This window comes from Coregonus clupeaformis, unplaced genomic scaffold (assembly GCF_020615455.1).
Source record: "Coregonus clupeaformis isolate EN_2021a unplaced genomic scaffold, ASM2061545v1 scaf1287, whole genome shotgun sequence".
In the NCBI taxonomy this organism is placed as follows: Eukaryota; Metazoa; Chordata; class Actinopteri; order Salmoniformes; family Salmonidae; genus Coregonus; species Coregonus clupeaformis.
The window spans coordinates 39,152-158,754 of record NW_025534741.1 but is presented as its reverse complement, the minus strand read 5'-3'; the positions used below and the strand labels follow the sequence as shown (position 1 = coordinate 158,754).

At 46.3% G+C, this 119,603-nt stretch overlaps 2 protein-coding genes across 2 annotated transcripts; both read left to right on the top strand.

Annotated features, from left to right (window-relative positions):
• Window positions 1-5,883: 5,883 nt before the first annotated feature.
• Window positions 5,884-28,509, top strand: LOC123486590 (ovochymase-2-like; the record flags this gene model as incomplete). Its single annotated transcript, XM_045217952.1, has 13 exons — window positions 5,884-6,161; window positions 14,276-14,439; window positions 14,667-14,850; window positions 15,261-15,479; window positions 16,362-16,496; window positions 17,277-17,498; window positions 17,715-17,897; window positions 18,599-18,711; window positions 18,851-18,945; window positions 19,131-19,224; window positions 19,433-19,628; window positions 21,189-21,349; window positions 27,624-28,509. Coding segments are annotated over 13 exons (2,236 nt in total), but the record flags the coding sequence as incomplete, so codon positions are not given.
• A 303-nt stretch (window positions 28,510-28,812) lies between these two features.
• Window positions 28,813-118,285, top strand: LOC123486591 (protein FAM13A-like). The gene is given in 26 exon segments (XM_045217954.1): window positions 28,813-29,115; window positions 46,917-47,051; window positions 47,053-47,125; window positions 51,418-51,627; window positions 54,840-55,017; window positions 58,380-58,629; window positions 60,563-60,691; window positions 63,254-63,340; window positions 68,880-69,094; window positions 83,004-83,048; window positions 93,024-93,065; window positions 93,286-93,483; window positions 94,096-94,318; window positions 96,477-96,544; window positions 97,183-97,231; window positions 104,152-104,314; window positions 110,738-110,954; window positions 111,234-111,378; window positions 111,749-112,010; window positions 112,013-112,035; window positions 112,144-112,227; window positions 113,339-113,434; window positions 114,627-114,710; window positions 115,415-115,623; window positions 115,991-116,092; window positions 116,279-118,285. Coding segments are annotated over 26 exon segments (3,429 nt in total). The 5' UTR covers window positions 28,813-29,088; the 3' UTR covers window positions 116,394-118,285.
• The last annotated feature ends 1,318 nt before the right edge of the window (window positions 118,286-119,603 follow it).

Genomic DNA, 119,603 nt, shown 5'->3' with positions numbered 1-119,603 from the left:
TGTCAGAGTGTTGCGTGTGGATGTAGTGAAGGGAATCAAGCGCAGGGACAAGGATGTTCTTCAACAGACTTTAGTACTTTCCAAAACAGGAATGAGTCGCCAACCCAACCGGGCGGCACGAACAATTACGCACAACACACAGTGCGGAAAACAAGAAAAAGCGCACGCAGTGCGAACTCGAAATAACAACAAACGAGAGAAAAACTCCTCGGAGGCAAGCTGACAATAACAATCACACATAACACCTGACCGAATAAACGAAACTAAATAGGGAACACAATCCAACACAAACAAGGGACAGGTGTTACAAACAGACAAAACCAAACGAACATGAAACATAGAACGGTGGCAGCTAGTACTCCGGAGACGACGACCGCCGAAGCCTGCCCGAACAAGGAGGAGGAGCAGCCTCGGCCGAAACCGTGACAGTACCCCCCCCTTGACGCGCGGCTCCAGCCGTGCGCCAACCCGGGGCTCGGGGACGACGCGGACGACGCGGAGCAGGGCGCGCAGGATGACCCCGATGGAACTCGGTCAGCAGGGACTGGTCCAATATGTCCCTCCTTGGCACCCAGCACCGCTCCTCCGGGCCGTACCCCTCCCACTCCACGAGATATTGAAGACCCCCCATCCGGCGTCTCGAATCAAGGATGGACCTCACAGTGTACGCCGGAGCCCCCTCGATGTCCAACGGGGGCGGAGGAGTCTCCTCTATCTCATACTCCTGGAGTGGACCAGCTACCACCGGCCTGAGGAGAGACACACATGGAACGCAGGGGTTAATATTCCTATAGTCAATAGGCAGTTCTAACCTGTAACACACCTCGTTCAACCTCCTCAGGACTTTGAATGGCCCCACAAACCGCCGACCCAGCTTCCGGCAGGGCAGGCGGAGGGGCAGGTTTCTGGTCGAGAGCCAGACTCGATCTCCAGGTGCGTACACAGGCCCTCACTGCGGTGGAGATCGGCGCTCGTTTTCTGCCGACGGATGGCCCGCTGCAGATGTACGTGGGCAGCGTTCCATGTCTCCTCCGAGCGCCGTACCCATTCATCCACCGCAGGGCCCTCGATCTGGCTCTCGTGCCAAGGTGCCAGAACCGGCTGGTACCCTAACACACACTGGAAAGGGGTTAGTTGGGTGGAGGAGTGGCGGAGAGAGTTCTGTGCCATTTCGGCCCACGGAACGTATCTCGCCCACTCCTCCGGCCGGCCCTGGCAATAAGACCTCAGAAACCTACCCACCTCCTGGTTAACACGTTCAACCTGCCCATTACTCTCGGGGTGGTAACCCGAGGTAAGGCTTACCGAAACCCCCAACCGTTCCATAAACGCTCTCCACACTCTGGAGGTGAACTGGGGGCCTCGGTCAGACACTATATCCTCGGGTACCCGTAATGCCGGAAGACATGGGTAAACAGAGCCTCAGCGGTCTGTAGGGCAGTGGGTAGACCCGGCATGGGAAGGAGACGACAGGCCTTCGAGAACCGATCCACAACGACCAGGATGGTAGTATTCCCCTGTGAGGGGGGAAGGTCGATAACAAAATCCACCGAGAGGTGGGACCAGGGTCGTTGTGGAATAGGCAGGGGTTGTAGCTTACCCCTGGGCAAATGTCTGGGCGCCTTACACTGGGCACACACCGAACAGGAGGAGACATAAATCCTCACATCCCTAGCTAACGTTGGCCACCAGTACTTGGCTAAGGCAGTGCACTGTCCGGCCGATACCCGGATGGCCAGAGGAGGGGGACGATGAGCCCAACAAATGAGGCGATTGCGCACTCGAGCGGAACGTACGTCCGACCCACTGGACACTGTGGAGGACTTGGGTCGGTGCGTAACGCCCGCTCGATCTCGGCATCAACTTCCCACACCACCGGTGCAACCAGACAAGACTCTGGTAGTATGGGCGTGGGCTCAACGGACCTCTCCTCCGCGTCATACCGCCGAGACAGAGCATCTGCCTTCCCGTTCTGGGACCCAGGGATGTAAGTGATTTTAAACACAAACCGGGCTAGAAACATAGTCCAGCGGGCCTGGCGAGGATTCAGTCTCCTAGCTGCCCGGATGTATTCCAGGTTACGATGGTCAGTTAGAATGAGGAAAGGGTGTTGAGCCCCCTCGAGCCAATGCCGCCACACCTTTAGGGCTTGTACCACGGCTAACAGCTCCCTGTCTCCTACGTCATAATTCCGCTCCGCCGGACTGAGCTTTTAGAATAAACGCACAGGGACGGAGTTTAGGTGGTGTGCCAGAACGTTGGGAAAGAACGGCCCCTATACCGGCCTCTGACGCGTCCACCTCTACCTGGAAAGGTAAAGAGGGATCCGGATGCGCCAACACCGGCGCCGAGGTAAACAGGTCCTTCAGTTTCCCAAAAGCCCTGTCCGCCTCAGCTGACCACCGCAAGCGCACCGGACCCCCTTCAACAGAGACGTTATGGGAGCTGCCACCTGTCCAAAACCCCGGATAAACCTCCGGTAATAATTTGCAAAAACCCAAGAACTGTTGCACCTCCTTCACAGTGGTTGGGGTCTGCCAATTACGCACAGCTGACACCCGGTCTACCTCCATCTTCACCCCTGACGCAGACAACTGATAACCCAGAAAGGAGACCGACTTCTGAAAAAACAGACATTTCTCTGCCTTGACATATAGGTCATGCTCCAACAGCCTCCTCAATACTCGGCGCACCAGGGCTACATGCTCTGCTCGGGTAGGACTGTACACCAGAATATCGTCGATGTACACGACTACTCCCTGTCCCTGCATGTCCCGGAAAATCTCATCGACGAAGGATTGGAAGACTGAGGGAGCATTCATTAACCCATATGGCATGACTAGATACTCGTAGTGTCCGGAAGTCGTGCTAAACGCTGTCTTCCATTCATCGCCCTCTCTAATGCGCACCAAGTTATATGCGCTCCTGAGATCCAATTTTGTAAAGAACTGCGCACTGCAATGACTCCGTCATAGTCGCAATCAGAGGAAGTGGATAGCTGTACTTCACCGTAATCTGATTGAGACCGCGTAATCAATACACGGGCGCAGACCTCCATCCTTTTTCTTCACAAAAAGAAACTCGAGGAAGCGGGTGAAGTGGAGGCCCGTATGTAGCCCTGTCTCAGAGACTCAGCGATGTACGTCTCCATTGCCTTCCTCTCCTCTTGAGACAAGGGATACACATGGCTCCGCGGGAGAGCTGCTCCTGACTGGAGATCTATCGCACAATCCCCCCGTCTATGAGGCGGCAGCTGCGCCGCCCTAGTTTTACTAAACACCAGTTTCAAATCCTCATACTCGGGGGGAATATGCAGTGCTGGCATTAGATTCGGACTTTCCCACCGAGGTCGCCCCTATGGAAACACCCAGACACCGCCCCTCACACTGGGCAGACCACCCTTTAAGAGCTTTCTCTCGCCACATAATAGTAGGGTCATGGGTCATCAACCAGGGAAGGCCCAGCACTACCGGATACGCAGGAGAGTCAATCAGATAGAGCTGAATCGTCTCCTCATGACCCTCCTGCGCCCTCATTTTAAGGGGTGCTGTGACCTCCCTAATCAACCCAGACCCTAACGGACGGCTATCTAGGGCATGAACAGGGAAAGGCTTATCAACTGGAAGGAGGGGAATCCCTAACTCTATACAAAACTGGCGATCTACAAAATTCCCAGCTGCGCCTGAATCTACCAGCGCCTTATGCTGGGAACGAGGTGCAACCTGTGGAAAACAAACAGGCAAGGTTAGGTGAACGACAGAAAGCTCTGGGTAAGTAGGGCGCCTACTCACCTGGGGGGACCCCCAATGCCTGACCTGCCTTCTCCTCCACCGGGGACCCTCCCCAACACCTAGCCGCGGTGTGCCTCCACGGCCACAGTTAGTGCAGGGAACGGCCCCCTCGGGTTCCTACTCCTCCGTTCTCTAGCGCCCAGCACCCCCGAGCTCCATAGGGCCCAGCTCGGAGGTGCTGGAGAGTGGAATGGGCGAACCCCACCCGGACGTCCACGGGTGGCGAGCAGGGTATCCAGCCGAATGGCCATGTCGACAAGTTGGTCAAACGTCAACGAGGTGTCCCTGCACGCCAACTCTCGCTGGACGTCCTCCCGGAGGCTGCAACGGAAGTGGTCTATAAGGGCCCGCTCATTCCACCCTGCATCGGCCGCTAGAGTCCGGAATTCCAAGGCAAAGTCCTGGGCGCTCCTCATCCCCTGTCGGAGGTAGAACAGACGCTCCCCCGCCCGCCTTCCCTTCCGGTGGATGGTCAAACACAGCACGGAAGTGGCGGGAGAACTCCGCATAGGTAGTGGTAGCGGCGTCCATTCTCCTCCATTCGGCGTTGGCCCACTCCAACGCCTTGCCGGTGAGACAGGAGATGAGGGCTGAGACGCTCTCGTGTCCCGAGGGCGCCGGGTGTACGGTGGCGAGGTAGAGCTCCACTTGCAGCAGGAACCCTTGACACCCGGCAGCGGAGCCGTCGTACGCCCTCGGGAGCGAGAGCCGAATCCCACTGGGTTCGGAGATGGGACAGGAAGACTGACCGATGGGGATGGTTCGGCAGGTGGGGTCGTGGGTACCCCGCTGGTTTCCCATCGGTGGAGAGTGTTCATCACCTCCAGGGCATGACAGACCTGGTGAATCCGGTCCTCCTGTCCACGGAGACGTTCCTCCAGGCTTGCTGTTGGCGCGGTCGCTCCTGCTGATTCCATGGATGATGTGTGATTCTGTCAGAGTGTTGCGTGTGGATGTAGTGAAGGGAATCAAGCGCAGGGACAAGGATGTTCTTCAACAGACTTTAGTACTTTCCAAAACAGGAATGAGTCGCCAACCCAACCGGGCGGCACGAACAATTACGCACAACACACAGTGCGGAAAACAAGAAAAAGCGCACGCAGTGCGAACTCTCGAAATAACAACAAACGAGAGAGAAAACTCCTCGGAGGCAAGCTGACAATAACAATCACACATAACACCTGACCCGAATAAACGAAACTAAATAGGGAACACAATCCAACACAAACAAGGGACAGGTGTTACAAACAGACAAAACCAAACGAACATGAAACATAGAACGGTGGCAGCTAGTACTCCGGAGACGACGACCGCCGAAGCCTGCCCGAACAAGGAGGAGGAGCAGCCTCGGCCGAAACCGTGACAGGTATAGATGGTTGTGTTTAGGGGGATGTCTGCATCAGTGTGTGTTTATAAAGTGAGTGTACAAAACATTAGGAACACCTTGCTAATATTGAGTTGCACCCCCTTTCGCCCTCAGAACAGCCTCAATTCGTTGGGGCATGGACTCCACAAGGTGTCGAAGCGTTCCACAGGGATGCTGGCCCATGTTGACTCCAATGCTTCCCACAGTTGTGTCAAGTTGGCTGGATGTCCTTTGGGTGGTGTACCATTCTTGATACACACAGGAAAATGTTGAGAGTGAAAAACCCAGCAGCATTGCCATTCTTGACACAAACCGGTGCCCTGGCACCTACTACAATACCCCGTTCAAATGCACTAAAATCTTTTGTCTTGTCCATTCACCCTCTGAATGGCACACATACACAATCCATGTCTCAACTGTCTTAAGGCTTAGAAATCCTTCTTTAACCTGTCTCTTCCCCTTCATCTACACTGATTGAAAAGGATTTAACAAGTGACATCAATAAGGGATCATAGCTTTCACCTGGTCAGTCAATGTCATGGAAAGAGCATGGAATGTCATGGAATGTTTTATACACTATGTGAGTGTGTGTATCTGATATTTTGTGTGGGTCTCAGGCGCACTATAGGGTTACTATATGAAAACAAACCACACATTGCACTAATCTAACACACTATATATTCACGTGTTGATATATATGATATGTGACCCTCTCTCTCTCTCCAGGTACGCTGACGAGCTCCAGCGCTGGAAAATGTGCCTGGGCAAACACAACCTGACATTCACTGAAGACACGGAGCGCTGCTTCGGCGTGACGGGCATCTACCGCCACGAGGGCTTCAAGTACCCTACGGTGCCCACGGTGGAGTTCGACATCGCCCTCGTCAGGCTGGCTGGGGTGGTGACCCCCAGCGATCAGATCTCCTACTCCTGCCTGCCCTCCCTGGAGGAGGTGCTGGAGGGGGGAAAGAAGTGTTACGCCACCGGCTGGGGAGATGAGACTGGTGAGGGGTTGTGGGGCTTTGGGACGTCCACGATTTTTTATGACCTTTGTCTTTTGTCTCACATGAGGAAATTGGATGCGTCTCAAATTCCACCCTATTCCCTACATATTGGCCCTGGTCAAACGTAGCACACTGCATAGAGAATAGGGTGCCATTTAGGGAATAGGGTACCATTTGGGACGCAGCCATTGTGTAGTGCCGATACAATCAATGTTATGCCACCGGCTGTGGAGGTGAAGACTGGTGAGGTGTTGAGATGTTTTGTGATGTCTGCCATTTATTATGACTCCTACTGGAAGACACCATGATATTGTAGCCAACTGGAGGGGAAGCCCGGACCAGCGACTATCAAATCAAATCAAATTTTATTTGTCACATACACGTGTTTAACAGATGTTATTGCGGGTGTAGTGAAACGCTTGTGCTAGCTCCGACAGTGCAGTAATATCTAACAACTTCACAACATATACCCAATACATACAAATCTAAGTAAGGAATGGAATTTAAGAATATATACATACAGCTCTGGAAAAAATTTAAGAGACCACTTCAAATTATTCTTAAATCAGCATCTCTACATGTATGACAGCTATTCCATTCCAGTGTCTGTTGAATTCCAACACAGGAGGAGGAGCAGCCTCGGCAGATTCCGTGACAGTACCCCCCCCCTTGACGCGCGGCTCCAGCCGTGCGCCGACCCCGGCCTCGGGGACGGCCAGGAGGACGCGGACCCGGGCGCGTGGGATGACCACGGTGGAACTCAGTCAGGAGGGATGGATCTAGGATGTCCTTCCTAGGCACCCAGCACCATTCCTCCGGGCCGTACCCCTCCCACTCCACGAGATACTGGAGACCTCTCATCCGGTGTCTCGAGTCCAAGATGGTCCGGACCCTGTACGCCGGAGCCCCCTCGATTTCCAATGGGGGCAGAGGGGTCTCTCGTATCTCATCTTCTTGGAGTGGACCAGCTACCACCGGCCTGAGAAGAGACACATGGAACGAGGGGTTAATATTCTTATAATCAATAGGCAGTTGTAACCTGTAACACACCTCGTTCAATCTTCTCAGGACTTTAAAAGGCCCCACAAACCGCCGACCCAGCTTCCGGCAGGGCAGGCGGAGGGGCAGGTTTCGAGTCGAGAGCCAGACTCGATCTCCCGGTGCGTATACCGGTCCCTCACTGCGGTGGCGATCGGCGCTCGCCTTCTTCGACAGATGGCCCGCTGCAAATGGACATGTGCAGCGTCCCACGTCTCCTCCGAGCGCCGAATCCACTCATCCACCGCAGGAGCCTCGATCTGGCTCTCGTGCCATGGTGCCAGAACCGGCTGATACCCTAAAACACACTGGAAAGGTGTTAGATTGGTGGAGGAGTGGCGGAGAGAGTTCTGTGCCATCTCTGCCCAGGGGATATACCTTGACCACTCCTCCGGCCGGCCCTGGCAATAGGACCTCAGAAACCTACCCACATCCTGGTTGACTCGTTCTACCTGCCCATTGCTCTCTGGGTGGTAACCCGAGGTAAGGCTCACCGAGACCCCCAAGCGTTCCATGAAAGCCCCCCAGACTCTGGAGGTGAACTGGGGACCTCGGTCAGACACTATATCCTCGGGAACCCCATAGTGCCGGAAAACGTGGGTAAATAGGGCCTCAGCGGTCTGTAGGGCAGTAGGGAGACCCGGCATTGGGAGGAGACGACAGGCCTTGGAAAACCAACCACAACGACCAAAATGGTGGTATTCCCCTGGGAGGGGGGAAGGTCGGTCACAAAATCCACCGAGAGGTGGGACCATGGTCGTTGTGGAACGGGCAGGGGATGTAACTTTCCCCTGGGCAGGTGTCTAGGCGCCTTACACTGGGCGCACACCGAGCAGGAAGAGACATAAACTCTCACATCCCTAGCTAACGTTGGCCACAAGTATTTCACGCTAAGGCAGTGCACTGTCCGGCCAAAACCTGGCTGTCCAGAGGAGGGTGATGTATGAGCCCAATAAATAAGTCGGTCACGAACCTCGAGCGGAACGTACGTCCGCCCCACAGGACACTCGGGGGGAGTAGGGTCGGCACGTAACGCCCTCTCGATCTCCGTATCGACCTCCCACACTACCGGAGCCACCAGACAAGACTCCGGCAGTATGGGAGTAGGCTCAATGGACCTCTCCTCTGTGTCATACCGCGGACAGGGCGTCTGCCTTACCGTTCTGGGACCCTGGGATGTACGTGATCTTAAAAACAAACCGGGTTAGGAACATGTTCCACCTAGCCTGACGAGGGTTTAGTCTCCTAGCTGCCCGGATGTACTCCAGGTTACGGTGGTCAGTCAGAATGAGGAAAGGGTGTTGAGCCCCCTCAAGCCAATGCCTCCACACCTTTAGGGCCTGAACCACGGCTAACAATTCCCTGTCCCCTACGTCATAATTACGCTCCGCCGGGCTGAGCTTCTTGGAATAGAACGCACAGGGGCGGAGTTTAGGTGGCGTGCCGGACCGTTGCGACAGAACCGCCCCAATACCGGCTTCTGACGCGTCCACCTCCACTTGGAATGGTAAAGCGGGATCCGGATGCGCCAGCACCGGAGCCGAAGTGAACAGGTCCTTCAGTTTAACAAATGCCCTGTCCGCTTCAGCTGACCACTGCAAACGCACCGACCCCCTTTAGCAGGGACGTAATGGGAGCTGCCACCTGTCCAAAACCCCCGGATAAATCTCCGGTAGTAATTAGCAAAACCCAAAAACTGCTGCACCTCTTTTACAGTGGTTGGAGTTTGCCAATTACGCACGGCCGACACACGGTCAACCTCTATCTTCACACCAGACGCGGACAATCGATAACCCAAGAAGGAGATGGACTCCTGGAAAAACAAGCATTTCTCTGCCTTGACATACAAGTCATGCTCCAACAGCCTCTTCAACACTCTGCGTACCAGGGCTACATGCTCGGCTCGTGTAGAAGAGTACACTAGGATGTCGGTCGATGTACACTACCACACCCTGCCCATGCATGTCCCTGAAAATCTCGGGCCCACAAAGGATTGAAAGACTGAAGGAGCATTCATTAACCCGTATGGCATGACGAGATATTCGTAATGACCCGAGGTGGTGCTGAATGCTGTTTTCCATTCATCTCCCTCCCTAATGCGCACCAGATTGTACGCGCTCCTGAGATCCAACTTTGTGAAGAACCGCACTCCGCGTAATGATTCTGTCATAGTCGCAATCAGAGGAAGAGGATAACTGTACTTAACCGTGATCTGATTGATACTACGATAATCAATACACGGGCGCAAACCCCCGTCCTTCTTCTTCACAAAGAAGAAACTCGAGGAAACCGGGGAAGTGGAGGACCGTATGTATCCCTGTTCCAAGGACTCGGCTATGTAAGTCTCCATAGCCGCGGTCTCCTCTTGAGACAGGGGATACACACGGCTCCGCGGAAGTGCCGCTCCTGTTTGGAGATCTATCGCACAATCCCCCTGTCTATGAGGTGGCAACCGTGTTGCCCTAGTTTTGCTGAAAACCAGTGCTAAATCCTCATATTCAGGGGGGAATGTGCATTGCGGACACTTGGTTCGGACTCTCCACCGATGTTGCCCCTATGGAAACACCTAGACATCTCCCTACACACTGGGCAGACCACTCCATAAGAGCCCTCTGTTGCCACGCAATGGTAGGATCATGGGTGCTTAACCAGGGAAGCCCCAGCACCACGGGATATGCAGGAGAGTCGATCAGATAAAACGGAATGATCTCCTCATGACCCCCCTGCGTAATCATCTTCAGTGGTGCTGTGACTTCTCTAATCAACCCCGACCCCAGCGGCCGGCTGTCTAGAGCATGAACTGGGAAAGGGGGTTCCACCGGCCGAAGGGGAATTCCTACCCTAGAACAAAATACACGATCAATAAAATTCCCAGCTGCGCCTGAATCTACTAGCGCCTTATACTGGGAATGAGGTGCCACCTGTGGAAATCTCACAGGTATACACAGGTGTCCAACAGAGAGCTCTGGGTAAGTGGGGCATCTACTCACCTGAAATGACTCCCCAGTGCGTGACCTGTTGTCCCCTCTCCCAGGAGACCCTCCCCAACACCTAGCCGCAGTGTGCCCTCCACGGCCACTAGTTGGTGCAGGGGACGGCCCCCCTCGGGTTCTCTCTCCTCCTCTCCCTAGTGCCTGCACCCCCGAGCTCCATGGGAATCGGCTCGGCGGTGCTGGAGGATGGAATGGACGACCCCCATTCGGGACGTCCGCGGGTAGCCAGCCGGGTGTCGAGACGGATGGACATGTCCACCAACTGGTCGAAGGTGAGGTTGGTGTCCCTGCAGGCCAGCTCACGACGAACGTCCTCTCGTAGGCTGCATCGATAATGGTCGATGAGGGCCCTCTCATTCCATCCCGCATCTGCCGCTAGCGTCCGGAACTCCAGGGCGAACTCCTGGGCACTCCTCTTCCCCTGTCGGGAGGTGGAACAGACGCTCCCCGCCGCCTTCCCCTCAGGTGGATGATCGAACACTGCCCTGAAGCGGCGGGAGAACTCCGCGTAGGTGATGGTAGCGGCGTCTATTCCCCCTCCATTCGGGCGTTAGCCCACTCCAACGCCTTGCCGGAGAGACAGGAGATGAGGGCGGAGACGCTCGTATCCCGAGGGCGCCGGGTGTATGGTGGCCAGGTAGAGTTCCACCTGCAGGAGGAATCCCTGACACCCGGCTGCGGTACCATCATATGCCCTCGGGAGCGAGAGCCGAATGCCGCTGGGTTCCGGTACTGGGAGAGGAGGACTGGCCGATGGTGATGGTAAGGTGTGCGAAGATGTGGGCACCTCTCCAGTAACCAAACGGCGCAGCATGTTGGACAAATCGTTCATGGCGGCCCCAAGTTGCTGGATCATGGTGTCTTGATTGCTGATCCGTTCCTCGAGGGACTTGGGTGCCGCCGCTGCTCCTGCTGACTCCATGAAGGTGTGTTATTCTGTCACTGTTGATGTGGGTGCGTTGAGAGGAGTCAGACGCAGGACGCATAAGCTAAGTCAAACAAGACTTTACTAAATGTACAACCAGTACAAAATAAAGTACCTCTAACGAGGAGGCAAAACGACAACGCAACACAGTGCGTTACAATAACAATTCCAGAGTACTGCACAGGATACCACCAACAGACAGGAAATAAAATAACACACAACTAACGAAAACAACCACAGGAAACTTATAAGGCACATAATCAAGACCAAACGGACACAGGTGTAACAGACAGACCAAACCAAACGAACATCGAAACATTCAACGGTGGCAGCTAGTACTCCGGGGACGACGAACGCTGAAGCCTGCCCGAACAAGGAGGAGGAGCAGCCTCGGCAGATTCCGTGACACTTACAGTTAGTGAGTGCATACATATTTATTTTTTATTTTTATTATTATTATTTTTATTTATTTTTCATACTGGCCCCCCATGGGAATCGAACCCACAACCCTGGCATGGCAAACGCCATGCTCTACCAACTGAGCTACATACCTATAAATAGTAAAACCAGAGAAACTTATATTTTTGCAGTGGTCTCTTAATTTTTTCCAGAGCTGTATATGGACAAGCAATGACAGAGCGGCATGGACTAAGATAAGATACAGTAGAATATTATAGAATATAGTATATAGATATGAGATGAGTAGTGCAAGATATGTAAACATTATTAAAGTGACTAGTGTTCCATTTTTTAGTTGCTAGATATTTCAATGGGCAGCAGCAGCCTCTAATGTGCTAGTGATGGCTATTTAACAGTCTGATGGCCTTGAGATAGAAGCTGTTTTTCATTATCTCTGTCCCATCTTTGATGCACCTGTACTGACCTCGCCTTCTGGATGATAGCGGGGTGAACAGGCAGTGGCTCGGGTAGTTGATGTCCTTGATTATCTTTTTGGCCTTCCTGTGACATCGGGTGATGTAGGTGTCTTGGAGGGCGGGAGACCGCACCACCCTCTGGAGAGCCCTGTGGTTGCGGGCGGTGCAGTTGCCGTACCAGGCGGTGATACAGCCCGACAGGATGCTCTCAATTGTGCATCTGTAAAAGTTTGAGGGTTTTAGGTGCCAAGTCAAATTTCTTCAGCCTCCTGAGGTTGAAGAGGTTCGTTGCGCCTTCTTCACCACACTGTCTGCGTGGGTGGACCATTTCAGTTTGTCAGTGATGTGTACGCCAAGGAACTTGAAGCTTTCCACCTTCTCCACTGCGGTCCCGTCGATGTGGATAGGGGGGTGCACCCTCTGCTGTTTCCTGAAGTCCACGATCATCTCCTTTGTTTTGTTGACGTTGAGTGAGAGGTTATTTTCCTGGCACCACACTCCCAGAGCCCTCACCTCCTCCCTGTAGGCTGTTTCGTCATTGTTGGTAATCAAGCCTACTACTGCTGTGTCGTCTGCAAACTTGATGATTGAGTTGGAGGCGTGCTTGGCCACACAGTCATGGGTGAACAGGGAGTACAGGAGGGGGCTGAGCACGCACCCTTGTGGGGCCCCAGTGTTGAGGATCAGCAAAGTGGAGATGTTGTTTCCTACCTTCACCACCTGGGGGCGGCCCATCAGGAAGTCCAGGACCCAGTTGCACAGGGCGGGGTTCAGACCCAGGGCCTCGAGCTTAATGATGAACTTGGAGGGTACTATGGTGTTGAATGCTGAGCTATAGTCAATGAACAGCATTCTTACATAGGTATTCCTCTTGTCCAGATGGGATAGGGCAGTGTGCAGTGTGATGGCGATTGCATCGTCTGTGGATCTATTGGGGCGGTAAGCAAATTGAAGTTGGTCTAGGGTGACAGGTAAGGTAGAGGTGATATGATCCTTGACTAGTCTCTCAAAGCACTTCATGATGACAGAGGTGAGTGCTATGGGGCGATATTCATTTAGTTCAGTTACCTTTGCTTTCTTGGGTACAGGAACAATGGTGGCCATCTTGAAACATGTGGGGACAGCAGACTGGGATAGGGAGAGATTTACGGCTAGGGATGCCGTCTGGGCCGGCAGCCTTGCAGGGGTTAACATGCTTAAATGTCTTACTCACGTCGGCCACCGAGAAGGAGAGTCCACAGTCCTTGATAGTGGGCCACGTCGTTATCCTCAAAGCGGGTGAAGAAGGTGTTTAGCTTGTCTGGAAGTGAGACGTCGGTGTCGGCGACGTGGCTGGTTTTCCTTTTGTAGTCCGTGATTTTCTGTAGACCCTGCCACATACGTCTTGTGTCTGAGCCGTTGAATTGCGACTCCACTTTGTCTCGATACTGATGTTTTGCCAGTTTAATTGCCTTGCCGAGAGAGTAGCTACACTGTTTGTATTCTGCCATATTCCCAGTCACCTTGCCATGGTTAAATGCGGTGGTTCGCGCTTTCTGTTTTGCGCGAATGCTGCCATCTATCCACGGTTTCTGGTTAGGGTAGGTTTTAATAACACCTTATGCCAAGAGATCCAAATCTCTTGACGAGGTCGCTAGGGGTTGGGTTACGGTTGCTACAATATGCATTGTGCAGATAAGTGGGATTCAGTCAGAGCATGATGTTAGGATTGTGACCTCATTCTCCCATCAGAAATAACCGTAGGACTCCTTTCCACAAATATATACAAGCACGTACAAGCTACAACAAAATGCAACAATCCATCCAACCACGATAATACATTTCTTGACCTGTTTCCCATTTCCATACTGCCAAACTTGGTTCCAGTTTTTCCGGTGCTTTCACCCCATCTGTTGGTTAACAATTGAAAATACATCCACTGAATTTCAATGTTGATCTCTCTGCACACTACTTTAGCTGCGTTTACACAGGCACTAATTGGTCTTTTGACCATTCACATCAGATCTTTTCACATCAGATCTTTTTACATCAGATTTTTTCAGAGCTGATCTGATACCAAGTAGTGAAAAAAGATCAGAATTGGCCTGCCTGTGTAAACACAGCCTTTGTTTTCTATGAAAAAGCTTCTAAAAAGGATTAGGCAAAAACAAATGTCAAGCACTATCAGTTGATAACAATAAATTAACTGGAGCAACCAATTTATTTTTAATCAGGCGATTTCATGAATACCAAAGTAGCTGAGGACCAGACAACAAATGAACTGGTCCTATCTTTTTTAATCAGGCGATTCCATGAATGCCAAAGTGGCTGAGGCCCTGAACCAGGTGGCCCTGCCGGTGGTGCCATTCAACACCTGTAAGAGGATGGACTACTGGTGGTTCCAGGTCAAGACCTCCATGATCTGCATGGGCTACACCTTGCCTGACGAGCTCAAGTCTGTCTGTCAGGTACTCTGTGGGATATATACCCGCATACTATAGAAAGCGCTTTGAGACCAAGTGGAAAAGTCTATTATACTGTATAATGCAAAAATAAATCCATTGACTTTTGCAGTGATTACATGATTTAAACAAAGAAAGACTATTTGATTAATTTCACCATGTCAATGATATATGAATGATGTCATGGTTGTGTTGATGTCATCAATATGAAGTGCTGTTGTCATGTGACACAGGGGGATTCGGGCGGTCCCCTGGTGTGCCAGGACTCTCCCAATGCTCCCTGGGAGGTGCATGGCATCACCAGCTTTGGCCCCAACGGCTGCATCATGGACAAGAAGCCCTCTGTGTTCACCCGCGCCTCGGCCTACATCCCCTGGATGGAGAATGTCATCCGCAGGGACATGTACAACCAGCACAGTAGGTTCTGACTCTCAACTGGTCCAAACCGGTTTTAATCTCAAGCTTTTTGGTTGATTTGGAGTGGCGTGACATCTGTTTTTCTGCTCCTCTCTCTCTCTCTCTCTCTCTTTCTCTCTCTAACTCTCTCCTGCCCATCCCCTCTTTCTTTCTCTCTCCTCCATGTATCTCTCAAATGTCTCCCTCTCCTCTCCCTTCTCCCTATAACCCACCCATCCTCCACCTCTTGTCTCACTCATTCACTCACTCACTCACTCTCTCTCTCTCTCTCTCTCTCTCTCGCTCTCTCTCTCTCTCTCTCTCTCTCTCTCCCTCTTTCCGACCCCCCTCTTTCTCTCTCTGTCCCTTCCTGTCCTCCCCCCTCATTTCTCCTTCTCTGTCCTCCCTTTCCCTCCTCTCTCTCTCCGTAGCATCTGGCTGCGGTGGGCCGAAGGATATGACTGGCGAGAGCGGCGTGCTGTCTAGCATGGGGCACCCGGGCAGCTACAGTAACGGTGCCCGCTGCCAGTGGCACATCAAGGTGCCCGACGGTAAACTGGTCCACCTGCGCTTCCACAACTTCTCCCTGGAGGACACCCAGCTGTGTCTCAACGACAAGGTCACCATAAACGACAGCTTAGCCAGCCTAGGTAGGACAGCCAGTATGTAAGGGCCTTTGGTGTGTGTTTGGGGGTGGGGGGGGTATGTCTGTGTGTGTTTCCAATTTGTAAGTCGCTCTGGATAAGAGCATCTGCTAAATGACTTAAATGTAAATGTAAATGTGTGGCTTGCGTGTGCGCACACAAACACACCCTGCCTGACGATTCATTTGCGGGGGTCACTTGTGTCTGATAAATGAGATTACTCTGTGCTTTATTGTGTCTCCCCTCACCCACTTCAATGTAATTACTTTCCAACATGATTAAGAGTAAATGACATTTCAGAGTCAAGTTGTTTGCTTTGGCAGCCGTACAAACTGACTGGAAGGCAAGATGAAACACTGTGACAAGATAAAGCTGTAACACAGAGAAAGCTCTTGTCTCTTCAACAACTGATATGCTTTGTCACCCAGGACACATATTGATGGACTTGAAAATAGGGCAGTTGAATATAATTAATTACAGTAGACAGATTACTGTCGTTATTGTAATGACAGTTGTAGATTAAGGCCTAGGAGACTATGTTTGCACAAAAAGATTCCGCCAACAATAGTTGATTAGCCTTTGAAACCCTTGATTTGTCTCATAATAAGAAGAAAGAAAGATCTTGCTTTTCTCCATCTATCCTGTATTTTCAAATCTCCTCCCTATAACCCACCCATCCTCCTCCTCCTGTCAGTGCATATGAAGTCAGTGCATATGAAGGAATTCAATATTGCTTCTCTCTATCTATCCTGTATTTTCAAGTCAGTGCATATGAAGCAGAGGAGAGTGATGCACCCTAATGACCCCTTAATGTATCTTTATAACCTTACCATTTCACCTTATAACCTCCTTATGTCACCCTATAACCTCCTTATCTCTCCTTTATAGGTACCTACTGCAGTCACATGCCCCCTCAGGACCTAGTGAGTATCGGTGACAGACTGAGCCTCTATTTCACCTCCAACAACAAGGTGGTGGACACCGGCTTCAGGGCCTCCTGGAAGGCTGTGGATCCCAGTGAGGGTGAGTGGAGCTGGGCTTCAGGGCCTCCTGGAAGGCTGTGGATCCCAGTGAGGGTGAGTGGAGCTGGGCTTCAGGGCCTCCTTGAAGGCTGTGGACCCCAGTGAGGGTGAGGGGAGCTGGGCTTCAGGGCCTCCTGGAAGGCTGTGGATCCCAGTGTGGGTGAGTGGAGCTGGGCTTCAGGGCTTTCTTGAAGGCTGTGGACCCCAGTGAGGGTGAGGGGAGCTGGGCTTCAGGGCCTCCTGGAAGGCTGTGGATCCCAGTGAGGGTGAGTGGAGCTGGGCTTCAGGGCCTCCTTGAAGGCTGTGGACCCCAGTGAGGGTGAGAGGAGCTGGGCTTCAGGGCCTCCTGGAAGGCTGTGGACCCCAGTGAGGGTGAGTGGAGCTGGGCTTCAGGGCCTCCTTGAAGGCTGTGGACCCCAGTGAGGGTGAGGAGCTGGGCTTCAGGGCCTCCTGGAAGGCTGTGGACCCCAGTGAGGGTGAGTGGGGATAGACGTTCCTACTGGAAGAAGCTTCTAAGCACAGTTCTAGGATCAGCACCTTTAGTAACCCTCCTAATGGGAACATTCACCATATGGGCCATGGCGGAATACATAGCTGACTTCAGATCAGTGCTTAGGTGCAACTTCAGTCTTCACCACTAAGCCTAACATTCCTATGGGTTTACACAAATACTTTTAGAATAGCACTCTAAACTGAGGTCCTGACTCTCTCTCTCCCTCTACCTCTCCCTCCTCCCATCTCCCCGTCTCCCCACCCTTCTCTCTCCCCCTTCCCACTACAGTTCCATGTGGAGGTGTCTTCAGCAGTGATCAGGGAGAACTCACCTCTCCTAACTGGCCTAATGACTACCTAGACCAGGCTGTGTGTACCTGGCATATCTCCATCCCCGCAGCTAAGAACATCCATATTGTCTTCACCCATTTTGAGGTGCAGGCCGTGAACCAGCTGGGACAGTGTGTGGACTACGTGGAGATCTACGGTGGAGCAGGGCTGACCTCACAAGGTTGGTACCATAGAGATAAAACAATAGAGATGCCATTGAAATAGAATTCATAGAGAGGATAATTTGTTTAATTTCTGCAAACTGCTGTTGATTCAAGTTTCATATTGTCCTTTTTTCAGTTGTACATTACCTTGATCAATGTAACTAAGTACATGTGATAAATCTACATTACTTCAATAACATACATTTCTTATTTATGATTGGTTACCTGTGCAGGTCGCTTCTGTGGCTTTGCCCCGCCCCCTGATGTTACTGTCCTCGGCAACACGGCTGTGGTCCGTTTCCTCAGCAACAAAGCCAATGTGGAGAAGGGTTTCCGTGGTTACTGGACCATTGATCCCAATGTGTTCCCCACTCTGCCTCCCCCTCCCGCTAACCCTTGGGACAACATCACTATCAGTAAGTATCTAGGATCAGATTACCCTGACACAAATCCTAACATGAACCATTAGGGAGAATAAAAATATCTGACCTTAGATCTGTTGCAAATGCAGATTGAGGACCTTTTTACTGAAGAATGTGTTTGTTTTCTATGATTGTGTTTTGCTTTTTGTGTATTGATGTGTATATTGATGTGAATATTGATATGTATAATGTACATTGATGTCTATAGTGTATATTGATGTGTATAGTGTATATTGATATGTATATTGATGTGTATAGTGTATATTGATGTGTATACTGATATGGATAGTGTATATTGATATGTAAAGTGTATATTGATGTGTATAGTGTATATTGATGTGTATTGATGTGTATACAGGGCTCATCTGTAAAAGAGGCCTTGATCTCAGCATGACTCCATGTCAAAATAAAGGTTAAATGAAATAAAAATGGCCAACTTCTACCTTCTCCTCATGGGAAGTTCATCTGGACAACTGCAATGTTTACTACAGAGGCATTATCTCTAGGTACATCAATTTCCAATGTTGCACTGGCTTGAAGCTTGAAGCTTTGCCAGCTCAACCAGACTTCAGTTATAAGTGGCTATCCCTTTCCAACGGCAAGGTGACATTTCCCACTGACTGACACTTTGAAAATACATTCATTAGTGCCTTTCATTACCTGTATATTGACCTGTCTCTCTCTTCTTCCTATAGGCTGGCCTGAGACATGTGGCAGCCCTGCTGTGCCCCCCAGTAATGCTACCTTGAGAGTGGTCAACGGGGTGGAGGCTGTGCCCCACTCCTGGCCCTGGCAAGTCTCCATGCAGGTGAGGCCTGGGTTAGTGTGTGTGTGTGTGTGTGTGCGTGTGTGTGTGGTATGTGCAGGACTTACGTGCAACTCGTGCCAACATGCATGTGTGTTGTGAGTGTAATCATGTATGTTGATGAATCGCTCTCTCTCTCCAGGCCAGCCCGTTCAATCCCATCCCCTACATGCATGGCTGTGGAGGCTCCCTGATCCACGAGGAATGGATCCTGACGGCCGCTCACTGCTTCATGGCGTAAGCACGCACACACACACACACACACACACACACACACACACACACACACGCGCACACGCACACAAACCTCATGTTGACACATTATTCTATCCAATCCCAAAATTTGAGTAACAAGTAATAATAGCAACTCCCTTTAACTTCTAACCTAAACCAATAATCCCTTCTCCCTCCACCCCATCTAGTCCTCTGGGTAACCCCGCCTATTGGCGCATGTGTCTGGGTAAACACCACATGAACTCGTCCCGGGACCTCCCTTCCCATGAGGCCTGCTACAAGGTGAACAGCATTTTTTTTTTTTATTGAAATATAAAAGCATGTATTATCTAAGTATAAATTGTAATATGATATCTCTCTTTCTGTATTGTCATTGATTGTTTTTAATCTCCTTCAATTTTATTGTTTTACTGTAAAGTGGGTTGCGATTTTAAATGCACTTAACATTTTTTAAATAAAGTTGAATTTGATTGGATTTCTTTGACTCCAGGTGGACGGCATCATCAGGCACAAGGGCTTCGTGTACGAGCAGGACAAGACGGACATCACTAACGACATCGCCCTGGTGCACCTGAGCGCTGCGGTCAACATGACCAGGGAGATTAGTCCCGTGTGTTTGCCGGTGCCTGGCGCCCTGATGCCTGCTGGGAAACCCTGCTACGTAACGGGTTGGGGAGACGAGAAAGGTATGATGGGAAACAAAACATTGTTAGTGTTTTTTAGGAATAGTAGTTTATCAATAGGCACATTCGCAGGTGCACATACACAGACACACCCTTGCAATTCAGATACATGACACACACAGCCTTCAAATACACATTTCAAAATACACCATTTAAATACACCCTTTAAAAACACAGCACATATTGCATAGCAACACCTACCTCTGCTGAGACTAAATGTTTCACTCTTTTATGATGCTATAACAACATCAGCCCTAAAGAACCTCTCATCAAACTGACAGTGATAGCTCCACCCATCTCACCCAGCTCCCATTCTACTTGACACTTGACTGCCATTAACAGGGCTTTCCTCTCCTAGGACTAGGAGGGGTTATAAACAGGCTACAATATTAACACAAAACATGGTGTTGGCTGGCTGGTTGTGTTATGTTCTTTTCAGGGCTGATGATAACGTTTTCATGAGGCCAGGTGACACTCCACCGCACTGACACCACATATAGAGTCTGAATCAACTCATCACGGTATTGACACCACGTATAGAGTCTGAATCAACTTAGCACAGTATTGACACAACGTATAGAGTCTGAATCAACTCAGCACAGTACTGACACCACATATAGAGTCTGAATCAACTCAGCACAGTATTGACCCCATGTATAGAGTCTAAATCAACTCAGCACAGTATTGACACCACATATAGAGTCTGAATCAACTCATCACGGTACTGACACCATGTATAGAGTCTGAATCAATTTAGCACAGACTTAACACCACGTATAGAGTCTGAATCAACTTAGCAAAGTATTGACACCATGTATAGAGTCTGAATCAACTTAACACAGTATTGACACTACGTATAGAGTCTGAATCAACTCAGCACAGTATTGACACCACGTATAGAGTCTGAATCAACTCAGCAAAGTATTGACACCACGTATAGAGTCTGAATCAACTTAGCACAGTATTGACACCACGTATAGAGTCTGAATCAACTCAGCAAAGTATTGACACCACGTATATAGTCTGAATCAACTCAGCACAGTATTGACACCATGTATAGAGTCTGAATCAATTCAGCACAATACTGCAGCAGATGACCCCAGAGAGAGAGACAGAGGAAGCACTCAACCTCTCACACAGTGACAAGGTAGCGACACAAACACACACACACACACACACACACACACACACTATATCTGACTCTAACATATTCTGTTCTGTTGTATCTATCTGAGCTCCCATTGACTCTCAGTGATTACTCTAGTCTAGGACTATAACATAGTTAGTAGACCTACTGGATATCCATTATTGATCAGTCATGTATAGAGGTACAAGGAGACGTGATATGTTAAGGCTATTCACCAACGGGGGTTCAATGAGGATAGCGAGGCTTGCAAGCTAAGAAGCTAGCTAGCATGGCGACCATGTGATCATGTCCATGTTGAATTAGACAGCAGTTGTAATGGTCATTATAGACATTTGCAATGGAACATTACATGGGCATGCCTGTCTACCCACTCCCCTAACACGCCGCCCCTTCCTCCCATCTCTCTCTCTCTCCAGGTAGCCTCTTCCCTGTTGTATCTGAGAAGTTGAACCAGGCAGCTCTGCCCCTCGTCCCCTTCGCCACCTGCAGTAAACCAGCCTACTGGTGGGACACCCTGAGACCCTCCATGATCTGCGCTGGATACGAGTCTCCAGACGAGCTCAAGTCAGCCTGCCAGGTAGACTACGGACCCCTACCCAGCCACAGTGTCTCGTTTTGGGCAAGGGGAGGAAGGGAGAGTGGGTGGGAAGGAGAGAGTCTGGTGGTACAAACTATTACCCAGAGAGTGGCTAGTTTTGCGCTAGGAGAGGTTGGGAGAAATCCTGGTTGTTCAACCCAACTAACCAGCTTTAGTGCTTTGTTTTGGGGTAGGTAAGGGTAGGTTACGGGGGTAGGCTGGTTGTATCACCTTGGCTTCTACCCAGACCAAGTGGCTTGTTATTATGTTACTGTGATGTCACGAGAGGCTGTGTCCTGGAGGGACGTTACATCCCCCTGAGGTGGCTGCAAACCCAGACAGCTATGGCTCCATCTGCTGGTATGGTCGGGAACTCCAACCCTCTGTGGCCAATCTTCCCACGCAGCTGAAACCAATCAGGGGCTGATGGGCTGGAGTTGTTTGGAAGGGAAGAGACACGGTCTGGAGGGTGGGCTCGGGGAAGAAGAGAATTGTGTTATAATTTCGTTAGTTGCCGAAGACCTTGAATAAAATCCTTGTTTTGGTTGAACCTGGACTCCTTGCACTACTTGGGCAACCCCGCTGGAAGCGGTAGCCTCTCGTGGCATCACAGATGGTGGAGAATACAGGCACGCTCAAGCGTTAATAGTGCATGTCAGAGGAGGATACCGAAGGTTTGATCACCCAGTTTTCCAAGTTGGCCGTAGGCTCCCCGCCGACTGAAATGGAGGACATATTGAAAGCCCTTGTTGCTGGCCAGCAAGCCCAGATGCAAGCAAACGTGGCTCTCTTGGAGGAGCAAAAGAAAGCCAACCTTCTGAAGGCAGAGGAATTGCAGTTGCAGAGACAGAGGGTGGTCCAAAATACCCGTCCAATAAAGGCAAGTGACTTTATATCTAAGATGGGAGCTACCGATGACATTGAGGCATACCTGCATGCATTTGAGGCCACGGCCACTAGGGAAGCCTGGCCCAAGCAACAGTGGGTTGGTCTGTTAGCCCCCTTTCTAACCGGGGAAGCGCTGAATGCTGTCCGGGACCTGGGCCCTGACCAGGTTACTGACTATGATGCCCTGAAGTCTGAGATCCTCAGCAGATATGGACTCACAAAATTTGGTATGGCCCAGCGCTTTCACAGTTGGACCTTCCAACCAGACCAACCTCCTCGGGCGCAGATGCATGAACTTGTCCGAATCGCAAGGAAATGGCTGGATCCGCAGAGGAATACAGCAGCGGCGGTGGTGGAGGCCGTTGTGGTGGATCGTTACTCACGCGCCCTGCCTTATGAGGCAAAAACGGTTCATCAGTCAACAGGCCTTGACCACGGCTGATCTGACCGTGGAAGCTGTGGAAAAGTACCAGGCCACAGCGGAGATGCTGAATGCTTCCCGAAAAGACCCCAGGAGTGCGGCCCCACCACAAATGGGAAGGACCCGTCCAAAGGACCCCAAGGTCTCGAACCCAGCCACGTCAGGACTTATCCCGGCTCCAGGGGGAGCCAGAAACCAGGCGGGTCCAAGAAGAGTACACCAGGAGGGGGAAACTCGACAGTGTTACCGGTGTGGGGAGATGGGACATATCTCCTGGCAGTGTGGGAAACCAGCCGATGAACCTATGCCCACTGCGGAGTCCTCCAGCTCAGCACCCACACACCGTGTTGCCTCGCTCTTGGGAGTCGTAGATGGCGGCCCAGATCGACCCCCCCACCTGCCCGGTAACTGTGAATCACCATGATGTGGAGGCCTTACTGGATTCTGGTAGCCGGGCCACCCTGGTGCGTAAGGATTTGGTGGGCCCAACGTGTCTGACCCCGGGGAAAGTCCTCCCAGTTTCCTGTGTCCATGGGGACACCAGAGAATACCCCATTACTGAACTTACAATGACCAGCACACGGGGAACCATACACACGACGGCGGGGGTGGTTGATTCCCTCCCCGTCCCTGTCCTAATTGGACGAGACTGCCCAGCCTTTTACCCACTCTGGAGAGAGTCTCAGGAGAGGATAACCCGAGTACCTCGGAAACGGAGAGGCAAGACTCATCCTGGGAAGGCTCCGGTGCAATCCTCCGAGTTACTCACTCCCGCCCGGGCTCTGATAGGGATGGCAGGTGCCCAGACCGACACCGAGACTGGTCCGGATACGGAGAAGAGAACGCAGCCCAGGAAAGTGCTCCGTTCTCCAGTGAAGAAGACGTCCCAGGCACCCAAGAGCTTCCCCTCTCACAGGCCAGTATGGTACGGCTCAATTACAAGATCCTACTCTTGCAAATGCCTTAAGAAATGTGCAGGTATTAGAAGGTGTAGTGTTAGGTGATAAGACAACCCCTACTTACCCCCATTTCGCAGTAAACCGGGGGTTAGTATATCAGATAGTCAAGAAAAATGAGGAAGTGCATGAACAGCTCCTCGTGCCACAGCCCTATCGGGCCACAGTACTCAACCTAGCCCACACACACCCGCTAGGGGCCCACTTGGGGGTAGAGAAGACTAAGGAAAGAATCATGCAACGTTTCTTTTGGCCAGGAGTACACAAAGAGATAGAGAACTACTGCCGTAGTTGCCCTGAGTGTCAGCAGGTTGCGCCAAAGCCCACATATAGAAACCCGCTCATTCCCTTGCCCATTATCGAAACTCCTTTTGAGAGGATTGGATTAGACATAGTCGGGCCCTTACCGAAAAGTGCCAGGGGACATCAATACATTCTGGTCATTCTGGACTATGCGTCCCGGTACCCGGAGGCCATTCCGCTGAGGAAGGCTACATCCAGACAAATCGCCAAGGAGCTGTTCCGTCTCTCAACTAGTCTGGGAATCCCAAAAGAGATATTGACGGACCAAGGGACTCCATTCATGTCCAGGGTGATGAAAGAACTCTGTGCTTTACTGAAAATCAAACAGCTGAGAACCTCGGTCTACCACCCCCAGACAGATGGCCTAGTCGAACGTTTTAACAAAACACTAAAATCCATGCTGCGGAAAGCGGTAGGGGAAGATGGGCGCAACTGGGATCAGCTGTTACCATACATATTATTTGCGGTGAGAGAGGTACCTCAGTCTTCTACTGGTTTTTCACCCTTTGAGCTCTTGCTTTCCTACAGACCCAGAGGACTGCTCGACATCGCCAAGGAGGCCTGGGAGGAGCAGCCATGCCAACAGCGGACACTGATCGACCATGTAGGGGCTATGAGGGAGAGAATGAAGGCCATCTATCCCATGATGCGGGAACACATGGAGGCCAGTCAGCGGCAACAGCAAGCCTCCTACAACAGATCTGCTCAGCCCAGGGAGTTTAAGCCGGGGGACAGAGTGCTGGTCCTGGTGCCAACCGTGGAGTGCAAATTCCTGGCAACCTGGCAAGGACCATATGAGGTCATTGAACGCATGGGAGAAGTAAACTACAAGGTGAGGCAACCAGATAAGAGGAAAACTGAGCAGATTTATCATGTTAACCTTTTAAAGAAGTGGCACGCCAGAGAGGCGCTGTTTAGCTCTCTACCCCCCACAGAGACCCAGGAACCGGCGCGAGAAGAGGTTCAGCTGGGTCCAAATCTGTCCCCACATCAACGACAGATGGCCCTGGAACTCGTGGAGCAGAACCAGGATGTCTTCTCCTCCCTTCCCGGTCACACAGAGGTGGTCCAACATGAGATCCGCACCATGCCTGGCCGAACGGTAAACCAGCGCCCGTACCGCGTGCCAGAGGCTCGTAAAGTGGTTATACAGAAGGAGGTAAGGAAGATGCGGGAGTTGGGAGTAATCGAAGAGTCCCACAGTGCCTGGGCAAGTCCCATAGTACTAGTTCCCAAGCCAGACGGTTCAGTACGATTTTGTAATGACTATCGAAAGTTGAATGAAGTGTCTGAATTTGATGCATACCCAATGCCTCGTGTCGATGATTTAATAGACTCCTTGGGGCATGCTCGTTTCATAACCACTCTTGATCTCACAAAAGGCTACTGGCAGGTGCCCTTGACCCCGGCGTCTAAGGAGAAGACAGCCTTTGCCACCCCGGGAGGGGCTCTACCAGTATACCCGACTTCCGTTTGGTCTCCACGGGGCACCTGCCACGTTCCAACGCCTGATGGATCGAGTCCTTGCGCCCCACAAGAGGCACGCAGCGGCTTATTTGGATGATGTGGTTATACAAAGTCAGGATTGGGCCAGCCACCTACCCCGGGTACAAGCGGTGCTGGATTCGCTCAGGGAAGCAGGGCTCACGGCAAACCCGAAGAAGTGCAAGGTGGCCTTCAGTGAGACAAACTACCTGGGGTACACCATTGGGCGGGGGTTGGTCAAACCACAGGAAGCCAAACTGCGGGCCATACAGGACTGGCCGCAGCCCATCAACAAGAAGCAAGTAAGGTCATTTTTGGGCCTCGCTGGCTACTATAGACGCTTTATTGCAGATTTTGCTACCATAGCGGCACCATTGACGGAGCTGACGACCAAACGCCACTCACGAATGGTGAAGTGGAACCCTGCGGCGGAGGCGGCTTTCCGCAACCTGAAGCGAGCACTCTGCTCCAGTCCGATCCTGGTGGCACCAGACTTCAAGAAGGAATTCATGGTCCAAGCGGATGCTTCGGAGGTGGGTCTGGGTGCTGTCCTCACCCAGGCACATGACGGGGAAGAACATCCCATTCTCTACCTAAGCAGGAAGTTACTTCCAAGAGAGAAGAACTATTCAACGGTGGAGAAGGAATGTCTGGCTGTAGTCTGGGCCCTGGAGTCCCTTCGGTTCTATCTCCTGGGCCGACGTTTCATGGTGGTATCTGATCACGCCCCTCTGCAGTGGATGGCCAAGAACAAGGAATCAAACAGTAGAGTAACCAGATGGTTTTTGAGCTTGCAACCGTTTAACTTTTCGGTTGTCCACAGGGCTGGCAAGCACCACGGAAATGCGGACGCCCTCTCCCGGCGTGATGCCTTCTTCACTGCCTTTACCCCGACGAGGACGTCGGTCCCGAGGAGGGGGATGTGTGATGTCACGAGAGGCTGTGTCCTGGAGGGACGTTACATCCCCCTGAGGTGGCTGCAAACCCAGACAGCTATGGCTCCATCTGCTGGTATGGTCGGGAACTCCAACCCTCTGTGGCCAATCTTCCCACGCAGCTGAAACCAATCAGGGGCTGATGGGCTGGAGTTGTTTGGAAGGGAAGAGACACGGTCTGGAGGGTGGGCTCGGGGAAGAAGAGAATTGTGTTATAATTTCGTTAGTTGCCGAAGACCTTGAATAAAATCCTTGTTTTGGTTGAACCTGGACTCCTTGCACTACTTGGGCAACCCCGCTGGAAGCGGTAGCCTCTCGTGGCATCACATTACGCAATGAAAATACAGTCCAGTGGCTTCTCCTGATTGGAATGCATTATGTAATACAGCAGATAGCGTTTGTTTGTGATCAGTCAGCCTTGATAATGGTTTCATTTGTTTGTTGTTGTGGTGGGACAGAGGACAGAGAGCGTGGGAACTACACAGTTTTGTCTGTCATTAAGGGAAAGGGAAAGGTGGATACCTAGTCAGTTGTACAACTGAATGCATTCAACTGAAATGTGTCTTCCGCATTTAACCCAACCCCTCTCAATCAGAGAGGTGTGGAGGGCTGCCTTAATCAACATCCACGTTATCGGCGCCTGGGGAACAGTGGGTTAACTGCCTTTTTCAGGGGCAGAACGACAGATTTTTACCTTGTCAGCTCGGGGATTTGATGAGGTCTGTATGAATGACTGTAGTGTGTGAGAGTCTTGGACCGTCACGTGCTGTTATGTATTTTACCCAGCTGCTCTCTGTTGTTCTTTTCCTCTGTAGAGTGTGTTGTTACCCTATAGCCTCAGCCTTAGTAGCCTGAGTACGTTGAGTACATTGAGTACGTTGAGTACATGTGCTTCCTATCCTATGATGTGAATTAATGTCTGAAAATAATTCACTAGCGATTATGTTCTTTGCAAGACTGATATATCGGTAAAAGTAATGAACTATTTTGGGACAGTTGCTGGTTCCATCCCTTTAATATTTTAGTTGTCATCCTATAATTACATTGAAATTGTCACCCTCCTTCCTCCTCACCTCCACTCTCGTGTCCTGCCTCTCTCCTTTTCTCCCCTCTCCTCATCCCTCTCTCCTCATCCTCCTCTCCTCTCCTCCACTCTCGTGTCCTGCCTCTCTCCTTTTCTCCCCTCTCCTCATCCCTCTCTCCTCTCCTCCTCTCCTCCACTCTCGTGTCCTGCCTCTCTCCTTTTCTCCCCTCTCCTCATCCCTCTCTCCTCTCCTCCTCTGCAGGGTGACTCAGGTGGACCCTTCGCCTGCCAACCCTCGGCCTCCGACCCTTGGGAGGTCCATGGCATCGTCAGCTTCGGCGCCTTTGGCTGTATCAAGGACAAGAAACCCTCTGTGTTCACCAGAGTGTCCTCCTTCAACGACTGGATCGACGACAACATGAAGAGGTTCATCTATGAGAAGTCGCTAAATTAAGGCGAAATCACTGATCTCAGAACTCTTTGGTTATGTTGATTTAGATGGTATGGGTAGGAGTTGCTACCTAACCACAGATCTAGGATCAGATTATAATGACTCATCTCAGAACTGTTATGTCAGGTTGGATAGTGTGGGATGGAGTTGGAACCTTACCACAGATCTAGGATCAGATTAGTTTAACACTATCTATTAGGTAGGTGGGAAATGATCTGATCCTGTTAGGGCAGCTTCTACTTCCACCTTCTATACTCATTAAGGTTTAACACAACAGTATTTATACACTGCAGGCCCCAAGAGGTTTCATAATACATTTAACATTTTAGTCATTTAGCAGAGGCTCTTATCCAGAGCGACTTAAAGGAGCAATAAGTGCCTTGCTCAAGGGGCACATCGACTGATACAGTATTTCACCTATTCGGCTCAGGGTTTCGAACCTGGCCCAACGCTCTTAGCCGCTAGGCTACCTGCCGCCCCAGTAGGTAGGTATAATACACTCCAGCACCACAGTACCTTATGGACATTAGGATTATACTGTGTATACCTGTACAGATGATTGTGGGAATACTTTCTGAATAATGTCTGTATATCAAACTTATATTCTCACCATGTAGAAATATTTTAAGTAATGTGATCATGTTTCATGTTGCAATTGCTTACATTCTGGATCTTCGAATAAAATCCTTATTTTGCATATTTTTCCACTTCTATAACACTAATGTGATCCTACATATTACCTTACAAGGCTTATAAAATCATCTTTGTGTGGTTGTAGGATGTTAAACTTCAAACGCAGCTTACATCCAAATCCCCCTTTCCTCCCAAACTTAGTATACTGTCATCCATTCTCCCTTCTGACTCAGCCAAATCCTACAGGCAGACTCTTCAAAGTTCTATTCCTTTAGTCACATGACCCATCCGCTCAGCCAATGAGAGCGCGGGGCTCAGATTTCAGCCCAGGAGGAGACAGCCAGCCACTAATCTGTGTTTCAGAACAGGGGGTTGTAAAGCAGGGAATCTCCTGTGTGGACTAGTCTTTACCCATTGTTCCTCACTCTACCTTGGATTATCTTCGTTGTTGACTGGGGACTTTTGGATGGCACTAGTCTGGGTGAAAGGGTTTGCCAGCTTTGGGCAAGGATTAGGCGGTGTGTGTCCGGGACAAGAGTGAAGAGAGGGAGAAGAAGGGAGGAGGAGGAGGAGGAGAACGAGGGGGGATAGCAGTTTTTCTTCATCCTTCTTTTCTGCAGACTGAAGGCATTTCCCTGAGAGAATGGGGGCAGGAGCGCTCACCATCTGTGTAAGTAGCTACAAAGCATTTTTCCTCAGCCGACCCGGCCGGCAGGCACAGGGGCTTCTATCTCAGTGGGAAGGGGCTTTACGGATGTATAACGGACACTCTTACAGTTCATTCAGCCATAGGCTACACACTCTTTTGTGATTGTTTGTGTGTGTGTGTGTGTGTGTGTGTGTGTGTGTGTGTGTGTGTGTGTGTGTGTGTGTGTGTGTGTGTGTGTGTGTGTGTGTGTGACAGCGAGAGTTGCCTTTTACATCAGTCTGGACACAGAGAGAGTCTTTTTAAAATGTCTTCTAGCTGTCACAGTCCTGCAGTCTGTTTCTTCCTGGCACTGAAACACTTTCCTCTCTCTCTACATCTCCCTCCACATTCAAAATAACTTTATTTAGGCTACTGAACACAAACACCCCTCAGAGTAACAGGGACAACGTGTTTACTGAAGGTGAAGTACGTTCTCCAGCACTATGTGTTCAGTAGGCAGACCAAGCTTTTCTCTCCCTGGTAACTCTTACTTGACATCACGTAATTCTGAGTCAGACTTCCCTAATAGGCTACAACACATTAACCCAGTAGGGATGGCATCATGGCAGCATGACTAGAACAGTGCTACCTTTATGCCAACTCACTCTACCTGGGTCTATGTTCCTAAGCAATGATCCAGTGACTCAGTTTTTAAATGTGAGTCTGTAATGAAAGTCGTTATGACAAACTCCTAAAATAAAATCCATCTCGCTCTAGGAACATTTGAGGAATGTTATGAGTAAACCCGAGTCCATTCCCTCAATAGTCTCAGGATTACATGCCTTATAAGGACAACAACTACCCATAGTATGAAGTCTGTGATACTAGCTAGTCACTACTAGCGATTTCTAGTTGGGCAGCAGTTGATACTTCTAGGACTGTTCTTCCTGTGGTGCCTCCACACCAGTTGCTCCTACGGCCACCCACATTGGGGGAGAGGGGGAGAGATAGAGGGAAAGAGAGGGTGAGGGAAGAAAAGGGAGCATGCTAGGGCATGCTATCCCCCTATGTGAGTCAGTTAAGGAGGTAGCTAAACTTCCGTGTGGTCTGAACGCTCTTTGTGCAAAATCACCACAATTTCTTTATCTGCTAAGAGCTATGTGAATGAGAATAGGCTCTTGCATCCCATTTAGACACTTAGGAGTAATGGTGGACTTTAAAAGAAGCATGCGTGTTCACAAGTAGTTGAGGAGTGTATGGACTACTCTCTTCAACGCACAACAGTTGCTACAGATGTAGGATCTTAATTTGAGCCAGTTTGCTACAGCAGGAAAATAATCCTGCAGCAACAGGAAAGGTGAATTATTATGTGGATCATTTTTTGTAAGGGAATGTCAAGTCTGAAAGTGGAAATTACAAACGTCAGTTTTAAATGTCCTGCATTGCAGGAAAGTTATCCTGCAACAGGGTAATCAAATTAACATCATTCATCTGTACTATCACGGCCCTCCAGTTGTTTATAGGAAGCCATTCTTTCACAGTGTCAAGAGAAGTTGTAGCAGCAGTGAGATAATGTCCCTCTGGTCCGGTGGGGGGAGGGGAGGAGAGGAGAGGGGGATGATGTTGAAAGAGGGGGGAGGGGATAAGGGGTTAATAGGGCTAATCACAATAGACTGGTCTAGTCAACAATAGAGTAGCAGGCTAGAGGCCATTAAGTATTTGCATGCATTTCCTCTCATGTGTATGTACTATGTAGTTGACAGATTCTAGTAGTGGATAATAATCATTAAAATCATTACACTGATAATTAATTAAAGGTGGTGTGTGTGAGAGAGAGATAGAGAGAGGGGGGGGGAGAGAGAGAGAGAGAGAGGCCGCCGTAGGCAGACCTGGCTCTCAAGAGAAGACAGGCTATGTGCACACTGCCCACAAAATGAGGTGGAAACTGAGCTGCACTTCCTAACCTCCTGCCAAATGTATGACCATATTAGAGACACATATTTCCCTCAGATTACAGCGATCCACAAAGAATTCGAAAACAAACCCAATTTTGATAAACTCCCTTATCTACTGGGTGAAAAACCACAGTGTGCCATCACATCTGCAAGATTTGTGACCTGTTGCCACAAGAAAAGGGCAACCAGTGAAGAACAAACACCATTGTAAATACAACCCATATTTATGTTTATTTATTTTCCCATTTGTACTTTAACTATTTGCACATTGTTACAACACTGTATATATACATAATATGACATTTGAAATGTCTCTATTCTTTTGAAACTTCTGAGTGTAATGTTTACTGTTAATATTTATTGTTTATTTCACTTTTGTTTACTATCTACTTCACTTGCTTTGGCAATGTTAACACACGTTTCCCATGCCAATAAAGCCCTTAAATTGAAATTGAAATTTAATTGAGAGAGAGAGAGAGGGACAGAGAGAGGGGGAGAGGGAGGGACAGAGAGAGGGGGAGAGGGAGGGACAGAGAGAGGGGGAGAGGGAGGGACAGAGAGAGAGAAGCTGAGCTGCACTTCCTAACCTCCTGCCAAATGTATGACCATATTAGAGACACATATTTCCCTCAGATTACACAGACCCACAAAGAATTCGAAAACAAATCCAATTTTGATGAACTCCCATATCTATTGGGTGAAATACCACAGTGTGCCATCACAGCAGCAAGATTTGTGACCTGTTGCCACAAGAAAAGGGCAACCAGTGAAGAACAAACACCATTGTAAATACAACCCATATTTATATTTATTTTCCCTTTTGTACTTTAACTATTTGCACATCATTACAACACTGTATATACATTTACATTTTAGTCATTTAGCAGACGCTCTTATCCAGAGCGACTATAGACATAATATTACATTTGAAATGTCTTTATTATTTTGGAACTTATGTGAGTGTAATATTTACTGTTAATTTTTTTATTGTTTATTTCACTTTTGTTTATTATCTATTTCCCTTGCTTTGGCAATGTAAACATATGTTTCCCATGACAATAAAGCCCCTTAAATTGAAATTGAAATCGAGAGAGAGATGAGGGTGGAAGAGAGGGAGGAAGAGAGAGAGAGGGAGAGAGGGACAGAGAGAGGTAAATGAGTTGCATTTGATTGTGCCACTTTGTAAGCTGAGTGAGTAGTACACGTATCCCTTACTCCAGGTCACTGTCTCAGTGAGTCACCAGTGTGTGTGTATGTGTGTGCACGTGTGTGTGCGTGCGTCTGTGTGTGCAGATTGAGGGGACATCTGCTTGCAACGGCTTGTGTCACTGACAGGCAGAGTAGCTCAGACAGGCTTAGCTCTTAAACACCTGCACAGGAGCACTACTGAAATACTACTACAACTGTAGTACTGAGCCAACTTATAGAGATATACTGGAGATATACTGGAGATATACTGGAGACATACTGGAGATATACTGGAGATATACTGGAGATATACTGGAGATATACTGGAGATATACTGAGATATACTGAGACATACTGGAGATATACTGGAGATATACTGGAGACATACTGAAGATATACTGGAGGGCAAACTACCAGCCCTCCAGGACACCTACAGCACCCGATGCCACAGGAAGGCCAAAAAGATAATCAAGGACAACAACCACCCGAGCCCCTGCCTGTTCACCCCGCTATCATCCAGAAGGCGAGGTCAGTACAGGTGCATCAAAGCTGGGACCGAGAGACTGAAAAACAGCTTCTATCTCAAAGCCATCAGACTGTTAAATAGCCTTCACTAGCACATTAGAGGCTGCTGCTGCCTATTGAAATCACTGGCCACTTTAAGAAATGAAACACTAGTCACTTTAATAATGTTTACATATCTTGCACTACTCATCTCATATGTATATACTGCATTCTATTCTATACTATTCTACTGTATCTTAGTTTATGCCGCTCTGACATTGCTCGTCCATATATTTATTTATATATTCTTAATTCCATTGCTTTACTTACATTTGTGTGTATTGGGTATATGTTGTGAAATTGTTAGATATTACTTGTTAGATATTACAGCACTGTCGGGGTAGAAACACAAGCATTTCACTACACCCGCAATAACATCTGCTAAACACGTGTATGTGACCAATACATTTGATTGGATTTAATTTGATATACTGGAGATATATTGGAGATATACTGAAGATATACTGAAGATACACTGGAAATATACTGAAGATATACTGGAGATATACTGGAGATATACTGGAGATACAGTGCGGAAAAAAAGTATTTAGTCAGCCACCAATTGTGCAAGTTCTCCCACTTAAAAAGATGAGAGAGGCCTGTAATTTTCATCATAGGTACACGTCAACTATGACAGATAAAATTAGATTTTTTTTCTCCAGAAAATCACATTGTAGGATTTTTTATGAATTTATTTGCAAATTATGGTGGAAAATAAGTATTTGGTCAATAACAAAAGTTTCTCAATACTTTGTTATATACCCTTTGTTGGCAATGACACAGGTCAAATGTTTTCTGTAAGTCTTCACAAGGTTTCACACACTGTTGCTGGCATTTTGGCCCATTCCTCCATGCAGATCTCCTCTAGAGCAGTGATGTTTTGGGGCTGTCGCTGGGCAACACGGACTTTCAACTCCCTCCAAAGATTTTCTATGGGGTTGAGATCTGGAGACTGGCTAGGCCACTCCAGGACCTTGAAATGCTTCTTACGAAGCCACTCCTTCGTTGCCGGGGCGGTGTGTTTGGGATCATTGTCATGCTGAAAGACCCAGCCACGTTTCATCTTCAATGCCCTTGCTGATGGAAGGAGGTTTTCATTCAAAATCTCACGATACATGGCCCCATTCATTCTTTCCTTTACACGGATCAGTCGTCCTGGTCCCTTTGCAGAAAAACAGCCCCAAAGCATGATGTTTCCACCCCCATGCTTCACAGTAGGTATGGTGTTCTTTGGATGCAACTCAGCATTCTTTGTCCTCCAAACACGATGAGTTGAGTTTTTACCAAAAAGTTCTATTTTGGTTTCATCTGTCCATATGACATTCTCCCAATCCTCTTCTGGATCATCCAAATGCACTCTAGCAAACTTCAGACGGGCCTGGACATGTACTGGCTTAAGCAGGGGGACACGTCTGGCACTGCAGGATTTGAGTCCCTGGCGGCGTAGTGTGTTACTGATGGTAGGCTTTGTTACTTTGGTCCCAGCTCTCTGCAGGTCATTCACTAGGTCCCCCCGTGTGGTTCTGGGATTTTTGCTCACCGTTCTTGTGATCATTTTGACCCCACGGGGTGAGATCTTGCGTGGAGACCCAGATCGAGGGAGATTATCAGTGGTCTTGTATGTCTTCCATTTCCTAATAATTGCTCCCACAGTTGATATCTTCAAACCAAGCTGCTTACCTATTGCAGATTCAGTCTTCCCAGCCTGGTGCAGGTCTACAATTTTGTTTCTGGTGTCCTTTGACAGCTCTTTGGTCTTGGCCATAGTGGAGTTAGGAGTGTGACTGTTTGAGGTTGTGGACAGGTGTCTTTTATACTGATAACAAGTTCAAACAGGTGCCATTAATACAGGTAACGAGTGGAGGACAGAGGAGCCTCTTAAAGAAGAAGTTACAGGTCTGTAAGAGCCTGAAATCTTGCTTGTTTGTAGGTGACCAAATATTTATTTTCCACCATAATTTGCAAATAAATTCTTAAAAAATCCTACAATGTGATTTTCTGGATTTCTTTTTCTCAATTTGTCTGTCATAGTTGACGTGTACCTATGATGAAAATTACAGGCCTCTCTCATCTTTTTAAGTGGGAGAACTTGCACAATTGGTGGCTGACTAAATACTTTTTTCCCCCACTGTATATTGAAGATATAATGAAGATATACTGGAGATATACTGGAGATATATTGAAGATATAATGGAGATATACTGGAGATATACTGGAGATATACTGGAGATATACTGAAGATATTCCATACCAGGGGTTCCAAACTTTTTCACTCAGGCCCCGCTTCCAGCATTGGGAATCATCCCGCGCCCACCCACGTCTATTTCTATGGGCACAAGCACTGTTCATGACACAAACTGTTCACACTCCTCTTGTTGGTGGAGAGAATTTTGCAGGTTTAAATCTTATTTCCTGCAATTCTACAATTTTTTCATGGGGTGCAAATAAAAAACAAGTTTTAAAGCAAATTTTCTTGCAATTCTATAGATTTTGCCATGTCTAATGTGTATTCATGTGATATTTGAGTGACAAACAAATTACAACAATATCTATAGGCTAAACAACCTAAATGAAAAAACGTTGGCTGACATGGGCTAGTTAATCTGGACATTTCTGACAAGTTATAAATAGCTCTCTAAGGTCTGCAAAGACTAACATGACAAGAGGAACTGATGATGCACTACCCAATTTCGAAATTGCACCCCCCCGACCCCTTGCCACATAGTTTGGGAACCACTGCTCTATAGAAGAAATCTTAGCTTTGCTAATGTTTCCCTGTAAACATTGATGAAATTGGCAATGAATATTGCATTACTATTAAATTATTCTCTTTATAAAACAGCTCATATAAAATCTCTGCATTCATTTCAAATAAATTAAATTCATTCCCAAAAACCTCCCTTGTAAGTGAAAAGAACGTCAGAATATGTAACCAATTATAGAATAATCCTGTAATGCATCACTAACACCTCGACAGCCATCACTAGGTGAGGTGTAATCACACTGTCAAGATGAAAGTGTAACTTCAGTATTAAAATGTCAAACTGTGAGAGATTATTATACAGTACTCCTACCTGCTAGCGCCTTGCTCTAATGAACCTGTGAACCCCTAAAGCTGTGCGTGTGCGTGTGTGTGTGTGTGTGTGTGTGTGTGAGCCATCTCCGGACCCCAAAGGGATCCCAAAGGTTTGTGTGTGCGCGTGTTTGTGTGTGTACATGGGGTCCTAATGCTATGGCATCTACCTGTCACGATTCAGACAGACGACCAGAGGACCACAATTGCGTCACACCAGAAAGTTTATTAAACTTAAGGGAAAAGGGAAGTAGGGAGTGAATGAAGGCTCCAGGGGTAACAGGGATCCCGTCCAATGCGCTGGGTCTGTGCCCCCCCAGTGGCAGCGATGCGTCCCTATGAAGCCGGTGGTGGGTGGTCCAGAAGTCCTGGGGGGAGACACAGACACAACAGGGCGGAATGAAACCAGGCAGCAGTACAGTTCAAGGGAAATCCAAAATACGTAGTAGCAAGGCAGAAGGCTGGTCAGAGTTACCGGGATTGAAGAGTAGTCAGGAGTCGTAATGGCAGAAGCAGGTCTGGATCTCCTGAGGCAGAAGAGTATCCAAAAAACAGGCAGGTCCGGGGGTCACAAAACCAGGGTGAGCCAGAAGCGCGAGCAAACAGGTTCCGGTGTGAGCTTTGCAGACGATCTGACACCGGAGAGCTGAAAGACAGGGCCTTAAATACTGGGAGAGGTTAGTGGGTAATGCAGCGCAGCTGGCAGAGTAATTAGAGCCGAGCAGAGCAGGGACAGGTGGAGCTAGTTAGGCTGAGTAGAGAGAGGGAGGTGAGCAGAGTGGAAGATAGTGGAAACAAATTAAGGTGGTAACCCGGTGGAGTGAGAGGGCTCATGACAGAACCCCCCCAAGGGACGGCCCCAGAAGTCCCAAGAGCAACACCACGCCGGGCGGGAGGAGGGGAGCCGGAGGAGGGCTAGAACTCCTCCGAACGGTCCGAGTGAACGTCCTCATCCTCGGAGGAAGCCGGAGGGCCGTGGTCGGGAGATGGGACAGGTCCCGAGACAGGATCAGGCACAGGACAGGAAGCCGAGCGGGCCGGACGGTTAGGGACCCCCTCTGGGGCGGCCCCTACGGATTGCAGGTTGATCAGGATGCCGTTGGTGGAAAGCGGTGATGAGAGTCCTATCCACAATCCGACTAGCTGGCACCCAGGTCCTTTCCTCAGGTCCATAGCCCTCCCAGTCAATGAGGTACTGGAGACCCCTACCCTCCGTCTGGACCGAAGCAGGCGGCGGACGGTGTAAACCAGACCACCATCGACGAGCCGTGGAGGAGGAGGACCAGGCGCAGCAGGGACCAGCGGACTCTCGTGGATGGGCTTAATCTTAGACACATGGAAAGTGGGGTGCACCTCAGGGAATTAGGCAGTTGGAGCCGGACAGCAGTTGGGCTAATCACTCTTATGATAGGGAATGGGCCAATGAACCGAGGTGCCAGCTTCTGCGACTCCACCCTGAGTGGCAGGTTCTTCGATGACAACCACACCCCTTTGACCAACATGGTAGGTGGGAGCAGGAATTCTCCGACGGTTGGCCCCGGTAGTGTAGCTGGCAACGGACCTGAGGAGTGTGGCTCGGGCTTGTGACCAGGTGCGGCGACATCGACGGGCAAAAGCAAGTGCAGATGGGCAAGTAACCTCCTCCTCTGGCTGGCAAATAGAGGAGGCTGGTATCCATAAACACATTGGAAAGGGGACATACCGATGGCAGAGCAGGTCAGAGAATTGTGTGCGTACTCCACCCATGTCAATTGCTGCGACCAGGAGTGGGGGTTGGTGAAGTCATGCATCGCAGTGCCTTCTCGAGCTCCTGATTAGCCCGCTCTGACTGCCCATTGGATTGGGGATGGAATCCGGAAGTCAGACTGACTGTGGCTCCCAGCAGGTGACAGAACTCCATCCAAAAAGCGGAGGAGAATTGTGGACCACGGTCAGAAACAACATCCCTTGGCAGTCCGTGGATCCGGAAGACGTGTTCCAGGACCACCTGGGCGGTCTCCTTGGCGGTTGGGAGCTTGGGGAGGGGAATGAAGTGTGCCATCTTGCTGAAACGGTCAACGATGGTGAGAATGACGGTCATGCCACTTGAAGGGGGGCAGCCCCGTGACAAAGTCAAGGGCGATGTGAGACCAGGGACGTCTGGGCACAGGCAGGGGCTGCAGCAATCCGGCTGGGGGCTGGCAGGACGACTTGTGTTGGTTGCAGATGGGGCAGGCTTGGACGAATTCCCGTACATCCTTCCTCAGAGAGGGCCACCAGAACCTCTGGGCGAGCAGGTTGTAAGTGCGGGTGGAGCCAGGGGTGACAAGCTAGGCGGGAGTCATGTCCCCACTGAATGACCTGGGACCTCAGGTCTTCGGGGACAAAAAGGCGGTCAGCTGGGCAAGTGCTGGGACCTGGCTGGTTACGGAGAGCCTCCAGCACCTGTTCCTCAACAGCCCAGGTCAGAGCTGCAACGATGCAGGGACTTGGCAGAATCGACACAGGGTCCTTGGAGGGGGTGTCATCCTTCTGGAATTGACGGGAGAGGGCGTCTGGCTTGGTGTTGCGTGATCCAGGCCGGTATGACAGAGTGAAATTAAACCTGGTGAAGAACAGGGCCCAGCGGGACTGCCTGGAGTTCAACCGTTTGGCCGTGCGGATGTACTCCAAGTTCTTATGATCGGTCCAAACGAGAAATGGAATGGTGGACCCCCCCTCCAGCCAGTGACGCCACTCCTCCAAGGCAAGCTTCACAGCCAGCAGCTCACGGTTCCCTATGTCGTAATTGCACTCAGAGGGGGACAACCGACGTGAGAAAAAGGCACAGGGATGGAGCTTCCTATCCTCCGCAGCCCACTGAGAAATCACAGCACCAACTCCCACATCCGAGGCGTCCACCTCCACAATGAATTGCCGGTCCACATCAGGCATCTGGAGGATGGGAGCGGAGGTGAACCTCACCTTGAGGGTACTGAAGGCTTTGTCGGCTGCTGGGGTCCAGGTGAAGGGTTGCTTGGTGCTGGTTAGAGCAGTGAGAGGGGCAGCAACGGTACTGTAGTTCCGGATAAACTTCCTATAGAAGTTAGCAAACCCCAGAAACTGTTGCAGCTTCTTTCTGTTCTCCGGAACTGGCCATGAAGTGACTGCTGATACTTTGGCAGGATCCATTTGGATACTTCCTTCTGCCACTATGTACCCCAGGAAGGCCACTGTCTTGACGTGAAACTCACATTTCTCTGCCTTGGCGTAGAGGGAATTCTCCAGAAGACGATGAAGGACTTGCTGGACATGGCGGGTGTGTTCAGACAGGTTTCTGGAGTAAATTAAGATGTCATCCAGGTAAACGAAGACAAACTTGTTTAACATGTCCCGCAGTACATCATTCACTAGAGCCTGGAACACAGCAGGAGCATTGGTGAGGCCAAAAGGCATAACCAGATACTCGTAGTGGCCTGTTGGTGTATTGAATGCGGTTTTCCATTCATCTCCTCCCGGATCCGCACTAGGTGGTAAGCGTTTCTGAGATCCAACTTGGTAAAAACAGTGGCTCCCTGGAGCAACTCAAAAGCAGAGGTGAGCAGAGGCAGAGGGTAACGGTTTTTCACTGTGATGTCGTTGAGTCCCCTGTAGTCGATGCAGGGCGAAGAGATCCGTCCTTCTTCCCCACAAAGAAGAAGCCAGCACCAGCAGGAGATGAAGATGAACGGATTAATCCTGCGGACAGAGAGCCATTGATGTAGTCCTCCATGGACTTTCTTTCAGGAGCAGACAACGAATAAAGACGACCCCTTGGAGGAGCTGTTCCAGGGAGGAGGTCGATGGCACAGTCGTACGGTCGGTGAGGGGGCAGAGATGTGGCTCTTGCTTTGTTAAACACCTCTCTGAGACCATGGTAGCATTCTGGGACATTGGAGAGGTCAGGAGCGGAGTTAGTAGGTACTGGCCGAGGGTAGTGCGGCAGCAAGCAGGCAGGTTCGGTGGCAGTCCTCTCCCCACTCCTGATCACCCCGGTCACCCAGTCGAGCTGAGGGGTTGTGCCGGCGGAGCCATGGGTAACCCAGGATGAGGGGGTTGGCCTGGAGAGGGGAGCAGGTGAAACTGGATAGTTTCTTGATGGTTTCCGGACAGACCCATCGAGACCGGGGCCGTGACATGAGTGACCGATCCGAGTAAGTGTCCGCCAGTGCCCGGGCAGGAATAGGAGGTGTCAAACGGAGGTTCTCCAGTCCCAGTTGGCGTGCCAGCTTGATGTCCATTATGTTGGCTTCGGGCGCCAGAATCCACCAGAGCAGCCAGGGTGTGAGTTGAGTCAGAGAGGCGGAGGTGAACTTGCAGCAGGGGTTTGCGGTCGGAGGACTGGATGGTCATTGAACTCAACCGGACTCCCCTACGCCCGGTGAGCTTCGGCCCTTTAAAGGGCAGGTTACCACACGATGTCCATCACCTCCACAATAGAGGCAGAGGTTTGAGGTGAAGCGGCGCTGGCGCTCTGCAGGAGTGAGGGAGGCTCGCCCAATCTCCATAGGCTCAGACTGATCAAGCTGACCTGGGTGAGTGGCAGTAGATGACAGGAGCCCAGTCGGATCTCTCCGAATGCCGGTAGTAGGTGGACCTTGGCGCCCCCTCTCACGACGACGGGTCTGTATCCTTCTGTCGATCCTGACAGTCAGTGCGATGGCTTCATCAAGAGTGGAAGGCAGTTCATGGGAGACCAACTCGTCCTTGATATAGTCAGCCAAACTATGGAAGAACGCGTCCACCAACGATGGTGTGTTCCAAGAACTTCGTCTAGCCAGGGTTCGGAAGTCGATGGAATGGTCTGCGACTGTACGTCTGCCTTGTCGAATACTGAACAGTTCACGAGACGCCTGCGGTGGGTGAATCCAGGTCAAACACCTTCAGCATCTCCTCAGCAAACAGGTCGAAGGTTGCACATGCGGGGGTTTGACGTTCGAACTCTGCTGTTCCCCAGAGTCGAGCTCGGCCCGTCAGGTGAGTGATGGCATACCCAACTTTAGCCCCCTCCGTGGCGTAAGGTCCTTGGCTGCAAGGAGAACTGAAGTCGGCAGCTACTCAGGAATGGCCGGACCTGGGTTGAATCGCCGTTGAACCGCTCGGGGTTTCCAATCTTGGGTTCCGGGAGCAGCGGCTGCAATGACCGGGCAGGTAACTCGGGGGCTGGGCTGGTGGGCAGACTGGCTGGGGTAAGGTTGGTGAGGAGTTGAATGATCATGGCGAAGTTGTTGTTGCTGCTGCTGGAACTGCTGCTCATGCTCATCGGTTTCCATGTCGGGGAAAGTGTGCGCTGAGTCCATAATGGTCAGATCGCACTGTCACGATTCAGACAGACGACCAGAGGACCACAATTGCGTCACACCAGAAAGTTTATTAAACTTAAGGGAAAAGGGAAGTAGGGAGTGAATGAAGGCTCCAGGGGTAACAGGGATCCCGTCCAATGCGCTGGGTCTGTGCCCCCCAGTGGCAGTGATGCGTCCTATGAAGCCGGTGGTGGGTGGTCCAGAAGTCCTGGGGGGAGACACAGACACAACAGGGCGGAATGAAACCAGGCAGCAGTACAGTTCAAGGGAAATCCAAAATACGTAGTAGCAAGGCAGAAGGCTGGTCAGAGTTACCGGGATTGAAGAGTAGTCAGGAGTCGTAATGGCAGAAGCAGGTCTGGATCTCCTGAGGCAGAAGAGTATCCAAAAACAGGCAGGTCCGGGGGTCACAAAACCAGGGTGAGCCAGAAGCGCGAAGCAAACAGGTTCCGGGTGTGAGCTTTGCAGACGATCTGACACCGGAGAGCTGAAAGACAGGGCCTTAAATACTGGGAGAGGTTAGTGGGTAATGCAGCGCAGCTGGCAGAGTAATTAGAGCCGAGCAGAGCAGGGACAGGTGGAGCTAGTTAGGCTGAGTAGAGAGAGGGAGGTGAGCAGAGTGGAAGATAGTGGAAACAAATTAAGGTGGTAACCCGGTGGAGTGAGAGGGCTCATGACACTACCATGGTACAGCTCCCCTCTCCTTAACCCTCTAAGCACCATCTGGGAGATGGGTGTCAAATAGCCAGGCTAAGATCATAGATGTATGTTTGAGTCAGTGGAAGACAAATGGTTAAGTGACATCAGGCCTTAGAGTGGGATGGATGTGTTGAATTAGCCTGGTCCCAGATCTGATGTGGGTGACATTGACCATAGGAGTTGGCAAGATAGCACAAACAGATCTGGGACCAGGCTAGTGTAGAATGGCTTGGGGATATGCTGAGATCATTGCAATAGCAAGAGAGCACAAACAGATCTGGGACCAGGCTAGTGTTGAATGGCTTGGGGATATGCAGAGATCCAATAGCAAGAGAGCACAAACAGATCTGGGACCAGGCTAGTGTTCAATGGCTTGGGGATATGCATAGATCATTGCAATAGCAAGAGAGCACAAACAGATCTGGGACCAGGCTAGTGTTGAATGGCTTGGGGATATGCAGAGATCAGTGTAATAGCTAAATGCTTCCCTTTTCTTTATGACAGAGTAGTGATGGCTTTTGCCTGGAGGGTGTGGTAGTATTGTCATTATGTTCAGCGGTGCTTGCTGCTGTGTTGTGTGCCCGCATAGACTCATATTTAATCACATTAAGTAGAAATGAGAAGTGTCCAGATAGAACGGGTAATAATTGTTCTTTTTTACCTAGATTAACAGGTTCATGAAGAATGTTTTTAAGGACCTATACTTCTTATGAAGCCACTTGAATACTAGTTAATAACTACATAATACAATGATTGAGAGCTTCAAGTTCCTTGGTGTCCACATCACCAACAAAATAACATGGTCCAAGCACACCAAGACAGTCGTGAAGACAAAACCTATTCCCCCTAAGGAGACTGAAAAGATTTGGCATAGGTCCTCAGATCCTCAAAAGGTTCTACAGCTGCACCATCGAGAGCATCCTGACTGGTTGCATCACCGCTTGGTATGGCAACTGCTCGGCCTCAGACCACAAGGCACTACAGAGGGTAGTGCGTACGGCCCAGTACATCACTGGGGCCAAGCTTCCTGCCATCCAGGACAGATGAAAATGGGGGCGTGCTCAGTCCTCCTTTTCCTGTAGTCCACAATAATCTCCTTTGTCTTGACCACGTTGAGGGAGAGGTTGTTATCCTGGCACCTTTGGCCAGGTCTCTGACCTCCTCCCTATAGGCTGTCTCATCGTTGTCGGTGATCAGGCCGACCACTGTTGTGTCGTCAGCAAACTTAATGATGGTGATGGAGTCTTGCTTGGCCACGCAGTCGTGGGTGAACAGGGAGTACAGGAGGGGACTAAGCACGCACCCCTGAGGGGCCTCCATGTTGAGGAGCAGCGTGGCAGATGTGTTGTTGCCTACCCTTACCACCTGGGGGCAGCCCGTCAGGAATTCCAGGATCCAGTTGCAGAGGGAGGTGTTTAGTCCCAGGGTCCTTTGCTTAGTGATGAGCTTTGAGGGCACTATGGTGTTGAACGCTGAACTGTAGTCAAAGAATAGCATTCTCACGTAGGTGTTCCTTTTGTCCAGGTGGGAAAGGACAGTGTGGAGTGCAATAGAGATTGTATCATCTGTGGATCTGTTCGGGCGGTATGCAAATTGGAGTGGGTCTAGGGTTTCTGGGATAATGGTGTTGATGTGAGCCATGACCAGCCTTTCAAAGCATTTCATGGCTACAGACGTGAGTGGTACGGGTCAGTAGTCATTTAGGCAGGTTACCTTAGTGTTCTTGGGCACAGGGACTATGGTGGTCTGCTTGAAACATATTGGTATTACAGTGAGGTTGAAAATGTCAGTGAAGACAATTGCCAGTTGGTCAGCGCATGCTCGGAGTACACGTCCTGGTAATCCATCTGGCCCTGCGGCCTTGTGAATATTAACCTGTTTAAAGGTCTTACTCACATCGGCTATGGAGAGCGTGATCACATACAGTGGGGAGAACAAGTATTTGATACACTGTCGATTTTGTCTGTAATTTTTATCATCGCATCACTTCAATGTGAGAGACGGAATCTAAAACAAAAATCCAGAAAATCACATTGTATGATTTTAAAGTAATTAATTTGCATTTTATTGCATGGATTTTTGTTTTAGATTCCGTCTCTCACAGTTGAAGTGTGCCTATGATAAAAATTACAGACCTCTACATGCTTTGTAAGTAGGAAAACCTGCAAAATCGGCAGTGTATCAAATACTTGTTCTCCCCACTGTAGTCGTCCGGAACAGCTGATGCTCTCATGCATGCTTCAGTGTTGCTTGCCTCGAAGCGAGCATAGAAGTAATTTAGCTTGTCTGGTAGGCTTGTGTCACTGGGCAGCTCACGACTGTGCTTCCCTTTGTAGTCTGTAATAGTTTGCAAGCCCTGCCACATCCGACGAGCGTCGAGGCGGTGTAGTACGATTAAATCTTAGTCCTGTATTGACTCTTTGCCTGTTTGATGGTTCGTCGGAGGGCATAGCGGGATTTCTTATAAGCGTCCGGGTTAGAGTCCCCGCTCCTTGAAAGCGGCAGCTCTACCCTTTAGCTCAGTGCGGATGTTGCCTGTAATCCATGGCTTCTGGTTGGGGTACGTACGGTCACTGTGGGGACGACGTCATCAATGCACTTATTGATGAAGCCAGTGACTGATGTGGTGTACTCAATGCCATCGGAAGAATCCCTGAACATATTCCAGTCTGTGCTAGCAAAACAGTCCTGTAGCTTAGCATCTGTGTCATCTGACACTTCCTGCTTTAGTTTTTGCTTGTAAGCAGGAATCAGGAGGATAGAATTATGGTCAGATTTGCCAAATGGAGGGCGATGTAGAGCTTTGTACGTGTCTCTGTGTTTGGAGTAAAGGTGGTCTAGAGTTTTTTTTTCCTCTGGTTGCACATTTAACATGCTGGTCGAAATTAGGTAAAACGGATTTTAGTTTCCCTGCATTAAAGCCACTAGGAGCACCGCCTCTGGATGAGCGTTTTCTTGTTTGCTTATGGCCTTATACAGCTCATTGAGTGCGGTCTTAGTGCCAGCATAGGTTTGAGGTGGTAAATAGACAGCTACGAAAAATATAGATGAAACCTCTAGGTAAATAGTGTGGTCTACAGCTTATCATGAGACACTCTAACTCAGGCGAGCAAAACCTTGAGACTTCCTTAATATTAGATTTTGTGCACCAGCTGTTATTTACAAATATACACAGACCGCCACCCCTTGTTTTACCGAAGGCCGCTGTTCTAGTTTGCCGATGCAGCGTAAACCCCGCCAGCTGTATATTATCCATGTCGTCGTTCAGCCATGACTCGGTGAAACATAAGATATTACAGTTTTTAATGTCCCGTTGGTAGGGTATCCGTGACCGTAGCTCGTCTATTTTGTTATCCAATGATTGTACGTTGGCTAATAGGACTGATGGTAGAGGCAGATTACCCATTCGCCGTCGGATCCTTACAATGCACCCCGACCTACGTCCCTGATATCTCTGTCTCTGTCTCCTGCGAATGACGGGGATTTGGGCCTTGTCGGGTGTCTGAAGTAAATCCTTTGCGTCCGACTCGTTAAAGAAAAAATCTTTGTCCAGTACAAGGTCAGTAATCGCTGTCCTGATATCCAGAAGCTCTTTTCGGTCATAAGAGACGGTGGCAGAAACATAATGTAGAAAATAAGTTACAAATAACGCGAAAAAACACACACAATAGCATAATTGGTTAGGAGCCCGTAAAACGGCAGCCATCTCCTCCGGCGCCATTATAAGGAGTAGCAGCTCCACTGTTGTGATGGGGTTGGACCTTGATGTCAGTCAACAAATGTGTTACTTTAATTACGTGTGCTAACGTCAAATTTAGTTAGGCTAAGAGTTAGTTAGACTAAGAGTTAGTTAGACTAAGAGTTTACTCATTACTATCAGTAATCTGAAAGGAGTGTGTGTGAGGCGTGTGAGGGTGTGTGTGGCGAGTGTGAGATAGAACAGGTGGCAAGTTTACATAGAAAGGATAAGATAGCCAACAGCTGATGCATACACACACACACACACACACACACACACACACACACACACACACGTAAACTCACTCTGTATACACAAGGCCTAATCTATCTCACAGTAACAGGTGTGTGTGTGTGTGTGTGTGTGTGTGTGTGTGTGTCAGGCCAACTCTAGTATGAGAAGCTTACATCGGTTGCGCTCAGAGGATGATGGGTTAACATGGGTATTTAGAAAATGAGTTTTTGCCTCAATAACATGCACTGTATAGCCACTGATTTTAAAAAATGTAACAGTAATTACTATCTCTTTTCAGTTCCATTTACATTAACATTATAGTTTCCTAAACAATTTTTAAAATGTGTCCACAACTAATTGAAAATTCATAGATGAAGTATTTTTTAAAGGAACGTGTACACAACATGGTACATACAGTGCCTTCAGAAAGGATTCACACCCCTTGACTTATTCCACATTTGGTTTCGTTACAGCCTGAATTTAAAATGGAGGTCAAGGGGTATGAATACTTTCTGAAGGCACTGTATAAAACACAGGAAAATAACGCCTTTAAATCAGGGAGTGTTTACCCCCTTAGAACCCCACAGAATGAATTATATTTCTATGGTTTACAAGCCCTACATGTATAATGGTTTAAAGTCAACAGACAATTTTCTTTCCTTTCTAGCAATATGTCCCAAGCTGTCAAGGCCAGCTTTCAGTCCACGTCTGTGTGTGTGTGTGTGTATGCCAGCTCTCATCTTACTCACTGCTCGCCTCAGCCTTCACCCCTCCCCTCAGCCACAGGTGTGCATGGTAACCAAAGCCTCGTCGTAGCAACCGGTACACAGCCCAAACCCCTCCCCTTTTCCTTCCCCTCTCCCAACACAAACTCTCTCTCCTCTCCCGGCTTCTCTCTGTGAGTCTGCTTGTGTGTGTGTGACCCTCTCCAAGGGGTCCCTCCATCCCGCCACACACTAACTGACTCTGGGCCTGTGCCAAGGCAGAAGAGGGCATCCCCAGCCCCTATGGAGGTGCCGGACATGGCAGTGCCCACAGTACCAGTAGTACCCGTTGCTGACTGCTGCTCTCTGTTGTGTTCCTATTTCCAGCACAACAAGGCTGCGGTGCAGATCAAGCAAGACATGAAGAAGATGGTCCAGCTGCCCATGCTGAGGGGGACCTCCAGGGGACCTCCAGGAGTGGAGGCCAGGGGCGGCAGGCTGTTCGGTGTGTCCCTCTGGAGCTCAGGAGCTGGGCCTCGTGAAGGATGGCGTGCCCCTGGTGGTGCGGAGCATGGTGGAGTTCCTCCGAGAACATGGTGAGCTGAGGGGATGGTTGGGGATCAAGGGGTTGAGAGCAGATGAGGGGCTAGGGGGTCTTTTAATGTTTCAATACACAGTCATTTTGTAATGGTCATTGTGCATCCATTTTGGTTGTGATGTAGTTGTACGGATGTTAGTGAGACTAACTTGTTATTATTAACAAACTAATGAATACGATCAGTGATTTCCTAGATTTTATAAACTTGAAATCCACTGTCAATAGACGGGAGTGATAGCTGCTACTGTGATAACCACAGCCATAGATATAGAACACTGCTTTATACTGTATCTATGGCCACAGCTATCTTTCTCTGTCATTGAGTCAATAACCCACCTGATTGCTGTCAAGACAACACAGGGTTAACAATGACAGTGTTAGCCCTCAGTCCAAAGTCACTGTGTTCACTGGCCAAGAGCCTAGAATATGCAAGCTAGTTCCGCTTTGTATAGGTCATTGCAAAACAATTTGTTATACCTTTGCCACGAGACTCTTGTAGATAATCATATTATAACACATCATTTTGAATTTATCTTCCTATTATGAAAAGTCAATATCATTACTTATTAGACAGTTTTTTTATTTTATTTATTTATTTATTTTATTTAACCTTTATTTAACCAGGTAAGCCAGTTGAGAACAAGTTCTCATTTACAACTGCGACCTGGCCAAGATAAAGCAAAGCAGTGTGATAAAAACAACAACACAGAGTTACATATGGGGTAAAACAAAACATAAAGTCAAAAATACAACAGAAAATATATATACAGTGTGTGCAAATGTAGCAAGTTATGGAGGTAAGGCAATAAATAGGCTATAGTGCAAAATAATTACAATTAGTATTAACACTGGAATGATAGAGATTAACGCAAGAGATGATGTGCAAATAGAGATACAGGGGTGCAAATTAGCAAAATAAATAACAATATGGGGATGAGGTATTTGGGTGGGCTAATTTCAGATGGGCTGTGTACAGGTGCAGTGATCGGTAAGGTGCTCTGACAACTGATGCTTAAAGTTAGTGAGGGGAGATAAGAGTGTCCAGCTTCAGAGATTTTTGCAATTCGTTCCAGTCATTGGCAGCAGAGAACTGGAAGGAATGGCGGCCAAAGGAGGTGTTGGCTTTGGGGATGACCAGTGAGATATACCTGCTGGACGCTACTACGGGTGGGTGTTGCTATGGTGACCAATGAGCTAAGATAAGGCGGGGATTTGCCTAGCAGTGATTTCTAGATGGCCTGGAGCCAGTGGGTTTGGCAACGAATATGTCGTGAGGACCAGCCAACAAGAGCGTACAGGTCACAATGGTGGGTAGTATATGGGGCTTTGGTGACAAAACGATGGCACTGTGATAGACTACATCCAATTTGCTGAGTAGAGTGTTGGAGGCTATTTTGTAAATGACATCGCCCGAAGTCAAGGATCGGTAGGATAGTCAGTTTTACGAGGGCATGTTTGGCAGCATGAGTGAAGGAGGCTTTGTTTTTGCGAAATAGGAAGCCGATTCTAGATTTAACTTTGGATTGGAGATTCTTAATGTGAGTCTGGAAGGAGAGTTTACAGTCTAACCAGACACCTAGGTATTTGTAGTTGTCCACATACTCTAGGTCAGACCCGTCGATAGTGATTCTAGTCGGGTGGGCGGGTGCCAGCAGCGTTCGATTGAAGAGCATGCATTTAGTTTGACTAGTGTTTAAGAGCAGTTGGAGGCTACTGAAGGAGTGTTGTATGGCATTGAAGCTCGTTTGGAGGTTTGTTAACACAGTATCCAATGAAGGGCCAGATGTATACAAATTGGTGTCGTCTGCGTAGAGGTGGATCTGAGAGTCACCAGCAGCAAGAGCGACATCATTGATATTGTCGTAGTAAATATATTATGTTATAGCTTGGTCTGGCTAAAATTTTGTGCATGACCCATCTTGTGTTGGGCCTTCGGATTTAATACAATGGACAAAGACTTCTATCTTGTCGGCCTTGTCAGCAGGTGGCTAAGAACAACACCCACGCCATAGGTCTCTCAGTCCTTCCAACTCACGAGTTCTCCCATGACACACACAAACACAAACACACACACACACACACATTATTACTGATAACACACGCACACACAAAATCCCCTCTTTCGGCTGAACATTTTCCCAAAACACACACACACACACACACACATTATTACACACACACACATTATTACCGATAACACGCACACACAAAATCCCTTCTTTTAGGCTGAACATCTGAAGACAGACAACCCGACTCAGAGCCAATGCAATGGAAGTGACCTCGACCAACTCATCAGGACCAATCAGAAGATCAGAACTCCTAGAATCAACCTACTTTATTTTATTGTATAAAATGTCAGCACACAATGTTTAGGGGCGCTCTCAGATATCTCCCTACGAGGTTGACGAACGGGTCCGTGCACGCTATTTACAGATATCTTTACCTCTGAATAAACTGCCTCATATTATACAATTATCCACCGTGTCCGAAAGTCTCTACTTGGTCTCCGTTCTCCAGTAAACTTGTTTTATCAACAATATACACGGAGAAAAGAGTCGGCCCAAGAAGTGAACCCTGTGGCACCCCCATAGAGACTGCCAGAGGTCCAGACAACAGGCCCTCCGATTTGACACATTGAACTCTATCTGAGAAGTAGTTGGTGAACCAGGCGAGGCAGTCATTTGAGAAACCAAGGCTATTTAGTCTGCCAATAAGAATGCGGTGGATGACAGAGTCGAAAGCCTTGGCCAGGTCGTTGAAGACGGCTGCACAGTACTGTCTATTTTCGATCGTGGTTATAATATCGTTTAGGACCTTGAGCGTGGCTGAGGTGCACCGCATGACCAGCTCGAAACCGGATTGCATAGCGGAGAAGGTACGGTGGGATTCGAAATTGTCAGTGATCTGTTTGTTAACTTGGCTTTCAAAAACTTTCGAAAGGCAGGGCAGGATGGATATAGGTCTGTAACAGTTTGGATCTAGAGTGTCACCCCCTTTGAAGAGGGGGGATGACCGCGGCAGCTTTCCAATCTCTGGGGATCTCAGACGTTACGAAAGAGAGGTTGAACAGGCAAGTAATAGGGGTTGCGACAATTTCGGCGGCTAGGCTTTGTGTTGTGTAAAACCACATTTTACACTCCTTAACATCACATGTGTTGCTGTTGTGATCTGCAAAGGTGTAATTTGATTGGTATAAATACAAATACAAGCTCCATACCATGATAGACTTATCCTTATGGTTCTGTTCTCTCCTCTTGCTATCAAATGGTCCATTTAGCCCTTCTAGTAGTAATTCCCTTGTTTCCCCACTAGAGGTCATTGTAGTGCTATGATACAGCAGTAGGACGACAACTTGGCACCCTCTCACAAGCTCACCACACCCACATCATACATTGGGCCTTGCAGATAGTTGTTTAATTGTGTGTGTGGTTGAATAATCAGTCTATTCAGGTCACGGGGGTCGTTGTGATTAAGAAATAGGGGAGACAGGAGCACGTGCCATGTGGACAAAGAAAAAGGTATCGTTTTTTTTGTTTTTGCTTTGGTTATTATTTTTTTTACAATTATAGTTAGGTAATAGAAAATGTGCCTTTTAAAGAGCGTTTCTTAATTACATTTCAATCTCTGGCTCAAATGATTTGTTCTCTGCAGGGTTGCCATTGCAGCCCACTGGTCTGGGCGCATTCAGCAGGATGCAACGTTTTGCAACGTTCCGAAATAAATATGCCATGTAGAACAAAAATGCCTCTGACATGTAGAATAAGGAATCACGTCATGGCATTTCGGTCTGCAACGTTCGACAACTGCATGTGGCCCTGTAGACTGTTCACAACAACAGCAGAGCAACAGTTCCACGTTCAGTACTTAATGCCGTTAATGGTATGTAATCCCAGCAACTGCTGTCCAAGTTAATAAAGTATAACACACATTTACACAGCCGCAGCAGAAGGTAGCCTCACGGTTAGAGCGTTGGGCCAGTAACCGAAAGGTCACTAGTTCAAATCCCAGTGCCGACAAGTTGAAAGATCTGTTGATGTGAGGAGCAAGGTACTTAACCTTGCTTGCTCCAGGGTCACCGATGATAATGGCTGACCCTGGCCGTGACCCCGCTCTCTGAGGGTGTCTCAGGGGGAGTTGGGATTTGCAAAAAAGTCATTTTCAATTCACACACGCGTATTAATACACACTTGTACATTTGTGAAATAGGACGAATATAAGCGCACCCACCAAATTAATTAATGAATTATTGTCACCCATCAACTTGACCCTTTGTCACCCCTCCATCCCCAGCCCTTCATCAGGAGGGTCTGTTCAGGGTCAACGGTAACGTACGGGCGGTGGAGGGGCTTAAGCAGCGGCTGGAGAACGGTGAGGACGTGGACTTCCTGGTTGAGGCGGATGTGTGTACAGTGGCCAGCTTGTTCAAACAGTACCTCAGGGACCTGCCAGAAGGCCTGGTAGACTCCAGCATACAGCCTGCCCTTATACAGCAGCACCAGGGTAAGAACTTTTACTGTTTGGAATAATACGGTGTGTGTGTTTGTCTATAAACTGTGAAGGAACTTGTCCTTGGGGGAATAATTGTGAGATAATGATGATCGATTTGATCCTAGTCTGTCAACAGTACTCTACTCTAGGGTCTTTGACCATCACTGTCTCCATTCACAACATTAGAATTGTGTTCGCTCACTTCTCTAGTCATATGATCACTATCGTACCATATACTGTTTACCCATTACCATTAACACATCAGTGATCATTCTCTTAACCATGGTGTCGAGGTCACAAATGGACGGTAATGATACATAGTCATTATCATACATAATTATAATTAAGCAGCATAATCATGCTCAAGTGGTGCTTCCATTTCGTTACCAGATACTACATACAACACCAGTGTAATCAGTGTTACCGTTCTTCTACAGAGATACTATCAGAACAATCTACAGCTAAGAATACCAGTTGGCACTCGCCCTAAACCGTTTCCCAATCCCACCTTTAAATCCTGCAGCTCTTCGCCAGTGTTATACGTATCTAGGTCACGGTTCTGACTTCTGATTCGCTCGAAACAACAGGCTATCTTTAGATGTCTGCGTGGGTCACTGGCTGGGTCTTACACTGTGCAGGAGACAGGAGTTGACCTTTAACATAGCAGAAGTGTCTGGGGCACGGGACTGCATGACACACACAAACATTCGCTGACTCAGGCAGTGGAAAGGCAGCGAGGCATGGCTTCATTGGCTTCAGCTCAGAGTCCTTCTTCACGGACTCCTCAGTCCTAACAGTGTATAGTATGAGTCCATATAAGGTCAAGCCAGTCCCATGCCCGTCACAGACTGTACTGGCATTACTCTGGTCTTAACTCACCTCCATGATGATCTGGTTCAGTCTGGATGATGAAAAGGGAAGGGAATTGACACCCTATTCCCTATGTAGTGCACTAATTTCGACGTACACTCTGTTTTGGTCAAATTGCTCTGGTCAAAAGTAGTGCACTATATAGGGAATAGGGTGCCATTTGGGGCGTAGTCTCTGTTTTGGTTCAAAGTGCCTTGTGGTTGTCAGAGATGACAGAGAGTGTATATTATAAACTTGTTGGATGAATAGGAGTATTTGTCATAGCTTGGTGCCAGAGGATGCATTAAGAGAGTGTGGCCTTGCCGGGTACAAGTCAATGAAGAAGCAGGACTTGGATTGGCGAGGAAAATGACTCAATATGATTGGTTCAAGTCCCCATGTCAAGGTACAGGAACGTGTTCAACTGAGGGAGGGGAAAAATAAGTGATGGATGGATGGATGAGCAGACAGCAGGAGAGCATGACAAAAAACAGATGAATAGATGGAGGAGGAATTGGTCAATAGGTGCATTCCCATCGGAATGATAGAACGATAGATACGATGGAAAGATAGAAAGATGGAACAAATTATGACAGGACACAAATATCTATTTTATATCCCCCAGAGAGGTGGAAGGTGACCTGAATGTTCCCGCTCTCTGTGTGGCATGTGTGCTGTTGGACTGGCCACATATGATGCATCATGGGTACCAGGAAACCCATCTAAAAACCCAGTGTGGTTTGGCTGACATTTTGCTGCCCTGGTAGGTAATGTTACACATTAGCAGATTGCAATGTTCGACCCGAAGATTTGCCACGTGAGGGACTTTGCTGCTGCGTGACTGCCATGGCAACGATAAACCGGATTACAATATTCTGGATTGTGATTCATTTTATTGTGAATATTCAGTTTAGGATTAGAGTTGGTCAATGTTCACTGTTTAGCCTCAGGCTGATGTCAGTCTTTCCTCTCTTTTTCAGGCGGAAATTCTTTGATATTATTTATCTGGTTACGGATGATATGTCTTACCTTGGAGAAATGAAGGGAAATATGCAAAGAGGTCACTATCATAGACACCCATAGAGACATGTTAGAGATAGCGGTCTGAGATTAGGGTCAGTCTGTTTTGTAGTGTGGTAGAAAATGACAGTGGATCAACTGAGTAACTCTATCGTCATATAAAACCCAGGAACAAGCCTGTGTCTGGGCAGTCTTGGCAGAGTGAAGGGCTGACGTCTCCATCTGATCCCACTTCACCTCTCCCCACACGCACACACTCACATGCACACACACACACACACACACACACACTCCTCTGAACTTCACCTCACCAGACTTACAACAGCTGTGAGTGCTCTCAGAGCTCATGAACACACACACACACACACCTCTGAACTTCACCTCACCAGACATGCAACAGCTGTCAGTGCTCTCAGAACTCCTGGTGCCCTCCTGTTGTGTACACACACACACACACACACACAAACTACATAGACACATGTCTGACTTCCTCAAGACCAGTAGGTATGTCCCTTTATCCACCTCTGACCTCTGACCCCAATATGAATCCTGACTGAGTACTGGCATCATCATGTTTTCACTGCCTTTTAATGCTAAGGTATTACCAGCATCGTGGTCATAGATTATACATTTAGAGCAGGTGTGTGCGTCATTCTCTTTCAAATATCAATGTGCGTCCAGCCCAACAACAGCCGTTGACCTGAAGTTAGGATTGTATGGTGTTAGTAGGCTTGTTTTCAATTTGACACACTTGACCTTAGTCGAAAGGCCACGACTCTCAGAACCCAAAACCAAAGCTTGTTTGTGTGCTTGTTTTGTAAGTCATGAGAGAATAATTATTATGGACATATTATAAACTAGGTAATGTGAGCTAAAGTATTATTACAAAACATGATCATGCCAATGCAATTCTTGGTATGTGGGTTATTAATCATTTGCTATCTTTCTCATCAACAAATTGGAGCATTGGTTCGAAGTACAGTACTCTCAAAATTCCTTAGAATCTTTACATTTTTGATAATTTTGTTTCTACATGTTTGTGGTTTTCTTCTAGGTGTACAGCTGTTCAACCAAAGCACAACACAGTCGCTCCCCTCTCTAATAATGTCTAGAATAGAATACATTTACATCACTTAGCAGACGCTCTTATCCAGAACGATTATCAGGAGCAATTAGGGTTAAGTGCCTTGCTCAAGGGCACATTGACAGATCTTTCACCTAGTTGGCTCTGGGATTTAAACCAGCAACCTTTCGGTTACTGGCCCAATGCTCTTAACCGCTAAATTACCTGCCGCCCTGAATAGAACAGAACAGCTTTATTTTCTAAATGGTTCTCCCTGTATATTTCCCTCCAGAGTCCAGTGAGGATGGTTTCTGCTCAGACCTGAGGGTCTTACTCCACCAGTTGCCAGACATCCACTACAGCCTCCTGCAGTACCTCTGTCTCTTCCTCACCCAGGTGGACCAGCGCCACAAGGAGAACCGCATGACCGCTCTCAATCTGGCAACTGTCTTCGGCCCCAATGTCTTCCAGTAAGTTTTATTACATGTTCATGGGATTTTGGGATGGGTGTTAGTTTAAGACAGATGGGTTGCCAGGTTGGTCTAAATGGCAGATGACTGTCATTATGTTTAAGCCCTTGTTAAAGCCAGTTTATGGCATATATGTTATGAGTCATGCATGATGTTGTGGCGGAAAATGGTGCTATATCCCTTTAAAAAGATACACAGAAACTGTTCAAAATCAAATCAAATGTTATTTATCACGTTCACAGTTTACAGCAGGTATAAAAGGTGCAGTGAAATGCTTCTGTGCTAGCTCCCTCAACATTGCAGTACTATAATCAATAATAATCAATAATAATCAATAATAATCAATAATAAAAAAGTAATAGAATAGTAGTTTTTGTATTTTATTAGGATCCCCATTAGTTCCTGCCAAGGCAACAGCGACTCTTCCTGGGGTCCACATAGTAATATCCTGGTATGTACACAATAGGATACACAGAATAGATAATGAATGTGCTATGTCAAGTATTTACCATATAAAGTAGATAGTGTGCTGGTTGCGCAGTTAATAGTTTGATTTATGATTGATTCATGTTAAACTGTTCCATATAATAATTGTTCTATAAGACAAAACACGCCTGTATAAAATAAGAAAATATAACAGAATGGGTCCTGAAAACACCAGCAACCTCCAATGAGTTGTCCTGACTTAGTCCCTCACGTCTCCACTCCAACAACATCCACGTTTAATCCCTTGCTATTTACCCTCTGCTGTTTAAAGGGTAGAATGTTCCTTAACAAGCGTATTAAAGCCAGCTTGGATGTGGATTTATCCTTGGAGTATATCATTTATCACGCCTGAGAGGACACCTGTGTGTGTGTCATTAGTCTCTAGTGGCCTGCCTGCCTGTCTATGACAGTCTTTGAATAGCACACACACACACACACACACACACACACACACACACACGCTACCTCTATGCACTGGGACTTCTTGGCTGACTTGCCTAAATCCTTGGAATCAGGTTGATTGATTGATGTTTGTGTTTCCGTCAACATTGTCCTGCTCTAAACCTGTATTGACATGTGTTGCCATGAGAACGAGTAGGCAGGAGAAAGGGAGAGAGCTGTTGCACTCCTCCTTTCTCACCCTCTGTCCCTCCTTCATCTCTCCATCTCTCTATCTCCCTCCTCCACCTTCTCTGTCTATCTCTCTCTCTCTCACACACACACACACACACACACACACACACACACACACACACACACTCCTTTACTATTCACATTCTCTTCCACTTCTACCGGCATCCCTTTGAGTGGTACTGTCACTATTTGAGAAATGTGATCATGATCGAGGGTACTATGTAACTTCACAGTCAACCATGTCCTCTCCCTGGCCAATGCCCTCATTGCTCATAAATGGTGTATGTCTGTGTTCTCAGTGTCCAAGTGTCTACTATCCACAGAGTACCATATGCCTCGCACCGTGATCGAGGGCATTATGTTCATGGGTGGAAAGAGTATTGAAATATCCTACTTAAGTAGAAGTACTGTTACTTTAATGACGTTTTACTCAAGTAGGAGTGCTCCCTGTTTCACTCACTCACTCACTCCCTCACAAACTCCCTCTTTCACTCACTCACCAGATGTAGAAAGAGTACTGAAATATCCTACTCAAGTAGCAGTAATGTTACTTTAATGACATTTTACTCAAGTAGAAGTAAAAAAACTGACTTTGAAAAATACTCCAAAAAGTACAAGTACTCGGAAAAGCTACAGTTACAGTAGCGAGATTAGTGGCAATTAGTTACTTTACACCTATAACTATGTTCCAACTTCCCAGCCATCCTACCTACTGGCCACCCCATTCCCCCCTGCCCGCCTGATTGGCAGCCATATCTAATAATAACACCAGATGTCCATGCCAGGGAATCCGTCCCTGATGGCACATCAAGTCTCACTATCACTGGAGGGTCTGTACAGGACATAGAATTGGGAAGAGGGCACGCACCCTATCTTTGCCATTATCACTTCATCAATGGTGCTGTCCGCTAAAACAGGTTTTGAGGCAACTGTGCCCTCTATCGAACTCTATAGTACAGTAAGAGGACAAGGAGTGACCAGAGGAGGCTGGTGGGAGGAGCTATAGGATGACAGGCTCATTGTAATGGCTGGAATGGAATAAATGGAATGGAGGTTTCCATATGTTTGATGTGTTTGATTCCATTCCATTGATTCCATTCCAGGCATTCCAATGAGCCTGTCCTCCTATAGCTCCTCCCACCAGCCTCCTCTGGAAGTGACATACCTTTGCCCTGGCCTCATACTGTACACCATGTTCTCAGTGTGTTCCCTCCGTCAGCCAATCAGAGAGGGGTATAATTAGGCCCAGAGCCCACGCCATGCCGGCATGTCAAACAGCTGTTCAGGAAAAACTCCGTAACATGATCTGGTATCAAGGGCTACTGGATTGTCCTGACTTGGCCTGACATGGTACTGGAATGTGCCCTACTCCAGAGGAGTCTGGTGGGAGGAGCTATAGCAGGACGGGCTCATTGTAATGGCTGGAATGGAATTCATGGAAAGGAGTCAAACGTGGTTTCCATATGTTTGATGTGAAACCATTCCACCTATTCCGCTCCAGCCACTACCACAAGCCCTTCCTCCCCAATTAATGTGCCACCAACCTCCTGTGCCCTACTCATGGAGATTCACTATAATATGACTCTCTTCTATTTAATCCTGTGGCATCGTGTTTGCCGCCATAAGACCCCCATAAGGGCTGTAGAAAAGCACTTTGTCCATGGACTGTTGAGTTATTGTGCTATGATGTGAGAGCTGTTGGTGGAATGTGGTGCTTGTGTTTCCCTTGAACCACGTTGTCCTTGTTGACCTTGTTTTGTGTCAAACGGCACCTGCAGAAATTATGTATTGTAGCTTTTGTTGCTCTTTGTCATGGCAGAGAAGGTGTTGTATTGCAGCGAATAGGGGGTGGAGCTTGAGTGATATGTACCCTGTGACCCTATGTCTGTCAGTCAAACACCTAGCTAAACTAAAGATGGTGGATAAATGAAGATGATTTACTCAGGCTGTTTACCATTGGAAACTAATGGTCAGTTCTGGTCTACTTAACTGGGCGTCTCTCCCATAGACACCAATGCAATAACAGCTGGGTCTGGTCTACTTACAGTAGTTCATTGACTTTGATTGAACCAGGAAAAAAACAGCGAGTGGGGTGTCTCACTTCCTCTTCCGTCTCTGGCTAAACTACTATGCCAAGAGTTCCAAAGCTTTTGTCAATGTTGCTACAATATTGCACTTATGATATTGTACATTGTTATAATTATAAGCCATCTCTAATCTTCTCTGTCTGTCTCTGTCACCAGTGTGTCCTCTGGGTTGGATGGGATCCAGGAGCAGAACATCTGTAATAAGATCATGGCCAAGCTGATCCAGAACTACAGCAGCATATTCAACAACAACCACCAAGATGACGACCATATAGACGATCACTGTGTCTTCAGTAGAGATGGAGACAGAGGAGACCATATAGAAGATCACTATGTCTTCAATAGAGATGGAGACAGAGGAGAATACATAGAGGAATCTCTACCTTCTAACATCATCATTGTTAAAGTGAGTTACTGGTATTATACATGTCTTTTATACAAGTCTTCATTTTGATTTGGGCTACGTCTTCCCTATCTATCCCTATGTGGGCTCTTGTCAAAAGTAGTACACTATGTAGGGCAGTGGTTCCCAACCTCTTTCAGTTATTGTACCACCAACTGAATTTTGCTCTGCGGGGAGTACCTTGTTCATTTTACCAGTTACCCTATGGGCTCATGAGTCTTCTCAAGTACACCCTGTGGATAGGCCAAGACGCCAGTCTAGTACCCCCTGTGGATAGGCCAAGCACCCCAGTCCTAGTACCCCCTGTGGATGGCCAAGCACCCCAGGGTCCTAGTCCCCCTGTGGATAGGCCAACCCAGAGGTCCTAGTACCCCCTGTGGATAGGCCAAGCACCGCCAGAGGTCCTAGTACCCCTGGTTGGGAACCACTGATGTAGGTCATAGGGTGCCATTTTGGAACCAATTTTTGGGGTACATTTTCTTTGCCTGCGAGTGATGTTATACCCGTCTTTGAATTGATTTGGAGAGATGCCATCTCAGCCCCGACTCTTCCAGGGGAACATCTTTGTTTTGATGTTCTGTTCTTGCTATCGATCCATATTTAATGAGTCTAGTCTAGACTACCCTTTGATGTGTCTCAAGCACTTGAGGAGAAGAGAAAGCTGAGGAGAAGAAGACCATAGATAATGGGAAGATAAGTCACGCTGTAAAATATATTTATTTACCTACTTTAAGAATCCATTCTTTTTGGGCATTTTCACAAAACTTTAAGGATTTCATAATTTCCCAGTTGTCATTCCTGACTGGGGCCTGGACCCTTAGTGTCAGAAAGGGCCAATATTGGTCAGTGTAGAAAATGCCCCTGGTGAGTTTGACCTGTTACAGTATACCCCTAATGCTGTTTTTAACCACATCACTATGGACTGACCAAGGGTCTGGTTACTCCAATAACACTGTTACCCCAGACGTACTGTACATGAGTATTCATAAATGCTTTATGTTAAGAGTATGTGTCAAACATACCTTCATTCCATAAAGTAGCACTTTATCATGAGTTCCATTTTGAGTTTCTCAATCACTTTCTGCATCAAGGACAAAGTGGTCAGTCAGCCCTCATAGGAAGTGCTGAGTGTATTTATCATTGCATGTTGTGTGTGTGGTGGCCTCACATGAAAAGATCTCTAGTTCTCTCCAGTGCAGTAAATCCCTGTAGCAGTCAGGGGCCTCAGGGGGCCTCAGGGGGCCTTAGGGACCTCACAACACCCGAGACCCCGGTTGGCTGCTGACCTGTAGGATATCCCTCCGCTTGACCAGCTGCTATTGGGATCTCCTTACACACACGCAGGGCTATACCTCCTGAGGCTGCTTTTTGACCATTGACCTCCCACTTGCCCCTCATTGCTTTTCTCTGCACGTAGCCATCGGTACAGGTGCTTCTGTCCTCTTACTGTAAAAGGGAGGGGGGCGTGAGTTGACAATAGGGTTGTTTGAGTGGAGGTGTTGGGGTTAGAGGTTAGGGCAGCACAGCACATTTGACCTGTCTCATCTGTTCTGGACACTGTTGTTAGGGAGGTAGAACACACTGTTGTTAGGGAGGTAGAACACGCTGTTGTTAGGGAGGTCGAACACACACTGCTATGAGACTTGTTAATCACTCTGGGAACTTGTTAATCACTCTGGGAAGTCAGAAGACATTTTTACATTGTCAAATGATTTTCACTCTCCAATTCCTACCCTTGGCCACAACAGAAGTGTTTATCTAAAGTCTGTTCTGGAATGTATAGCTGGCATGATATTTCACACCATTAGATGAGGAAATGGCGTACCTTCAATTACAAAGGAATAAAAGCCAACAGTAACTCATGCTGCTTCACTGGACCTGCCACTGGTCAATAGGATGATTGTGTGTGAAGAAAATATTTTTGTCTTTTTCTCAGGAGGTCAAGGAGACCGCAGTGAATAGGACAGATACTGAGTCACCGAAAACACCCAGAACCACATCAAGAACACCAAGCACTCCCACACACACTCAAAAGACACCGATTCCAGTTCCCAGAAAGAAAGAGGTGTGTGAGTGTATGTGAGTGTGTATGAGTGTGTGTGAGTATATGTGAGTGTGTGTGTGAGTGCGTTTTTTGTGTGCCCCTGCCATGGAAAACAATGCTTAGGTGTCTCTATGGGGGGTACGTGCTGCCTGCCTAGTGCACACTTGTTTTAGTTTGCGTGTGTGGACCTGCCATGGAACACAGTGTTTAGGTCACAGGAGGTTGGTGGCACCTTCATTGGGGAGGAAGGGCTCGCAGAATGGCGTGGAATGGCATCAAATACATTAAACACATGGTTTGATGCCATTCCATTGGTTCCGTTCCAGACATTTCTATGAGCCGTTCTCCCCTCAGTAGCCTCCACTGGTTTAGGTTTGTGTTAGTGCCCTATGCACACATGTAGGATTCTCAGTGTTAACCTGCATGAACTACGTCTCTTAGAACTCCCCAACAGTGTACCTTTAACTAAGAATTCCCTAACAGAGTACTTTTAACTAAGAATTTCCCAACAGAGTAGAATTCCCCTTACAGAGTACTTTTAACACCAACCATGTGGTCACATGAAGTAGTCAATTAGACATGGTTTTGAAAAGTAAAAAGGAACATCTTTCGTCACACCTATGCATGTACGTGCAAGTCCCTGCATCATATATTCATAGGGATAGTTTCAGCTGTGATACAGTGTCTTAGGAAAGCATTCAGACCCCTTGACATTTTCCACATTTTGTTAAGTTACAGCCTTATTCTAAAATTGATTAAATTGTTTTTTCCCTCATCAGTCTAAACACAATATGCCATAATGAAAAAGCAAAAACAGATGTTTTGTATTTTTGCTAATTTATAATAATAAAATAAAACTGAAATATCACATTTACATAAGTATTCAGGCCCTTTACTCAATACTTTGTTGAAGCACCTTTGGCAGCGATTACAGCATCGAGTCGTCTTGGGTATGACACTACAAGCTTGGCACACCGGTATTTGGGGAGTTTCTCCCATTCTTCTCTGCAGATCCTCTCAAGCTCTGTCAGGTTGGATGGGGAGTGTTCCTGCCCAGCTATTTTCAGGTCTCTCCATAGATGTTAGATCGGGTTCAAGTCCGGCTCTTCTTGTGGCTTTAGATCGGGTTCAAGTCCGGGCTCTGGCTGGGCCACTCAAGGACATTCAGAGACTTGTCCCGAAGCCACTCCTGCGTTGTCTTGGCTGTGTGCTTAGGGTCGTTGTCCTTTTAGAAGGTGAACCTTTGCCCCAGTCTGAGGTCCTAAGCGCTCTGGAGCAGGTTTTCATCAAGGATCTCTCTGTACTTTGCTCCGTTCATCTTTTCCTCGATCCTGACTAGTCTCCCAGTCCCTGCCGCTGAAAAACATCCCCACAGCATAATGCTGCCACCATCATGCTTCACCGTAGGGTTGGTGCCAGGTTTCCTCCAGACGTGACGCTTGGCAATCAGGCCAAAGAGTTCAATCTTGGTTTCATCAGACCAGAGAGTCTTTAGGTGCCTTTTGGCAAACTCAAGCGGGCTGTCATGTGCCTTTTACTGAGGAGTGGCTTCCGTCTGGCCACTCTACCATAAAGGCCTGATTGGTGGAGTGCTGCAGAGATGGTTGTCCTTCTGGAAGGTTCTCCCATCTCTACAGAGGAACTCTAGAGCTCTGTCACAGTGACCATCGGGTTCTTGGTCACCTTCCTGACCAAGGCCCTTCTCCCCCGATTGCTCAGTTTGGCCGGGCGGCCAGCTCTAGGAAGAGTCTTGGTGGTTCCAAACTTGGAGACCACTGTGATCTTGGGGACCTTCAATGTTGCAGACATTTTTTGGTACCCTTCCCCAGATCTGTGCCTCAACACAATCCTATCTCGGAGCTCTATGGACAATTCCTTCGACCTCATGGCTTGGTTTTTGCTCTGACATGCACTGTCAACTGCGGGACCTTATATAGACAGGTGTGTGCCTTTCCAAATCATGTTCAATCAATTACATTTACCACAGGTGGACTCCAATCAAGTTGTAGAAACATCTCAAGGATGATCACTGGAAAAAAGATGCACCTGAGCTCAATTTCAAGTCTCATAGCAAAGGGTTTGAATACTAATAATATATTTAAATAAGGTATTTCTGTTTTAAACATTTTATAAATTAGCAAACATTTCTAAAAACCTGTTTTCGCTTTGTCATTATGGGGTATTGTGTGTAGATTTTTAAAAATCAATTTTAGAATAAGGCTGTAACATAACAAAATGTGGAAAAAGTCAAGGGGTCTGAATACTTTCCGAAGGCACTGAACATGCTATTCTAGGTCAACACGTGAGGATACTACAGATATGTTATTCAATGTACTATATGTTGACACGACTGATAAACAGCTATGAGTGATCATTGTGTATTGCAGCGATCATCCTGTATTCACACGTATTGGGGTAATCCTAACCCATAGTTATATTGTTAGGAGCCGATATGCCCGTCAGTCACAAATGCACTGTGATATGCCTTGGTGGATTGACGATCGTTAGCTATTGACAGAAAAATACATGATGTTATATGAATTATATGATATGTACATTGTCATTCCTCCTTTATGTTTTCAGGCTGCATCCAACAGTCCAGCAGAGAACACTGAGCCATCAAAAGAACTATCCAATGAAAACCCAATCATAACCCCAAGGAAACAGAAGGTACAGTGAATAAATTAAAATATTGACTTGTTCTCTCTGAACAACATGAACAATGTTTATTTGATTGCCTTAAGATTGCCCTATCCTGAAATAGACATCTAATCCTGATAATTGCACCGTAACCATGGCAATACAGACATGTGTTATCGGTTATTTCTCAAATATGGTGGGTTAGCTCTGGTTCAGAGTAGGAGTGCTGATCTAGGATCAGGTCCCCATCTGTCCATATAGTCATATTCATTATGATCTAAAAGGTGAAACTGATCCTAGACCAGCACTCCTACTCTAAGAGGCTTTGTGGATACGGGCCTGATGCCACAAACTACCTAATGTTGTCAATGTTGTTGTGGCTGTATTTGTATCTCCCCTAAACACACACACATACACGCCTGTACACATGCACAATAACAAACACAAACATAAACACGCAGTGTCCAGAGGCATATACTACAAAGCAAGATCAATGAGTTAGCCAGCTAACTTTGATAAACAACCAGAAATAACAATTGATTTTCTGGTGCATTAGAAAGTTCTACTTAGATATGCGTTTTTGGTTGTTGAGCCAATTAGACCATGCCCATTTGAAGTCTATCTTAAAAAAATAAAGAAATACGTTATTTCAGAATATTTAGGCAAGTTAGCTGGCTAACTCATTGATCCTTCTTTGTAGTATACCCCTCAGTGGCCACTCGTGGGCAAGGACGGCTCTAGCCTTTTAGGGGCCCTAAGCGAGATTTGGTTGCCCCCCTAAGTGGGCAAAACATTTTAGTGGGCCCCATCTTGACAGCGGAAATAATACATTTTACGTTTTAAAGTAGACTTTTGGCAATTCTACACATTTTGCCATGGGACGTAGAGGAAATGTTGCAGTTTTAAAGCAAGTTTTCTGCAGTACTCATCATTTCTGGGCAAAGAGTCATTTTTGAAGTTTCTTAACACATTTCATACAATTCTACTCATTTTGCCATGACTTATGCCATGTTAATGATATGAGTGAGAGTGACTAACAAAATCAATGGGGGCCCGCTGGAGGTGAGGGCCCCTAGGCGGGTGCCCTGTGTGCCCGGGCGGTATTCGGCCATGATTACTACAAGTGTAGATAACTGGCTAGACTAACTTACCAATCTAAATTTTTTTAGCTGACATGGCTAATTGAATGACTGCTGATGCACAACCAAATGTCAAACTTGCACCTTGTGTTTTCTAACTCTCAACAGTAAGTTGAGAACCCAACTGATTTTTGTGAAGGTCGGACTGCTTATGCCTGGAGCCGGTCCTGGTCGTGGGCTTCTGATAGTGATAGCTCTGATCAAGCCACTCGCTCACATGACTTGATTTGATAAGGTAAACCAGTGGGAGGAAGCCAGCTGAGCCACAACACAACAACAATCAAGCTAATTCACAATGACACACAGGGAGCTACGCTGGCTATATGCCCTTCCTGTGGAATTATGATGCAGACAGCCGAATAGCCTTCACCAACCGACTTCCGTTCTTAAGTATTTCATTTGAATTAATAAAATTGCAGCCCTTGACTAAGAATGGAATTAAATTCTAATTCTATTGTTGTGACTCATAGACCTACATACACTAGCTGAATGTATTGTTTGTCTAAGGCTATAAAAGAGTTTAGCAGTTAGCCCATAGGATATTATTTAATATCCGGACAGAAGCCAGAGAAGAGATTGAGAAATGCTGATTGAGCTAACAATGGGATTAGTGAAGCATAGTGTGATGAAAAAATAAGACAAGTTATTGCTGATGAGGGACGTTTTTGTTTTCCCTGCAGAGTCCCCAGGACGCATGTGGCTCAGTTGGTAGAGCATGGCACTTGCAGTGACAGGATAGTGGGTTCAATTCCCACGGGGGGACCAGTGTGAAAAAAGTATGAAAATGTATGCACTCACTACTGTAAGTCGCTCTGGATAAGAGCATCTGCTAAATGACTAAAATATAATATAAAATTAGTCAATAAAATCACAGAGCCTGTGCATTAGGCTCATATTTAGCATCGCTAGCATTTTCTAATCTAGCGTACTACTTTGTTGTTGCTCCTTGGTAATATTGTTGTTGAGGAGCCACACAGACAAACACGTTTGTTTTGTTTGCTTGTTCATTTGATTTTGAGCCATTTCAGTGAAGTTAGCTTTGATAGCGTTCCAGGAAATGTTAGAACGCCAGTTGACAATTGAAATACTATGGCCCTGGATAAAACAAAATATGTTAATATCAATTGTAATTCAAGTGATAACACTAAATATAAAATTTCCAGGGCATTTAGGGCTTTCTCCATCTAAATGCCACTCTTTAATCCATGTTGATGGAATTGGCCCATAAATAGGATTAGCTCAGTTTATTTCATGTTGTGAATGAAAAAAATATTAATTTGTAATGGATCAAATGAAATGAATTTAATTTCATGTTGATGGAAAATGAAAGGAACTCCCCTTTAATTTCATGTTGATGGAAAATGAAAGGAACTCCACTTTAATTTCATGTTGATGGAAAATGAAAGGAATTTACCTTTAATTTCATGTTGATGGAAAATGAAAGGAACTCCCCTTTAATTTCATGTTGATGGAAAATGAAAGGAACTCCCCTTTAATTTCATGTTGATGGGAAATGAAGGGAATTTACCTTTAATTTCATGTTGATGCAGCCACATAAACCTGACTTCCCACTACATAATAAAAACAGTTATATCCTGTGATTTACCATGGGGTTCCTTATAAATGGCTTCCTTATAAATGATCAAGGTTAGTAGAATAGTTTTATAGCCATATACGGTATACTGTAATGTTATCTGCAGCCTAATAAAATCAAAGCATTCTTATCGGGGATATTTACCCATGATGGCCTTGGATGACAGTCTTGTTTAAATATATAACCCAACAAAGATATGGCGTGTAGATAAGTTGGCTACCTGGCTTGCTAATTGGACTTTATGGTGGGAGGGGGAACTATAGTTGAAAAGCCACAAGTACTGTTCTTCTGCTGATAGTCGTTCAGATGTGTTGATTGTGCAGGAAGCACACACTCACACACACATTTGGGGCCTTAGTGTGACATTGTAGTTTGGCATGTCTATGTAAATCTGTTGCGTGCAACTGAGAGGGGCTGTGACATTGCAATCGATTAATCACATTTTGTGTTTCCATTTGGCATAAATCAGGCTCAGTTTCAATGTATTTATAGCTCTGTAGAGCCTGGCTTATCTGTCGAGGCTCTGGTCTATTGTCGGGAAATGTGAGATGAGTAATTGCCGCCATCGATCAGAGGGCCCTAAAGATGTTTATGATGTATTCTATCTGAACTTGTTCACCTGTTGTTGTATGTGCCACATTACCCAACACAGTGAACACTCCTGTAGTGAGTTCAAGTGACTTTCCCCATTTTAGCTGGGACTTTCTCAGCTAAAAAAAGTCCATGATGACATTATCATTCAACTGCTGTAGTCTACGTTCCTTGTGCTCTTATTTATATTTACATTTCAAAACTTAAGCAAACATTCTGTTGTTATGGTAACAGTGGTATTGGAATTTTAATGTCACACCTTTTCCGGTATTTAAGTGAAAGTGTTTTTGCTGCAGTAAATAATAGCTTGTGTTTTTGGATCATTGTGTTGTGGTGAGAATCTCAGCCAAGTGAGTGTTGTTCTTCACAAGGCCTACAACACATTAACAGGTATGTCTCTCATTCCAAAAAAGAGGTCAGACAACTGATCTGTCAACACCTCTGCCTCTACAACTAAAGGTAGTGTTGGTGATTTGGAAGCCGTGTTTTCACAGGTGGTTGTGAATGGTTGTGAATGACTCAAGAACGGTTGTTGGTATTTCCTTTGGTAGTCTTTTTTGGATTTTTGATCCAACTTGTAATTGTTAAGGCATTATTTTCAAATGAGGTCACCTCCTCTTTGGTCAATTGGACAATAAGAAACTGTTTAGTCTAAAAACTATTTCCTTCATGTTGTCTGTCATTAACACATTGTCGTACTGCCAGTTCGTCCTTCTTGGTGACAGAATGGTGTTTAGTTACCCATAGTTCTCCTGTTCGGCCACTTCCTGTCATCACCAGTGTTGGAGTCGTTACAAAAGAAATAAGTAATATATTCGCTATTACTCGTTACTTCTTTCAACAATAACAAATTACTTATTACTCCCTGGAAAAAGTCATTAGTTACACTACTCGTTATATTGCTTTTGCGTTACACCCCAAAACGTTGCGCGTCCTCACGCAATGTAAACCATGTCAATGTTACGTTGGCCTATACACCTACACAAGTCTACACAAAAATCATGCCTTGTTGTTTTGGATGAGGTAGACCTGCAGTCATCTTCAGCAGCAGTGGTCAGGTCTCAGGGGGTCTTTCGCTACGAGTTTTGTGTTGGCGTGTTGCCTTTGCAGGTGCTTTAAGAGATTGGAAGTCGTGTTTCTAGCAGTGGAGAGGTCATCACCCCCCCCAACCTCTGGTGTCCTGGATGCACCGCCCCCCACATTAAGCCAAATACATCACTTAACTCCCGACATCTGTCGTTGAAGCGCAAAATCTAGTCCCTTAGGCTTAGAAGCTTTTCAAACTGTTCTGTAACGGAAAAACATGAACTACTAGACCTTTTCCATGGTTCTCCTAGTAGCAGAGAAAACCAACGATTCCAGCCCTGACTGGATATTCCATTGATAAACGTGGCTCACTGAAAAAGTACTTCCGTTCCTCATCATTAAATGGTTTAGCATTGGCTTTTGTCCAGAGCCAAACCCTGTCGTGATTGGTTAGTGTGCCTTTGATCAATAGTTGAGCTGTAGGCTTCAGACCCATTAGGCTACGAAACAGTGGACTGCTAACATTTGATAAACTTCACGTTTCTCATTCACACTTTTCTCTTACCCCCAAATACACACCTCTCAGTTATATGCGTTAGATGTAGCTAGTGTACCCCTGTAGAACTGAAACTCAGTATAGCCTACTAGTGAACACACCGTCGATATGAAGAAAGGTCGGTGTGACATAGCAGTGGTACGGATGAGGTTCTTTAGGTACACCGTAGACACGACAGGCTACCGCCAGCTATATCCCCCTAGGAGTCAGCACGGTAAGAGCAAGAGGAGTTGAACCCTTTTCATTTCCACAGGGTTGTATTCACTAGGCATGAAACGGACGCAAACAGGCCGAAATGGGAACGTACTCTCTGAACTTTTCCAATAAGCTCGCGTTTTGCATTGAACGCCATTTTGAAATGTTTCTCTACGGAGTGCCCAAATGAATACGACACAGTTTAAGGCTAACCTTAACCTTCCCCCCTTCATTTGTTGTTCTTTTATAAGCCAACCTCCATGTCTCTACTGCCCATAGCCTATCCTCCAATGGATGTTTTATACTGTAGTAGCCTGACTAAAGGTCAACACGGCTGATCTGATTGCCTCTGTGACAGTGTGCTGAGGAAGGGATCATTTCTATCTCTGGCTCTACACACAGGGCTCTAGTGTTACAGGGCGTCCACCCGCCTCACCAGTCCTTCATTCTCCTTCTCGCTTTCCACAGGTGAGGAAAGTAAAGCGCGAGACAGCGACGGTGCTCCGAGCCGTGCCCCTTCCCAGTCTCTCTCCTGGGCTGCCCCATGTGAGGCCCCTGCCCCTGGTCCTACCTGTTCCCCTGGCCCCGGAGGCGAGGAGCCCCAGCCCTGAGAGGATGGAGCAGACCCCACCGGGGGCCCCACAGGACGTCAGCGAGGTCAAGACCATGGAAACCCTGAACAGGTCAGTGTGTAGTGTAATAACAGACTGTTATTTTGGGGCTGTTTGGGGGAGAGTTACAAATAGGTAGTCTTTAACAGGTTAGTAGTTCATGATGTTTGTATTCATTCAGGAGCACAATAGGATGTCTGAGATTCCACTAATGTGAAACCTTATTAAGAGAGTGGGATGAGGCACATTGTCAATGGAAGAGGTTATATTAGGTAGTTGATTATTTTTATTAAATGCATAATAAAATGCTACGAATGCAGAAAAAGTGCAGATAAATGTGTATGTAAAACTTTAAGCAACTAAACGCTTTAAAAAATATATATATAAAAAAATCTAATTACTTTCCCATCTGTGTTCCAGTGCATATGGTATTTTTGGTAGCACCTCTTTCCTGAATAATTAAAGCTTGCCTCATAGCGAAGAAGAAATACATCTTGCAGGTCCTGGTTGTCAGCCAAGACTTCTGAAGTATAGCACTGCTTTTATGATTCAATCTATCTGCAATGATCTTAAAAACAAACTTTTATGATTATCATTTGTGGGGGTCATAGGTTATATGATAACCAAGCACAATCATTCTAGTAAACATTGAGTTATATGTTATTACAATACATAAATACACTATTACATCAAATGTTGGAGTGGCGCAGCGGTCTAAGGCACTGCATCGCAGTGCTAGAGGCGTCACTACAGACCAGGGTTCGATCCCGGGCTGTATCACAACCGACCGTGATCGGGAGTCCCATAGGGCGGCGCACAATTGGCCCAGCGTCATCCGGGTTAGGGGAGGGTTTGGCCGGGGGGGCTTTACTTGGCTCATCGCGCTCTAGCGACTCCTTGTGGCGGGCCGGGCGCCTGCAGGCTGACCTTGTCGTCAGTTGAACAGTGTTTCCTCCGACACATTGGCTTCCGGGTTAAGTGGGCGGGTGTTAAGAAGCGCGGTTAGGCGGGTCATGTTTCGAAGGATGCATGACTCGACCTTCGCCTCCCGAGCCCGTTGGGGATTTGCAGCGATGAGATTATTATTATTATTATCAATATGTAATAGTACAGTATGAGATGAGATGAGTTAAGAGATACATACTAGTAACCCTGTGTTATAATACAGTATGAGAGACTAGTTGTAAATATCATATGACCACTGTTTGCATTGGTGAGACATTCCCATCATTGTAGGGTGATTGTGCGGAACTCAGAACAGCCAGATGCCATTTGGGATCTAAAAAGCCGGGAGCCGGCCCTGGTCGCGAAGGCCCCTGTGGCATCCATATGGCATCTAAACATATTTATTATAAGTTAGCTGAAACTGGACCCTGTGCGGATCAAGTGTCCCCAGTCTGGGAATAGCATGTCTGCAAAATAACGTGTACAACTGTGTTGGTTGGTTGTTGAGGCCTCCTTAGGGTTGATGTCAGCATTAGCCTAGCGCTAGCTAGCACACCCGGTGTTCAGTTGCTGGTAAACAAGATAGCGTTGTCCTCAGTGCATGGCATGCAGTCACTATGATGTAAGATTTCAGATGGAGCTTTTGTCCATGGAGGGCTTAGTCAATCAATCAATCAATCAAACAATAAGCTTTCTGCAGGTAGTTGTTCATGGAAACTACAAAATATTAGTCTGGTCATATTGGGCATGCATAAAATCAAGTTTGTTTTACTAGGAATTGCTAATAATGGGGATCCTAATAAAATACCAAATACCAAATTACATGTTTATTCACAATTAATAAATGTCTCAGTGGAAACTAGTAACTGCTGAATACAGGCCTCGTGTTGTGTGGTGTTACTTGGAAGAGGACCTCTGATACAGGGCTTGTAAGCAAAATAAATGTTCTCACTAGATATTCAAGACTAAGTATCAACGAGGAAAATGTAAGCAGAGCTTGTCTCGCAGGAGCAAATAGAACAAGTTTGCTAAGCAAACAAAATAGTATGAACAAGCCAACGGATGGTAAACTGAACAGAGATACGAGGCTGTATTATGTTACAGCTTGTGTTGTACAGCTCTCTAGTTGGTGCATGTACTGGATACAAACACACGTGTGCATGCACACAGTTTTAATATTTTACTGCCTTTAAATAGATAAGATAACAGGGTCTAAAAACAACTTAAAATAAAGCCTGATACTGTCTTTAATAACAGGCATTATGAGTGCCTGGCCATACCCCCAATACTCCTTAAAATGTTTGACAGATAATCTATGACAAATCAACACCATTCCTGTTTAGGTTGTAAAAGGGGACTTTCTAGAGGGCTTTATATGTTTATTATTATTACTATTATTATTATTATTACTATTATTATTATTATTATTATTATTATTTCATAGTTATTATTACTTTATTGTTATTAGACAGTAATTGCCATATTATTATTGTTACTAAGTATTGTTTGTTTTTAGTTCATTTTCATTTGGACATCTCAAGAGATTTCATCCAGCAAAATGTCAAATAAATAAATATCATTACCTAATTACCCCTAGCAATAGCAACAGGTGCTTTCCCATTGAGTGGCAACAGCTTTCCTCGCCATGCACTTCACAGGGACAGTAAATCTATCAGAGGATCATTCTGACACCTTCAAAATCCCCTCATCGGGGGTATCGGGTGGCCGATTTGGGGATCAGGTGACAGGGGGACCCTCGTAGCCTGCATCACCAACCCTGTCTCTTGTTGGGATGCTAATAGGCTAGTGGCTAGGCTAATAGCTGACTGGTACAGTGTTGCTATTGCGGCTGCCACATGATGTGATGGACCTTTAGCTAATGTTCAGCAGACGGGTATAGCTAGCGACGGATTGCCAGACCTATTTGGAAACGCATACTTCACTGCCTGGGAACCCAAAGCCTACTTACTAGTTGCCTCATGTTTTCAATGGAGTATAGGATGGCAAACATGGGGCATAAACTATGTACACAAACTGGAACTGGTTGGGGGGCTTTATTATTAGTTATATTTCAACCTGATTTGTATATAAATACATGTGCAATTAAGCTGTTGAAGTAGCCTAGTTTTCATAGTCAGTCACCCGTCAATGACTGCATTGCTGTGACTGATTTTAACTTGCCCTTCTGTAGCCTCTGAGATATATGAAAGCCAATATAGAGAGGTTTGTAACTTTACACACAGCAAATATTCAATCAACTTTCCATTAGTAAGGTCTGGAGGTTTCGTGCCTCCCTCTACTCTTATGCTTACTTGTCAGCTTGCTCTTACTTTCCATAGGTATGTGTCAGACTAGAACCTGTGTCAGTACAGCATCCAGCACTAAGCAGGAACAAACTGGATCAAACTGGATTACAACTGAGAGATGGGTAGAATACTAGTGGTGTTGAACTGCATTTGGTTAAATCTTGAACTGTGAGAACTAGGCCAATGGAAGAGAATGGAAGACAATTCAAAGTGTGAATTTATGATGGGATAATTTCATTGGCCATAAGTATAGTTCAAGCCAAGGCTAAATATGTGTGTATGCAGGGTTCAAAACAGTGTCAACTGTGATGGCATCAGTAACCTAAACTGTTGTTCATTTATTTCATAAATTTTTCATACATAAATAAACAGAAAAATTGATGGTCTGGTTCAAGTGACATGTTTTCCACTAGAATCGGCTGTCACTGGTTTCCTGGGTTTCTCCCACCTTCTGGGGTCAGAGGTCAGATTTCTCTGGGGTCAAATGGTAACCCCTGGGCTGGGATATCCCCTACTGGCCCCTCCTCTACTCCTTTGTCGTCGCTCTACTTCTGTTTTCATCTTTCTATGCTAGTCTTTATCAGATATCCCCATATAAAATAACTACAATTATACATTTTCCATCATTTGATTCAGATGATTAATCTGCATTTCTCTGTGCTACGTTTTCCACATGTCAACTTAGATGACCGGCATATAAGCCGGGTTTTGAGCCATGAATAAGGGCTCCATTTTCCATGTCTGCCTCTCACCGGACTGGAAAATACCAGTTTGCCGGTGGCACTGCTATGCGAACTCCACATGTGCATGTTTAACATTGAACCTGCCTGCATTTCTACAAACTGGCCCCAGATCATCAAGTCTCATTGAGAGTAGACTACAGTGGGTTTCCTAGGATATTATATAGAGGAATTGCATCATCAGATCAACTCGTTGTAACACTAGGAGACTGTGAGTGTGAAGAAATGTTTGCCCACTGTCTGTGCACGGTTTAGACATTGATCCTGTCTATGGATGCTTCATCATTACAAAGACTCCTATCAATTCATGCTCATATCTCAAATCAGAAGCACAAGCCAGCATAGTAAAGGCATATGAACCTATTAGCTACTCCAGTCGCATATATTTACATGATACATTGGAGTCATTTAGCGGACGCATTTATCCAGAGCGACTTACAGGAGCAATTATGGTTAAGTGCCTTGCTCAAGAGCACATAGACAGATTTCTTCCCACTAGTTGGCTCTGGGATTCGAACCAGCTGCCTTTCGGTTACTGGCCGAATGCTCTTAACCGCTAGGCTACCTTCCACATCACATAGGCACTCATAGGGTCTCTTCTAGATACAGGCTACATGCACATAATGGTTGTTGTATGTAGTTGCCATGGTTCACTTACTTTTGTGACATAACCCGTTGTCTTTCTTAGAAAGAAACCCATTGAAAGCGGGTTGGGATGTGTGTGGGTGTGTGTGTGTGTTGGGTGAGGAACGTAACGGTGTGGTATGAGTGTCAGACACTCTGGGGAGGTTATTGTTGGCCAACCATCAGTCGGATCCAACACGTCTGCTTGGATTTAAGGTGGGAAAACCCTAGTAGCTGGCCCAGACCAGTCATCACCAACTCTAACCTATAGGATATGTCTAAAATGATTCCCATCTGCAGAAAGAGAGAGAGAGGATATCAATTTTGATCCAACTTGGCAAACAGGTGTCATTGACTCCTGAGCGGCCAATAGGAGAGGAGGGTCAGAGACTTGGCTTGAATGTTATTGGCTCCTGAACTGGACAATAGGTGAGGAGGGGGGTTCGGAAAATTGGCTTGAACGGATAGGAAGAGATGATACTGCAATGGCACTAGTCAAGAAGACGTTAGTTGCCATGGTTTCTGACATGTTTGACTACCAAGTCTGTCATTGACCCTTCGATCTCAAAAGGCCCATCTGTAGATGTGACAGACATTTTCTGCCATTATAAGTGGCCTATCAGCTGGTGTTTTGGTGTTGACTAATGGATATGTACACTGAACAAAAATATAAACGCAACATGGAAAGTGTTGGTCCAATGTTTCATGAGCTGAAATGAAAGATCCCAGAAATTTGTCATATGCACAAAAAGCTTATTTCTCTCAGATTTTGTGCACAAATTTGTTTACATCCCTGTTAGTGAGCATTTCTCCTTTGCCAAGATAATCCACCTGACAGGTGTGGCATATCAACAATTTGCATGTTGACTGCAGAAATGTCCACCAGAGCTGTTGCCAGAGAATTGAATGTTCATTTCTCTACCATAAGCCGCCTCCAACGTTGTTTTAGAGAATTTGGCAGTACGTCCAACTGGCCTCACAACCGCAGACCACGTGTGACCACGCCAGCCAGGACCTTCACGTCCGGCTTCTTCACCTGTGGGATGGTCTGAGACCAGCCACCCGGACAGCTGATCAAACTGTGGGTTTGCGCAAACGAATAATTTCTGCACAAACTGTCAGAAACCATCTCAGGGAAGCTCATCTGCGTGCTCGTCGTCCTCACCAGGTTCTTGACCTGACTGCAGTTCGGCTCATAACCGACTTCAGTGGGCAAATGCTCACTTTCGATGGTCATTGGCACGCTGGAGAAGTGTTCTCTTCACAGATTAGTCCCGGTTTCAACTGTACCAGGCAGATGGCAGACAGTGTGTATGGCGTCATGTGGCTGAGCGGTTTGCTGATGTCAACGTTGTGAACAGAGTGCCTCATGGTGGCGGGGTAATGGATTGGGCAGACATAAGCTACGGACAAAAAACACAATTGCATTTTATAGATGGGAATTTGAATGCACAGAGATACTGTGACGAGATCCTGAGGCCCATTGTCATGCCATTCATGTTTCAGCATGATAATGCACGGCACCATATCGCAATGATCTGTACACAATTCCTGAAAGCTGAAAATGTCCCACCAATATCCAGCAACTTCGCACAGCCGTTGAAGAGGAGTGGGACAACATTCCACAGGCCACAATCAACAGCCTGATCAACTCTATGCGAAGGAAATGTGTTGCGCTTCATGAGGCAAATGGTGGTCACACCAGATACTGACTGGTTTTCTGATCCAAGCACTTACCTTTTTTTTAAGGTATCTCTGACCAACAGATGCATATCTGTATTCCTTTCATGTGAAATCCATAGATTAGGGCCTAGTTAATTTATTTCAATTGACTGATTTCCTTATATCAACTGTGACTCAGTAAAATCTTTCAAATTGTTGCATGTTGTATTTATATTTTAGTTCAGTGTAGGAGGAAGTCGCCATGTTCACGCTGCCATGGTGGTTTAACCCCATTGACCTGTTGGTTTATGGCCATAATGTCAACGTAAAGAGCTGACACTGGTCAACCACAGTACAACTACAGGTCAAGGCCATTGGAAGCTCTAAACATATTGGATCTGGATGATCATATGAGTATATCACTGTGCTGTCACGGTTTCGGCCGAGACTGCTCCTCCTCCCTAGTTCGGGCAGGCTTCGGCGTTCGCCGTCCCCGGAGTACTAGCTGCCACCGCTCTATGTTTCGTCATTTGATTGCTTTTGTCTGTCTGTTACACCTGTGTCCATTTGTGTGTTGATTACGTGTCTTATAAGTTCCTTGTTTTGCACTAGAATGATTGTGTGTTGTTATGACTGCCACTGTGTCGGAGCTACGTGTTTGCACCCTGTTTGTTTTGTGTTTAGTGTTTACGCGTGTGCGTAATTTTCCCTCGCCTCTTGGTGTATTTTGAGGTCGGGTTTTTTTTGTTTCGTAAACATTAGACTATTAAAGTCTGTTGGACTTCACCTCTGTGTCCTGCGCCTGACTCCTCCACCACATCCACATCGGTTCTAGTGACAGAACAACACACCAACATGGAGTCAGCAGGAACAGCGGCAGCACCCGAATCCCTGGAAGACCGGATCAACTACCAGGACACCATGATCCGGCAACTCGGGGCCGCCATGGACGAGGTGTCCAACACTCTGCGCCGATTGGTGAATCGAGAGGTGCCCACGCACTCTTACAACATCCCATCACCAACGGCCAGTCCTCCTCTCTCAGCACCGGAACCCAGTGGCATTCGGCTCTCGCTCCCGAGGGCATATGACGGTTCTGCAGCCGGGTGTCAGGGATTCCTCCTGCAGGTGGAACTTTACCTTGCCACCATACACCCGGCGCCCTCGGGATACGAGCGTCTCCGCCCTCATCTCCTGTCTATCCGGCAAGGCGTTGGAGTGGGCCAACGCCGAATGGAGGGGAATAGACGCCGCAACCATCACCTACGCGGAGTTCTCCCGCCGCTTCAGGGCTGTCTTCGATCATCCACCTGAGGGGAAAGTGGCGGGAGAGCGTCTATTCCACCTCCGACAGGGGAAGAGGAGCGCACAGGAGTTCGCACTGGTGTTCCGGACACTAGCGGCGGATGCGGGGTGGAATGAGAGGGCCCTCATCGACCACTACCGGTGTAGCCTACGAGAGGACGTTCGTCGTGAGCTGGCCTGCAGGGACACCAACCAGTTGGTGGACATTTCCATCCGTCTAGACACCCTGCTGGCTACCCGCGGACGTCCCGAGTGGGGGTCGTCCATTCCACCCTCCAGCACCTCCGAGCCGATTCCCATGGAGCTCGGGGGTGCTGGCGCTAGAGAGAGGAGGAGAGGGAACCCGAGGGGGGCCATCCCCTGCACCACCTGTGGTCGTGGAGGACACACCGCGGCCAGGTGCTGGGGAGGGTCTCCTGGGAGAGGTGACAACAGGCCACGCACTGGGGAGTCATTTCAGGTGAGTAGGCGCCCCACTTACCCAGAGCTTTCTGTTGGTCACATGAGTATTCCTGTGAGATTTCCACAGGTGGCACCTCATTCCCAGCATAAGGCGCTAGTAGATTCAGGCGCAGCTGGGAACTTTATTGATCGGGCATTTTGTTGTAGGTTAGGAATTCCCCTTCGGCCGGTAGAAGCTCCATTTCCTGTCCACGCATTAGACAGCCGGCCGTTGGGGTCGGGCCTGATCAGGGAGGTCACAGCACCACTGACGATGACGACGCAGGGGGGTCATGAGGAGATCATTCAGTTTTATCTGATTGACTCTCCTGCGTACCCCGTGGTGTTGGGCCTTCCTGGTTAAGCACCCATGATCCTACCATAGCGTGGCAACAGAGGGCTCTTATGGAGTGGTCTGCCCAGTGTGTAGGGGAGATGTCTAGGTGTTTCCGTAGGGGCGACCTCGGTAGAGAGTCCGAACCAAGTGCCCGCACTGCGCATTCCCCCTGAGTATGAGGATTTAGCACTTCGTGTTTAGCAAATCGAGGGCAACACGGCTACCTCCTCATAGACAAGGGGACTGTGCGATAAATCTCCAGACAGGAGCGGCTCTTCCACGGAGTCGTGTGTATCCCCTGTCTCAAGAGGAAACAGCGGCTATGGAGACTTACATAGCCGAGTCCTTGGCACAGGGATACATACGGTCCTCCACTTCCCGGTCTCCTCGAGTTTCTTCTTTGTGAAGAAGAAGGACGGGGGATTGCGCCCGTGTATTGATTACCGTAGTCTCAATCAGATCACAGTTAAATACAGTTACCCACTTCCACTGATTGCGACGATGACGGAATCATTACGCGGAGCGCTTGGTTCTTCACAAAGCTGGATCTCAGGAGCGCGTACAATCTGGTGCGCATTAGGGAGGGGGGATGAATGGAAAAAACAGCATTTAGCACCACCTCGGGTCATTACGAGTATCTCGTCATGCCATACGGGTTAATGAATGCTCCTTCAGTCTTCCAATCCTTTGTTGACGAGATTTTCCGGGACATGCATGGGCAGGGTGTAGTAGTTTACATCGACGACATCCTAGTGTATTCTTCTACACGAGCCGAGCATGTAGCCCAGGTGCGCCGAGTGTTGAGAAGACTGTTGGAGCATGACTTGTATGTCAAGGCAGAGAAATGCCTGTTCTTCCAGGAGTCAGTCTCCTTTTTGGGTTATCGGTTGTCCGCGTCTGGTGTGGAGATAGAGGTAGACCGGGTATCGGCCGTGCGTAATTGGCAAACTCCAACCACTGTAAAAGAGGTGCAGCAGTTCTTGGGTTTTGCTAATTACTACCGGAGGTTTATTCGGGGGTTTTGGACAGGTTGCAGCTCCCATTACGTCCCTGCTAAAGGGGGGTCCGGTTCGTTTGCAGTGGTCGGCTGAGGCGGACAGGGCATTTGTCAAACTAAAGAACCTGTTCACCTCGGCTCCTGTGCTGTCGCATCCGGATCCCTCTTTACCATTCCAAGTAGAGGTAGACGCGTCCGAGACCGGTATTGGGGCAGTTCTGTCACAACGGTCCGGCACGCCACCTAAACTCCGCCCCTGTGCGTTCTACTCCAAGAAGCTCAGCTCGGCGGAGCGCAACTATGATGTTGGGGACAGGGAGCTGTTAGCCGTAGTCCAGGCCCTAAAGGTGTGGAGGCATTGGCTTGAGGGGGCTCAACACCCTTTCCTCATTCTGACTGATCACCGTAACCTGGAGTACATCCGGGCAGCTAGGAGATTGAACCCTCGTCAGGCTAGGTGGAACATGTTCCTAACCCGGTTTGTTTTTAAGATCACATACATCCCTGGGTCCCAGAATGGTAAGGCAGACGCCCTGTCCCGGCGGTATGACACAGAGGAGAGGTCCAACGAGCCTACTTCCATATTGCCGGAGTCTTGTTTGGTGGCTCCGGTGGTATGGGAGGTCGATGCGGAAATCGAGCGGGCACTGCGTACCGATCCTACTCCCCCCGAGTGTCCTGTGGGGCGGACGTACGTTCCGCTCGAGATTCGTGATCAACTTATTTATTGGGCTCATACATCACCCTCCTCTGGACATCCAGGTATTGGCCGGACCGTGCACTGTCTTAGCATGAAATACTGGTGGCCAACGTTAGCTAGGGATGTGAGGGTTTATGTCTCCTCCTGCTCGGTGCGTGCCCAGTGTAAGGCGCCTAGACATTTGCCCAGGGGTAAGCTACATCCCCTGCCCGTTCCACAACGACCATGGTCCCACCTATCGGTGGATTTCGTAACCGACCTACCCCCCTCCCAGGGGAATACCACCATTTTGGTCGTTGTGGATCGGTTTTCCAAGGCCTGTCGTCTCCTTCCCATGCCGGGTCTCCCTACTGCCCTACAAACCGCTGAGGCCCTATTTACCCATGTGTTCCGGCACTATGGGGTCCCCGAGGATATAGTGTCTGACCGAGGTCCCCAGTTCACCTCCAGAGTTTGGGGGGCGTTCATGGAACGGTTGGGGGTCTCGGTAAGCCTTACCTCGGGGTATCACCCAGAGAGCAATGGGCAGGTGGAACGTGTCAACCAGGATGTGGGTAGGTTTTTGAGGTCCTATTGCCGGGACCGGCCGGAGGAGTGGGCTAGGTTCATCCCATGGGCAGAGATGGCCCAGAACTCTCTCCGCCACTCCTCCACCAATTTAACACCTTTCCAGTGTGTTTTAGGTTATCAGCCGGTCCTGGCACCATGGCACGAGAGCCAGATCGAGGCCCCTGCGGTGGACGAGTGGATTCGGCGCTCGGAGGAGACGTGGGACGCTGCCCATGTCCATCTGCAGCGTGCCATCCGTCAACAAAGGCGAGCGCCGATCGCCACCGCAGTGAGGGACCGGTGTACGCACCGGGAGATCGAGTCTGGCTCTCGACTCGAAACCTGCCCCTCCGCCTGCCCTGCCGGAAGCTGGGTCGGCGGTTTGTGGGGCCCTTCAAAGTCCTGAGAAGATTGAACGAGGTGTGTTACAGGTTACAACTGCCTATAGAGTATAAAAATATTAACCCCTCGTTCCATGTGTCTCTTCTCAGGCCGGTGGTAGCTGGCCCACTCCAAGAAGATGAGATAGGAGAGACCCCTCAGCCCCCTTTGGACATCGAGGGGGCCCCGGCGTACAGGGTCCGGACCATCTTGGACTCGAGGCGCCGGATGAGTGGTCTCCAGTATCTCGTGGAGTGGGAGGGGTACGGTCCGGAGGAACGGTGCTGGGTGCCCAGGAGGGACATACTCGATCCATCCCTCCTGACTGAGTTTCACCGTGGGCATCCCACGCGCCCGGGTCCGCGTCCTCCTGGCCGTCCCCGAGGCCGGGGTCGGCGCACGGCTGGAGCCGCGCGTCAAGGGGGGGGGGTACTGTCACGGTTTCGGCCGAGACTGCTCCTCCTCCTAGTTCGGGCAGGCTTCGGCGTTCGCCGTCCCCGGAGTACTAGCTGCCACCGCATGTTTCGTCATTTGATTGCTTTTGTCTGTCTGTTACACCTGTGTCCATTTGTGTGTTGATTACGTGTCTTATAAGTTCCTTGTTTTGCACTAGAATGATTGTGTGTTGTTATGACTGCCACTGTGTCGGAGCTACGTGTTTGCACCCTGTTTGTTTTGTGTTTAGTGTTTACGCGTGTGCGTAATTTTCCCTCGCCTCTTGGTGTATTTTGAGGTCGGGGTTTTTTTTGTTTCTCGTAAACATTAGACTATTAAAGTCTGTTGGACTTCACCTCTGTGTCCTGCGCCTGACTCCTCCACCACATCCACATCGGTTCTAGTGACATGTGCTCTCGCCAGCTCTTCCCTTTTATTACGCCAGAATTATGCTAGAAATGCATTGCTTATCGAAAACTGTTTTACTGGTTGAGAAGGAAAGCTGCCTACTCCACTGTGTGTGGACCAACCATATTGCTCATTCACAATTGGCTACTTTTCTCTCCACAGTTCCTGCATGTTCCCCCATTGACCCTTTGGCAAAAATTTCATAATCTCTGAAGCGTGGTGGCTTTATGGTAGCCTTCCCCTAACACCTTTGTCTATGGTGGAATGTACCGTCTGTAACTTGGGTTATGAGAGTGTATACCAAGAGGGGCTCAAGTAGGCTTAACCGGCCCAAGCCTTTCAGGTTCGGTACACTGCAGGCTCTATTCTCCAAATATTCTAAGAATGGACCATGAAGCAGGCTATGATTGATCCTCCTTATTAAAGCAGTGTGGAAGAGGCCTGGTGGACGCAGAGGAGAAGGGGGAGGGGGGCTGGAACACTGACCTCCAATCAGGAGAACCTATACTCCAGTAAGATCCTCCTATTGGACATGGAGTCACCTGGACTGGAACCCAAACTGAATATTTTCATAACCAAAGTTTAGATTCCAGGCTAGGAGTCACCTCCATAGGATAATGCAATGCTATGAACCTGAAATGAATTCTGTGAGCTTGAATATGACCAATGTGTCAAATGTGTCAAACAAATTGTCCTTATACCTTCATTCAAGCAGGTATAGGCTATTGAGAAACCATTATTTAAACAATAACGCACTATGGTAAAAATGTGTTGAGTTGAATTAAATAAATATCATTTATTTGTCTACAAAATGGTGGAGGGTTGCCAGCCTGGTCAAGTTGTTTGGTAATTTTCCATCACCTCTGCGAGGATCAAGTCTCCTCAACAAAGCCACTTGTTATTCCTTAAGTAAGGTAGTGGGTAAGCAGGATTTCCGTTTGCAACAATTCGTGACAGCACACATTATTTTAATACGCTTGCCAGACTGTTTAACACGGTCTAAGTATAGGGAAACATTTCTCAGCTGGCATCCACCAGCAATACGTAAACGTTGTGAAATGCCGTTGTGAGGTGTGCTTGGTACCTTGATCCGGAAGAGGGATTTCATAGACTATGTACGTAGGTTGTATTAGAGGGGGGAACACACACATGCAAAACAATTCTTACATACACACTCATTCAGAATTCTTCAAGATAGAGGCCAGGTCATGTGATATGGCAAGCTTTTGAAGTTGAATGAACTTCGGCCCATTTCGGTTCCTGACAAACTGAAACCTAAATCCTCTGTTTGGACTCAGTACGGTGTTAGGCCTTTACACCCCGGGCTGCTAAACCAGTGGTGTGTTTTCCCCTCCCTGCCCTAGACAGTGACCCCCTCACACCCTCCTTAACGTAAGATCACTTGAGCTACTGCACGTACCCAAAAACTCAGAGTCCAAATATCTTCTCAATGGCCCATTTAACAACAATTCAGTCTTGTGTGTATTAGAGAGTCTATTGTTTATTTCAAAAGTGTCTAACAGTATTTACAACCCATGATTAGACAGTATTAGCTGTTGTTTATTGTCACGATTGCCAACTTCCATGTGCTGTATCCCACGGTTATGGGAAAATGGCACTGGTGATTGAGGTTTGGCTTCCTTATGAACGCTGTGGTAAACCTTTCCGTGGCGATATTTAGGCCTTTTTGCAGCAATTTTACACACTATGTTAATCACACACATGCTACTGTACGCTACATGATGTTTAGGGTAGTAAGGCCCTCAGCAGGTTAAAGTCTCTGTCAGGATATGTACGTGTTAAGCAATCTCCACATTAAGAAGTTCCCGTTATTGTGTCATAATTTCGGTCATGTGTAACTATTGGCCCAGGCCCCGCCAGAGCTATACCAGAGGAGGGCACACACGGCCTTCAACTGTCACTTTAATAATTCCCAGAGACAAGCTTTAACTAAAAGTACTGAACTGACTGGAACATTAGGTGGCTATTGTTCCAGAGACAAAAGGACATTCTGTCCCCTAAAGAAACACTGAGGCGCAGAGTGAGGGAGAAAATAGAACTATGCGTTCATATGTAATATTGCATCACTCTCACCCGACAGTGGCTAACCTAACGGTTTTTGTTGTTTGTTTGTTTGTTTTTGCATTTCAGCTCCCAAGAGGAAGACAGCAGACCCATATCTCCTTTCTACACGAGGTAGGTCCTGGTCTTGTTTTTGTCCTGAAAAACGAGGTCGACAGCATGTTATTATGGAGATGTGGGGTCGTAGGGCGTATCCGCTGGATTTCATGCCATGTCAAGGCATTAACATAGGAAACAATAGGCCCACCAGAAAGAGGAGAGGAGGGAGGGGGCATGCTGTGCAAATGCAAGCTGCTGTTGTTATGATGGTGTGGCAGTGTGAGCACGTGGTCTCTGGTCCAACAGGACATCCCGTAAAACTGTCAAACCAAAACATGATTTGTATAGTAGTGAGATGAAAGGGACTTCTGTCAACCTGAGATTGAGACTGACACCTTTATTTATTGTTATCATACTGGCCAATCTGGATATTGACCTCTCCAATGGGCCTGCACACTATATGCCTCAAATTGTACAATTTAACATCTCAAATTAAATCAATTGTCATACATCACATTGTTTCATACATCTGGATATTGATCCATCACTTTATTCACAAAGTATCTAAAATAAATAGGTACATAACTTCACAAATATCATATAACAGAACATTTCATGTCACTGCATCTATGGTGCAGAACCAGATTCCCAACATAGTTTGACAATCCACTCAATTGTGTCACACCTCCACTTGATGGAAATATTCTCCAAAACATATACCCATCATGAACTGTTTTGACACCCTGTCATACAGTGACATCAGACCAACAAGGTTCTTAGTGGAACCGGATCGTTCTGGTTTGACACCCTGTCATACAGTGACATCAGACCAACAAGGTTCTTAGTGGAACCGGATCGTTCTGGTTTGACACCCTGTCATACAGTGAGATCAGACGCACAAGGTTCTTAGTGGAATTTCCGGTTGAACCGGGTCATTCTGCTCTGACACCTGATCTATGAGTCGCCCTCCAGGCGACTCACTTCCTGTTAACTTCCTGTTTGGCTGAGACTGTAAACTCTAGAGTCAAGTCAACTCTACCGCCTTCACCAGGTACTATAGTAAGACCATAAGCCTTGACACAGACCCTCATTCAGCCTTTCTCCTTTGAAATGTACCCTAAACAGGTTTCATCCTTCACATATACCTAGTTATGTTTCTGTGTTCAAGATCGTGACCAGTAGCATACATCTGACATTTTCACAATGATTTCGATCATCGATGGTGATGGCTCAGAGGCCATAATGTACAGTATATGATGATGAAGGATGCCAAACAGGGGCGCACTGGCCATCTGGCAAAACGGGCAAATGGCACATGGGCTGGTCCATTTTTAGCCCACTGGGCCTGTCTGACTTGGGTTTTTTGCGCAATATTATAATTATCTGGCTAATAATGGGGCCCTCAAGGGACAAATGGGCTGGTGTGGGGTAGGGTTGGACAGTATCCAGATTTTCATACCATTTCTGTACCATACCGTGTACACACAAAACAATTTAGGCAACAGGGATCTTGGTCCAGGAGGGGATTGAATGGCTCTGCTGTAACCAAGAAGCTTGATCTTGACATCTAGCCACTTAGATAGCAAACCAAATGCATAGCTGGAGCCCTGAGTTTGATATAATTAATTTGACACATCTTAGTTTTTTTTTACAGTTATACTTAACTTGTAGTTATAAGCGGTGGTATAGCACCAGCCCACCTTTTATGACATCACCAAGCCTAGTGTGGGGGCCTCGGGGAAAGGAATGGGCCGGTATGGGGGCCTCAAGTAAAAATATGGGCCGATTTCTGGTCCCAGTCCACTTCTGAGGCCAAAGACCTTGACACTACAGAAGAGAAACATTACCACAGTGACTGATGTTTACCACTACCCACCCTGTGCTAGACTGCCTATGTGCTAGCCTGCACAGTACTTCTCTCTCTTCCTTACGCAAGCCTCTTAAGTGAGTCATGCTTTCTAAGCAATTCCAGCGTCTACTTGCACTCAGTCACATACATTTTTACATTTTAGTCATTTAGCAGACACGCTTATCCAGAGCGACTTACATGAGCAATTAGGGTTAAGTGCCTTGCTCAAGGGCACATCGACAGATTTTTCACCTAGTCGGCTCGGGGATTAGAACCAGTGACCTTTCGGTTACTGGCACAACGCTCTTAACCACTAAGCTACCTGGGCACCACAGGATAGCTTAATCCTTTCCCTGTCAGAAACAGAGCTCACCTTTCAACCATGTTTCCTTTCTATGTTGATCAAATCCTGGCTAATAAGTGACTGTGGTGTAATACTGGATTAGTTGAACGGACGTTCATTTCATTTTGAACCCCTGTATGTTGGGCACACTGAGTTGGATGTTTAATGTTTGGTCTGTTTCAAGCCCCCCTATAGAGTGACTCTGGGGGTTTTTCCTCTACGTTTACTGCCTTCTACAATAACACATTTTTGTTCACATCCCTTGACTTTAACTTATAGGGGACTGTGTTTGTGTGTGTCTGCGCGTCAATGTTTGTGTGTGTGTGTGTTTGTCAATGTTTGTATGTGTGGCTCCACGGAGATGCCTGTTGCCTGGTAGCCCACCACTTGGATTGTTAGCTTAACATGGGTCAACCATTCCTTCTAGAACATCACATTGATTCTCTGACCCATAGACTATAAACATAACACTGCAAATACTCCTTTAAAGGTGCACTATGCAGAAATCCTGGTTGCTAAAATTCTAATAGTTTGCTTAATTTCAGTTTATGTGACAAAACCAGTGGTGTAAAGTACTTAAGTAAAAATACTTCAAAGTACTACTTAAGTAGTTTTTTAGGGTATCTGTACTTTACTTTACAAATGTTTTTGACAACTTTTACTTTTACTTCACTACATTCCTAAAGAAAATCATGTACTTTTTACTCAATACATTTTCCCTGACACCCAAAAGTACTCATTACATTTTGAATGCTTAGCAGGACAGGAAAATGGTCCAATTAATGTACTTATCAAGAGAACGATATTATAATAATAGACAGTACTGTCCAGCCGTCTTCATCGACCTGGCCAAGGCTTTCGACTCTGTCAACCACCGCATTCTTATTAGCAGACTAAATATCCTTGGTTTCTCAAATGACTGCCTCGCCTGGTTCACCAACTACTTCTCAGATAGAGTTCAATGTGTCAAATCGGAGGGCCTGTTTTCTGGACCTATGGCAGTCTCTATGGGGGTGCCACAGGGTTCAATTATTGGGCCGACTCTTTTCTCTGTGTATATTAATGATGTCGCTCTTGCTGCTGGTGATTCTCAGATCCACCTCTACGCAGACGACACCATTTTGTATACATCTGGCCCTTCATTGGACACTGTGTTAACAAACCTCCAAACGAGCTTCAACGCCATACAACACTCCTTCCGTAGCCTCCAACTGCTCTTAAACACAAGTAAAACTAAATGCATGCTATTCAATCGAACGCTGCTGGCACCCGCCCACCCAACTAGAATCACTACTCTTGACGGGTCTGACCTAGAGTATGTGGACAACTACAAATACCTAGGTAAATTGGATGTAGTCTATCACAGTGCCATCCGTTTTGTCACCAAAGCCCCATATACTACCCACCACTGTGACCTGTACGCTCTTGTTGGCTGGTCCTCACTACATATTAGTCGCCAAACCCACTGGCTCCAGGCCATCTATAAATCACTGCTAGGCAAATCCCCACCTTGTCTTAGCTCATTGGTCACCATAGCAACACCCAGCAGGTATATCTCACTGGTCATCCCCAAAGCCAACACCTCCTTTGGCCGCCATTCCTTCCAGTTCTCTGCTGCCAATGACTGGAACGAACTGCAAAAATCTCTATAGCTGGGGAGACTTATCTCCCTCACTAACTTTAAGCATCAGTTGTCAGAGCAGCTTACCGATCACTGCACCTGTACACAGCCCATCTGAAATTAGCCCACCCAACTACCTCATCCCCATATTGTTATTTATTTTGCTAATTTGCACCCCAGTATCTCTATTTGCACGTCATCTCTTGCACATCTATCATTCCAGTGTTAATACTAATTGTAATTATTTTGCACTATGGCCTATTTATTGCCTTACCTCCATAACTTACTACATTTGTACACACTGTATATATATTTTCTGTTGTATTTTTGACTTTATGTTTTGTTTTACCCCATATGTAACTCTGTGTTGTTGTTTTTATCGCACTGCTTTGCTTTATCTTGGCCAGGTCGCAGTTGTTAATGAGAACTTGTTCTCAACTGGCTTACCTGGTTAAATAAAGGTGAAATAAATAAAGTAAAAATAAAGAACACGTGGTCGTCCCTACTGCCTCTGATCTGGCGGACTCAGTAAACATAAATACATAATTTGTAAATTATGTCTGAGTGTTGGAGTGTGCCCCTGGCTATATGTACATTTTTAAAACAAGAAAATGGTGCCGTCTGCTTCGCTTAATATAAGGAATTTGAAAGGATTTGTACTTTTACTTTTGATACTTAAGTAGATTTTAGCAATTGCATTTACTTTTGATACTTAAGTATATTTAGAACCAAATACTTCTAGACTTTTACTCAAGTAGTATTTTAATGGTTGACTTTAACTTTTACTTGAGTAACTTTCTAATAAGGTATCTATACTTTTACTCAAGTACCACAATTGGGTACTTTTTCCACCACTGGACAAAACAAGCAAGTACAATCATTGTACCATCTAAACCGCTGTGAAATATATTTTCCATAGGCAAAAACATTGTATTTTCAGCTGTTTGAAGCTGATGTACAAAACAGAAAGTAAAACACGCAAAAATGAAACTTAAGCATGGGAAGCATAGAAATAGCGCACATAGAACAGATCTACCGCTTCTTAGACTAGCTGTCAATGAGAATGACAGATCTATAACACACTTTTTTGGTCGGTTCACCCAAAAAGTGACATATTGCAGCTTTAAGGGACTGTTAGCTCTCTAGCGCCTCTGACCCACTCCTATATAACTGTTAGCATAGCATTCTCACTCACTCACTTGTTAGCTAGAGTAAAAGTAACCTGGATTACCGACAGTTGGGGAACGTCCCAAATGGCACCCTACTCCCTATATAGTGCACTACTTTTGACAAGGGCACTATAAAGGGAATAGGGTGTAATTTGGGATGCAACCTTATAGCCTCTCTGTGACCCATGCCTCACTACCCCACCGTCTAACCAGGACACCTCCATAAAGACGAGGGAGCGCTCTGCCATGGAAGTAGATTCCCAGTAGGACATTTGTTGTGGTGCTTTGGTCTGTCACCATGGCTACAGTATTGGAGCACAAATAGGTCCCCAATGATTGTAACCATGTTGATTATCTGACACCATTTCCACCCTGTGGTTTGCTTTGAGTTATAATGATACCTACCCCAGGCCTAGTTATAATGATAGCTATTATTTATATTTCTTGTTGTTGTTGGCTTGCCAGCTGATGGAAAGACTTTAAATGAACCTGTTAAATCAGTAATCATTACCTATCTAACATGAAATAAGTGTGATGATATCATAATGATCTTGTTCCTGGATTTGGATGTCTCTCTCCTGTCTCTGTTTTAAGATGGTGGTTCTGGATCCTGAGTCACAGTCTTATATTGTTGACCGTAAAGAGAACCGTGTATGCTCCTCTTGCGGTAAGGGAAGGTCATGGCTTGGGGCAGACTGTTTGACAGTTCACGACCCACAGGGCATATTCATTGCACTGGGTTACAACGCACCAAGCTGCATCCCAAATGGCACCCTATTCCCTATATAGTGCACTACTTTTACCAGAGCCCTATGGGTCCTAGTGAAAAATAGTGCACTATATAGGGAATAGGGTGCCATTTGAGACGCAACCCAAGCCTCACCTCACCTCATTCCAGACTTATTACATGTACGTGTCTAGAGTGTGCGGAAGGTTCTAATAGCTAAACTCAGTGGTACATATAATCCCTTTCCAGACAGTGATGTCATATCCTGGAATGGATTAGTAGCCTACTGGTACGTGCCTCCCTTTTGCCCGCTGCTGTGCCCGGACAGAGGCTACTTGGCATGGGGTTGCCATTCCCAGTCTCCTGGTTGTTATTACACTAGACTTGAGACTTCACATTGGGAGGTTTAGGTTGTGTGTAAACAGGCTATTCGACTGCTTTGTGCACTTGTTGCAGGCTAAATATGGCAATGTCCAAAATACATATTACAGGAGACAGAATAGAATATAACTTTATTGTCCAGCTTGCTAAGGAAGCATTTGCATTATGAATAGTGTTAAATATTAATGACCTGTCATAACATGCTTATTATGTACTTATTACCATATGTTTGATAATACAAAGTCCTAAGGATTCACCGTATCCCAAGGTAACTAGGCTATCCAAATGATGACTTCCTCTAATGGTGACCTAATATATTCATTAAGATTCCTTCCCTTTTCTTAAACATATCCCGTTTTCATCTCTTCTTGCCCCCGAAATTACTATTATTAATATAACTTCATATGTAACAGTGAGCTTGATTATACCAATATGACTGAGCCTAAGCCAAAGTTATTTCTGTTATCAACCTCCTTTCTCCCGATACATATTTTTCTGGCTGCACACTGTTACATAACTGCATGAGACCAGTAGCCTGCCCAGTGGTTCCAAGCAAGGTTGATCTAATCTAGAAGCTTCCATTGACATCCATTGTCAAGTGTTACCTCAGAATATGTGGCTATTGCAGCAGTCGAGGTGTTAATGATTTTCACTTCTCTCTCTCTCTTTCTGTGGGGTATGTGAATTACTTGAAATACACGGAACAAAAATATAAACGCAACATGCAACAATTTCAAAGATTTTAATGAGTTACAGTTCATATAAGGAAATCAGTCAATTGAAATAAATTCATTAGGCCCTAATCTATGGATTTCACATGACTAGGAATACAGATATGCATCTGTTGGTCACAGATACCTTTAAAAAAAGGTTGGGGTGTGGATCAGAAAACCAGTCAGTATCTGGTGTGACCACCATTTGCCTCATGCAGCGCGACACATCTCCTTCGCATAGAGTTGATCAGGCTGATGATTGTGGCCTGTGGAATGTTGTCCCATTCACCTTCAATGGCTGTGGGAAGATGCTGGATATTGGTGGGAACTGGAACACGCTGCCGTACACGTCGATCCAGAGCATCCCAAACATGCTCAATGGGTGACATGTCTGGTGAGTATGCAGGCAATGGAAGAACTGGGACATTATCAGCATCCAGGAATTGTGTACAGATCCTTGCGACATGGGGCCGTGCATTATCATGCTGAAACATGAGGTGATGGCAGAGGATGAATGGCACGACAATGGGCCTCAGGATCTCGTCATGGTATCTCTGTGCATTCAAATTGCCATAGATAAAATGCAATTGTGTTCGTTGTCCGTAGCTTATGCCTGTCCATACCATAACCCCACTGCCACCATGGGGCACTCTGTTCACAACGTTGACATCAGCAAACCGCTTGCCCACATGATGCCATATGCTGTCTGCCATCTGCCCAGTACAGTTGAAACCGGATTTCATCTGTGAAGAGCACACTTCTCCAGCGTGCCAGTGGCCATTGAAGGTGAGCATTTGCCCAATGAAGTCGGTTAAGACGGCGAACTGCAGTCAGGTCAAGACCCTGGTGAGGATGACGAGCACGCATATGAGCTTCCTTGAGACGGTTTCTGATAGTTTGTGCAGACATACTTCGGTTGTGCAAACCCACAGTTTCATCAGCTGTCCGGGTGGCTGGTCTCAGACGATCCCGCAGGTGAAGAAGCCAGATGTGGAGGTCCTGGGCAGGCATGGTTACACGTGGTCTGCGGTTAAGAGGCCGGTTGGACATACTGCCAAATTCTCTAAAACGCTAAAACAACGTTGGACACGGCTTATGGTAGAGAAATGAACATTTAATTCTCTGGCAACAGCTCTGGTGGACATTCCTGCAGTCGGCATGCCAATTGCATGCTCCCTCAAAACTTTAAACATCTGTGGCATTGTGTTGTGTGACAAAACTGCACATTTTAGTGGCCTTTTATTGTCCCCAGCACAAGGTGCACCTATGTAATGATCAGCTGTTTAATCAGCTACTTGATATGCCACACCTGTCAGGTGGATGAATTATCTTGGCAAAGGAGAGACATTTGAGATAAATAAACTTGTTGTGCGTATGAAAGATTTCTGGGATCTTTTATTTCGGCTCGTGAAACGTGGGACCAATACTTTACATGTTGTGTTTATATTTTTGTTCAGTATATTTTGGTGTCAAAATGACCCATAGTACCTCGGTGACATATGAAGCTATTTTTTTTGTTGTTTTAGACCTTTGTTACATCTGCTGATGTAAAAAGGGCTTCATAAATACATTTGATTCATTCATTCATTTTAACCTTTCAAAATATTACAGTGTCCAACATCTTGGTGACACATTATGGGCCATAACATCTTGGTGACACCATTAAGACATTTTAGTTATTTTAACCCCTAGCATTTGGTACCAGATGTATATTTGGCTTTTCAACACCGACAATGGCATCCATTTTAGTCAATTATTTTCTGACATTTCAACATTTCGACATTTCCCGTTAACCCAATTTAAAATAAAACTTTCGGCTAGAACTGAACGACAATAGAACATGCCAGACTCAACATTTGTTGATTGTACACATTTTGAAAAGTCATCAGAATTACCTCACGATAATCAGATAAACGATAAGCTTGGCTTCGATGAATCTCTTGTTTGTTGTGACTGTTCATTGTTTTATGCTCTGTTTACACACTAGCGCCGTACACACACGGACACGCACTTTTCACCTATGTCCTATAATCACCTTAATCCCATAGAATTACTCTTATCTCTCCTCCATCAGCTCTCTCATTTGTCCATCCTCACCTTGGCCACACACACACACAAAGCCGTGCTATCACTGTCAACACTGATGCTGATGGGTGAGCTGTAAGGAGAATATTGTGTATTGTTGGGTGCTCAATGCCTCCATACACAAGCTGAAGGAAAGAAGCCATGCTTTTGTATACTTCTGTGAATTCCTCTGTGCTTTCCTGATAATGTTGGAATTCAAGCTCAAATAGCCTCCTATTGACATCAAAATGGTTTGAGGAGTGTATTCTAGATGTATATTAATAAGATGTAATATTAATATTTACTAAGAAACTGGATCTACAGTATGGTGCCAATAGCCATTATGAACTGAAAAATCACCTTGTACGCCTGGCCTCAATAGCTGTGCTGACACTGCATGCTATCTCTTAAGGGAAGGTGGCTGTAGGCCATATCACCTGGTCTAGGTGACAAACTCACACACACACACAAACACACACACACACACATCAGATGAGAGAGGAGCTGGCGAGCTGCAGTCACTCACTTCAGACCTTGTATGTAAGGCCTGTCATGTCTTCTTTATTAGGTGTGTGTGTGTGTGTGTGTGTGTGTGTGTGTGTGTACCAATAGACTAATATTAAGGGGGGGGGGACGTGCGATCACAGCTTACCGGTTACCATGGCAGCCAGCCGCTTTGCTCCCAGAGGGCCTCCTTAGGATCTGAATACGGCTGACCTTTTGACGCACGCACACACACACACACACCCACACATGTACATACATAACGCACACACACGTACATACATGTACATACATAACGCACACACACATGTACATACATAACACACACCATGACTGCCTGGGGTCAGCTACAGAGCCTTGGGGGGCTGTGAGTGCTGCCTGTTCAGACCACCTGTCTCTCTGCTGTCTTAAAACATGCTCTCTCTTTCTCTCTCTCATTCTCTCTTTCCTTCTTTCTCTCTCTCTCGCTCTTTCTCTCTCTCTTCGCTCTCTTTCTCTCTCGCTCTTTCTCTCTCTCTTCGCTCTCTTTCTCTCTGTTTCTTTCTCTCTCTCTTCGCTCTCTTTCTCTCTTTCTTTCTCTCTCTTCGCTCTCTCTCTTTCTCTCCTCTTTCTCTCTTTCTTTCTCTCTCTCTCTCTTTCTCTCTCTCTCTCGCTCTCTTTTCTCTCTCTCTCTCCACAGCAACCACCTCTCATCTATCCAGTGTAGATCTGACCTGACTAAGTGAGTACACTGCCATTCTATATTATAGACTCACTATGATGAACAGTTCCAGGAGAAGATAGTGGTGACCATGCAGCGTAGTTATTTCAGTCGTTTCAATGACAGCTGCGGAAGAAGCTTTGTCTGGTACATATCATATTTCTCAATAACATCCTCTCTCTCATTCTCTCTCTCTCTTTCCCTCTCCCTCTGCTCTCTCTCTCTCTATCTCTCTCTCTAGTGTTCTGGAGAGGACCATCAGGTCGGCGGTGGAGCAGCATCTCTTTGACGTGCACATGTGCGGAGGAGGTCAAAGTACGACGGAGGATTCCGAGTCGACCGGGTGCTCCTCGTCGCCCGAGGTAACCCTGACGGCACGGCAGAGACGTCGGCACCAGAGGGAGCAGGAAGAGGCTCAGAGACACCGGGACAGGAGCAGGTATGGACCATAGAACGAATCCTTACATATGACATTTGTCTCACCCTATTGGTGTAGGACCTGCCTTTACTGTTGATAATTGGTATATTTGGTCATTGGCATCCTTTGTGAGTAACCATTCTAACAGAGTGACATTCTCAGAGTTCTAGGCATCAACAATGGCAGTTTCCACCATTGGATTTACCAATATCAGTGGACTGGGAGACTTATTATGATCCAATGTCCATTCTAGTAATTCTAACTCTATGCTCCCAATGGCCTCACCTCTAGTGAGGTGTCACTAGTCTGGGGTCCTAGTGCTACCAAGCTAATCTTTGTTGATAGAGACCTGGTGGAGTCTGGAGAAGCATTAGTGCAGCCGCCCACCATACAACATCAATAAGACAAGTTCACTGTACTCTGTAAATAGAATTAGCGCAAATGCTAAACATCGCGTTAGCCTGGGTACAAGGTATAAGTAGATGACCTTGTCATTTGTAACCCAGACCGCTTTGTGTGTGTGTGTGAGAGAGAGAGAGACAGAGACAGAGAAAGAGAGAGAGAGAGAGAGAGAGAGAGAGAGAGAGAGAGAGAGTGATTCCCCCTCTTTCCTTTCTCTCCATTTGAAAACAGAGGAGACGTCAACAAGGAGAACATCCCAGAGGCCGGCAGCGTTAGCGGAGCTAGCAGCTGTGGCATTAGCGTTAGCGTGGTTGAGGAAGGAGGGAGGAGGGACTACCAGACTAGCCAGGGAGGGCTCCACCACGAGGGCCCCAGACCCAGGAAGCCTAAACACAGCCACTGCCACCAGAGCCCCATGCTAGGCCAGCTTATTGACAACCAAGAACCCCACGCGGCAAGTCACTCTCTCTCTCTCTGTATTTCTCTCCTCTCTTTCTTTGTGTCTCTCTCGCTCCTTATCATTGCAGATGTGTGTCTATTGTTGCCATTTTATGCTCATTTATACTGTATGTCCCTTGTTGAATTCAGCTGGAGGTAAATATTCAAAACAGCACATCTAAGACAGTTACTTCTTGTTTACCAGTTTACCAAATCTCTGTAGCAAACTTGTTTACTTATTTTGCGGTGCACACTCATCATTTATTTTCATAGTGTCATGTTTTGTACTCCCAAAGGGCAACCTGACCTTTCAAGTTACCTATCCTGGCCTGATTCTCATAATCCTCCCTCTTCTCCCACAAAACAGTGTGACGCAGACAAGGTTTGACGCAGGTTTGGTTCACGCCACTGTGGTGTTTTTCACTTCGCTGGTGTTACGTTTGCCTTACGACCAACCCCAGTCCACTCTTAATGGCTGCTATGAGTCACTCCTGAGTAATTGGTGATGTTTCACAAGAACTCCTAAGTGGGGACAGCAGCGAGAGGGAGGTAGAAAGAGAACATTGGTATAAACATCAGCATAGCTGCTAATGGCTAGATTCCTAATCAATCTTACATAGGCTACAGAGAGACGTGATAAGCTAGGCAGCGTGTGCTAGCGCTTCGCTAAATGCTAGCCAACCTCCCTCCCTGGAACACTCTAAATTGCAGGGCAGCGAGTTAACAAGGTTTACTGAGGTTCAATTAGCATTTGCGTTTATTCCGCAGCACAGGAGTAATTTAGAAGATGAGGAAGGAACGCATGGACTGTGTTGTGTAGCAAGGGCCTGTTGTTGTTCAGGGTACGAGACCGCGATGTTCAGAACAGTATTTTGTTTTGGAGTTAAGGTAATGACCGCTTACCTCAGTGACGTTGTCTATGTGTGCAAAATAAATACATAGAAAATTAAGAAAACATACCATTTGAGGTGTGTCGCAATATGATATTGGACTCTTGGAATTTGATATTTAAAATGTAGGCCCTCACTGCACATTTTAAAATGTTTCCCATTTAATTTTTCTCATTATGCTGGAGGGTATGCTATTGTCTACATCAAGTAATTACATCATTATCTCAGTAATATGCTTCAAAACTGCTGGTGGACTAAAACAGGTTTCATAGTATTTTAATATTACTAATTGAGATGCAGCCTCAGTATCTATCAAATGCAGCAGAAAATCCTTGGTCAGCAAACAGTTGCCTGGCAACAGCTTAAAGAGTAGTAAGTCATACCCAGTGGCTCATTACCAATGATATGGCCCTTAATACAGAGACCGTATCTTAGCTAATGTAACAGGAGAATAGCTACTGTAACAGACCTGGGTTCAAATAGTATTTGTTTTCTCTCGAATACCTTGAGCATGTCTTTGAGTCTACCTGGATCGCCCAGTGAGTGCTAGACGGTCGGGGTTTGCACTTTTGGGACGATTCCATTAGTTCTGTTGCTCCAGGCAAGCTCAATCAAGTGCAGCGAAACTATTTTAACGAAAACAAGTAATATTCGAACCCACGTCTGGAAGCTACTCTAGCAGAGCGTGCCCAAAGCCTATGGGAAGTGATTAAGGCCCTATAAAGCCTCCCAGAGGGTTAGTCCCAGGGGTGTCATAGTGTACAGATCACCATAGCACCATAGAACAGTACAAGCTGTACAGTACATTCCCTGGTTGGTTGATGTGACCCACACACCACAGCCCTCCACCACCTGTTCTGTAACCTGTTTCTAAAAACCAACTGATGATTTGACTCGTTCAGCTTTTCCTCGCCGTGGTTTTTGTGACAATAGTTAAGAGAGGTCATCAGGTTGGATAAATATTTTTTTAATAGATACTTATGAATAATGTGATATAAATGTGATATTTTGCTAGATTTTATGTGTGTTTTATCTATCTAATGGCCAAGGCAAACAGAATAACAAATCCTGTGTGATTGTGTCAACCAGGTCTCGGCACACTGTTTATGTAAAATGTTCTCTAAACATAATTACCCTGAAATAAATGTTTTTCTCCAGACATAGATGTCTGATGGAAGCATGTCCGGATCAACAGAGCTACTGAAATAGCGTTGCACTTTGATCCATACCGTAATCTCCACTAGATAGAAAGTAATAAATTGTTATGTATCCTATTTCACACAGCTAAAAGAATGCGTATTAAGAGTACTTGACAGAGCCGGGACCAACAACATGGAGTCATCAGACGACCGGTAAGCATTGTTTTATTTGAACACATTTTCCCTTTAAAATGCTTGTAACTACTACTGACCATTTTCACCTTTTAATTTAGAGAGCAAAGTTCTGCAACAGAAGTAGCTAATACCAAAAAAATTACTACCTAATCTAGATAGTAAGGGGACCCCAAGAGGTGCACGTTTCAGTTTCTGCCCCTAGCACTACACAGCTGATTGAGATAATCAACGAATCATCAAGCTTTGATCATTTTAATCAGCTGTGTAGTGTTAGGGCAAAAACCAAAACGTGCACCCCTTGGGGTCCGAAGGGCCGAGTTTGGGAAACCCTGTACTAACATAATGTCACACTGTTGTTTACAGAAGGATTGTTATGTTGCTAAGGCGCTGACGGACTCCCTGAGGTCTAGTCCCATCGTGTCACAGCACCTGTCTTTATAGGGCGATGTTTATATGACAAAGTTTTTTTATCTGATAAATTTGAGCGAATGCTGCTGACATTGGAGAGTTAGGGGGCTAGATAGCGTATCTAAACTCAACTCTGCACGCTTTTCTACGGGCTCCTGGCTGTGTGGAAAACACCAGTCCTTGCTAGGGTATGATCCTCACATGAGAAAAGGGGATGTAACATGTCTATGTTTTCACCTCTCTTTCAGAAGTGACAGTCAAAGAAAGGACTCAAGTCTTCCTCTAACTCCTTCATGGGTGAGTTGAGTATCTATCTATCTATCTATCTATCATATATCTCTCTCTCTCTCTCTCTCTCTCTCTCTCTCTCTCTCTCTCTCTCTCTCTCTCTCTCTCTCTCTCTCTCTCTCTCTCTCTCTCTCTCTCTCTCTCGCTCTCTCTTGCTCTCTCTCTCTCTCTCTTTTCTCTCATCTCCCGCTCCTCTCTCTCTCTCTCTCTCTATTCCTCTTTCACTGAAATTCCCTGCATGTACATGCTAGATCTCCTAGGGTTGCTGTGTTCACACTGCTTGAGGAAGATAGGGCCAGAGTCTCTCAGTAGCCTAGGTGATTGTAGCCTAGGGGTCTGTTGGAAGGGGAGGTGTCTGAGGGAAGAGGAGGTGTCTGAGGGAAGGGGAGGGGTCTGAGGGAACTACTAGAGCTTGTTCATGACCAATGAACAACTGGAGCAGATACATGAGCTACTATTTTGGTCCCCTCACTGCAATGTGGAACTACCACATCTCTGCTGGTCAAGATGTTATAGCCAAACAACTTCTCTCTAGGGGAAAAGCAGACATCCCTTGGAGAGATTGACAGATAAGCAACAATGAATCACTGTTATTGACACAATATGGAAAGTAGAGAAGAAGTAGAAAATAAACTAAAACAGTTTGAGCTTTTCATTGAATGAAAATCCCCACATGAAACAACTAACTACTTATCCACGCATCTTGATGGGAACACTGGGAACGTTTTACACTGCAGCTCTGTATCACTTCAAAATGTGAATCACTGTGCAACTATTAAAAACATCAGAAGCAGCCATTTAGCATAGTGATAAGATCATAGTTGCTAACGTGGTGTGCAGATGGAAACAGTCCGATGTAATCTACTGGTCCATCTGCTTTCTAGTACAGTAGGCTAATCTGTAACACTTAATGTGACTCTACAACAGAACTGTACACACACACAAACATACACACACACACAGTCCAGATGGGTCTTAATGACACAATTCTCTGTCTTCACCACCTCAGAACAGGCTGTACCCACTGAGATGCAGTCTGTGCCTGGCATGGTGGCACGGCGTCCTCGGGGGTAAAGGGTTATTGTGCCAACCTCTCTGCTGGTTGTTGGTGTCAGATCAGAGGTGGTGGCATGAGGGATCACAGCACCTAGTGACATCAGAGCGTACTACTGACAGCAGGTCCAATTAGTGTACAAAGTAGTTTAGTTCTCTTGATCGGTCTACTAAGACAGAGGCTGTGTTCCCTATGTTCCCTATGTCAAACCTAGTTCTCTATAAAGGTAATAGGGTACCATTTGGGACGCAGCCAAAGACAGATTGATGTCTTGACTAGATTGATTGTTTTTAAGCATATTTTTTTAAGGTTATTGTTGAAGCTCAGTTTTATATTGTCTCTTAAAACTGTAACTAAAGTTTATTGTTATTCAGAGACAGTTCAGTCAAAACAAAGACAACCTTTTAGCGTTTCAGTCATGTGCATGATGGAACGCTGCTTCGTCCGTATATTGCTTGTTATCCTCGAAGCAACTCAAGTCAATGTGAAAGCTGAGAGAAACCCTCATTGGACCTGTCTGGCTTTCACACCTTAAAACATTTATGGACAGAGTCTTTTACAGCCTTGGCTGTAGTGAGTGTTGGCCTCGGTCAGCACACACACACACGCACACACACACGTACACACACACACGTACACACACACACGTACACACACACACATACACACACATACGTACACACACTGAAGTGTATCAGTGTGTGGCATGCCTGAGCCTCTGTAACCTGATAACACCCAGAATGTCTTCTAGAGCTCACTGTTCCAGCTTGTGTGTGTGTGTGTGTGTGTGCTCATTCGTTCCATAGCATAAGGGGGAGCAGTGCCACGTCTGTGCTAGCTACCACATTCTCAGCCCTGTCCCATACTACACACACAGCCAAGGGCCAGTGGAGGTACAGGGAGTCAGGACAGGCTTAAGAGATTAAAGACTTCCACACCCACACATCAATTCTGGACCACTTAAACCAGTACAGTACAGCTCAATGGGACCTGGAATATAACTGTACAAACAAGTCTTTCTTTTGGTTTGACCTATAATGCCTACAGTACCGTACTGCTTAGTACCCAACCGCAAAAAAGAGATTTCAACTTTCAAAGGGATCTTACTTGGTTGGATAAAAGCTTAGACGGCATGTAAATTCGAGCACCCCCCCCAAAAAAAAAACATGATGCTTACTTGGTGTTGATTCTGATTTCTTGCATCTGTGTAATATTGTGAAAACCTCAGGATTGTACTGTTGTAATAATGGATCACAAAAATGTGAAGGGGGTTATTGCTCGTTCAGTATACACTCGACACTGTGTGTGTGTGTGTGTGTGTGTGTGCGTGTTCTTTCGTGCGTGTGTCACTAGTGGCTGTGTATCAAGCCTCCTCATCCAATGTGATGCTACCATCCCAGACGAGCCTCTTCTTTCCACCCTGTCTGTGTCATTACCACCCCAGCCTCATCCTCCTAAATCGTCTGTGTGTAGCCTGTCTATAAAACCCTAACACACAGATTAACCATGGAGAGAACACCCACTGTGGGACATGTTGGCCAAATCCAAGCCCAAAGCCTGGGCACAACGTTGTGGAACGTTCAGATATACAGTACCAGTCAAATGTTTGGACACACCTACTCCTTCCAGGGTTTTACATTTACATTTTACATTTTAGTCATTTAGCAGACACTCTTATCCAGAGCGACTTACAGTTTTAGTGAGTGCATACATTTAGTGTTGTTTTTACTTTATTTTTACTATTTTCTACATTGTAGAATAATAGTGAAGACATCAAAACAATGAAATAACACATATGGAATCATGTAGTAACCAAAAAAGTGTTAAACAAATCAAAATATATTTTATATTTGAGATTCTTCAAATATATTGTAGAATTCTTCATTATTCTACAATGTAGAAAATAGTAAAACTAAAGAAAACCCCTGGAATGAGTAGGTGTGTCCAAACTTTTGACTGGTACTGTAAATATATTCAGTAGAACAGATATGTATTTCACTGACATTTAGAGTAAAGGAATCATAATAGCTATATTTATTCATACAATTTCTATCTGCAATGCTGAATGCTTGTACCCTGGTCTCCTTCTGCATCACTCTGCCCAGGGCGACTAGTGATGATGTAATGTCGTCAGAAGTTGGGTCGTCATAGGACAAAGGATTATAGTACAGCAGGTGATGTACAGTCAGTGTTGCAGTGATATTTACGGTCAGGGTAAGTGTGGTCACCGCGGTCAAGCTGTTCTCTGTCTTCTAGTGAGTCTGGGTTCATCTTGAAATTATTGTGACCGTATACAGATGTTTATCTTTCTGTTGTGTGTAGTATTTTCCAGAGGCTTGTTGATCTAAGTATTTGCTGAAAATGACTACTGTGATGGTACATTAATATGTTTCAAAAAAATATATACAGTGTATACTGATATATATTTATATACAGTGCATTCGGATAGTATTCAGACCCCTTGACTTTTTCCACATTTTGTTACATTACAGCCTTATTCTAAAATGGATTAAATAAAATAAAAATCCTCATCAATCTACAAACATTACCCTATAATGACAAAGCAAAAACAGGTTTTTAGACATTTTTGCAAATGTATAAAAATAAAAAAAAACGATACCTTATTTGCATAAGTATTCAGACCCTTTGCTATGATACTCGAAATTTTGCTAAGGTGAATCCTGTTTCCATTGATCATCCTTCAGATGTTTCTACAACTTGATTGGAGTCCACCTGTGGTAAATTAGACATGATTTGGAAAGGCACACACCTGTTTATATAAGGTCCAACAGTTGACAGTGCATGTCAGAGCAAAAACCAAGCCACGAGGTCGAAGGAATTGTCCGTAGAGCTCCGAAACAGGATTGTGTTGAAGCACAGATCTGGGGAAGGGTACCAAAAATGTCTGCAGCATTGAAGGTCCCCAAGAACACAGTGGCCTCCATCATTCTTAAATTGAAGAAGAAATAGGGTGGTTGTCCCACTGGCTATCCTAAGTTGAATGCACCAATTTGTAAGTCGCTCTGGATAAGAGCGTCTGCTAAATGACCTAAATGTAAAAATTGAGGAAAACTTGCACCATCCCTACGGTGAAGCATGGTGGTGGCAGCATCATGCTGTGGGGATGTTTTTCAGCGGCAGGGACTGGGAGACTAGTCAGGATCGAGGGAAAGATGAACAGAGCAAAGTACAGAGAGATCCTTGATGGAAAACCTGCTCCAGAGTGCTCAGGACTTCAGATTGGGCCGAAGGTTCACCTTCCAACAGAACAACGACCCTAAGCACACAGCCAAGACAATGCAGGAGTGGCTTCGGGACAAGTCTCTGAATGTCCTTGAGGGCCCAGCCAGAACTCGGACTTGAACCCGATCTAACACCTTTGCAGAGACCTGAAAATAGCTGTGCAGCGACGCTCCCCATCCAACCTGATAGAGCTTGAGAGGATCTGCAGAGAAGAATGGGAGAAACTCCCCAAATACAGGTGTGCCAAGCTTGTAGCGTCATACCCAAGAAGACTTGAGGCTGTAATCGCTGCCAAAGATGCTTCAACAAAGTACTGAGTAAAGGGTCTGAATACTTATGTAAATGTGATATTTATTCCTTTTTATATATATAAATTTGCAAAAATTTCTAAAAACCTGTTTTCACTTTGTCATTATGGGGGATTGTGTGTAGATTGATGAGGAAACTTTTTTTTAAATCAATTTTAGAATAAGGCTGTAACGTAACAAAATATGGAAAAAGTCAAGGGGTCTGAATACTTTCTGAATGCAATGTATGTATGTATATATATATTTATATTTATATCTATCATATCATTTTTATATTGTTTTATTATTGTCATTCTTACAGCAATGTGATCATTAGCTTCTATAAGGATGATGATTAATGTGACTGAAAAAGATTGAATCAAACCTATCATTAGCTAGTCGATGTGTGAAACGTGATTTGGTCACATTACAAGTCTAATCCTTTCCCTGTATAGCCTCTAATGGGGCGATGCTTTGAAAGTATTTGATTAAATTGTCCTGATTTGCATGTCAATGACCCCTTTGGTGGTATCAAGGGCGACTAGTTTGAGAAGTGTTATTTGAAACAGTAGAATGAAGAAGAAGAGGTCACAGAACACTTGAGAAAATGTTTTGTAACAGTTACCATGGCAACGTGTTGTCCCCCTTTTGACGTCTTTGACCCCAGTCCATCTCAAGGTAATCAGCTCTTTCTTCACACCTTCAGATGAAGTCAAGAGGTTTCTATTGTTTGACCAAACCGCCTGGTAATGGACCCATATCAATCATATGACCCTAAATGAGTTGTCATTGATATGGGGTTGAATAGTAGTCGTTTTCCCCGCTGAAGTGTTTGTTTGCTTGTTTTTGTGGTCTGTAACATGAAGTGCTTTTGAATGTGAGAGTCTCTCGCTTTTTTAGAACTAGGGTTAGATTTCTTTTGACGGCGTCCTGTTACACACAGTGTGAGCAAAAAACAGACACAGACACACACACATTGTGTGCCGCATATCACTTTCCCAGTAAACAGTGACAGTATGCTCCTTGATAGAAGGGTAGGAAAGGAGAGATTTAGAGAGAAAAGGGAGGAAATTCAGAGATTCAGATTGAGTGTTTAAATGTCCGTTGTTCCATGGTCTGTGGTTCCCAGCGTAGGGCAGCTGGGTGTCTGGGACAAATTCCCACAGTCAACAGCTGAGAGCACTTGATAACTCCCCGTCATTGGCATTACAGTAACAGTCACCTCTCACCCCCCCAGTTATATCACTACCAGTAATCATACACAACCCCCTCAATGGCAGTTACTTTTATAACAAGTGGCATTTATGGGGGCTGTGGCAGTTTTAATCCCTGATCTGTTCCTAAAATAACTCAGTCCCACGCCTAGGCAGAGGCTAGAGGGGATGTGAGGGGAAGCTAGCCCCCTCCCAGTTTAGCACAAAGTCCTGTCTGTTTTGGACGCACACCCCGCCTGCATGACCCACCAGCTGAATACACTTACGGTAATGGTGAGGGATTGTTAGCGTTTTGCTAGAGGGGCATCTGATAGTATGTTTGAGTGATATGCTCAAAAAGCATTGGAAAGAGCTAAGAATGGGGGGGGGAGATATTGAAAGAGTAGAGCTAGAACGACAGAGATAATGGTATTTACAGATAAGGGGGGAGGGAAAGTGGAGAGGGTCAAAAATGATTGAGAGAGAGAGGGGGATTCGGAAGAGTGAAAGAAAAATGATGGGGAAAGAGAGCACAGGAGAGGAGGAAAGGAGAGAGTGGTAGCCGAAAGAGAGAACCCCTCCATGCTCCAAGGCAAGGATGTCTGTCTGCAGCAGAAGAGAGTGAAAAAAAATCTCAGCCTGTGCTGGCGTCTGGCGAATAATCTGCTTGCTTTTCTTTGCCATACCTCTCTCCCTCCTCCTCCTCTCGCTCCTCCTCCTCTCCCTCCTCCTTCTCTTCCTCCTCCTCCCTCTCCCCCCTCCCTTCTGCTCTGGCTACTGTGAGACAAACCACTCAGAAGGATCAGTGCATATGTACGGAGAGAGAGGGAGGGAGGGAGGGAGGGAGGGAGGGGGAGGGAAAAAAGAGAGAGAGAGGCAGGGGTGGGAGAGGGGGAGGGAGGGAGGGAAAAAAGAGAGAGAGAGGCAGGGGTGGGATCCCAGAGAGAAAAAGAGGAGGGGAGGGGAATGAAACCCTCTCACACACACACAGACAGACAGACAGACACGCCCGGTGGACCAATCAGGAGTGTTGTCACCCCCCCCTGCGAGGGCTGTGGTAGGCTGGGCCAGGCAGAGGCAGTGTATGGCTGAACTTAAGTAGCATGCTCACTCCCAGCCCTTGTTGTTTTGTGTCTCTCCATGGTTGTGCAGACACGACTCAGTAGTATGAAGATCCAGGAGCTGCCTAGTAGCTGCGAAACGGCCGACAGGAGGGGGGTCATCGGCCGGAGTTTGGACCAGGAATGTGGCGAGAGCTGCGAGGACGTACCCCGCTTGGACCTGTCGGCGCTGACCAAAGATAACAACTGGGGAGGTAAGTCTCGAGTCCAATTCCCCCCCCACCTTTCTTTCCCTCTTCCACACACTCCTTCCTTCCTTCCCTTCCTTCTAGGCAGCACAGGGTGTCTGGGTGGCAGCTGCAACCCTCTCCTCCTCCTCTTGTTGTGGTGGCTCCTTCTGCGTCTTCAAGAAGACTTATGGACTCAGATCCTCTTAAAAGTTTCTCAGCTTCTATATCTGGAGAAGCTGCACCATTACTGAAGACGTTGTGCTTGTGTACACAGCTTGGAGCAGCATACTGCATTTAGATAGCAGATATTTGTATTGCCTTTTTACCATATGTGGCTCCTGTTCCATTAGACCACATGGAGTTTTTTATTTACTAGTGGTAGGAACAGCATACAATATTGTGTTGTCTTGCTGCTACCATGAGTTATTGAAGAGTGAAAGAGTGAGTATTTATGGTTTGCACATGCTGCTGGCATGTTTTGCCTTTTGGTTGGCAGTTATTGGGCAGTTTGTGGGTTGTGAATAGCTTCCAGATTGTTGTAAGTAATCTTAAAGGGATTGATATTGATCTTGTTTGATATGGTCGGGATGTCTTCCCATGGATATTGCAAACGCTCCTGGCATTTAGTTTTTTAAGTGCGTATGTGAGTCAGTGTGTGTATGTGTGTGCCTGCATGATTAGATTAACCCTAGGGACAATAAGTGTGTGTGTATTCAGTAAGGTTGTATTTCAACTCTGCACATGGCATTGGATGTAAGCAATGAAGTGTGTCTATTTGTTTATTGATGCCGAGGTATCGAATCTCATTGGTCATGCATAGTTTATACAGAAATAGACAGAAGTATTCTATTATTCATTAGTCTATCATGGGCATGTCTGCTTATTTATTTTTTTTTAGAAAGAAATGTAAGTCAAAAGTGTTTGTTAAATAACTGCAATACAGCGGATTTGGGGGGATTAAACCATGTCAGAAAAGTGTTTGATATTAGAAAATAAATATTTTATTTCTTTCCATTTAGTTTCACTGTAAGCTTTTAATCCATGGTGCAACATTAGCAGCATGTTGTTGGGTGGGATTGGAGTATCAGGAAGGACAGGCTGTTAGATGCAGCACAACTGCTGCACAACTTGTCTGATTGTTTTGGTGAGAGATTGCAAAAGATGGAAGGCGGAGGTGGGTGGAGTTTGAAGAAATGTGTTTTTGTACACTAGTGAGACTGAATGCAGAGTTGTTAGATTGCTTAGGCTCGTTTGCACAGGGAAAATTACCTGAAAGACAAGTCCACTTGCAGTTTCAGACTTGAAGGGACATGCATGGGCACAATTTTCTATAGTGACCTTGGTGACTTGAATATTGGATACTAAAACAATTTCCTACGTGGTTGCTTGGTGCAGGCAGCGGTCATGCCCAACCCAAACTACCTAACCCCAATGGGAATAGGTCACACCTTAAGGAAAATATTGTTCAAACATTTCCTTTGCATTCAGTCTGTCTTCCAACTCAAACAGCACTGTTTGTCTTGATTGTGTCACTAGTACAGTACATTACCAATGGAGCAAAAAGCACTCAAAGACGCCCTCTAGTGGTAGGGCTTGAGACATGTTTGTCCTAGTCAGCTAAGGAGCACTGTGTTAGCCTGTTGCTAGTCCTTGTTTGCTCCAAAGTGAGTGTGATAGACAGATAAATATTCAGGTAGTGTCTGTCTGCATAGAAATTCTAACATGCAGTCAGTCAGTGCTGCAGCCAATGTGGGTTTGGTGTTAGGGGTTTTGGCAGTGCAGGCAGTGTGTGTGTGTGTGTTTTCTGGAGAACGAGTGAGAGGGGTTCGTTCTCTCAGAGCCAGGAGGGATGAGGAGAGGTGAGGAGGACAAAAACAGACCGTTTTGAAGTCACAGTCCACGTGTTACCTGGCACAGAAGAATCCCACACTACAGGAGGTACCTTCTTTAAAAAAGGATGTATCTGTCTCTTTGCTTTAATGCATAATGCTTTAGACCACTCTGAGCTACTGAGAGTTAGAACTCCCAGGGGAGTACTTATGATTGACCGTGACATAGCATTCCCATATCACGAGAAGCATTTCTCCTAGATGCAGGCAAGGCAATCTGAATGATTGGATCTTTTGAAGCCAGAGGAAAAGCAAGGCTTGCCAGAGCTTGGGTTTGAGTGTTTGATTAAAGAGCAGTGAACTTGAGTGATGTTTGGGGTCTTTTTGTCTGGCAGTAGGTCCTTTCTCTTCCCTTTAAATATAGAGCCAGAGGGGGTATGCAGGAAAGCAGATGAGGTTGTTGCAATAGAAATGGATGAGATAGTGATGGTTGAGACAGTGGGTGGTGCAGTGGCATGAGACCTTTTACCCAGTGCAGCCTGTGCCAACTACAGTCATGGTGAGCAGATATTTGCCGTGTGCCAGCTCCGCGTACATAGGGCTAGTTAGAGTAGAGAGGACTTAATATCTGTGTCCTGTCTACTACTGTGTAATGTCTCTGTCATTGGGAAATGATGTGCTATGATTTTCATTTCACCTTTCGCATGATTTTCCTCCCTCCATCTCCTCTCTGTTCTTATCACCTTATTTTTCTATTTTCTTCCCTCCCTCCCTCCCCCTATCCCATCTCTTCTTTGTCCTCCAGATTCTCCATTCTTTAGCGCCCCTTTCCTTGATTTCAAAAGCGTTTTCCAGTCGAGTTATTATGAGGGTAAGTGGCATTCTGGCTGGCATTGGAACCGGGACTTGTCTTGCCTTGATACAAATAACCCATTAGCGACAGAACAGAGAGAAAAAGCCCAAATGCCTGTTGCATGACCTTTTACTACTGCATGGCAACATCATTAAACAGTGATTGGACATATTCTGCTCCCAACCAATCACATCCCAACCTTTAGGGGCATGACAGCATGGCTTACCTCAACTACAATGGGCTGGATGCTGTGTGCTAGTTGATTTAAAGACCTCATTCGAAATGCCATGGTGAATGCCGTATTGGCTGCTTGACTGTGTTGTACTGTGTACGCATGACATAATAGGTTAAAACACGTTGAGTTGATTGAGAGTTTGTCGTCTAGTAAAGCCATATGCAGCAGTGTTGATTGGATACATTGTTGGAGGCAACCTTCTGCCTAGGGAGACTAGGCTATTGCTCCCGCGCCCCAGGCAGTCCTTACATGCCTTGAGAGATCGTGGGAAACCGCACGTAGGCTTATAGAAGCATACTGCACGCACACACACTAAGTACATCCAAGCCAGCACCTCCATGACCCGAGGGCCTTTAAAGGCATACTCAGTAGCCTAAGTCTCAGTTAAGTCATTTGTGTTTATGAATTATTATCGGGGTGACAGTTGTACTTTTTTTGTAAACACACCCAGGTCGCTTATCAGTATTAGACAGCTGCTGGTATGTCGTTACAAGCATCTAGGCAACCTAGTACTTACTATTATTAAAATAATTATATTTACAAGTCGAGTCAGCTATGAACGTTACAGCAGTCAAATGTAATTGTAATTTACAGTAAAAGACAACAATACTGCGGTATATGTATAGCGCCGTTATCTGCTTTATATCTTGCAGTGCAAACACAAAATTCCACCTTCCGCATTCAGCAACTAGCTAATAGTGTTGAACAGAATAATAATTCGCAATCAAAAAGTTGCAATAGTATACTCAACATCTAAGAGGAAAACAATTAGCCAGCTGCAGCTAGCCTTACTGCAGCTGACAGCTAGCTGGCTTTCGTGATTATTATCTGCACCATCTAGAGTCCAGCATGCGCTAGTCGTGCTGAGTGAGGAGTCTAGAACATGGTGTTAGGCTACACTATAGGAACATATTCCTAATCCCTTACTGAATGAAAATTGCCCACAATTCCTATTTCATTCAAAACTCAAGAAGGCAACATGAAAGCAACTTTGCTACAGACCCGCTGGTGTTTTCAAATCTGCGCTGCTGCGCGTCATCAGCTGTCACACAGACAGATGGACGGACGGACCGACAGCCAGGAGCCAATATGAACTAAAAGCTAAAAATTACACTACTTTTATTCTGTATAATTCAACTCGTTTATAATATTGGGATATACAGTAGATATTTGTGTTGTTGGTGTGTTGCTGTAGTCGGATGGATCAGAGGAACAGATAGGGTTTCCACTAGTAACCACAAACACAAAGTCCAAATTGGCTACAGTGGTAACTAGTAACGCCCAACAGATAGGCCTATGTGCGCGAGAGAATTTATGAAGAATATGCGTCATATTCGACCTGCAATCTGTAATCAAAGCTGCTGTACTATTGGTCAAAACGTCATTTTGATCACTTTGAAGTGACACAAATGACAAATTAAGCTTTTATCTATCCATTTCGAGATATATTAAACCAACAAAAAATAGCCTTTTTATTTTGGAATTCGAACTCCCAAATAAATGAGCCCCAATCCGCCCCCGCTTCTTAGAAAAACATGCATGTGCAGCTACAGGGTGTGTGTGCACGTGGGTGTGCATGTTTTCAAAGAGTGATTCCTGAATTCTGACGCCTCTAAATGTTTACATTGGTGATATGGAAACCTGACGTTGTTATTGCTCTCACCTTCCCTTCTGGCTATGTTACCTCTCCAGTGTGCAGTGTAGCCTTCATGGTCTCGTTTTTACTGTGGTACAATACCGTGGTTTCTCTCACGTCCACACAAATGCACGTGCAGGCAACTACATACACAGTCAGTACATAATCCTTGGCTGAGTGTTGTTTTTACAATGATGTTGTGTGGTGGTGGCTTAGGCTATCTGAAGTGAAGCCTTCCCTTCTCTCCTAGCAACAACGACCTGTGTGAGCCACTGATCTGTGATACAGTACAGCTCAGGCTGTGGGTACAATGCCTTGGTCTCTCTCTCTCTCTCTCTCTCTCTCTCTCTCTCTCTCTCTCTCTCTCTCTCTCTCTCTCTCTCTCCTCACACACTCACTCACATACACAGTTCTCACTCTCTCTCACTCTCACTCACATACACAGTCCAACAATATTATTCCTATGCCAGTCACTCTCAGTATGGCCTGGTCCCAGATCTGCTTGTGCTGTCTTGCAAATTGATGACAATGACCATAGAAATTGTGAAGACATCACAAACCGATATGGGACAAGGCTAACTCTGGAGTCACAGCCGTTCCATTCCTCTCCCAGGGAGGTGATGGCTCCTGCATTATCCCAACCAGAGGCATCAAAGAGCAGTCCGACTTATTTATAGCTTGGGATTGGGATTGTTAGAGGCATCTGCATGGTTATTTTCACCACAGCATAATTATTGGCAAGTCAGAGTGGACTCTGGCTGGGGCTGAACTGGGGCCAGGAGCTAGGGAAACCAGCCTGGAAAACGGACGAATGGGTCCGTAAGTCGTTAGTTAGTGGCGAAAGTTTTAGTGAGCAGCTTCATCATCCCACACCGCAGTGACCTTTAGGGCGCTCGGATGCGGGTGCCAGGAAGGTGTTGCCGAGGTGACGAACGACAGCCATGTTTAGACTTAAAGTGGCCGTTAATTCATTTGGATCCAATCAGTTGGATTCCCTTCTGATCACAGCCAGTGAACGCTGCTTACTGCTTGCCTCATCTCTTGAGACGACAAACAGATAGACAAGCCGTTATGTTGCTGTGTTCTACTTAAACTACACTATGTTTAGAGGTGTTTGTAGTTCAGATGTTGCAGCCAAGCAGGGTCAATGTTTTTCTTCTTCATTTTTTTAAATTTAGTTTTTTTAGTAAATATTTTCTTAACTCTATTTTCTTAAAACTGCATTGTTGGTTAAGGGCTTGTAAGTAAGCATTTCACAGTAAGGTCTACACCTGTTGTATTCGGCGCATTTGACAAATAACATTTGATTTGATTTGATGTTGTGCTCTAGCAGTGTTTGAGAGAGATAAGCCAGTGTTTGTCGACTACTGGTAGAGCCTGCCAAGTTCCACAGGTCACTCCCTCATCCCTGCCCATGGGGATGTCTTTGCCGTGTGTGTGTGTGTGTGCAGTGCAGCTTGTCACTTGCCTTTTTTTCATTGCACCGCCTTTTGGATTACAAAGCCTTGGGATATCAAAGGTGTTCCGAGTGCAGTATGTTTTAAAACATTAGAAGAGTCCATTTTGGAATTTAGTCTGGGACTAAGACGTCACAGCAAGTAAAAGTTCCATCTTTATTTTCGTTTTATCTAGCAGCATAAATACAGTTTATCCACTGGGAAAACAGTACTGGGAGGGAGGGGGCACGCTATTCCACACGAAGAGCTCAGAGAAGAGAACCCCAACCTTTCCCCCCCACGTAAGAACCAGCATTGAGGAACCAACCCAGCCAGACTCGTTGAAAAACAAAGGACAGCAATGGTAGCCTAACCCACTTTTAGTGTGTGTGTTTTTGTTTTCATGGAGGTTCTGTCATTATCAGACTAACCTGTGTTATTTTCTGTGTGTTCCACAGAGCCAGTCCCGGCCTACTCGTCGTGGCAGCGGGAGAGCATGGACAGCGAGGAGGCTTGCATTTCGCCCCAAGTGGGGGGCCGCCTGATTCGCCAGCTGATTGAAGAGGACAGCGACCCCATGCTGTCCCCCCGTTTCCACGCCTACGGACACTGCCAGCAGTACATAGATGACACCGAGGTGCCACCCTCGCCACCCAATGCACACTCCTTCGCCAGGTGAGGAACCAACATGGACTTACAGTACTGTTGACTTTGGGGACTAATAGTGTGTGTGGGTTTGTTTGTGTGACTGAATGAGTTTGACTGTTTTTGTGTGGCACTGTTTTATTTACAAGATATGAAAGTCACATAATGTGTGATTAGATGTTTGTTCATGCATGTGTGTTTTCACAATGGGTGTTTCTGAGTGAATGCATATGTATACATCCAACGTGACTCTGTGTCCATAGCAACAGGCAGTCATTCTATTTCTATGGCTGTGTCTCTGTCCTGCAGTCGGAGGAGGAGTTCCTCTCTGGGCTCCTGCGGTGATGACGACCTGCAAGAGCTGACCTCAGCCCAGCTCTCCAAGAAGATCCACGGTCTCAAAAGGAAGATCCACAAGTACGAGGAGAAGTTCGAGGAGGAGCGCAAATACAGGGTAAATGGTAGCCCCTGATGAATGCTCTGTAGCTGAAACATTGGACAGCAAGGGGAAATGAGTGAGCAGCTTTTCTTTATTGATTTCTAATGTAGATACAGTATACCAGAGAAAGCAGGCAAGCACAACTAGCTTATTCTGAGATATAGCAAGACATCCAAAGAAATGCACAGAAATATAAAATGCCATTTATAAGACTCACACGACTGGCTTCCTCGAAGTAAACAAGATTAGAGAGTTCAGAATGAGACTCAGCTGATGGGAGGGGTGTCAGGAATGGGGTCAATTGATAAAGTCAAGATGTTGTGGGAAGACGTCAAACACTGCTGCTGTTTGTGGATTGAGAGAAATCATGTGTTGTTGTTTACAGCCCTCACACAGCGACAAGGCCGACAACCCAGAGGTCCTGAAGTGGATGAACGAACTGGCCAAGCTCCGCAAAGACCTGAAAGAGCACAAGCTCCACAAGTCTGAGGAGGACCTCCCTCCGCTGACCCGCCAGCGCAGCAACACCCTGCCCAAGAGCTTTGGCTCCCAGCTGGAGAAGAAGCCCCAGCAGGAGAAGGTGCCCAAGCCCCCGGTAGAGAGCACCCTAGAGGGCGTCCAGAACAAGCTGCAGGAGAAGAGGAACGAGGGGGACGGCCCGAGGACATCAAGGTGAGATAGGAGCCGCCTAGCCGCTTATTGTACTTGCTGGACCTATGTTAATAGCTAAACGCTAATGGTTAACAGCTAAAGGCTAACAGTGTCTTCCTCCTCTGATAGGATATGACCCGGGAGCAGATCGGTTCTGAGAAGGTGGCCCTACAGAAGGCTCTCCTGTACTACGAAGGCATCCACGGTAGACCGGTGAGTGTCTTGTCCACTGTCCCTTTGCTGCCCCCCAAACCTATTTCATAGAGCCTTCTAGATAGCCCACCCCCTGTCAGTACAGTAACTGATGGCGCAAAGTATTCCAATAAATGCATTAAATCAGTCTCTGTACAGTAGAAGACCTGACCTAGATCACAACTGAAGAGTAAATAATGTCTTGAACCAGGCCGTTTGTGTGTGTAGAGTGCAGCATGTGTGCACACAGATGTGTGCTTTGAACTATGCAGTCTTTTCATGCAACCTAGATACAACGTTGTCTGCATTTACACAGGCAGCCCTATTCTGATCTTTTTCCCACTAATTGGTCTTTTTTACCAATCACATCAGATCTTTTCACATCCGATCTTTTTCATAGCTGATCTGATTGGTCAAAAGACCAATTAGGGGGAAAAATATCAGAATTGGGCTGCATGTATAAACGCAGCCATAGAGACCCAGATACAACAATACATTATTAAAAGGATGAAATACCAATGAAAACATGACGTTCTGCACTGAAATATATCATTATTGGCAGGCTAAAAGTCTTTAGACAGCTGTAACGAGTATCTTCATCTCAGTGATGACAATTGCTAAAGGACAAAAAGTCAGCTAACGTCTTTTAATTGAACGGTAAAGGAAGTGACACGGACTCCCTTTTTGATGTTAGACTGAATCTAATTGGGCTAATCCTCGTTAATGGTGTTTATCAGGAAGTGGAAAGGTGACCTTTCTGACACCCATAGCCTTCCCTGTGTGACTTTCTATGCTAGTTTATGGCCAGTTGTCTCATAAAAAAAATACATTGGATTTGAATTGATGGGGATGGAATCTATGTTACCTGACATGTTGTTGTGTGTCAGCCCTAGCTAGCGGTGTGCTATTGTAGCCCCCCAGGGGAATGTTAATGCTAGCTAGCTGTGTGCTATTGTAGCCCCCCAGGGGAGTGCTAATGCTAGCTAGCGGTGTGCTATTGTAGCCCCCCAGGGGAGTGTTAATGCTAGCTAGCGGTGTGCTATTGTAGCCCCCCAGGGGAGTGCTAATGCTAGCTAGCGGTGTGCTATTGCTAACATTGTGCCTTTCCCTTTTCTCTCTGCCTCTTCTCTAGGTTACAAAGATCGAGAGACAGATCATGAAGCCCCTGTACGACAGATACCGCCTGGTCAAACAGATCCTCTGCAGAGCTTCCACCATCCCCGTCATCGTAAGTATAGCTAGCTCTCTTTGCTCTCTCTTTCCCTTAATTTTCTCCACAGCTGGGTTGTTCCTGGGTTGCTCTTTGAGGAGCTGGTGGTAAAGGTCACCACGTACAGTGTAGCATTGGCTGAAGATCAAGCACTTAATCCTAACAACGCTAATGTTAGCATTAGGCTAGCATTAGCGTCAGTGTCCATCGGCGGTACTGTATGTAGTGGCTAGCCATAGTGCTAGGTTAGCCTCAAGGCCAATGCCCTAAGCCTAAACCCGGCTTTAGTGGCTCAGTGGATCCACAGGTTCTTAACAGAGCTCAAAGGTGACAAGCTGAGGCCACAGCAACTCAGCTGGCCACAGGGGACTACGAACAAACACACACGCACACCCCAGCTGTGCAGACACTCCCTCTAAACTAGAAAGATGGCATGGCTACTGAGGGGCGGAAAACACTGTACAAGAGTTCAGATTCTCATCAGATATAGGGATTCGCTGAGGCTGGATTGATACCAGAAGGGGATAAAAAAAAACACCAATACATTAAAGGTTATTATAATATACATTATTTTTTCCATTGTAATACATTTCATCTCCATATAATTTATGTAACGGGTATACAAGAGCACTATATATTTTAATGTTTTGTCCCAGTTTTCCCTTTTAATTTCTTGTGTAAACAATTTGATTACGTAATATGTAATCTGTGTTATGGACCTAATGTACTGTACAGAACATACTTTATATAATAGATTTAATCCTCATTATATAAATTGGAGACCTAGCAAAGGTTTATTAACGGTATATGTACTGTACATGGTAGCATATAGGGTTATGTCAACAGTTGAATTAATTGTGTGAAAGGGCTGACGCATGATACCCTTATCTGTCTGATCTAAGAACCTGTTACCCAGCCTGCCTTTCAGAGGCTTAAAATCACACGAGAGCCTAGTGCTATGTTTTCACTGAGGAAGCCTACTATGGTCGTGACAAGGTACCACAAACAAGAGCAGGTCATTCTGATCCTAGTACTTGGTACAGGTTCCAAAAGAAGCATGGTAGTGTTCAGCAGAAAATCCTAGAGTGACAAACCTGATCCAGGATCAGTTTATAGTGGACGCTATTCAGTCAGTTTCTCTATGTGCTCTGTAGTCACAGCTGAACTGGGGTCAGTTCTCGAGTGGTAACACCTCCTTGTTAACCCTCAGGGTTCCCCTTCCAGCAAACGCAGAGGTCCTCTACTTCAGCCTATTATCGAGGGCGAAGCCGCGCTCTTCTTTGACGACATCAAGGTGAAGACACACTACTGCTGCTTGTGCTCGACTAATCAGTGATCAGAACGCAACTCCCGCCCCTCGCACCCTCCAATCCCCTACTCCCTCACCTCTCAACCAAACCTGATTGCAGCCTGTGGATTGGGTGGCCACCCATAGCACATGTGGGGGGAGGTTTTGATTCAGTATCAACTTGGTTTTTTATGCTTAGATTGCTGCTTCATGACTTGTTAGATTGATTGCTTTGGGATCAATTTGATAGTGTGTGAGAAGGACTAACAAGGCTACTTGCCTGTGCATGGTGTGTGTCAATGTGTGTGCACACCAAATAAAAAAATAAATCATAACAAAAACAGGGAGATCGTCAAATCAACGCTGGTCTTGAGATGCTCATCACGTGTGTGCTGCTATTTGTGGATGTATTAGAATGGTTTTGATTGAGACAATCTAATAGAACTTCAAAGTAGAATAATTAACAATAGACTTGTATTAACCTCATCATTCTTGTCTGTGCCTGAAAAATGACTGAATAATTTGTCTTTGTGCTCTGATTCCGGTAACATTAGATTCACAATATTTGATTATCTTTCATTAACCTAGAGCTTGACCCTTGGTGTCCCTTGACAGCCCCATGGCGTGTAGATCAGTTCACCCCAGCATCGCTCACCCTTTCCCCCTTAACCCTCCACTGACCTCCCACTTCGCTGGTTCTGTCTCCATAGGAAGAGGAGGATGGCTCTGAGGATGACTCTGAGTCCAACAACAAGCCCCAGTGCCAGATCACGGGGATAGTGCGTCCAGACTTTAGTATGCTGGGCTTTCTGGACCAGCTGGAGGAGGAGACGGATGGCTTCATCTCGCCCGTCGACGAGCTCTCGCCCTCCAAGAACACCACCGACATGCGTCTGTCCAACCTGCACTCGGCCACCATGTAAGCACCCAGGCCGGCACTGACCTCTTCTTAATTTTCCCTGAGGGGATAAATAAAGTTGAATTGGATTGAAATATAATTGACCTAATATCTATAGCATCCGGATGGATGAAAGTGGACATTGTAGTTTAGATTGTAGAATTGGAGTACTACAATCCTTAGTAGTCTCATGTTATTGTTGATGTCTTATTGATTGAAGTTAGCGGTGGTATTTCATGTATTTCTTAGGTGCAAGTGTATAGAAGAACGTTCACTTCTTAAACAACTAAGATTGTAACAACTTGAAGGACTTGAAGAACTTTAAAAGAGTCAAAACAACCTTTGGGGTTCAGATGCCTAAAGCTGTGTTTGTCTCTCCCCCACACAGGCCGGAACTTGTGGAGCAGCTACAAGAGGCCCGGGAGGAGAAAAAAAGAATCCGCAAGAACCTAAGAGAGTTTGAGGATCAATTCTTCAGGCAAAACGGAAGGTAAGATGACATTTCCGTTTTTTGTTTTGGGTCAAAGTTCGACTAAATGTAAACTATTAGATGATACGAGGACTCTAAGAAGTCCTCATGATGTACTGTCCTTCATCTTTGGTTGCACAGCCATTTTGACCATCGTCCATTTGGCTAATGTTTGTATTTTCTTCCTCCCACTCGCTGTTGCCATAGAAACGTGCAGAAGGAAGACCGCTCCCCCTTGGCGGTAGAGTATAACGAATACAAGCACATCAAAGCCAAGCTTAGGCTGATAGAGGTTCTCATCAGCAAAGGAGATGCCTCTTAAGATCATCTAAATAAAAGAAAACATCAAAGACTGACAGAGGAATGAATGAGGCTCGGTCTCAATAAGAGATGAACCACACCAGCCCATGGAATGGAAAACCATCCATAGCAAAACAGATACACCTCATCATCCCTCAAAATATTTTTTTTTTCTTTCTTGTGCCGTCTGTGCCATACACACGTTTGGCTTCAGGAGATGCCAACATGTTGCCCCCTGATTAATCCGAACTGTAGAAGGGAAACAGTATGGCTTAGTTGCTGAGCTGAGAGGTATTGGAGCTGACATGTAGGTGCTGCCCTGGAGGCTACTCCATCTTGTCTGCTGTTTCCCTCGTATAGAAGAAGAACCCCGGAACTCAAAATGTCGGGCATCTTTGAATGAATACTAACCTAATGTAGAAGGCGGAAAAAGACGCCTGAGCGGAGTCCCCACATCCGTTTTTTTAGGGGAAGCGGAAGTTAGGTTGAAATACTGTATCCCTGAAAACCGGAAACATCCGCTTTTTGTCGAACCCCGCAGAGAGTGGACCAAAACCAACCTTTTTTCAAAGGAAGAATTGTTTTGTTTTTTGTGCATCTACATTGAATAATCATCACTAATTTAAAGGATACATTTACAAAGTGTTTTGTATTGATTTAATTTATTTTTCTCCTTTTAATGTTTATATGGTAGTTCATATAGACTTTCTCATTGGATTAAAAACAACATAATTTTTTCCCCCTCATTGTTTAGGAGTGAAGTCTTAAAATGTGGAGTATAGATTATGTACTTTAAGGTATTGCCATTTTCAGAACAACTTTTTGTAATCAGAAAAATAAAATGAGTGTATTTTTGTAAGGGAGACAGACAGTTACAATCGGCATGCAAACAACCAATCAGAGAGCCAGTCTAGCAGAGTTCAGCCAATGGATGGATTTTTCATGTAACTCATGATTGGTGCCATATGCCGCATTCACGTGCTAGTCGGAACTAGGAAACTCTGAAATGTTCGACTTGTAAACTGGTTGAACGCTGCACATGTATAATTACAACCAGTTAGCAAGTCGAACATTTCAGAGTTTCCTAGTTCCGACTAGCACGTGAACGCGGCAATAATCTCAAAACGTAATGAACTAATGTTAACCTAGGAAAAACACACGTTGTTGTTGTCATCATCAATGCTTATTTTTGTTGTTTCCAGAAATGGTTTGTATTTTTAGCATAACAAATATGAGGATATGTCAGAGGAGCATTCATTTGTTAAAACTGAGAACTAGAATGCAAAACAAATAGTAGTCTATGATGTGTTATTATGATCCAAAGGAAATTACTCAGATTGCATACCAAAATAGTGTAGTGGGTCAATGTATACAAATCATTCATTATTGTGATCATATTCATCAGTCACTTATGAATTTGACTGCTTGTATATTATTTTGCATTGATGTGTTTTCTTTTCCTATTCACTTTGTCTGAAAATAAGCTATCCTGTCTTGAAATCACTGGTATGTTTTTGCTCGCACTTTCCAACACTGGCAAGGGCCATTTTGTGCGGAACATCCATCCTTAAAGAAAAGTCCCAATAACTCCTCTATCAAAATGGCCGCCAATCCCCAACGCAGAACCTTCAATACTCAACCAAGGCATGCTGCATTCTTTCTTTATGTAGGTATTTTAACATCATAGCCTATTTGTTCCTTGTAAATATGGATCCAGATCTATGTTTACATTTCTAAGTGAGCAAGTACACTTTTCCTTTTTCTCCAAAATGGATAATTTTAACAGTGTGACTTTCGTTTTTATTGAATGTAAAACACTGGTGGACATAATGAATTATGGGTGTGTACATTTTAGTACATAAATTGTATATGTATTTTGTATATATAATATAAAACCAAACATATTTTTACTGACTTTGTTGGCGTTGGGTTTTGACTTGTGTGTGTGTGGTGAATGTCAACACGTTTCACAGGGAAATACTGCAAGAACACATCAATGTCATACATGTAAAGACCAAAGAACATGGCAATTTCATTAATATATTGTTCTAAACTCTACAGCAAAGTGAATTTCTTTACACAACGTCCCCCTATATGCACCTCTCATTTATCCACAACAAGCAAATCCTTTTTCCCAGACCAACCTACAGTGGGGAGAACAAGTATTTGATACCTGCCGATTTTGCAGGTTTTCCTACTTACAAAGCATGTAGAGGTCTGTAATTTTTATCATAGGTACACTTTAACTGTGAGAGACAGATCTAAACAAAAATCCAAAATCTCATTGATGATTTTTTAAGTAATTAATTTGCATTTTATTGCATGACATAAGTATTTGATCACCTACCAACCAGTAAGAATTCCGGCTCTCACAGACCTGTTCGTTTTTCTTTAAGAAGCCCTCCTGTTCTCCACTCATTACCTGTATTAACTGCACCTGTTTGAACTTGTTACCTATATAAAAGACACCTGTCCACACACTCAATCAAACAAGACTCCAACCTCTCCACAATGGCCAAGACCAGAGAGCTGTGTAAGGACATCAGGGATAAAATGGTAGACATGCACAAGGCTGGGATGGGCTACAGGACAATAGGCAAGCAGCTTGGTGAGAAGGCAACAACTGTTGGCACAATTATTAGAAAATGGAAGAAGTTCAAGATGACGGTCAATCACCCTTGGTCTGGGGCTCCATGCAAGATCTCACCTCGTGGGGCATCAATGATCATGAGGAAGGTGAGGGATCAGCCCAGAACTACACGGCAGGACCTGGTCAATGACCTGAAGAGAGCTGGGACCACAGTCTCAAAGAAAACCATTAGTAACACACTACGCCGTCATGGATTAAAATCCTGCAGCGCACGCAAGGTCCCCCTGCTCAAACCAGCGCATGTCCAGGCCCGTCTGAAGTTTGCCAATGACCATCTGGATAATCCAGAGGAGGAATGGGAGAAGGTCATGTGGTCTGATGAGACAAAAATATAGCTTTTTGGTCTAAACTCCACCTGCCGTTTTTGAAGGAAGAAGAAGGTTGAGTACAACCCCAAGAACACCATCCCAACCGTGAAGCATGGAGGTGGAAACATCATTCTTTGGGGATGCTTTTCTGCAAAGGGGACAGGACGACTGCACCGTATTGAGGGGAGGATGGATGGGGCCATGTATCGCGAGATCTTGGTCAACAACCTCCTTCCCTCAGTAAGAGCATTGAAGATGGGTCGTGGCTGGGTCT